We start from the raw sequence: 144179 nt of genomic DNA on the forward strand, positions 1-144179 counted from the left end.
AACTTTGGGTTTTATAACACAGATGTTTTCAGGGCACGTGTGAACTAGTAACGACAGCCACACACTTCATTATTTCTTGGCTATGCATTCATATGTCTACCTCCCATTTGGAGATTTAAATTTCTCATGGATAATTTCGCAACAGTTTTATGCAAAATTCTTGAAATATTTATGTGAATGAATCGCTAAATAAAAATTATTCTAGCATTTTTGACAGTAGGGAAGTTTCACCATACTTTCTGAAAGCATGAAGAGTCCCAGAACTCTTATCCATCTTATTTCTTTCTATATCTTTCATTTCCTCCTCAGCATCTACATGCCAAATCATTGTACGGCAAAGGACACTGACAATAGGGCCACAGTCTTTATGCTAGATAACTGACTGAAGAACACAATGAGAAAGATTTTCTTTCTGTTCCCCCATGTGTGGAGAAGCATGTGGGAAGATTCTCAACACCCTAAATAAAAGTATGAAATTCTTTCGAGGATGTAGCAATTCATATTTAAGATAAGATTTATTGATAGAATAATTTCATTTTCAGGTTGCCGTGTGTGTTTGCATGTTATGTATGGGTACACGTGCATGAGTGTAAGAGGATGGAAGAGTTCTCTAACAACCTGACATCGGGTTAACTAGCTACCCACAATGCCTGAAAACAAATCACTACATATTTTGCAAATCTGGGCTAAATGTTATGGTAATATTTTTGGAAGAGAAGAAGGCTGATGGAGAGGTTAGATAGGCTTCATGCTTTTTTCACTAATGGCCACAATGGCATGTACGTACTATCTTCCTGGATCCAAGGAGGAAAAAAAAAAAGGCAAAACTAATCTAGTAACAGAGGAATAAAATAATGTTGGATGTATTAAATTTCCCGATTAAAATAGCTTTTTCACAGCTTTGAATAAAATCACTCAACTCATATTATTTATATTAATAAAAATATTTTATCTACATTTATTGGCCTAAGTGATTCGTAATATTTAACATATTTTAATGCTTCCTAATACAGCTTTGTTCATATTTTTTTTCAGAAAAACTGAGAAAAACTTTACTGAAATTAGTCATCAGATATATACTTGCAAATCCATTGTCTTTAAAGAGATTTGCTTGTGTTCTATCTCAGGTGCATTTCCTTGGTATGCTATTACAAATAAATAAAAGTCAATGTCATGCAAGCAATCCTGATGGAAGTTTGACATTAATATTTGCCCTACTTTTGCAGTGGTTCAGAACTCATGTTTTGCAACCCTAATTGGAACTTGAAACTCAGGCCCGAAATTGTATTTTCTCAAATTAGCATTTACCAGGTTTCAATGTGTTTTGAAGCTTGAAAAATGACACCACGTATTTCTGATTGCATTAGACAACTTTTCAAACAAATGTATAAAGTTATTTATGCTCCATTTCTCCCCATATTTTTTAAAGTTTAATTTTTTATACAGCGGGTTGTACTTAAGAATAAATATAAGGTGCAAGCAAAGTGCTTTACATTTGATGTAAAACCTTGAACCCTTCAGGTTGAAATGAACTTTTAATTGGTAAAGAGGAATTTTTCATATACAAACAACCAAGAATAACATAGAATTTTGACATAGTTGCAAGAGCTACCATTTAAAAGTGTTATGCTGTTCTAGGCATTGTGAGTTTTAGGTTATTATCATCATTTTTATCTGAGGACACTCAGGTTCAGAGTTTAAGTAGATTGTGTTCATTTCTAATATCAATGTATTTTACTAGTTATGCCATAGATTGGAAATTATTCTACTAGTTTTATATACAAGGACAACTTTCTATGTTTAACACAATGTTGAGAAAGCCACCAATATTTGTGAAAGCAAATTTAAAGCTATCAATTGATTCATTTCATAGGAAAACCACTGTAAATTGTAAGGTATGCATTTCAAACGTAAAGAAAGTCCTTGGCTGTAACTTATTATGATGCATATACCAAAACTTGTTGCCAACAAAAAGAAACAACCCACAGACACAAAGGTCATTGGTGTGAATATATGCTGAACAATTTGATGTTACTGGAAACTTCTTTAACACTCCATAGCTTATTAAAGCATCTCTATTTGGGTGAGTAAATATCAATTTCAGCGATTCAAATTGGAACATAGAAGAAGAAATTTGATTCCAGTTTTACACATATTAATATTAGTATAATTCATTTCAAGTTAAATTCACCCTAATATTTTCAAGAAAGGATAGCTCCTACAGTTCCTAAAATTCTTTTTTCTGATCATTTCTCCTAGCTTATTTTCTTTGTTTCTTTTAGAACTCCCTTGAGTATCCTGAATTTTTGTGTAATCCTAGATTGCTATGTAGGTAATCTTAGTTATTCTGGTCTAGATTTATGACCTTTAACCCTTTGGACATATAAATGATTGATTACATGGTTTGGGAGTTCAATACGAATTGCAAAATGTGCAGTCTGTTGTTAAAAAATCATTCAGAATTTCCAGACAAGTGTATTAAAGTGCTGAATCCTTTTAAGCCTCGTGCCTGTATAAGGGAACAGGTTGCATGCTTGTGAGGCCAGCTCTAGACCTATATAATAGTTACGAGTTTTTCCACTAGGATCAGGTAACGGGTTTTGGATTGGTCCATAATTAAACACAGATTAGTGACATCCAGTTGCATTTCTCATGTAAACAATTACATATTATAACGTACCAATGTTAGCAAGGTACTGGTACCAAAACAGAGATATAGACCAATGGAACATAACAGAGCCCTCAGAAATAATACCACACATCTACAACCATCCGATCTTTGACAAACCTGACAAATACAAGAAATGGGGAAAGGATTCCCTATTTAATAAATGGTGCTGGGAAAACTGGCTAGTCATATGTAGAAAGCTGAAACTGGATCCCTTCCTTACACCTTATACAAAAATTAATTCAAGATGGATTAGAGACTTAAATGTTAGACCTAAAACCATAAAAAACCCTAGAAGAAAACCTAGGCAATCCCATTCAGGACACAGGCATGGGCAAGGACTTCATGTCTGAAACACCAAAAGCAATGGAAACAAAAGCCAAAATTGACAAATGGAATCTAATTAAACTAAACAGCTTCTGCACAGCAAAAGAAGCTACCATCAGGGTGAACAGGCAACCTACAGAATGGGAGAAATTTTTTGCAATCTACTCATCTGACAAAGGGCTAATATCCAGAATCTACAAAGAACTCAAACAAATTTACAAGAAAAAAAAAAAAAAAAACCCTCTCATCAAAAAGGGGGAAAAGGATATGAACAGACACTTTTCAAAAGAAGACATTTATGCAGCCAACAGACACATGAAAAAATGCTCATCATCACTGGCCATCAGGGAAATGCAAATCAAAACCACAATGAGATGCCATCTCACACCAGTTAGAATGGCAGTCATTAAAAAGTCAGGAAACAACAGGTGCTGGAGTGGATGTGGAGAAATAGGAACACTTTTACATTGTTGGTGGGACTGTAAACTAGTTCAACCATTGTGGAAGACAGTGTGGCTATTCCTCAAGGATCTAGAACTAGAAATACCATTTGACTCAGCTATCCCATTACTGGGTATATACCCAAAGGATTATAAATCATGCTGCCATAAAGACACATGCACATGTATGTTTATTGCGGCACTATTCACAATAGCAAAGACTTGAAATCAACCCAAATGTCCATCAATGATAGACTGGATTAAGAAAATGTGGCACATATACACCAGAGAATTCTATTCAGCCATAAAGAATGATGAGTTCATGTCCTTTGTAGGGACATGGATGCAGCTGGAAGCCATCATTCTCAGCAAACTATCTCAAGGACAGAAAACCAAACACAGCATGTTCTCACTCATAGGTGGGAATTGAACAATGAGAACACTTGGACACAGGGCAGGGAACATCACACACTGGAGCCTGTTGGCCTGTCGTGGGGTGGGGGGAGGGGGGAGGGAAAGCATTAGGAGATATGCCTAATGTAAATGACGAGTTAATGGGTGCAGCACACCAACATGGCACATGTATACATATGTAACAAACCTGTACATTGTGCACATGTATCCTAGAACTTAAAGTATAATAATAATAAAAAAAGGAAAACATGAGAGAGAAAGGCATATTCTAAAAGCCTAAAACTCAAAAAAAAAAAAAAAAAAAAAAACAAAACCTACCAATGTTATTATCAGCCTATGTATATATTTATTTCAAATTCATCAGAGTGATACACTTCAAGAATCAATTTTTTTTTTCAGGCCACTAAGGTGCTACTTGTTGATTCTACTATATTAAAATGTCTTTTACATGTTAAAAAACCTTTTGCATCATGTTATTTTCCATCAAGAAAAAATAAAATAGATACAAAAAATAAGGGAATAAAGTCAAACCTCAATATAATAAAGAACAAAGTGTACAAGAATTGACAAAAAGCATATTTATAATGGCAACATTTTTTAAAAATAACTCCCCTTCTTTTTTGAGAAAGTGTCTTCCACTGTCATCTAGGCTGCAGCACAGTGGTGCCATCTAGGCTCACTGTATCTCCACCTCCTGGGCTCAAGCTATCCTCTTACCTCAGCTTCCAAAGTAGCCAAGTAGCTGTGACTACGGGTGCATGCTACTATGCCCAGTTAATTTATTTTTATTTTTACTTTTGGTACAGACGAGGTCTCTCTATGATGTCCAGGGTGGTCTTGAACTCCTGAGTGCAAGTGATCTGCCTGCCTCAGCCTCCCAAAGTGTTTTGTGTATTTTTTTAATAACTTAATGGCCTAGTGAGATTATTCAAACATAAATTCTATTTCAAATTCAGTAAAGCTTAGAAAACGAAGAATAGTTGATTCATTTTACCTGAAAATTAAAATAATCATCACACATAATTTTTATTTACATATCATTTACCAGAGTGGGTGAGAATATGGTATACAAGATTTTTTTAAAATTTTATTAAAATAGCTAACAAATATTGGTAAATACAATAAATCATGACATTTATGTATTGTTGCTTTAAAACTGTTTAAAATTTGACCAGTTATTTTGACCATATATGTATTTAATATTTTCTTATACAAGCTATATTTTTTACCTGATGAGTTGAAATCTGATAAATGTATTCTTATCTATTAAAGTGTATTACATTGGTGAGAGAGATTTTACCACACCAAAACGTCAATTGATGAAAGCATTTGGAGCGGGTATATATATTTGTGTATTTATCTTTCTAAATATGATCTGGACCAGTAGAAGTCAAAGAATAATATCCATGATACTGCGAAATTAATTTGACTTGAGTCTTCTTAAACAGCACAGTTTGTTTTTAGGGCTTTAAAGATTTCTTATTTTTAAAACATAATAATTAGACATCCATAAATTTACATGTAAAAAATATAATGAAAAAGTTTCCTCAAAATTGTAAACCAGAAAAAAAATGATATTTTTATGTTAGCGATAATAGCAAAGGTTTATCTTCTGAAGAAATTTTCTACCACATTTTTCTACAAATGAGAAAACTGCAGTTTTGAATTTTGGTCTTGTCTTCTCAAATAGCTTAAGCAAAACTCAGGGTAATTTTTGTCTTTAAACAGCAGAATGTTACTTACTCAGAACATATTTACCTTTATACTACCCAGTTAATGAGTTCTTGTCCTGTTTTTCATTCATATTTATATGAAGGTACATTTTTCTTAGAATTTTGTATTTTTTAAAAAATATGTAACGCTGAAATATGTTCACTCAATAACATATAATAATTTTTTTCAAAACAAATTCTTATGAATCAGCTAGTAGATTACAGTAATTCTGGAACTTTACAGATCAAAAATATTAGAGCAGAAAGGGCTCACAAGTTCTCTAAAAAAAAAAAAATCATTAAATGGCAGAAGTGTTATTGCTGTTCTATGTGGATGATTACTTCAATCAAACAAAAAATATTGGAAATGCAAAGCATGATGCAGTACTGGAATACTAGTAGAAGTTAGTCCTTGATGTAACTAATATTTTTATGTGCTTGAATGGTAAGACCATTATAAATAATGCATGAAAATTAACTCTTTATGGGTCAGAATTAATTGAAACTAAAGACCTGAGATTGAATTTGTTGATGAAACCCTATGCTTAAATATGCACAAGAGCAATTAGGTTAAGGAATTAAACGATTTGGAAGCTTCGCTTTTGTTATAAAATACAAATTTTACATGTGAAACTTTTTATCAGAAATTGTAGCTATTATATCTTAAAGTTTGGCTTGAACTTGTGAAACTAGTTGTCAAACTAGTTGTCACTAGTCAATGTTATTTAGAGAAGCTTTATATATATGCAAATTGCCCTCCACCCATCTGATAGTCTAAGGTTACAGGATTTCCTGTTTCTTGATAGCAACTTGCAAGGCTTTTTATCAACATTTTATCTGATGTTGAAGAACAGACATCTGCTTTTCTTCAACAATAGCAAGATTAAGAACTTGTGTGAAGTGGGGCATAAGAGAGACAAGAGAAAGAAGAGCAAGCAGAAGAGAAAGATTATAAGGAGAAAGAGAAAGAGAAGGAAAAGGAAAACGGATGTCAAACAAAGGGTAAACAGTAAAAAATAAACATGTACCTCTTCATTTTACTATTTCTTCAGACTTCATATTTCTTATTTTAAAATTTTAGTTATTTTGCAATAGGTATCAAATTCATGATTCACATTTTAAACGATAAAAAATAGAACATACTAAAAGTTCTCCTTGCCAACCCCTAATCACCAGATATCCAGTTACTCTCCTAGAGGCCATCAGTATTATTAGGTTGGGGTATACTTCCAGAATGTATTTATGTATATACAAGTATAATATCGTTAATATTGTATTTTCATTGCTTTCTATTTCTTTACATAAGTTTAGTTTTTATACACATTATTCTGTATCTTTCTCTGTCACATAATAAGTTCATGGAATATTTCTATATCAGTATATAAAAAGCATACTTACTATCTTAGTACAAGTATAAGCATTCTTTTTATGAATATTCACAAATTTCACATATCTGTGTGACCAAGTACTCATACAAAAATACAGAACATTATTAGAACCCTGTAAGACCTCCACATGTCCCCTTCCAGGCACTACCCACTAAAAGTTGACACTACTGATAAGTTGCTTTACTATTAAAATAGTCTTTTAAAAGTATAATATTAGAGTTGGTAAAAATGAGTTGCAAAGTAACATTAATGAATATAGTATTCTTAATCTGAACAACAAACATTGCAAAAATCTAAAAGGCTTCAGAGTTAGTAGCACATTATTTGAAATTAATTATTAATACAATCCCAGGCACACATGGAGATTTCATAAATGCAACAGTTGTTTAAGTTACAAAAGTTTCAGTGTTCATAAACAGACACATAATCTTATTAAAGCTGTAGTTCATTCAATATCTATTAGCTAATGGATTTCATTGCTATTACCATAAGGTTCTGGAAGTCGACTGAGTGTTCATTTAGCATTAATGAACCTCAAGTTCACATCAAATTTTGTGGGATATTTTGTAAATTGACATCAAGTTTTTATTCATTATCTAGTCAATGCTTGTGAAAGGAAAAGTGGCAGAAAGAATTGCAGAAGTAAGTGGAAAGAAAAAAAAAATGAGTTGAAGACAGTATCAGAGAAGTTTGTAAATATAGAGTAAATGGCTACCTTTATAACCAGTTTTAACCATTTCCAAAAATATCTTCTTTTAAAATCTTTTTTTCATGTATACTGAAACTCTTGATGTTATAACCAAGTCACACTGTGTAAAAGAATACATATAATCCTGGAGTGTGTAAACATAGTGATCTATTAATATCAGTGTCACAGATTTTACATCAAATAGTGTATCAGTTTGATTAGCCTTAAAGAGCAAGATTCAGATGTATAAGATACATACATTTTTATTTTAGTTTCAAAAGTAATACATGCTTCTTGTTGAAAATCCAAAATCTTCAAATACATAGACAGCAAAAAATAGAAATTCATCCATTTCTAATCCTACTCCACAGGAATAAACACTATTAACATTTTTAAATATGCATACTTACAGACCCTGTTTCTACCAGTATGCTTTTATAAGTGTGTATGCACACACACATACACTCACAGTATTTTTACAGGAATGGTTTTATATTTTAAATATTCTCTAAACTTGTTTTTGTTACCCAACAATATCATGGATATAATCCACTGCCCAAATATATGGGTTTACATTTTTCTCATTTTTTTTTTAGAGCTTTTTTTTTTTTAAAAAAAATACTTTAAGTTCTAGGGTACATGTGCATAATGTGCAGGTTTGTTACACATGTATACTTGTGCCATGTTGGTGTGCTGCACCCATCAACTCATCAGCACCCATCAACTCATCATTTACATCAGGTATAACCCCCAATGCAATCCCTCCCCCCTCCCCCCACTCCCTCCCATAGGCCCCGGTGTGTGATGTTCCCCTTCCCGAGTCCAAGTGATCTCGTTGTTCAGCTCCCACCTATGAGTGAGAACATGCGGTGTTTGGTTTTCTGTTCTTGCGATAGTTTGCTGAGAATGATGGTTTCCAGCTGCACCCATGTCCCTACAAAGGACACAAACTCATCCTTTTTTATGGCTGCATAGTATTCCATGGTGTATATGTGCCACATTTTATTAATCCAATCTGTCACTGATGGACATTTGTACAGCCAACAGACACATGAAAAAATGCTCATCATCACTGGCCATCAGAGAAATGCAAATCAAAACCACAATGAGATACCATCTCACACCAGTTAGAATGGCAGTCATTAAAAAGTCAGGAAACAACAGGTGTGAGAGAGGATGTGGAGAAATAGGAACACTTTTACACTGTTGGTGAGATTGTAAACTAGTTCAACCATTATGGGAAACAGTATGGTGATTTCTCAAGGATCTAGAACTAGAAGTACCATATGACCCAGCCATCCCATTACTGGGTATATACCCAAAGGATTACAAATCATGCTGCTATAAAGACACATGCACATGTATGTTTATTGCGGCACTATTCACAATAGCAAAGACTTGGAATCAACCCAAATGTCCATCATTTTTCTCATTTTTAACAGCTGATTATATTACTAGTTCTATATCACTGAACATTTGGAAAAACAAATTATAGCCAGCTTTTCCTATAACCAACTAATGTGTACTAATGAGCACATTGTATAAAATTATTTATCAGAAATGTGATTGCTGGGTCAGAGTATGTACATTTAAAATATTGAATGGTATTGTTAAATGTCACTGCTATGTGGATGAGGCATTAAATAATCCCACCAAAAATATGTGAAAGTTCCCACTGTCTCATAACTTCAGTAATGCTGGCTTTATTAATTTATATATGTATTTAGTTTGCTAGACAAAAAATTGAACTTTATCATTTTCATTTGCAATCCTTTGTTACTAGTGAGATTGAGGATCTCGTTATATGCTGATTGACTATTTACATTTCCTCTGCTCTGAATTGCCTATATTCATCTTTGCTCATCTTTCTTTAGATAATATGCCTTTTCTTTCTTATGTTGAAGGGGATCTCTCCATAGGGATATGCTGTTTGTTATATATTTTGTCAAAATTTCCTCCCATTATGTAAATCGTCTTTAGACTTTTTCAGACTTTTTAAATTTTAAAATGATTTTAGACTTACAGAAAATTTGCCAAAATGGTACAGAGAATTCCCAAACATGTTCACCTGGCTTTTCCTAATGTAATCTTCGTAGATAATGATAGTACAATTATGGAAACCAGAACATAATTTTGATATAATACTATTAACATATCTGTAGACTTTATTCAAATTCCACTAATGTTCACATGAATATTCCTTTTCTGTTCAGGATCCAATTCATTATCTCACATTTCACAGTGGTTGCCATGTCTCCTTAGCCTCTTCTGGATTGTGACAATTCTTCAGTTCTTCCTTGTCACTTACAACCTTGGCATTTTTGAAGAATTCTGGTCATTTTTTTGAAGGAATTTTTCTCAATTTAGATTTGTTTGATATTTACTCAGGATTAGATTAAGGTAATGCAGCTTTAGCAAGAACACTACAGAGGTGATACATCCATCTTACTGCATCGAATCTGGGGACATTGATTTATATATGCCTTATTAGTGGCCATATTCACTCTAATCATTTGGTTACAAAAGGTATCGGCCAGGTTTCTATACCTTAAAGTTATTTATCTTTGTACTCTATGCAAATATTGTAGAAAAATAATTGAGACTATGCAAATATCCTGTTTCTCACCATATGTTCCGTCACTGATTTTTAGCATCCATTGGTGATTCTCGCGTTCAACAATGACTTTGGTATTCTAATAATGATGTTTTATTTCCATCATTCATTCCACAGTTACTAATTGGAATTCTTACCTCCAGGAAGACTTATCAATCCCCACTCATATATTTATTTATTCATTACATTTTTATCTCTATCAGTTTGGACTCATGAATATTTATTTTATTTTATTCTGTAGGTTATAACCTGATGTTATTATTATAGCTTCTGTTACTTTTTTATGTTGTTTCAATAAGCTGTATCATTTTTTTGAGTTCTTTCTTATTCTCTTGTGAGATTTTCCAGACTCACTTTATAGATTTCCAGCCCAGGTCCTGAAATTACCATTTCTTCAAGAAGCCTTGCTCTTTTTCTTATTGGATGATTATATATCGAATGGACATTTGAGTGTTAAGTATGCTCATTGCTACCAGAGCATCATTATTTCTAGGCCCCATAAGCAAACAGAGCTAGTAAATACATATATGTATACTGATATACAAATAAATACATTTAAAATCATTTTGATATGTAAGCATCTGACTCTATGTTAAAAACCATACTGATACCTGTGATCCCAGTGTAAAATACAGAGTTAATTCTTGCTTTCCCTCTGGCCTTATTTGTAAGTCCTTTTGTTTTTTGATAGTTAGAAATCTGACTCTTGTTACTCACAGTATATATATGTATTCAATTATGAGTATAAAAATAACATAATTTTAACCCATGTCCTGTGATAAACACACTTACTGTGTAGAGTTCAATAATTATGTAAATTCTTTTGCCTTTATTATTAAAATATGTTGTTACAATATTCTTTCCCGAAATTATTTAAGATAGTTATTTTATTCTCTATCATGTTCGGCATGATAATGCTATTCATTTTAATATAGGTAGGTTTGTTTGTTATTGTTTCTCATCCATTTTTCATTGCCTCCCAAAATGGTGAACATTATATATTAATTTGAGAGCAGTATGTGAAACATAACTATGATTTTAATAATCACAGTTATAAAAACGGTACACTGAGAGTAATGCCACTCACTCTTCATACCTACTAACCTTTTCATCTTTTCCAATAACTTGTTCTCATTATTTACTCATTCAACTCTGTTTCCAAACTCATTAGCTTTTGGTTAATCTCTTCTGTATGTCTTTTTCAAACGTGAGCAAAAACATGCATTTCTTTCTCATGTCTTCATCATTTTTACAGCAAGGATCATATATTGTAGTTTTTTGTTTTTTGGTTTTTTTAGCATTTTGCTTTTTTCTTAATATATAAATCATTCCTTATCACTCATTTAATTTCTTTTATTTTGAAATAAATATAGATTTAAAAGAAGATTCAAAGACATGTTCAGGGAGGTCTCCTGCACCTGTTACCAATCTATCCCAAAGTTAACGTCTTTCATAATTACAGTACAATATCACAACCAGGAAATTTACATTGCTACAATTAGTAGAGCTCATTCAGATTTCACCAAAGACACATACAATCATTTGTGTATTTATGTGAGTGTATATTTCTGCACAAGTTTATCACATGTGTAGCCACAGTCATAATCACACTTAGCTATGCCATCATGATTAGACTCCCTTGTACTCCCTTTCTAGCCAAATTCGCCCTATCTACCATCCTTAATAATTGGCAATGACTAGCCTATTCTCTATCTGTACAATGTGATACAATATTCTTTTATACATTGCCAGATTGTATTCTCTAAAATGTTGATGGGAATTTTTGCATCTAAGTTTATGAGAGATATTTGTTTGTCAAGTTTTCAACGTTTTAATGCTGTGTTTGTCTTACAGTCCTATCAGGGTAAAACTGGCTTCAAAAATGAGCTGGGGAGAAGTGTTCCTTCCTATTTTATTTTCTGAAAAAGATTATGTAAATCTGATGTTGATTCTTCTTTAAATGTTTGGTAAAATTCTGTGAAATCATTTGTGCCTAAACCTTTCTTCTTTGGGAGACTTTAATTATAAATTTATCTTATTTAAATGTTATAAGGCTCTTCAAGTTATACAGTTATCTTAGCTGAGTTATATTACTTTGTGGCATTTGAGGAATTGGACTTTTTTTTCATAGTTGATAAATATGTGAGCATAATTTTATTTGTAGTATTTCTTTATTATCCACCCTTCCCTTTTTATTTTTTTAATGACTGCAGGATCAGTTATGATGTCAACTGTCACATTCTTATTCGTTGATTACAGTCTTGTCTCTCTGCTGCCTTCTTTTTTCTTTCTTTCTCTTTCTTTCTTTTTCTTTTCTTTCTCTTTCTTTCTTTTTCTTTTCTTTCTTTCTCTTTCTTTTTCTTTTCTTTCTTTCTTTCTTTCTTTCTTTCCTTCTTTCTTTCTTTCTTTCTTTCCCTTTCTTTCTTTCTCTTTCTCTTTCTCTTTCTTTCTTCTTTCTTTCTCTTTTTCTTTCTGTTTCCTTTCCTTCCTTCCTTCCTTCCTTCCTTCCTTCCTTCCTTCCTTCCTTCCTTCCTTCCTCTCTCTCTTTTCCCTTCCCTTCCCTTCCCCTCCCTTCCCCTCCCCTCCCCTCCCCTCCCTTCCTCTCCTTTCCCTCTCTTCTCTTCTCTTCTCTTTCTTCTCTTCTCTTCTCTTCTCTTCTCTTCTCTTCTCTTCTCTTCTCTTCTCCTCTCCTCTCCTCTCCTCTCCTCTCCTCTCCTCTCCTCTCCTCTCCTCTCCTCTCCTCTCCTCTCCTCTCCTTTCCTCTCCTCTCCCTTTCCTTTTGTTTTCTTTTCGTCTTTTCGTTCGTTTCTCTTCTTAAGACAGAGTCTCCCTCTGTCACCCAGAGTGCCGTGGCACCATCTTGGCTCACTGCAGCCTCCGCCTCCGCCTCACGTGTTCAATCGATTCTCTTCTGTCAGCCTCCCAAGTAGCAGGGATTACAGGTGCCCACCACCACGCCTGGATATTTTTTGTATGTTTAGTAGACACTGGGCTTCACCATATTGGTCAGGTTGGTCTAGAACTCCTGAACTCGAGTGATCCGCCCACCTCGACCTCCCAAAGTGCTGGGATTACAGGCGTGAGCCACTGCGCCCCGCCTGAATCTTCTTTCTTTTTATCTTTTCTGGTATTGCTACAGATTTATTAAACATTTATTTATTTATTTATGACAGAGTCTCACTCTGTCACCCAGGCTGGAGTGCAGTGGCGTGATCATGGCTCATTGTAGAGTTGACCTCACTGGCTCAAAGGAGTCTTCCGCCTCTGCCTACCTGGCAGCCTCCTGAGTAGCTGGGACTACAGGTGCATGCCACCATGCCTGACTAATTTTTGTATTTTTGTAGAAACAGTGTTTTGCCATGTTGCCCAGGCTGGTCTCAAACTCCTGGGCTCAAGCAATCCACCTGCTTCGGCCTCCAAAAGTGCTGAAATTACAGGTGTAAGCCACCGTGCCTGACTGATTTTATTATGTTTGCATATCTAGTATTTTCCCCATTTTTTCATTATTTTTCAATTTTCAATTTCATTTATATTTGCTCTTATTTTTATTATTTCCTTCCTACTGCTAGCTTTGGATTTATTTTTGTGCTTGTGTTTTTCTGGTTTCTTCAGGTAGAAATTTAGATTATTGAATTGAGTGTTCTTCTTTTACAATGTAAGCATTTAATGCTATAAGTTGCCCTCGCATATTATCTACATATCACATATTTTAACATTTTTCATTTTAACTTTCATCCAGTTCTATGTATATTTTATTCATTTAATGTTTGACTTGGAACAACAGGTTATTTAGAAATAAGTAATTTGAATTCAAGTATTTGAAAACTTTTGTATTGTCTTTCCATTATTGATTTTGAGTTCAATTTCTTTATTTTCTGGAATCAGTCACTGTATGATTTCTATTATTTTAAATTTGGTGAAGTTTGCTTTATGATCCAAGATAATGTCTAACTTATTTTTATTGAGTGGATTGATCAGGGAACATCAACTAGATCCTGCTGTTTGATGGGGATATTCAGTTCTTCTAAATATTTTCTCATGTTCAGTTCAGTAGATTTATCAATTATGGAACATTTGGTGCTGACAATCCCAAATATAATTGTGGATTTGTCTCTTTCTCCTTTTAATACTATCAGGTTTTCCTTCAAGAATTTGAAGTTCTCTAGTTGTTTGCTACATACATATTTAGTATTACTACATTTTTCTGATAGGTTGATAATTTTGTAATTGCATAATGCCCCTCTTTATTCCTAGTAAATTTCTTTTCATGAAATCTACTTTGTCTTATATTATCATAGCCAGTTCTGCTTTTTTTTTTAATTGAGGTTTGCCTGATATGTCTTATATTTTATTTTTACTTTCAATGTATCTATGTAATTATGCTTGATGTTACCTCTAAAAACTCTACCTTGACCTGGATTTTGAATGTTTCTGATTTTTAAAAAGAGTTTTACAATTTTACATTTGACATATAATTACAAAATCCATTTTGAGTTCATATTTGCCCAAGTTGTGAAACCTAGGCTGAAGTTCAGTTTTGATTGTAGATATAACCTGTTACTCCAGCAACATTTTTTGAGGAATTAACTCGTGTCTTTTTGTAGTACTTTTGGGTTTTTATTTTTTATATTTAGTTATCTAATCCCTTGGAGTTTTTCCTTGTGTATGTCTGAAGTATGAATCAACTTTTACCATTTTCCAAATGGCAACTTAGTTATCCTAGCAACGTTTATTAAGAGATTTGCAAAGCACTAAGTTTCCATATATACTTTGGTGTATACTTGGGCTTGCTATTTTATTTCACTTGCCAAATTGTCATCTGTTATTATCACACTTTTAACTATATAGAATTTTTGAAATGCCTGGCAGGGCTAGTCCTCCCTAACAATATCAACATTTCAAAATCCATTAAAGAGCTTGTTGGCATATATATTGGGATTACATTAAATCTATATATTACTCTAGACACAATTAATATCTTCATAATTTTGAGATATCCAATCCAATTACAGGTGATACCTTTCCATTTGCTCAAACTACTTTATCTTTCAGTAGCATTGTAACATTTTTATCATATACTGTAGTTTTTTACATTTCATGTTGTTTATTCCTAAGGGTATTAATCTCTTTTGTTGCTATTTTATATGTGGTTTTCTCCACTATTTATATCATCTTATTGGCAATTTTGGGGTATATATAAAGACTATTAAATGTTATTTGTGCATTAATTTTAAGTACTACTGATTTATTATTTTATTGTTTTAGTATTATTATTGATTATTGTGTTGGTTAATTTTATGTGACAACTTGAGTTACTACAGAGTAACTAGATTAAACATTATTATGGGGTGTCTCTTTGAGGGTGTTTCAGGAGTATGCTAGCATTTGAATCCATAGACTCAGTAGATTGATCCACTGAAGGTATCATCCAATCTACTGAGCACTTGAATAGAATAAAAGTTAGAAGAAGAAGGAATTCACCCCTTACTGACTGACTGCTTGAATGGAAGCATTTTGTCTCATCGTCTTTAGTACTCAGACTGAGATTTACGCTGTTGACTCCCTTGGTTCTCTGGTGTTTGGTCCTTCAGATGCAGACTGAATTACACTACACCACTGGATTTCCTGGGCCTCCAGCTTGTAAATGGCAGATCATGGAACTTCTCAGACTCCATCATTGTGAATTGTGGAGTAATGGTTCACACGATTATAGTAGTGGAATTGGTTCACACAATTATAGTATGTATATAGTATACTACTATTTCTGTTTCTCTGGGAAACATGGACTAATAAAACGATTTAGCCTTCTTCATGTACACTATCATATTCTCTGCACATAAATAAAGTCTTATTTCTATACTCATCCTAAGTGTCCAAATGATTTTTTGTCTAACTGTATTGGATATTAAATCTAGTGCATTTTTGAATAGTAGTAATGACAGTGGCAACTCTTACCGTGTTCCTGATGTTAGTAAAAATACCTGTAGTGTTTCAACATCAAGATACTAGCTTTAGGACAAAGGTACATGTACTTTACTCTGTAAAAATAGTACCTCACAATTCCTATCTTTGAGTGTTTTATTTTGAGCAGGTGTTAAATTATGGTAAAGGATTTTTAGCATCTGTATAGATAATCATATGATTTTTGTTTTATATCTATTGATATGTTGCATTACATTAAGCAATATCTTAATATTGAACTAAGCTTGTATTCCTGAGGGGAAAAAATATCTCATTAAGTCATTGTGCGTGTGTGTGTGTGTGTGTGTGTCTGTGTTTTAATGTGATGCTAGATTTTGTTTGCCAATGCTATTTTAATGTATTTTTGCTAATACTCATAATATTCATGAGTAATGGTATGGGTTTTTAAATTTTTCTTTTTGGTTTAGGTGCCAGTGTTTCTTGTTTCATGGTGAGAATTAAGGAGTTTTTATTTCATTTTCAACACTTCAAAATTTTTATAAAGCACAGTGGCTATCAGTTCTTTGAAAGTGTGATGGAAATGCCATATGAAAACTTCTGTGTCTGCTGTTCAGGGGGAAATAGTTGCTTAATATTAATAACTATTTCTTCTGTGGAAAATGATCTCTTTAGGTTTATAGGTCTAAGGAAGCCAAATTTTGCTAATCTATATTAAGTAGAAAATTATTTTATGGAGATTTTTATATTTATTTGCAGAGGGGTTATACTTTTTTCTCTTACATTTTAAAAACTATCTTCTGTTTCAATGGTCATTTTCTTTTTGACCTTTCTTATATTTGTGCTTTTTCCTTTATTTCTTGATGAGGTTAGCTACTAGTTCATCCATTTTGTTTATTCTTAAAAGGCAGGATTTTGACTTCTTAACTGTAATATTTTCCTGTACTCTACTTCATTGATTTCTGCTTTTATCACTATGATTTTCTTTTTTTATTTTTAGATGAGAATTTATTTATTTTATTTAAAATCTCTTACTGATAAAAGTGTTTACTGCTATGAAAGCTTCTCTGATTGTTACTTTAAATGAATTTTCTTGCTATGATATGTGCTTTTTTATTGCCATTGTTTTAAAATATTGTTATTTTTATTGTTACCATTTTTTGAGTTCTTTCTTATTCCCTCGTGAGGTTTTTCCAGACTCATTTTATAGGTTTCTGGCCCAAGTCCTGAAATTATCATTTCTACAAGGAGCCTTCATTCCAGGGATGAAGTCAACTTGATCATGGTGGATAGGCTTTTGATATGCTGCTGGATTCAGTTTGCCAGTATTTTATTGAGGATTTTTGTTTCAATGTTCATCCGGGATATTCGCCTGAAGTTTTCTTTATTTGTTGTATCTCTACCAGGTTTTTTCAGGTTCATACTGGCTACATAGAATGAGTTAGGGAGGAGCCCCTCCTTTTCAGTTGTTTGGAAAGGTTTCAGAATAAATGGTATCAGCACCTCTTGGTTCTTCTGGTAGAATTCAGCTGTAAATCTGTCTCTTCCTGGGTTTTTTTAGTTGTTAAGCTATTTATTACTGCCTCAGTTTCATAACATATTATTGGTCTATTCAAGGATTCAGCTTCTTCCTGGTTCAGTCTTGGGGAAGGTGTATGTGTTCAGGAATTTATTCATTTATTCTAGACTTTCTAGTCAATCTGCATAGAGGTGTTTATAATATTATCTGATGGCTATTTGTATTCCTGTGAGGTTAGTGGTTACATCCCTTTTTCATTTTTCTTTTTTCTTCTTTATTAGTCTAGCTAGAAGTCTATTTTACTTTTTTAAAAGAGCTTCTGGATTCATTTATTTTTTGAAGGGTTTTTTTGGTTTGTTTTTTTTTTTTTCTCTATCTCCTCCTGTTCTGCTCTGATCTTGGTTTTTTCTTGTCTCCTGCTAGCTTCCCAGTATTTTTGTTCTTGGTTTCCTAGTTCTTTGAGTTGTGATATTATGTTGTCAATTTGAGATCTTTCTTGCTTATTGATGTGGGCGTTTGGTGCTATACATTTCCCTCTTAACACTGCTTTAGCTGTGTCCCAGAGATTCTGGTACATTGTCTGCCTTAATACTCAGGTGTCATTCTGAAGCAAGTTGTTTAATTTCCATGTAATTGTTTGGTTTGGGGTGAATTTATTAATCTGGAGTTATAACTTGATTGCACTGTTGTCTAAGAGACTGTTATTATTTCAGTTCTTTGGCATTTGCGAAAGAGTGTTTTACTTTCAATTATGTGATTGATTTTAGAATAAGTGCCATGTGGCACAGAGAAGAATGTATATTCTGTTGTTTTTGTATGGAGAGTTCTGTAGATATATATCAGATCTGTTTGAGTTCAACACCTCAATATTCTTGCAAATTTTCTATCTCAATAATCTGCTGTTGACAGTGGGTTGTGAAAGTCTCTTACTATTATTGTGTTTTGTATTAGTGCTGCTGATAAACACAAACCCAAGACTGGGCAATTTACAAAATAAAGAGGTTTAATTGGACTTACAGTTCTGTGTGGCTAGGGAAGTCTCACAATCATGGTGAAAGGCAAGGAGGAGCAAATCAGTCATGTCTTACGTGGATGGCTGCAAAGAGAGCTTGCACAGGAAAATTCCCTTTTATAATTACCATCAGATCTTGTGAGACTTACTATCATGAGAACAGCATAAGAAAGACCTGCCCCCATGATTCAATTACCTCCAACAAGGTCCCTTGCACAATAAGTAGGAATTCAAGATTTGATTTGGGTGGGGACACAGTCAAACCATATTATGTGCAAGTCTAAGTCTCTTTGTAGGTCTCTAAGAACTTGTTTTGTGAATCTGGGTGTTCCTGTATTTGGGTGCACATATATTTAGGATAGTTAGCCCTTCTTGTTATATTGATTCTTTACCATTATGTAATGCCCTTCTTTGACTTTTTTGATCTTTGTTGGTTTAAAGTCTGTTTCATCAGAAACCAGGATTCAACCTCTGTTTTTTTCTGCTTTCCATTTCTTGGTAAACTTTTCTCCATCCCTCCATTTTGAGCCTATGTGTGTCTTTGCACATGAGATTGGCCCCTTGAATACAGCATATCAATGGGTCTTGACTCTATCCAGCTTGCCATTTTGTGTCTTTTAGCCTATTTACATTGAAGGTTAATATTGTTATATGTAAATTTAGTCCTGTCATCATGATGCAAGCTGGTTATTTTCCAAACTTTTTGATGTAGTTGCTTCATTGTGTCATTGATCTTTGTACTTCAGTGTGTTTTTTAATTGGCTGGTAATAGATTCTCCTTTCTGTATTTAGTGTTTTCTTCAGTAGCTCTTGCAAGGCAGGTCTGCTGGTGACAAATTCCCTCAACATTTGCTTGTCTGAAAAGAATTTTATTCATTTTTCGCTTATGAAGTTTAGTTTGGCTGGATATGAAATTCTAAATTAAAAATTATTTTCTTTAAGAATGCAGAAAATTGGCATCTAATCTCTTCTAGCTTGTAGAGTTTCTGCTGAGAAGTCGGCTGTTAGTCTGATGGACTTTCCTTTGCAGATGACCTGGCCTTTCTCTCTGGATGCCCTTAACAGTTTTCCCTGCATTTTAACCTTGGAGAATCTGATGATTATCTGTCCTGAGGTAGATCTTCTCATGAAGTATCTTATTGGGGTTCTCTGGATTTCTTGAATTTGAATGTTAGCCTGTCTTCTTAGGTTGGGGAAGTTCTCCTGGGTGATATCCTGAAGTGTATTTTTCAACTTGGTTCTATTCTTCCCATCTTTTTCAGGTATCCCAATCAGTCATAGGTTCAGTCTTTTTACATAATCCCATAGTTCTCAGGGTTTTTTTCATTCCTTTTCATTTCCTTTTCTTTCTAATCTTGTCTGCCTGTCTTATTTCAGCAAGATAGTCTTCAAGCTCTGAAATTCTTCCCTCTGCTTTTTATTCAATTTTTGATACTTATGGTTGCAATTGTGAAGTTCTGTTTTTGTGTTTTCCAGCTCCATCAGGTCATGTATGTTCTTCTCTAAACTATGTGTTCTGGTTAACAGCTCCTGTAATGTTTCATTATGGTTCTTAGCTTCTTTGCATTGGGTTATAACACACTCCTTTAGCTCAGTGAAGCTTGTTATTACCAACCTTCTGAAGCCTACTTATGTCAATTCATCCATCTCAGCATCTGCCCAGTTTTGTACCCTTTCTGGAGAGGTGTTGTGATCAATTTCAGAAATAGAGGCGCTCTGGATTTTTGAGGTTTCATTTTTTTGTTGTTGTTGATTGTTTCTCATCTTTGTGAGTTTATCTAGCTTTGATCTTTGAGGCTCTTGGCTTTTGGATGGGTTTTGTGGGAATCTTTTTGTTGATGTTGTTGTTGTCGTCTTCTGTTTGTTTGTTTTTCTTTTAACAGTCAAGTCCATTTTCTATAGGGCTGCTATGTTTCCCTGGGGGTCCACTACAAATCCTATTCCCCTGGGTCCCTCCTGCACCTGGAGGTGTCACCCATGGAAGCAACAGAACAGCAAAGATAGCTGCCTGCTTCTTTCTCTGGGATCTCTGCCTTAGAGGAGCATTGACTTGTTAACAGCATGAACACTCCTGTACAAGGTCTCTGGTGATTCCTGTTGAGGGGTCTCACCCAGTCCAGAGTCACAGGTTCTGAAACCCACTTAATGAAGCACTCTGCTTGCCCGTTGACAGAGGATGTGTGCTGTGCAGCAGGGCATCTCACTCATATGGACTGCCAAATATCCTCAGGGCCAGCAGGAAAGGCTAAGTCTGCTTATCCTCAGAGACTGTGGCTACCCCTCCTCCAAGGTGCTCAGTTTCAGGGATATCAGAGTTTTGTCCCTAAACTCCTGGCTAGAATTGCTGAAATTCCTTCAGGGAGGCCCCTCCCAGTGAAAACGGATTGGTCCGGGTCTGACCTAAAGAGGCAGTCTGGCCATGATCTTCCACAGCCACTGTACTGCACTGTGGGGAATTCCTCCTGGATCCAAACCATCCAGTCTCCCTGTTACCAGCCGGGGAAAAAATGGCAGACTGGCACTGCAGTAATGGCTGCCGCCCCTCCTGCAAGGAGCTCAGTCATCTTAGGCAGCAGGCAGCTGCAGTGTTGACGGCCAACCCTTTCCCCCAGGAACTTGGTAGTCTTAGGCAGTCTTCAGCCAATTGACTGCTGAGAATCTGCATATCTCTGTGCTTGAGACCTAAGGCCCTGGTGGTATGGGCTCATGAGGAGGCTGTGATGCTTCATAGGTTGCACAGAAAAAAAGCCTAGTTTCCCAGGCAAGGTAGTATGATCACTCACTGCCTCCTTTGGCTTGGGGTAGGAGCTCCCCTTGCTCCATGTGGCTCCCAGGTGGACCATCACACCACCCTGCTTTTCCTTGCTCTCCCTGGGTCACGTCAACTGCCTAGTAAGTCCAAATGAAAGAACTTGAATACCTCACTTGCCTGTGCAGGATTCACTCGTAATTTTTGTTCCTCTCAGTGGGAGCCTCTGACCACAGCTGTTTCTAGTTGGCCATCTTAGCCCCTCCCACTGCTTAACATATTGATAGGAAAAAGAAACTTAGAAAAATCTGAAAAAACCTAAGTGAAGTGAAGAAATTTGGCCAGGTGCGGTGGCTCATGCCTGTAATCCCAGCAGTTTCAGAGGCCAAGCCAGGCAGATCACTTGAGGTCAGGAGTTAAAGAAAAGCCTGGCCAACAAGGTAAAATCCTGTCTCTACTAAAAATACAAACATTAGCTGGACAGGGTGGCAGACACCTGTAATCCCCAGGAGAATCACTTGAACCTGGGAGGCAGAGGTTGCAGTGAACCACGACCGCACCACTGCACTTGAGCCTGGGTGACAGAGTGAGACTTCATCTCAAAAAAAAAAAAAAAAAAAAAGTGAAATATGGAATGAGATTTTTTTAAAAGCTCTTATGTTAATTTTACCTGTGGTCTAAATATACAAGTCTTCACCACTTTAGTCTTTCATTCCAAAGTTTGTCTTTTATCGTTTGCAAAGGTTATGCTTAAAATATGCTCATACTTAGAAAGTAGAAAAACAATTTATCTAAAGCTAGGATTGATTAGCCCTATCTCACTCTCTCTCTGCCTCTGTCTCTCTGTCTCTCTCTCTGTCTCTTTGAAAGAAGAAAGAAGAGAGAAGCAGGAAGATAGAGAGACATATAGAAATATTTGGATTAGACATCTACCTTTTCACTGCTGAGACAAAGGGGGATTAGGTTGTAATCATGTAGGTTAAAGGCATTTCTAGCCTTTACAGTCATATCTATCATAGTTTAAAACCAATCAGACTTGGAAAAATAGTGCATACTTAATATATTTATGTTCTATGTCGAACGGGCCTCACTCACAGGAAATAAACAGGAGACTAGGGAACACAATCTTAAAAGTTTAATACTTATAAGAAGTATAATTAGGATCCCAGTTTAACAAGGAATGAAATAGGAATGTACTAGGAAATTTGTGATTAGACGTAGAAAGGGAGAGCACATTACCAGAAACAGTGTGAAAACATGTCCTAAATTGTGTAAAATGATATCCTTAAACTAGCAGAAAAAATAAAATTTACATTGTGGGTGAACAGATAAGCATGACATTTCAAGTGATTATCTTAATTACCTTCTAGTATTATTTCCCTTGCATTCTACAGGAATAAAAGAAGGGCAGAAAGAAATATTTCTTGAAAGAGAAAGGAAAATAACATAAATAAAGAAAATAAATAAATAAAATAAATTTGTCATATTCAGATCTGGAAAAAACAACCCAATTAAAATTCTAATTAAATTGTAATTATTAAACTAGAGTACCTGTTGCAAAGAAAATACCAGTGACGAGGTTAATGCTTCTAAACTTAAAGTGCTAAATAAACTAAATTCTTAGTAATATGTCCCCTCATCTGAAATGTTATATTTATTTCCTTGCCCAAGGATAATTTTAGTCACATAAATATTTTATATTATAAATTTTTGAAAAATATAATCTTTGAGTATATATACCAATTTCTGCTTGTTAAATATCATGTAGGAAAAGATGTTCATTACTATGAAAAAAATATTATATTACTTAAAGTATAGGATTTTCAGAGTGTATTTTAAATTTAATATAACCATAGAATAAATAAACTCATCTTAAACTCTTGGTAAACAAAAATACCTAAAAATACAAATATTAAAAATTGTTATAATTCAAAAAATGCACACTCAGCATCATTCTCTATTTATTGTCTCTGAAGCAGAACTGTTTCTAATTTAAATGTACTGTGTCGTAAATATGAACACAAAAACTTGTGTACATGGTTAGGCAGAGCAGCTCAGAAAGGTTGGAAGTGTTTAGATGTATAAGTGGTATTAATTTTTGCTTAAACGTTAAAGATCCCAATGACTTCATCAAAAGAGGAAACTGATTAGTTATATGGCTTAGCCTAAAAGTTATTTCATTTTTAAAACTTTTTTTTTATCTATTTGGGGTGGTCTAGGCCTTTTAACTCCATGACTTCATCATTTTGCAGAATGCTTTATATTATATAAAACACACTTATGCTTCCTAAATTATGATTGATGTTATAAGGAATAGTACAAAGTATATTTTGTCAGTTTAGTTTATTTTTAAAAAGTGTTAATGTTCTATAGAAAAAAATAAATTTAATAAATTTCATTCTTTATTTGGGCAATCAGTTATCTCTAAAGAAGGGTGTATGCATCCAAGCATTGCACAACATGGTTACTTGGGGAGAGGGAAAACACTAGAATTGCTATTTATTTTTATTTTTACTGTGGTCCTTTTCTTTCTTTCTTTTTTTTTTTTTTTTGGTACTTTTTGTAATGTATTTATAACCTATACATAACATATTTATTGTCTATACTAGCACTACCCAATGTAACTCTCTGCAATGATAGAAATGTACTATAAATTAGAATGATAGCCACCAGACATATGTGGATGATAAGAACCTGAAATGTGAATAATAAACTGAGAAATTGGATTTTTGGGTTTATCTAGTATTAATTAGTTTGAATGTAAACTTACATAGCTACTTGTGGCTCGTGGCTACTCTATTGGACAGTAAAAATCTATAAGTGTATAATAGCTTATGTATTATGCAGTGTGTGTGTGCACGCGCTCGTGTAAGGTGATTGATTTTCATTTTTATCCTCTTATTTTTATACCCCATATATTCCAGTGAAGATTTATTAATATTTATAGCACCACAAATATAAAAGAGAAATAAGCCCCAATAATCTCAATTCTTTAAACTGTCAATAGAGCCCACTTCTTCAGTCAGCATATGGATAATGTTTTCTATTCTTTACAGCGTAGTATAATTAAATGACACATATAAACAGTCACTGCCTCATGAACTGGTCTGATTATTGGGGCACAAGGTCAGTATCAAAGCCAAAAGCATACATATACTGTGATTCTCTGGCGGTATGACTATATTCTAAATATAGTAAACCTGGAAGTGCTCAGGCTTCCAGGTTTTAGTTACTAGTTTTCAGAGTACCTTGGGAATAGTGGTTGAGGCAGTTGCCAGATAAATAATTATATAATAAGATAGGACATGAAAGCAATTGAAGTGGGAAATCAGACAGAGCAGAAGAAATGTTTATTCTCCATTGCTGCTTTATTATGGTTCTTGGCTACATCTTTTGTAGCAAGAAATAAAAAGTAAATGTCTATTCTTGTAGTTCTTTTATGACAGAAAGTTTAACTGGCAAGAACTTCAGGTATTGATTGGAAAATAACTTTTTAAACTTTATAAATACATGTTCTTTTTTCACTCTAGGACTTTTTTGGACTACAATCCTAAAAGTAGTAAATAACTTACAGAAGACCAGTATTTATAATAAAATGTTATTTTTTACCTGCTTCATATGATAAACAGATACCTAGATTCTCTTGAGCTATGTGCATTTTATACTCAGACTAGACCTTGCTAAATGATATAAAAATGATAATTTAAATAGTTTATTTCTAGTTATCTCAATAACATCATAAATATATTAAAAGTATGAAACTGCTAATTTATAATATAATCATGCTGGTCTTTTGTGAGAACATTTTATATAAACTCATATTTTATATAGTGATACAACATCAGTATCGGTATGGTCATTTGATAATTGAGTTCAATAAATATCACAACAAAATTGTCATCAGATGGCTAACTGAGGCACCCAACACTCATCTCCACAAAGAAGGACCAAAGCAACAAATAAATAACTGCATCTTGAGTAGAGTGACTGAGACAGAAGACTGGAACTCAGCAAGAAAGCGATGAAAATGCTCAGAGACATAGAAACTCTAGATAGCAGCACAGAAAGGGAAGAAAAACACCCGGCCAGATCCAGCTCAGAGCCAAGAAAATGCACACACCAGATCCCCAGCATTCCCAATTATCACAAAAGATGCCTTAATTTCTATCTACAGGACAACCCTACAATCCTCACAGACCGTGAGCTCAGTATAGAAAGTTTTCTGGAATTCACATGGCTGTTTTTCTACAAAAGAGGAAACACACAATGAGATATTCCTAGTCCTGAGTACACAGGCTGCTATAGCAGGAAACATTTACAGAATGGAGCCACTGATGGAATATATTATGATCTGGGGGTCAATACCATTTAAATCTCCACATCCGTGAGGTCTTGTCATCACCTCATTTTACTAACACAGAAGGTTTCAACATTGAGGTCCCAGTAAGACTCAGTGGTACAGCTGGGACTCCACTTGAACCCATATTTTCCTACACTCCAAAGAGCAGTGGTTCCAGCACAACAGGGAGGCTGTTCCCAGGATCAGGGATACCATTATGCACACTCCCCAGGCACCTAGAACTGGTACCTTGTGTCCACCACTGGCAGCAATCCAACCGTCTCCAGCACTAGGGCCACTGTGTGCTGTATGCACCCATCAAGAACCCAGCACTGACCTTCCTAATGCTTCTCACTAGCATTGAACCACCATCCTTGACCAGTGAAGCTGCTGCACACAGTGCATACCTACCAGGGACTGGGGGATGAACTGCCTGTTGTGCCACCACAGGTGACACCAGCTCCATGATTGGTAGTGCTGCTGTACCTGTCACATATTCCCAAGGACTTGAAAATAAGCCTGCCAACTGGCCCTCACCCATGAAAAAGTCTTGCCACTGTCTCCACAAACACCTGAAGTGTAGGCCACTGAGGCACAGATGCTAATGACAGTTATTGAAGCCTAAGAAATTGCACAGAGACTACACTATCACACCTACCCAGTACCCAGAGCAAAGTACCCTACCTAACCAACAATACAGGAAATGAGCACATAGAAATGTTTTTCCCTAAAAATAACTACTCTGTGAAATTGGGAGAGGTGACCATCTCACCAGATGTGCAGATATAAATGTAGGAACCCATGAAACATTGAAAAATAAAAACAAGAAGATACAAAACATTCAAAAGAACTCAATACATTTCCAGTAACTGAACCCCGAAAAAGAAAATCTATCAAATCTTTGAAAAGAAATTCAAAATAATGTTCTTAAGGAAATTTAGCTTGATACAAGAGTATACAGATAGACAATTCATCAAAATCAGGAAAACAATTAATGATCTGAATGATAAATTCAACAGAGATACATATTATATAAAAATATCAAACAGAAATTGAGGAACTACAAATTCAATGAATGAAATAAAAAAATATACAATATAGAGTTTCAACCACAGAGTAGGTCAAGTGGAAGACATAATTTCTCAACCTAAGGATGGCTCTTTTAAAATAACCCAGAGGGGAAAAGAATAAATCACAAAAAAATGAGGAAAGCCTATGAGACTTAATAACACCATTAAGCATGCAAATTTTAACACTTGAAGAGATGGGAAAATGAGAAGAAACAGGAAAAGGCATAGAAAATATATTTAATAAAACAGTAGCCGAAAACTTCCCAACTCTTGTGAAAAATGTGTACATACAAATTCAGTAAGGTCAAATGTTTTCAAATAGGTCAAACTCACAAAAGGTCTTTCTCAAGACATATTATATACAAACTGTGAAAAGTGTAAGATGAAGTGAGGATTTTTTAAATGGCAATAAAAGCATTAAGTCACATATAAGAGGATACTCATTATATTAACAGCAGATTTCTCAGCAAAAATCCTTACAAGACAAGAAAAAAAATGGGATGATATATTAAAAGCTAAAAAATCTGTCTACTAAGAATACTGCACTCAACAAAGCTAGCTTTAAAAATAAAGGAGGAGTAAAATATATCTCAGAAAATAAAAAACTGAGGGAATTCATCACCACTAAATTGGTCCTACAAGAAGTGCTTAAGGGAACCTGATATCTAAAAAAAAAAAAACAAAAAAAAAAAACAAAAAACTATCATTATGATAGTACTCAAAAGTATACAACACACTGGTAAAGAAGATCCACAAATGATTAAAAAAAGCAATTAAACTGTATTACTACAAAAACCACAAAAAGTCAAAGATAATCAGAAAGAAAAGAACAAAATGAACAATATATACAAAACTACTGGAAAATAATTAACAAAATGACACAAGTAAGTTTTCTCCTATTTATGATAACCTTAAATATAAATGGATTAAACTCTCTAATTAAAATAAAAACTGTTGGAACAAATTTTTTGGCAACCCAACCATATGCTGTTTATAAGAAACACACTTTATCTGTAAACATACATATAGACTGAAAGTAAGTATTTTATGCAAATGAAACCCAAAAATTTTCACGAATAGCTCTACTTATATTAGATAAATAGACTTTATCCATTAAAAGTATAAAAGGAGAACAATAAGGTCATTATATAACAATACAGTGATCAATGCAATAAGAGGATCCAAAATATATGGATATATATAAATGCAACACTGGAACACCAAGATATGTAAGCAAATATTATTATATCTAAAGGGGAAGATAAACTCCAATACAGTAATAGTTGGGGATTTCAATACCTTACTCTCAGAATTGGACAGATCACCTAAACAGAAATCAACATAGAAACATTGTATTTAAAATGCATGATAGAACAAATAGGCCTAAAAAACAAGAACATTTCATTCAATATCTTTAGTATATACAAATTCTTCTCATCAGCATATGGAACATGTTTCTGATAGACCATATTATAGGCCACAAAATTCTCAATAAATTTAAAAATAAATCAAAATCATATTAAGGATCTTTGTTTGCCATAATAGAATAAAAGTAGAAATCAATAACAGGAGGGACTTTGGAAACTGTACAAATACATGGAAACTAAGCAATATGCTCCTGAAAGACTAATGGGTCAATGATATATTAAGAAGGTACTTAGAAAATTTCTTGAAACAAATGACAAAAGTAACAGAATATACCAAAAACTATGGGACACAGCAAAAGCAGTACTCAAAGGGAAGTTCATAGCAATAAACACCTCTACCAAAAAAAGAATGTTTTCAAATAAACAATCTATAAATGGACCTTAAGGAACAAGGAAAATGAGAGCAAATCGAAGCCAAAATTAATAGAAAAATAAATAATAACGATCACAGCAGAAATATACAAAATAGAGACTAAAAATACAAAAGATCAATCAAATGAAACAAAAATGTTTTTTAAATAAACAAAATAAACAAATAACTTGCTAGACTAAAATAAAAACACCTCCTAAAATTATTAAAAATAAAAAATTGCAACTGATAACACAGAAATACAGAATATCATGAGAGATTGTTATGAACAACTATATGCCAATAAAATGGAAAAGCTAGAGGAAATGGATGAATTCCTGGACACACAGAACCTGTCAAGAATGAACCAGGAAGAAATGAAAAACTCGAGCAGACCAAAAACAAGTAACAAGTTTGAAGTGCTAGTAAGATATTTCTCACAACATCAGAAATGCCCAGGATCAGATGACTTCATTGCTGAATTCTACCAAACATCTAAATTAAAATGAATTTCAATTTTTCTTAAACTATTCCAAAAATTGAAGGGTAGGAAATTATTTTAAACTTATTATATGAGGCCGGCATTGCACTGATACCAAAACCAGACAAGGACAAACCAACAACAAAACTAGGCCAATATCCCTGATGAGCATAGACACATTAACAAAATACTAGCAAACTGAATCCAACATCACATCAATACAATTATACAGCATGATTAAATAAAATTTATTTCAAGGATACAAGAATGGCTTAACATACACAAATCAATAAATGTGATAAATCACATAAACAAAATGAAGGAAAAAACATAATCATTTCAATAGATGCAGATAAAGCATTTGATAAAATTCAATGTTTCTGAATAATAAATACTCTCAGTAAATTAAGTATAGAAGAAATATACCTTAAGAAAATAAAGGCTATATGTTGCAAACCTGCAGCTAACGTCATCCTGAACAAGGAAGAATTGAAACCTTTTTTTTCTAAAATCTGGCACAAAACGTGAACGCCCTCTTTCACTACTGTTATTTGACACAGCAGTGAAGATCTTGGTCAGAGTGATTAGAGAAGATAAAGAAATAAAGTACCTTTAAATTGGAAAGGAGGAAGATGAATTGTACATGGTGGCAGATGGCCTGTGTTTTTATATAGAAATTCTAAAGACTCTACCGAAATCTTTCAGAACTAATACATGAATTCAGTAAATTCACAGGATACAAAATCAACATACAAATATCATTTACATTTTTATATACCAATAACAATCTAGGTGAAAAAGAAATTGAGAAAATAATACCATTTACAATAGACACAAAATATCACATATTTAGGAATAAATTTAATCATGGAGATGATAGATCTCTGCAATAAAAATAATAAAAATCTGATGAAATAAAGAAGACATTTAAAAAGTAAAACAACATCCCATTTTCATGGATTGAAATAATATTGTTAAAATAACCTCACTACCCAAAGTGATCTACAGATTCCATGTAATCCCTAACAAAACATTCACAGGATTTTTCACAGAAATATATTAAAAAGACAATAAAAATATTTATGTCATTATGGCACTAAAAATGATCTAAAATAGCCAAAGGAGTCTTGTGAAAAAAAGAAGCTAGAGGCATTACACTACCTGACCTAAAATGTACTACAAACACAGTAACAAAAATAGCATGGTACTGGCATAAAACCAGGCACATAGACTAATGGAAAAGGGTAAAGGACCCAGAAATAAATATACATATATACAGTCCAATGTTAACAAAGTTTTCAAGAATACATATTGGGGAAATGACAGTATCCTCAATAAATGATGGTTGGAAAATTGCGTATCCATATACAAAGAATAAAACTAAAGCCATATTCCCCACCATATACAAAGTTGAACTCAAAAATAAAGTAAACACCTAAATATAAGACATGAAACTATAACACTTCCAAAGAAAACAGGAAAATCCTTCAGGACATTGGCCTGAACAAATATTTTATGGCTAGGACCTCAAAAGCACAGGCAACAAAAGTAAGAATAGACAACTGAAATTGTATCAAAATGAGAGGTTTCTGCAAGGAAAGAAAAACAATAAACAAAGAGACAATCAGCAGAACGGGAGGAAATATCTTTAAACTACTAATTTGACAAGAGACTTACATGTAGAATATAAAAGGATCTCAACTCTGCAGCAGAAAAATAAATAACCTGATTAAAAAAAAGAATAGAAGATCTGAACAGTAATTTCTCAAAAGAAGACATACAAACATTAATAAATATATCAAAATGTCCATTTTTACCAATAATCAGAGAAATGCAAATCAAACTCACCATGGTATCATCTCACCTTAATTAGAATGACTATTATAAAAAATAGTAGTGAGAATGCAGAGAAAAGCTTATACCCTTATACCTTGTGGGTCAGAATGTAAATCAGTCATCAGTTATGAAACAGAGTATGGAAGTTCTTCAAACAACAAAAAACAGAGCTGTTGTATCTGCCAGCCATCCTGCTATTGAATATATGTTTTTAAAAAAGTAAATTAGTATTTCAAAGAGATACCTGTACTTGAATATTTTCTCTCAGAACTTGTCACCATAATCAGAATATTGAATCAACAGATGAATAGATAACAAAATGTGGCATAGATTCACAATGGAATATCATTCAGCCTTTAAAAAGAATAAAATCCTGTTATATGTGGCAGAATGGATGAAGCTGTAGGACATTACATCAAGTCAACTAATCCAGGCACAAAAACATAAATACCATATGTTCTCAGTCACATGTAGAAGCTAAAAATGTTTATATCATTGAAGGAGAGAATAGAATAGTAGTAATTAGATACTGGAAATGGTTAAGGGGCCACATAGGGAAAGGTGGTTTATTGGATACAAAATTATAGCTAGATAAGAGGAAACATTTCTAGTGTCACTAGGGTGACTAGTAAACAACAATTTATTCTGAGTTTTTAAACAGCTATAAGAGAGGATTTTTAATACTCCCAATACAATTAAATGATAAATGAATGAGGTGATGAATATACCAATTACCCTGATTTGAGCATCACACATTTTATACATACATTTGATATAGGTATCAAAATAGCACCTCTACCTCATAAATATGTACAATGACTATATGTCAACTAAAATTTCCAAAAGCAAATAGCCAAACAAATCATACTTCAAAAACAATTAGAATATGGTCATCTTAAAATAAACAATGTAACATACATCAAAGAAATATTGATTCTTTCACCCTCAAGTGTCTCTAAGGTAGTTAGCATTTTTTATATGTGAGTGCAAGAGAAAAAAAATCATTGCATAGTGAAGACTGATTTTGGCATTTGAGAGTTTTCTTCTATTTTCCATTGTTTAATTTCACTTAGAAGAAGTTTTGTTACCAAACACTAGGGATTTGGCCTAGGTCCTGCTGTTCACTGCACTGAAAGCCAATCACTGAGTCAATGATTATTGCCAAGAAAAAAAGACCTTAAACAGGTGCTGCAGCGAAGGAGAGGGGAGATCAGTATCAAAGGGGCATTGTGGGCACTCTATACCATGGGTGATCATATGGCCATGGAGAAATCAAAGATTGGTACTATAGCTTTCTTTTGAAATACAATTTTTCTCTCTCCAGTTCCCCGCTTTCACTAAAGGCGAATTATAATAGGACAAACCTACTTGCAAAATAAGCTTTAGTCCCATATACTGGGCCTGATTACCCATATAAAGTGCAGAAATAATTATTGTCCGAATAGGCTCTCCTGTGTTGGCTTTGCTAAAACTTCTCACGAGACCATTTCAGTAAAAACCCTTGGAAAATAATCAGTTCCTCCAACTGCATCCCCTTATAAAAGAAACAGGTTCTTACTAAACGTATACAAATGATCACATTGCCATGAATTAAGAATATTCACAAATAGTTTACAAATTAGGTAGAAATAGGCAGAGAGAGAAAAGACTATGACTCAAAATCTTCAAACTATCCACAATACACTTAAAGTATATTTAAAGGTTATACATAGCTCTAAAGAAAAAAGTTCTCCAGATTCTGAAAAACAAAGAATCAACAATATTTCAAACAAAAAAGCCATAAAAATTATGTCAGTCTTCCATTAGTTCAGACCACCCAATCAGCTCCTACTGTGCTTCATATTTTGTTAGCAGTCTTTATAAACATAGCAGCTAGTTAATTAGACTACTGGAAGTTTTCTTTCTAATCCAGTGGCACAATCTCCAAAGTTATCAGAATCCTGCATTCATGAGTTTCTTCCATAAACTTCCCCAAAGAAGCAAACCCTGGGTTAAAACTGATTTTAAGTCACTTTTTGACAAGAATCAACAAGAAACAATTGTGGATGACAAAAGTCTTAAAACAGTCATAGTTAGAGATACAGTTGATGAGGAAATTTGGGAATTTCTGTTGGCAACAAAAAAATTCAACATAATAATTATAATCATGCTTAACAAATATATTAAGGTATGTCAGAATTTCAGAAATATCATACAGTCCTAGAACACATATTAATAACATATCTTTATAAATATAACCCCAAAGAAGTTAAATACTACATCACATTTGACAATGCTTTTTGTATAATTCCAACATACCAAATAAGCCTAATATGTCTCTGTTGGACTTCAGAGGACCCAATATAAGAAAAAGTTAGTTTGAGGTTAAAAAGCCTGAATTTAGAACTTGAAATTTTGCTGTTGGAAACTATCAAAGGTTTAAAACACTTGATGTTACAAAATAGAATCACAAGTTACTACAAACTAGTCATTCATTTAGCCAAAATGATAATACAAAAACAATTACCCTTTGATAGTGATGAGAAAAAGTTTCTCGATGAAACCTAATAAAGATAGCATGAGGTCAAATAAATTTGTCCTCTCCCTATCCTTTTTTGCCTGCAGTTTAATCAAATGGTAAACAAACATCTCTTATTATCTCTTACATGAAAATTTTCTCCAAAGAAGAAAACCAAAATTTACCTTTGTATGGTGTATCATTAATGTTAAATCTAATTTTAATAAAATTTAATAAAACCTTTAAAACAAATCTATCTATTTTTAATCAGTTTGACCACAAGGTAAAATTTCTTTTAAATATTTTATAATGTTCCATTAAAGAACAGATCAATGCTCCAAGAAAACCCTGTTATTTTTACATGCAGGCCTAGATGCTGGCTTTGCATCAGTGTGCTTTTAATATTAATGTTTAATTTATTTAAAAAAAAAAACCTCTGTACTAATTTTATCTCTCAAAATTGGCCCTTAAAATCTCATGTGCCCAACGTTTCATGATAGTCCCTGAGCCTAGAGAGATTGAATGATTCAAACTTCTGGCTCTGTGTTTCACAAAAGCATTCATTTTGATTTTTACCTTCTCTGTGGTCTTGAGACACAGCTTAGACTGCTGTCAATGCTCAAAATTTAGCAGAAGTGGGTGCCTTTTTCAGATTCAAAGGCACCCCGTGCTGTTAAGTTACAGGATTCAAAGCCCTGTAACTTAACAGCACAAGGATGGGTTAATAAGATATTTATACCACAGAAAGTGCTATCATTCTCTCTATCATGTCACAAATTAAAACACTGTGATTTGGTGTTTAGAGGCTACTGCCTGTTGCACTTGAAACCACTGTATATTAAGTTAGTTATCTTACTTATTGCATGTCTAGTTGCTAGCATTCTAGTGACAAAAGTGTGACGAAAAGCATCCAAAATGTGATAGTTCCTATTCCAAACTTATCAAAGTAAGATGACTAAGGTTTCTCTTCATCATTTAAAAAAATGATAAATGCAGCTATCAGTTTTGGAAATTCAGTGTGAGGAAAAATAATCTCCTTTCATTTAAATACTGTACAACAAAAAAGGGACAAATTAAGAACAAGCACACAGTAATTTCTTTTCAACTGTTTTAAAAGAGCATCATCACACATTTCCAAGATTGGCTTCTAGACACAGTACTGACAACTGATTAGGTAACTTTCACCAGTAAAATGTTCAAGCCAGTGTAACACTTGTACATATTTTGTTTTCAGTTACACACATCGAGGCCTATCAGTGATAAATGGCTTGGGATAAAAAAATAAATTACTAGAAAGTCACACTTTTTTATTATGACTTAACCCAAGCAAATATCACTGAATTTTAATAATGGTAAATACAACTAAATTGGTTTGAGGGAAATCACAATCAATATAATTTCCTTAAGGGCAAGGCCAATCTTTTCTGAACATTAAAACTTTATGTCAATGTCATAATTTTTCTTCATTCCCTAAATAAAAAGATCTGAAACCAATTCAAATTATTGATTGAACTGAATTACCTTGGTAAACATTATTTATACATCTTTATTCTCACTTACTTTTTTCAAATGAAGTAATGTAACATTACTGCTCAAAACATGTAAAAATAAATCTTATTTATTTTATTTTTACAGAAACCTTAAAACTTTTGTAGCTGTCTGTCAGAGGTAAACAAAACCAATCAAATTTTAAATAGCTGGTGTCCTCTATTAATTATTTTTTGCAGATTTGACATAGGTAGCTTAGGAATTTTAGATAAATAGAACAGATGATGAATTGTTGGAAATGCATAGGCCAATAAATGGCTTTTCATGGGATCAAATAAAAGCCTTCCATTAGAAAGTAAAAACCATCAATGGTTTTATGTATATGCAAATATGGTTAAAACTCAAAAAAAATCAAACAGCAAATAAATGAAAATGAAAAGCAAAAACAAATAAACAGAAAACTGACTCCAATTATTTCTCCTACTCAGTTTATATGAGAGGCTACAATGTTACCCAGAGTGTAAAACAAACACCTAATGGACATGTTTCTGGTATAGAGATTAATGTCTTTAAGTTTATCGATACCAATGTATATTTTGTGCAATTGAGAAATTAACTCTAGGCAGATGATCAGTAAGTACATTAGTACTTGTACTGATAGGTCAAGGAAGCAGAGAAATTCTAGGCAGAAAAGGGCAGGTCCCCAGTGAAACCCTCACCCTCAAGCCAAAAAGCCTGAACCCATGGCCTAAAGTGAGAACCTATATCCCTGTCTTCCTGCTTGCATGTTGTCTTTTCCTAAACTACCCATGGCCCACCCTGTCCTCCATTATGTGCCTGTAAAGACCCAAGATTCAGTTGGAGAGGAGCAGAGACTACGGTTGGATGTCTGAGAGAAATGGCTTGAGTTCAGAGGGGCAGCTTGATGGTATATCCTTGGAGAAGAATCTGGCTAGAGACAGCCAGACTTCAGGGGAAAATTACCTACCTCCCCATCCCCTTTTGAGCACTTCTTCCCACTGAGAGCCAATTTAATCAGCAATAAAATACCCTGCATGTACCATCCTTCAATTTCTTCATTTAACCTCATTTTTCCTGGACTCTAGACAAGAGCTTGGGAGCCACAAGTGGATACAAAAGACTGTCACACTGGCCCTTTCCCCTCACTGGCAGAGAGCAGCTGCCCCACACAATGAGGCAAAGTACTCACTGAGCTGTAAACACTTCAGCCATCCATGGATGGCATAGCTTAAAGAGCATTGGTAACATGCCCTCTAGGGCTTTGGGGTCACAGGCATCCATATGTGGACAATGCCACGGGGCCCACATGGAGCTCACTCCTGCTGACACCAAACCTGTTGGCCAATTCCAGTGCTCACACACTCCAGTTCTCATCTGAAGTTTAGAGTGGGAGGCTGAGTAAACGAGGTACCCCTGTAGTGAGTCCTGTATGCTCTTTTTCTATTGTTTGGAATAGTTTCAGAAGGAATCGTACCAGCTCCTCTTTGTACCTCTGGTAGAATTCAGCTGTGAATTCATCTGGTCCTGGGCTTTTCTTTGGTTGGTAGGCTATTAATTACTGCCTCAATTTCAGAACTTGTTGCTGGTTTATTCAGGGATTCGATTTCTTCCTGGTTTAGTCTTGGAGGGTGTATGTGTCCAGGAATTTACCCATTTCTTCTAGATTTTCTAGTTTATTTGCATAGAGGTGTTTATAGTATTCCCTGATGGTAGTTTGTATTTCTGTGGGATCAGTGGTTATATCCCCTTTATTATTTTTTATTGTGTCTGTTTGATTCTTCTCTCCTTTCTTCTTTATTAGACTGGCTAGTGGTCTATCTATCTATTTTGTTAATGTTTTCAAAAAACCAGCTCCTGGATTTATTGATTTTTTGAAAGTTTTTTTTTTTTTTTTTTTTTTGTGCCTCTATCTCCTCCAGTTGTGCTCTGATCTTAGTTATTTTTTGTGTTCTGCTAGCTTTTGAATTGGTTTCCTCCTGCTTCTCTAGTTCTTTTAATCGTGATGTTAGGGTGTTGATTTTAGATCTTTCCTGCTTTCTCCTGTGGGCCTTTAGTGCTAGAAATTTCCCTCTAAACAGTGCTTTAGCTGAGCCTCAGAAATTCTGGAACATTGTTTCTGTGTTCTCCTTGGTTTCAAAGAACATCTTTATTTCTGCCTTCATTTCATTATGTACCCCGTAGTCATTTAGAATCAGGTCATTCAGTTTCCATGCGGTTGTGCCCTTTTGAGTGAGTTTCTTAATCCTGATTCCTAATTTGATTGCACTATGGTCTGAGAGACTGTTTGTTATGATTTCCATTGTTTTGCATTGGCTGAGGAGTGTTTTACTTCCAATCATGTGGTCAGTTTTAGAATAAATATGATGTGGCACTGAGAAGAATGTATATTCTGTTGATTTTGGGTGGAGAGTTCTGTAGATGTCTATTAGATCCACTTGGTCAAGAGCTGAGTTCAAGTCCTGGATATCCTTGTTAATTTTCTGTCTCATTGAACTGTCTAATATTGACAGTGGTGTGTTAAAGTCTCCCACTATTACTGTGTGGGAGTCTAAGTCTCTTTGTAGGTCTCTAAGAATTTGCTTCATGAATCTGGGTGCTCCTGTATTGGGTGCATATGTATTTAAGATAGTGCTTCTTGTTGAGTTGATCCCTTCACCATTATGTAATGCCCTTCTTTGTCTTTTTTGATCTTTGATGGTTTAAAGTCTGTTTTATCAGAGACTAGGATTTCATATCCTGCTTTTTTTCTTTCTTTCAATTTTCTTGGTAAATATTCCTCCGTCTCTTTATTTTGAGCCAATATGTATCTTTGCACGTGAGATGGGTCTCCTGAACACAGCATACCAATGGGTCTTGACTCTTTTTCCAATTTGCCAGCCTGTGTCTTTTAATTGGGGCATTTAGCCCATTTACATTTAAGGTTAATATTGTTATGTGTGAATTTGATCCTGTCATTATGATGCTAGCTGGTTATTTTGCCCGTTAATCGGTGCAGTTTCTTCATAGTGTTGATGGACTTTACAACTGGTATGTTTTTGCAGTGGCTGGTATAAGTTTTTTCCTTTCTGTATTTAGTGCTTCTTTCAGGAACTCTTATAAGTCAGGCCTGGTGTTGACAAAATCTCTCAGCGTTTGCTTATCTGTAAAGGATTTTATTTCTCTTTTGCTTATGAAACTTAGTTTGACTGGATATGAAATTTTGGGTTGAAAATTCTTTTCTTTAAGAATGTTGAATATTGGCTCCCACTCTCTTCTGGCTTATAGGGTTTCTGCAGAGAGATCCATATACAGCATGGAATACTATGCAGCCATAAAAAAGGATGAGTTCATGTAATTTGCAGGGACATGGATGAAACTGGAAACCATCATTCTCAACAAACTAACACAGGAACAGAAAACCAAACACTGCATGCTCTCACTCATAAGTGAGAGTTGAACATTGAGAACACATAGACACAGGGAGGGAAACATCACACACCAGGGCCTGTTGTGGGATAGGGGGATAGGGGACGGATAGCATTAGGAGAAACACCTAATGTAGATGATGGGTTGATGAATGCAGCAAACCATCATAGAATGTGTATACCTATGTAACAAACTTGCATGTTCTGTACATGTATCCCAGAACTTAAAATATAATAAAAAAATTGCCAAACTTCCAATGTGTTTTATTATAATATTTCTCAATTTGCCTTCATTGAGACTAAGAGCTTTGACTATAAGCAATGTTAATTGCCATTTCTTCAGTTTTCTATCATATTTTAAAGATTTTATTATCTAAACTTTTTCAACTTTCTATTTTTCCTTCATAGGCACAAAGGCAGACATACAAAGAAACAGAAAAACACTACATAAGACTTACACAGACCATCTATAGCATGGTTGGAATTTCAATTGTATTATAATTTTCCCTTCTTTATAACTTTTATATATATATGTTTATGTATATTATTATATATATGTATATATTTATATATACATATATGTATATTTGGCTGGCTATGAAATTTTGCATTGAAAATTCTTGTCTTTAAGAATGTTGAATATTGAACATTCGTGACTTTAAGAATGTTGAATATCTATATCTATATCTATAGAGAGAGAGATGGAGTCTCGCTCTGTCACCCAGGCTGGAGTGCAGTGGTGTGGTCTCGGCTCACTGCAAGCTTCGCCTCCAGGGTTCCAGCAATTGACCCTGCCTCAGCCTCCTGAGTGCCTGGGACTACAGGCGTGTGCCACCATACCCGTCTAAATTTTGGAGTTTTAGTAGAGACAGGGTTTCCCTGTGTTAGCCAGGATAGTCTCGATCTCCTGATCTCGTGATCTACCTGCCTCAGCCTTCCAAAATGCTGGAATTACAGGAATGAGCCACCATGCCCAGCCAAAATATATATTTTCATATCCATAGAGTTCTTCACATCTCTCTCCCCTACTTCCAGATTCCTTTATACCTTGTTTTACAAATGACCTTTTCAAGTGTGTAATTTGAATTAATCTTCAGATAACTTCTGAAGCAGACAAAATTATTCTCTTAATAAAATCACATCTTCTTTGGCAGATTTTATACACAAAATTACATCTTATCTAGTATTCTTATCCTTAGTAACATGACATTTTAGTAAAAAAATAGAAAGCAAGAAATCCTGAGATTCCTATCAGATATTAGAATTTTATAGATGAGAACCATTTCATGATTTTTAGAAATATGTTTTTCAATATCATAACCTTTTCTTAATTGGAAAGGGTCCAGACATCCAATGAGCAGCACAAATAATTGTAATATTTTAAGTTCCACAAAAATTTCACCTATAGCACTTAATCATTTGTATTTTATTCTTTTTTAGAAGTTTATCTAGATTCTTTATTCATCATTTACTTGTTATTTGTTTTATAACCTGTGTATATCAGCTGGTCACCTAAATAAGAAACTTAAAATGAATTATATGGGCATTTTCACCAATAACCCATGAAATTCAATTATTTTCATTAAACCAAAAACATTAAATTAGTCTTATTTATCAAAAAAATTGCACACAGATTATTTTATTTTTGCTGAGTTCATAGGTTTATAACCTTCTGTGGCAAACTCTGATACCTCAAAATATCTAACAGAGGCAAATATAAAACCCGGACAAAAAATATATACTGAAAACTCTGAAGACATTTCTATTTTTATATTGCCAATAATTTTAAAGCCAGCTTGTTTATTAAAGTTTTACTTAAGTCATGTGAATATGAAATTTATTGGATGCATTTATTTAATTTATGAGTGCTTTTTAATTTATAAGCCAATTTGGTAGACACAACACATAACAATACATGTACATACACCTAAGCACATACAGACATGTATACACACATACAAGTAAAGATCCAGTAGCTTTTACCTTTAAACTGTAGCCATGAGATAGGAATACAAACTTACCAGTCTATGAACATGTTTACATGACTAAACTTTGTTTGCCCCATAGGTGACCCAATGAAGGCTGTGAACCAAAATTTTGGGTAAAGCAATTTTAATGGCAGTTTTATTCTTAAAGACTCAAACCTCCCCAGACTCCAAAGAATATTAGGGTCAAACAGCACCTCAGGACATCACCTGGAACATACTAACTAGGCACAACTCTGCGTAGAACAATAACATAAGATCCTGAAAAAACACACTTTCTCATTTAGTAGAAAAATCCAGATTCCAAAGAATATTAGGGCCAAACAGTTCCATGTTCATGGACAGAAAGAATCAATATCGTGAAAATGGCCATACTGCCCAAGGTAATTTATAGATTCAATGCCATCCCCATCAAGCTACCAATAACTGTCTTCACAGATTTGGAAAAAAATACTTTAAAGTTTACATGGAACCAAAAAAGAGCCCACATTGCAAAGACAATCCTAAGCCAAAAGAACAAAGCTGCAGGCATCCCGCTACCTGACTTTAAACTATACTACAATGCTACAGTACCCAAAACAGCATGGTACTGGTACGAAAACAGAAATATAGACCAATGGAACATAACAGAGCCCTCAGAAATAATATCACACATCTACAACCATCTGATCTTTGACAAACCTGACAAAAACAAGAAATGGGGAAAGGATTCCCTATTTAATAAATGGTGTTGCAAAAACTGGCTAGCCATATGTAGAAAGCTGAAACTGGATCCCTTTCTTACACCTTATACAAAAATTAATTCAAGATGGATTAGAGACTTAAATGTTAGACCTAAAACCATAAAAACCCTAGAAGAAAACCTAGATAATACCATTCAGGACATAGGCATGGGCAAGGACTTCATGTCTAAAACACCAAAAGCAATGGCAACAAAAGTCAAAATTGACAAATGGGATCTAATTAAACTAAAGAGCTTCTGCACAGCCAAAGAAACTACCATCAGGGTGAACAGGCTACCTACAGAATGGGAGAAAATTTTTACAATATACTCATCTGACAAAGGGCTAATATCCAGAATCTACAAAGAACTCAGATAAATTTACAAGAAAAAAGCAAACAATCCCATCAAAAAGTGGGTGAAGGATATGAACAGACACTTCTCAAAAGAAGACATTTATGCAGCCAACAGACACATGAAAAAATGCTCGTGATCATTGGCCATCAGTGAAATGCAAATCAAAATCACAATGAGATACCATCTCATAGCAGTTAGAATGGCAATCATTAAAAAGTCAGGAAACAACAGTTTCCTGAGAGGATGTGGAGAAACAGGAACACTTTTAGACTGTTGGCGGGACTGTAAACTAGTACAACCATTGTGGAAGACAGTGTGGTGATTCCTCAAGGATCTAGAACTAGAAATACCATTTGACCCAGCCATCCCATTACTGGGTATATACCCAAAGGATTATAAATCATGCTGCTCTAAAGACACATGCACATGTATGTTTATTGGGGCACTATTCACAATATCAAAGACTTGGAACCAACCCAAATGTCCATCAATGCTAGACTGGATTAAGAAAATGTGGCACATATATACCATGGAATACTATGCAGCCATAAAAAAGGATGAGTTCATGTCCTTTGTAGGGACAGAGATGAAGCTGGAAACCATCATTCTCAGCAAACTATCACAAGGACAAAAAAACAAACACTGTATGTTCTCACTCATAGGTGGGAATTGAAGAATGAGAACACCAGGACAGAGGGCAGGGAACATCACACACCAGGGCCTGTCATGGGGAGGGGGGAAGGGGGAGGGATAGCATTAGGAGGTATACCTAATGTAAATGGCGTGTTAATGGGTGCAGCACCCCAACATGGCACATATATACATATGTAACAAATCTGCACGTTATGCACATGTACCCTAGAACTTAAGGTATATTAATAAAAAAAATTGGTATATTGAATTCTAATTTTTCATGGAACACACAAAAACAATCACCAAAACACAATTCAACTACTGCAGCAACACAGAAGTCCCAAGAATGTCCAAACTGAAACAATCTGAATGCTTCCTCTTTCCACTGGGTGGACTTGATCAACTTGCAAACAAAAATTACTTCAGAATTTGTCCAATTGAGAGGAGTCAATCCCACTCTCTGGTACCCACAAAAAACACTGATATGCCCAGACACATAAACACAACACACAATTACACATAAGCCCCACAAAGTGTCCATACTGAAACAGTCAGTGTGCTTCCCTCCTCTCTCGGTCAGTTGGGCTTATTCAACCTGCAAATGGGAATTCCTTTAAAATGTTCCTGGTGTTACTGAAACACCGGGAGTTCAGTCTAGGTCCTGTTGTTCCTGTTGGCTGCATAGAAAGCCAATCACTGAGATAATGGTTATTGCCAAGGAAGAAGTCTTTAATCGAGTGCTGCAGCAAAGAAGATGTGAGATCAGTCTTAAATCCATCTCCCTGACCAACTAAAATTAGATTATAGAGCAGGGAAGAAATGTAACTATGAACTGGAAAAGGGAAACTCAGGATGGGTAAGGAAGCAATCATGATGAATGAGGGGCCTGGCATCTCATTGTCAGAATGTGATGATCTGGTGAGCTTCAGTTCTTTGATATCATTTGAGAGGCCTGGTATGTCATTGTCTGGATCTGGTGAGTTTCAAGCTTTGAGACCAGGAAGACCAATTTCTATGTTTATCAAAATAGATTAAAAAAAAAATCTGTCTATGGGACTATTTGGTAGGTTTCAGTTTCAATTATTCTTGAAATTAATACAAACCTGAACTTTGGCAGTATCAGAAGGACAATCAATCGATGCATATAGATTTACTAAATAGTGTAGAGGATTTAGCAGAAGGTGCAATAATGTCATGTTTGCAAAAAGTGAAAACCAGTTGCTTTCATCACTAAGATGCATAATATTTTCTGAAACTGTATTCGAGTCCATGTGCTTGATGACCAAATACCCTGTGCTGAATGGACACCCTAACCAATTTCCCTTGGGACTGGACTCTGCATTCATTCCATAGCAATATTCCTTCCCAAAAGTTCAGCTTTTACTCCTGTCTCTCCACAATTCTCTCATATTTCATATAATTATATTATAGCAATTAATATGATACAGGAATTATTGCAGTTCCCAGGCTTATAAAAATACTTTTAAAAGCTTTTATTGGTGTCTTTTGAGTCTATTTTCTCGGGGATAGGTCTGTGTCAACCAAAAGAAATACAGTGATTTGTGTGAATGAACTGTAGCATGTGATTGTGAAAAGCATTAAGAATTAAGGATCTAGACTAGGGATCTACATTCTCTCACTCTTTTTTTTTTTTTTTTTTTTTGAGACGGAGTCTAGTTCTGTCGCCCAGGCTGGAGTGCAGTGGCGCGATCTCGGCTCACTGCAAGCTCCACCTCCTGGGTTCACGCCATTCTCCTGGCTCAGCCTCCCGAGTAGCTGGTACTACAGGCGCCCACCACAGCGCCCGGCTAATTTTTTGTATTTTTAGTAGAGACGGTGTTTCACTGTGATCTCGATCTCCTGATCTCGTGATCCACCCGCCTCGGGCTCCCAAAGTGCTGAGATTACAGGCGTGAGCCACCGCGCCCGGCAGGATCTACATTCTCATTGTGAACCTAATATGTGCCATGGTCTTAGATCTGATATAACAACTATGAAATAACTGAAAAGTATAAACATGGCACAATTATAAAATTTATAGTTTTCTATCCTCCTATTCCTTCACTGTCTCATATTTTACATGCCAAGGTTACTTTTACTTAATTATATTTCCATAAAAAGTAATTCTCACACCCATGTACACACACACCCAGGCACTCAAACCGCACAGAAATACACCTTACTCCCCAACCTCACCTCCCTTGTGTTCCAACAAAATGTATGTACACAATTTTTAGTTCTTTTACTATCCCTAAAAAGTGCCTAGAATATATATATGACTATTTTTTGATATGCAGCCTTATAATTATTTACATAGAGGCAATCTCTTTTGACTAGTTTGTATTCTTGTCACCGAATTCTTCACTGTCACTCACTTTATTAGATACTAAAGGCACAGGACTTGGCTACAAACTATCAAAACAGCAAACTGATCATTACTTCAAGTTATGTTCAAATTTTGGTTAAGTTTACTGACAAAAAATAATCTCAGATGGTGTTATTAAGTTTGCAAGCGGGTCATGTGAACATATCTTGAAATAAGAAAAATTTCAATAGCTTCTTTCCCCAAATTCCAGAAATTTAAAACTACAATAAATGGAGAAAAGTGTTACCACCAATACGTATAAGTGAATATACATATGTATGCAGATACATACATATAGTAAGTAAACTGGATACTAGAGTATAATGTTATAAAATGCAGATATTTTGAAATAAATGTTTGTCATCATAAGGGGAAAATATATAGAGGGAATGGAATGTATAAGAATTTAGACTTATGTAGGAATTTTAATAGCATGGAAACACGAGTCATTTTATGTACCATAAAAGGCAATGTTTTTGTTTAATAAAATAACACAATTTATTCTCCATCAAAGTGGAGAATTCTATATTCTCCTATATTCTCCCCCCATATATAGGACATTTCATATATATGCATATAATTTGTGCATATAAAATATATAGCCACAAATATTTAATATTTGTATTGGAATGAAAATAACCCATTATGGTAGATAAAAGTCATAATATGTAGAGTCGTTACTATATTTAATATATTATAAATACAGGAATGTAATCCTGTATGTCTGAATTTGTAAGAAGTAATAACAAATGGTTGGTGATTTTAAAAGTATTTTGTATATATTTATCATAAAGTATTTTGTGAGATTGTTTTAAATCTTGATTTCCTTGTTAAATGTACACATTTTATGCACAATAGCTATATTGAATTAATTATTGAGTTAATTAACAGAAACACAGTTACATTACTACAGTTGCTATGAACTGTATCATGATTCATATACACTTAGAGTGCACCTGCAAAGAGAGAAAAGACAAAAAGAGAAAAATATAAATTCAGTTCTTTTTTAATACCAGAATGGGAAATCATCTTAGAAAAGCAAAATGCCATATTGGAAGCTTTTCTTTTAATTTTTTTTACTAGATTGTCTTCATAAAGGGAATTAGAAGTGAAAAGCTTTCATACTGTCAAAGATAGACTCTCTGAGCCTCTTTAAGGTTTAGTGTCGTTTAAATGCAGTGAATGGATTAATGACCTTTCAAGATCCCTTCTAAGTCTATCTTTCAATAAACATCTCTAAATAAAGAAAAGGAAGAATAAGACAGTTTGATCTTATACATAAAATATGCTTCTAAAATGTGTGCATAATGTGAATTAATAATTATATACAAAGTCACATTTTCTCAGTTACAATTTCACACCTGTACTTTCCACAGGAGTATTTGGCCCTAACATACAATAAATACTGCACTTAAGAATCCTAATATCAATTTCAATTAACTCTATATCATTGTATGCAGTCTGCAAGTTAAAAAATTAAGTTGTGTAGCCATTTATTTTTAAATGTAGGCAATTCACAATATATATAGTACATCCTAAAGTATATCTTTTCGTTGATTTGTGTATCATTAAGAGATCTCTTTCTGTAAAGGGATTTGAATCTGAATGTGTTCACCTTGTATAGTTCTCACGCTAATGTAATTTCTGGAAGGGATGCAAGAATCTATTTTTCTTTTCTTTTTTAAGGTAAAACCAGTTTATTTTATCATTTAGTACACATTTATAAAATATTCAATGTAAAATACAAGTAAATGATAAGAATAATATATTTTAATTAATCACATTACATACATGATATTTAAACACACAGACAAGAGTTACTAAAGGCGGACTAATTTTTGCAGAAAATGTTGGAAGTCCACATTATGAGCTGGGTTATTCTGTAGCATCTTTCAAATGTTGCTGTGACTTTAATACAAATGTTTATAGGTGAGATATTCTGACAGGGCCATGCTTCAATTGCTTCAGCGTGGAAAAGCAAAACTGTTCTATCAGCAAATGCTTCGAGTGAGGTTTAAACTACACAACAAAAGCTACATAATCTATGCTTTGTTAACATTTCTAATATAGATAGATAAATAGATAATCATAAAACAATGGCACATAAGGTTACAGGTTAGGTTGAATAAATATAACATATATAAGCATATTTTATGAACAGTTTACAAATACATATATCCTTAGCATTTGTAATTATCAAATTATCAAGTTAACGGAGTAATTACCGTACATGATGTGTTATTATTAAATGTTATCTTTGAGAATATTATTTCTCCATTGGAAGAGTAAAGACAAGTACTCCAATACTGTGTACAATACCGTGTATTAGAAACTGTACTGCTTTGGTAGAAGAACTGTCCTAACCCTGCAGTTCTAGTCTTCTAGTCTTATTTTAAATGTTTCCTCTAAACTTGAGAGTAAACCTGATTTTTTTTTTAATTTCAAATAAACATTACCAGTTAAAATAGAAAGACATTTTGCGAAAATGGAAAACAGTATTGGACAGGAAACTAGGCGGCCCTCACCTAAATTCTGTTTAAATCACTTTGAGACCTTCAGGAATATCATATAAGATTATCTGCCTCTTAGGAAATTTCTTCATGTCAGGGGCTTTAATTAGATTTGTACTCCCCAAATAGTGTTTCATGGAATATTAGTCCCATAAGTTACAACAGAATTAAAGCCTCCATATTCAAATACATCTGAGAAATGTCACATACTATGTTTCCATCTTATAGTCAGAAGTATTCTACCTCATTTAAAGGTTCTGAGAAAATGTACAGTGGAAAACAATTTTAAGAAACAAACGAAAAAACTGTTTAACGTTTCCTGATTCAACATTTTCTAAATTTGAGAACTGCTTTTTTAACACAAGGCCTATTTTAATCCTGTAGATATAATGTTTTAAGGAATACACTTTATAAAACTGTAAACTAGATAATCTATGCTTTGTTAGTATTTCTAATAATGAAGTGATAACCATATGTGGTGGGTTATTATTAAATGTTGTCTTTGATAATATCATTCCTCCATTGGAAGAGTGAAGGCAAGTACTGCAAAATTAGTATGCACTCATGGTTGTTTATGACTTATAGATTGTAGCATTATCATTAGATTTATGACAGAAAAGGGCTTTTGTATGGTAAATCTATGATGTGCTAAATATTATCTCCAAGCATTTTCACTATTTAATTGTCGGAGAAATAAATGCTTATGTGATTATGATGAACTCTGTTCTTAACAAACATGATTTGCAGAGTCTTGACAATGACCAGTCACTCTGTAAGGTGTGGCTGACTGTGCTCACTGCGATTCAGTCACAGTTAAATATCTTATAGTATCTTTGCACTACCATGAAGAACTCAAGTGTTGCTCCAAGTGTATTCCGTCCAATCTATTTTTAATATGTGTTATATCTTGTATATTGTCAGCCATCTGTGATGGGAAAAGTTTCAATTCAGAGTTTAAAGTATTAAATGAGGAAAATTTGTTGTTCACTAAACCACAAATTAAATTAATTATCTCCTAAGTCAGCCAAGGTTTCCCAGTAGTAAATAGTTTACCAGAAAATATTAAACACTTTAGGAATGGACATTAAATATTTTGGGCGACAAGGATGCCATTTGGTATACTGAAGCAATAACTAATTTAAAAGTTTATCTATTTATTAAGAGTGCTTCATTGTCTCCCAATATATAGCACAGACACTGGAAGTATCTGGTTCAATATTTTCTAAAGTACATCCTTTTATTCTATTCATAATCTGTGGTTCTGTAGGGCACTAAGAGGCAGTGACATTCAAACAGAAAATCTTTAAAGAAAAACAGTCTGCCTTTCACTCATTGACTTTTCTCTCGTTTGATGAGCATTTGGACATTTTAGATTCTGAAGGTCAAAAATAAACCTCTTTTTATATTTACCTTTAATCTAACCATGTGTGCAAGACCAATAATCTGTACTAAATGTGCTCAGGGAATTATTCTCTCTACCAAAACAGAGTATTTCTAAATATAGTAAATTGTCTTTATTTTTCATTTTTATGACATATACAATTAATGTATCAAAATAAACTTCCTTTATTATTTATTTCCATCACTACCATTCAATACTAATGATTAATTTGTCATGATAAAAGAATCTATTCTGTGAGATCTCATATGACGTGATGTAACAACTTATCTTAATTGAATATTTAAAATACATTTGTCTGAGAATGTTGTCAATATAATGTATATTTATGTTGACATATATATTTATTAAGCTATGATGTCTATCTATATTTTACACATATATAACAAGCTTTCTCTATATATACAGTATGTACAGATACATATATCTATATCTGTATATAATCTATGTAATGTGAAGATACATATTTCAATAACCTGAAAGTGATAAAGCTGAACATATGGAAATGCAAAAAAGAACTGCTTTTATTTTACTTAGTGTCTTTTCTGCATTAGTTTGTCTATGACATGTCATTTTTATAGCACATCTCTGATTTTGCCACTTCTGTCTTTAAAAACATTGAAAAACTCAAGTTTGTTACAATGTATTTGGCTAGCCTGATAGTCAAAAATGTTCATCTTCTAGTCTCAACACAGATTTCTAAATCACTTTCTACTAAAATCCACTAAACTGAAGTAGTGAATGTCTCACTCTTATCCAAAAATATCATGGATTCACTAAATCTCTGTGACTTAGTTTAAGGTATCTCGTTTGCTTGGAATTTCTAATTCATAACTCATATTTGAACTATTTTTGTCAAAATACCAAAAGTATTTATTCTCTAAATCCATCTTATAATATCTCATTCGTAAAGGTTGTTTTTATCCTCCAAACTAAAATAATATCCCTCATGTCAACATCTATGCTATGTTCAGTCTCCCTTTTGCATTTATTATAAATAACATTGATGATCATTATATAAATACTCTATTTCCCTACAATGTGTTAATCTTCTTATGGGTAGATACAACATCTTATCCATTGCTTTTTCTCCCATATCAACTTGTGTGCTGTTTGGCACATAGCATGGTGTCAAGAACTGAATATATTTTTTATATTATTAATCATCATTGGCTGTGGAGGTCTGGAATAATAACAATTTCATTTCCCAAGAATTTACATTCATATGAAGAACTAAACTACTACTTAATTACTTTAATTTAGTTTATTAGTGTTCTTCTATTTTGCTTTGTAAACTCATTTAAACTTTCCAAAAATTGTTATAAGGACAACAATATCAACCCTGTTTTGAAATGAAAAAACTGAGGCTCCAAAAGTTTCAGTAATTAGCTAACGGTCACACAGAACATAAGTGGTAGAGTCAGAGAACAAATAGATTTTGAGAAAAGAAAAGGAAAAGAAATAAGAAAAGAAAGCCACAAAAGTGACAGAAAACAAAGAAAGAAATCTACATTACACACATGAAATTTCATTCTGGGGTTTGTTAACTACAAGTTTGTTATTCTTTTCTCCGTAACACTAAAGGGATTGTATTAGAAAAGGGGGGTGCTCCTAGGCTAAAAGTAATGGACTGTCTACGATATACCAGGTATGGTGCCAGTCACTTTACATTTAATACCAAATATACCCCTATAAGGTAGAAATTAAGTTTTGTCAACTTTCATTTTAGATACAATGAGTCTATGTACAGATAATACATTACATGGGAATGTTGTATGATGCTGAGGTTTGGAGTATGGGTCTTATCACCTAGGTAGTGATCATAGTACCCAACAGGTAGTTTTTAACCAGGAAATCCCTCCCTCCACCCTCTAGTATTCCACAGTGTCTGTTTTTCCCATATTTATATCCACGTGTGTTCCATGTTTAGCTCCCACTTATAAGTGAGAACATGAAGTATTTGGTTTTCTGTTCTTAATTTGTTTAAGATTATGGCTTCCAGCTCTATCCATGTTGCCACAAAAGACATGATTTCAATCCTTTTTTGTGGCTGCATAGTATTCCATGGTGTATATGGACCACATTTTCTTTATCCAATCTATCATTGATGGGCACCTAGGCTGATTCCATGTCTGCTATTGTGAATAGCACAACAATGAACATAAGAGAATACGTGTCTTTTTGATAGAATTATTTATTTTATCATCAGTATATACCCAATAATGGAATTGCTGGATCAAATGGTAGCTCTGTTTTAAGTTTTTAAAGAAATCTCCAGATGTTTTCCCACAGTGACTGGACTGATTTACAGTCCCACCAACACGGTATATTTGTTCACATTTTTCCACAGCCTGGTCAGAGTGTTGTTTCTTGACTTTTTATCAGTAGCCATTCTGACTGATGCGAGATGGCATCTTATTGTGCTTTCAATTTAAATTTTCTAATAATTAGTGATGTTGAGCACTTTTTTGTTTGTTTGTTGGCCACTTGTATATCTTCTTTTGAGGAATGTCTGTTCATGTCTTTTGCCCATTTTTTTTTTTTAAGTGAGGTTATTTGTTTTTTGCTTTTTGATTTGTTTGAGTTTCCCATGGATTCTGGATATTGGACGTTTGTTAGACACATACTTTGCAAATATTTTCTCCCATTCTGTAGGTTGTCTGTTTACTCTGTTGATGGTTTCTTTTGCTGTTCAGAAGCTCTTTAGTTTAACTGCATCCCATTTGTAAATTTCTGTTTTTGTTGCAATTGCTTTTGAAGACTCAGCCATAAATTCTTTGGCAAGGAAAGTGTGGAAAAAGAGTATTTCCTAGGTTGTCTTTCAGGATTTTTATAGTTTGAGGCCTTTCATTTAAGCCATTTTGAGTTAATTTTTGTATATGGTAAAACGTGGAGATCTAGTTTCAATCTTCTGTATATAGATAGCCAGCTATCCTGGTACCATTTATTGAATAGGATGTCTGTTCCCCACTGCTTGTTTTGCTCAGTCTCATTAAGGATCAGATGGCTGCAGGTATTCAGTTTATTTATGAGTTTTCTATTCTGTTCCATTTGTCTATGTGTCCATTTTAGTATCAGCATCAAACTGTTTTGGTTACTACGGCTTTCTAGTATAGTTTGAAGATGGGCAGTGTGATACCTCCAGCTTTGTACTTTTTGCTTGGGATTGTTTTGGAATTTAGGGATCTTTTTTGGCTTTATAACAATTTTAAATTGGTTTTCTAATCCTGTGAAAAATTATGTCTGTTGTTTGTTTGGAATAGCATTGAAACTGTATATTTCTTTGGGCTATATGGCCATTTTTATAATATTGATTTTTCTAATTCATGAGCATGGAATGTTTTTCCATTTAGTTTTGTCATCTTTGAATTCATTCAGCATTGTTTTGCACTTCTCCTTATAGAGATCTTTCACCTCATTAGTTAGCTGAATTTTTAGGTATTTCATTTTGTTTGTGGCTATTGTAAGTGAGATTGTGTTCTTGATTTCACTTTTAGTCTGGATGTTGTCAGTGGAAAGAAATGCTACTGATTTTTGTACATTAATTTTATATCCAGAAACTTTACTAAAATTGTTTATTAGTTCTAGGATCCTTTTGGCAGAGCTTTTAAGATTTTCTAGGTACAGAGTCACATTGTCTGCAAAGAGAGAGAGTTTGACTTTTTCTTTTAGTATTTAAAAGCATTTTAATTCTTTCCTTGCTTGATTGTCTTGCCTAGGTCTTCCAATACTACACTGAATAGTAGGAATGAGAGTAGGCATCCCTGTCTTGCTCCAGTTCTCAAGAGAAAAGCTTCCAGCTTTTGTCCATTCAGTATGATGTTGGCCATGAGTTTGTTGTGGATGATTATTATTGTTTTGAGGTATGTTCATTCAATGCCTAGTTTTTGAGGGTTTATAACATAAGTGGATTTTGAATTTTACTGAAAGATTTTACTTTGTCAGTTGAGATAATCATATGATTTGTGTTTTTAATTCTGTTTATATGGTTAATCACATTTGTGGATTTGCATATGTTGAATCAGACTTGCATCCCACAAATAAGCCCACTTGATTATGTTGTGTTAACTTTTTGATGTGCTGTTGCATTCAATTTGCTAGTATTCTGATGTGGATTTTGTGCATATTTTCATGAGGGATATTGGTGTAACGTTTTAATTTTTCATTGTGCAGGACTTTGGTATCAGGCTAATGCTGCCTTCATAGAATGAATTAAGTAGGAGACCCTCCTCCTCAATTTTCTGGAATAGTTTCAGTAGGATTGGTGTTAGACCGTTGTATGTCTGATAGAATTCATCTGTGAATTACTTCCAACTGTATGACCAATTTTGGAATAAGTGAGATGTGGTGCTGAGAAGAATGTATATTCTGTTGATTTAGGGTGGACAGTTCTGTAGATGTCTATTAGATCTGCTTGGTGCAGAGCTGAGTTAAATTCCTGGATATTCTTTTTAACTTTCTGTCTCATTGGTCTGTCTAATCTTGACAGTGTAAAGCACTCCTCAGCAAATGTAAAAGAACAGAAGTTATAACAAACTGTCTCTCAGACCACAGTGCAATCAAACTAGAACTCAGATTAAGAAATTCACTCAAAACCGCTCAACTACATGGAAACTGAACAACCTGCTCCTGAATGACTACTGGGTACATTACAAAGTGAAGGCAGAAATAAAGATGTTCTTTGAAATCAATGAGAACAAAGGCACAACGTACGAGAATATCTAGGACACATTTAAAGCAGTGTGTATAAGGAAATTTATAGCACTAAATGCCCACAAGAGAAAGCAGGAAAGACCTAAAATTGACACCCTAACATCACAATTAAAAGAACTAGAGAAGCAAGAGCAAACACATTCGAAAGCTAGCAGAAGGCAAGAAATAACTAAGAGTAGAGCAGAACTGAAGGAGATAGAGACACAAAAAACTCTCCAAAAAATCACTGAATCCAGAAGCTGTTTTTTTGAAAAGATCAACAAAATAGATAGACCGCTAGCAAGACTAATAAAGAAGAAAAGAGAGAAGAATCAAATAGGTGCAATAAAAAATGATAAAGGGGATATCACGACCAATCCCACAGAAATCCAAACTACCATCAGAGAATACTATAAACACTTCCACGCAAATAAACTAGAAAATCTAGAAGAAATGGATAAATTCCTGGACACATACATCCTCCCAAGACTAAATCAAGAAGAAGTAGAATCCGTAAATAGACCAATAACAGGCTCTGAAATTGAGGCAATAATTAATAGCCTACCAACTAAAAAAAGTCCAGGACCAGACCGATTCACAGCTGAATTCTACCAGAGGTACAAGGAGGAGCTGGTACAATTCCTTCTGAAATTATTCCAATTAATAGAGAAAGAGGGAATCCTCCCTAACTCATTTTATGAGGCCAACATCATCCTGATACCAAAGCCTGGCAGAGACACAAGAAAAAAGGAGAATTGTAGACCAATATCCCTGATGAACATTGATGCAAAAATCCTCAAAAAAATACTAGCAAACATAATCCAGCAGCATATCAAAAACTTATCCACCATGATCAAGTGGGCTTCATCCCTGGGATGCAAGGCTGGTTCAACATACGCAAATCAATAAATGTAATCCAGCATATAAACAGAACCAAAGACAAAAACCACGTGATTATCGCAACAGATGCAGGAAAGGCCTTTAACAAAATTCAACAGACCTTCATGATAAAAATTCTCAATGAATTAGGTACTGATGGGATGTATCTCAAAATAATAAGAGCTATTTATGACAAACCCACAGCCAATATCATACTGAATGGACAAAAACTGGAAACATTCCCTTTGAAAACTGGCAAAAGACAGGGATGCCCTCTCTCATCAATCCTATTCAACATAATGTTGGAAGTTCTGGCCAGCGCAATCAGGCAGGGGAGAGAAATAAAGGGTATTCAATTAGGAAAAGAGGAAGTCAAATTGTCCCTGTTTGCAGATGACATGATTGTATATTTAGAAAACCCCATCATCTCAGCCCAAAATCTCCTTAAGCTGATAAGCAATTTCAAGAAAGTCTCAGGATACAAAATCAAAGTGCAAAAGTCACTAGCATTCTTATATACCAATAACAAACAGAGAGGCAAATCATGAATGAGCTCCCATTCATAATTGCTTCAAAGAGAATAAAATACCTAGGAATCCAACTTACAAGGGATGTGAAGGACCTCTTCAAGGAGAACTACAAACCACTGCACAATGAAATAAAAGAGGACACAAACAAATGGAAGAACATTCCATGATCATGGATAGGAAGAATCAATATAGTGGAAATGGCCATATTGCCCAAGGTAATTTATAGATTCAATGTCATCTCTGTCAAGCTACAAATGACTTTCTTCACATAATTGGAAAAAACTACTTTAATGTTCATATGGAACCAAAAAAGAGCCCACATTGCAAAGACAATCCTAAGCCAAAAGAACAAAGCTGTAGGCATCACGCTACCTGACTTCAAACTATATTGCAAGGCTACTGTACCCAAAACAGCATGGTACTGGTACCCAAACAGAGATATAGACCAATAGAGCAGAACAGAGCCCTCAGAAATAATACCACACATCTACAATCATCTGATCTTTGACAAATCTGTCAAAAACAAGAAATGGGGAAAGGATTCCCTATTTAATAAATGGTGCTGGGAAAACTGGCTAGCCATATGTAGAAAGCTGAAACTGGATCCCTTCCTTACAGCTTATACAAAAATTAATTCAAGATGGATTAGAGACTTAAATGTTAGACCTAAAACCATAAAAACCATAGAAGAAAACCTAGGCAATACCATTCAGGACATAGGCATGGGCAAGGACTTCATGTCTAAAACAACAAAAGCAATGGAAACAAAAGCCAAAATTGACAAATGAGACCTAAGTAAACTAAAGAGCTTCTGCACAGCAAAAGAAACTACCATCAGGGTGAACAGGCAACTTACAGAATGGGAGAAAATTTTTACAATCTACTCATCTGACAAAGGGTTAATATCCAGAATCTACAGAGAACTTAAACAAATTTACAATAAAAAAACAAACAACCCCATCAAAAACTGGGCAAAGGATATAAACAGACACTTCTCAAAAGAAGACATTTATGCAGCCAACAGACGCATGAAAAAATGCTCATCATCACTGGCCATCAGAGAAATGCAAATCAAACCCACAATGAGATACCATCTCATACCAGTTATTATAATGATGATCATTAAAAAATCAGGAAACAACAGGTGCTAGAGAGTATATGGAGAAATAGGAACACTTTTACACTGTTGGTGGGACTGTAAACTAGTTCAACCATTGTGGGAGACAGTGTGGCGGTTCCTCAAGGATCTAGAACTAGAAATACCATTTGACCCAGTCATCCCATTACTGGGTATATACCCAAAGGATTATAAATCATGATGCTATAAAGACACATGCACACATATGTTTATAGCAGCACTATTCACAATAGCAAAGACTTGGAACCAACTCAAATGTCCCTCAATAATAGACTGGATTAAGAAAATGTGGCACTTATACACCATGGAATGCTATGCAGCCATTAAAAAAGGATGAGTTCATGTCCTTTGTAGGGACATGGATGAAGCTGGAAACCATCATTCTCAGCAAACTATTATCGCAAGGAGAGAAAACAAAACACCGCATGTTCTCACTCATAGGTGGGAATTGAACAATCAGAACACTTGGACACAGGAAGGGGTACTTCACACACTGGGGCCTGTCGTGGGGTGGGGGGACGGGGGCGGGAAAGCATTAGGAGATACACCTAATATAAATGACGAGTTAATGGGTGTGGCACACCAACATGACACATATATACATATGTAAAAAACCTGCACATTGTGCACATGTACCACAGAACTTAAAGTATAATAATAAATAAATAAATAAATAAATAAAATCTATCTGTGAACCCATCTGTTACTGGGGTTTTTATTTAGTTGATTATTTATTACTGATTCAATTTTAGAAGTTTACATTGGTGTATTCAGAGTTTAATCTCTTCCTTATTCAATTTTATAAGATTGTACAGTTCCAAGAATGTATCCATTTCCTTTAGTTTTTTTAATTTGTGTGCCAAGAGTTGTTCATAGTAGTCTCTGAGTATCTTTTGTATTTGTCTGTGATCAGTTTTAATATCACCTTTGTCATTTCTTATAGTGCTTATTTGGATCTTCTCTTTCATGTTCTTTATTAATCTAGCTAAGGGCCTATCAACGTTATTTACTTTTTGAAGAAAAAATGATTGGTTTCACTGATATTTTTATCGAATTTTTGCATCTCAATTTCATTTAGTTCTTATCTAATTTTAGTTATTTCTTTTATTCTGGTAGCTTTGGGGTTGATTTGTTCATTTTTCTCTAGTTTCTTTCAGTGCAAAGTTAGAGTATTAATTTGAGATCTTTCTAACATCTTGATGAATGCATTTAGAGATATAAACTTTCTTTTTAACATTACTTGGCCTGCATCCCAGAGATTTTGGTAAATTGTGTGCCTATTTTTATTAATTTCAAGAAAGTTTTGTATTTAAGTTTACATTTCAATGTTCCCTAAGCAGATATTCTTGTTAACTTGTTTCATTTTCATGCATTTTTATAGTTTTGAGAGATCTTATTTATATTGATGTCTATTTCTATTGCCCTGGGATGCAAGAGTGTGCTTGATATGATTTCAATTTTTTTGCACTTATTCAGGCTTGTTTTATGACTGAGTAGGTGGCCAATATTAGACTATATTTTGTGTGCAGATAAGATGAATGTATATTCTGTGGCTGTTGGGTAGAATTTCTGTAGATGACTATTAGGTCCAGTCGGTTAAGTGTCAAGTTTAAGTCCAGAGTTTCTTTGTTAGAATTTTGCTGCAGTTATTACTTGTAATCCTATCAGTGTGGTGTTAAAATCTCCCACTATTATAGCTTGGTTGTCTGTTTGTTTGTTTTCATACACCAAGGAGAAGTTGTTTTATGAATCTGTGTTCTCCAATGTTTGGTGTATATATATTAAAGATCGTTAAAGCTTCTTGCTGGATTGTACTATTTATCATTATGTAATGCCCTTCATGATCCTTCTTAATTTGTGTTGGCTTAAATTCTGTGTTATCTCATATAAGAATAGCTCTTTTTTGTTTTCTATTTGCATGATAGATCTTACTCCACAATTTTACTTCCAGCCTGTGAGTTTCTTTACATGTGAGAAGGGTCTCTTAAAAACAACAGATGGTTGGTTCTTGTATTTTTATTCAGTTTTCCACTCTGCATTTTCTTAAGTGAGGTGTTTAGTTCATTTACATTGAAGGTTAGTGTGATATGTGTGATTGTGATCCTGTCGTTGTGTTGTTAGCTGGTTGTTATGTAAACTTTATTACACAGTTACTTTATAATATCTGTGGGCTCTTCGCCTTTGTCGTTGTTCTTTTTAATCTATGTTTAGCACTCTTTTAAAGACCTTATACAAGGCTATTCTTATTTGAAACGTATTTCCTCAGCGTTTACTTGTCAGAGAAAGCTTTTATTTCTCCTTCACTTATACAACTTAGTTTGGCAGGTTATGAAATTCTCGGGGTGAACTTTCTTTTCTTTAAGGGCACTGAAAATAGGCCCCTAATCTTTTCTGGATTGTAAGGTTTCTGCTGAGAGATCTGATGGTGGCTGTATGGAGTTCTCTCTGTATACAATCTGACCCTTCTCTCTAGCTGCCTTTACAATCTTTTTCTTTGCATTGACCTTGGTGAACTTGTTGACTATGTGACTTTGGGATGGTCATCTTGTAGTGTATCTGGCTGAGGTTCTCTATATTTCTTGGACTTGAATGTCAACCTCTCTATCAGGTTTAGGAAAATTTTTATGTACTATTCTCCCACATATATTTCCCAGGCTTCTTATTGTCTCTTCTCTCTCAGGAATGCCAATGAATCATAGATTTTATCTCTTTATATAATCCATTATTTATCACAGGTTTTGTTCAATTTTCTTGGCTCTTTATTTTTGTCTTACTGTGTTGATTTAAAGAACGGTCTTCAACCTCTGAGCATTTTTTCTTAGCTTGGTCTACTCTCCCTTTAACAACACTGATTGTATTATACAATTCTTTTAGTGTTTTTTAACCCAAGAAGTTCAGTTTGGGTCTTTTGTAAAATAAGTATTGCATCTTTCAAATGCTGAATTGTTTTACCGAATTACTTGGCTTCTTTGGACAGAGTTTTGTATTAGTTAGGGTTCTCTAGAGGGACAAAGTTAATAGGAGATATATATATATATATCCTATTATTGAGCTTAACCACAGGGCATGTTAACACAAAAGTTAATAGGCTACACACACACACACACACACACATATATACACACACACACACACATATGATATATATATAAGATTATTCAGTATAAACTCATATGATCACAAGGTCCCACAATAGGCCGTCTGCAAACTGAGGAGCAAGGAATGCCAATCTGAGTCCCAAAACTGAAGAACTTGGAGTCCAATGTTTGAGGGAAGGAAGCATCCAGCACTGGAGAAAGATGTAGGTTTGGAGGCTAGGCCAGTCTAGTCTTTTCACATTTTTTTTTCTGCTTGCTTTATATTCTAGCCGCCCTAGCAGCAAATTAGATGGTATTCACCCAGACTAAGGGTTGGGGTGCCTTTCCCAGCCCACTGACTCAAATGTTAATCTCCTTTGGCAACACCCTTACAGACACACCTGGGATCAATACTTTGCATCCTTCAATCCAATCAAGTAGACACTCAGTATTAACAATCACAAGTCCACCCTTTGTCAACTTGAAACCATACACCTTATGGTCATGTTTATGCCTAACATAATATCTTTATCCTTCATACAACTGGAAATGCACCAAACCCCAACTCAAATGCTATTGCATAAAGTTAGCAATACTTAAATGATGATATGAAGTTAATAAATCTTCTGTCACATGATAAAGGAAAAAGGAAACAAAAAGAAGATATTTTCTTCACAGAAGTGCATACATTCACAAACATGTTTTTAACAAAAGAAAGAAAATACTCATGAAAATTAGAGTCCTCATCTCTGCAGCTGGTCATGTGTCTGCAGCTGGTCATGTGACAATAGCTGGTATTGATGACTACCTTCTTCTACTGTCCATTCTGTATTCCTTTTGCCTTCAGCAAGCACCTCAGCCGGTTGTGGTTTTTTCCTAGTGGAGTGACCCAAACCTTCATTGCTAAAGAGTCTGGGACATTTGTCGTCATGCCTGGATTGGGCTGTTGTAGTTTCCCATTGAGCTTAACCACAGGGCATGTTAACACTAACAGATGTCCTAATGGATCTCCTGTAGTCCATGCATACTCTTCCTTACCTCCGTTGTGGAGTACTAGACTGATTTTATCTTGATAGTCTGGGTCAATTACTCCAGCCAACACTGTAACTCCCTTCTTTTGACTTAAGCCTTTTGACTTAAAGGCAGGGGGAGCCCAAAGTGTCCAGGTGGCAATCTTAACTTCCAGTTTAATGGAATCATTGTTGTTTCTTTTGGTGGCAGTGTACCTCCCACTGGAACTAAGATCTCTAGGTCACCTCCATCCCTGCCACCATGTCCACTTTGTTCATGTGCCCACCGGGCAATGACAGGGCTGGCTGGGTAAAGCGGCTGAGTGATGTCCACAGAATGGATCATCCTATCCACTTAATTATGAAAATCTTCTGCTGAGATCGCCCATTGGTGAACACTCACACAGGATACAAATGTCTTCAGTTTTTGACCACTCAGAAAGGCCCATCCACATAATTCTTTCCCAAATTTATTTGCCACCAATTTTTCAAGATTGCTTCTTTCAAGTCCCTGGCCATCTAGCCAGAGCAATGACTAGAGCCCACAAGTCAGTATATAATCACAAATCTGGCCATTTATTCTTCCATGAAAAGTGCACAACCAGGTGCACTGCTCGAAGTTCTGCCCACAGGGAAGAATTTCCTTCACCTCTGTACTTCAGGTCACTTGATAAATGAGCTGGAGTAACACACCCAACTGAGGAATCTGTTGCTTCCAATATCCAAATAGGTCCACTCACCTTTGTATCTTTCTTGGTTGTGGGAGGGGCCAAATACAGCAACTGATCCTTCACCTTCGAAATAGTATCTTGGGATACAAAATCAAGTGCAAAAATCACAAGCATTCCTACGCACCAGTAACAGACAAACAGACAGCCAAATCCTGAGTGAATTCCCATTCACAATTGCTTCAAAGAGAATAAAATACCTAGGAATCCAACTTGCAAGGGATGTGAAGGACTTCTTCAAGGAGAACTACAAACCACTGCTCAACAAAATAAAAGAGGACACAAACAAATGGAAGAACTTTCCATGCTCATGGATAGGAAGAATCAATATCATGAAAATGGCCATACTGCCCAAGGTAATTTATAAATTCAATGCCATCCACGTCAAGCTACCAATGACTTTCTTTGCAGAATTGGAAAACACTACTTTAAAGTTCATATGGAACCAAAAAAGAGCCCACATTGCAAAGACAATCCTAAGCCAAAAGAACAAAGCTGGAGGCATCGCACTACCTGACTTCAAACTATACTACAAGGCTACAGTAACCAAAACAGCATAGTAGTGGTACCAGAACAGAAGTATAGACCAATAGAGCAGAACAGAGCCCTCAGAAATAGTACGACACATCTACAACCATCTGATCTTTGACAAATCTGTCAAAAATAAGAAATGGGGAAAGGATTCCTTATTTAATAAATGGAGCTGGGAAAACTGGCTAGCCATATGTAGAAAGCTGAAACTGGATCCCTTCCTTACAGCTTATACAAAAATTAATTCAAGATGGATTAAAGACTTAAATGTTAGACCTAAAACCATAAAAACTCTAGAAGAAAACCCAGGCAATACCACTCAGGACATAGGCATGGTCAAGGACTTCATGACTAAAACACCAGAAGCATAGGCAGCAAAAGCCAAAATTGACAAATGGGATCTAATTAAACTAAAGAGTTTCTGCACAGCAAAAGAAACTACCATCAGAGTGAACAGGCAACTTACAGAATGGGAGAAAATTTTTACAATCTACTCATCTGACAAAGGGCTAATATCCAGAATGTATAAAGAAGTTAAACAAATTTACAAGAAAAAAACAAACAACCCCATCAAAAAGTGGGCAAAGGATATGAACAGACACTTCTCAAAAGAAGACATTTTTGCAGCCAACAGACACATGAAAAAATGCTCATCATTACTGGCCATCAGAGAAATGGAAATCAAAACCACAATGAGATACCATTTCATGCCAGTTAGAATGACGATCATTAAAAAGTCGGGAAACAACAGGCGGTGGAGCAGATGTGGAGAAATAGGAACACTTTTACACTGTTGGTGGGACTGAAAACTAGTTCAACCATTGTGGAAGACAGTGTGGCGATTCTTCAAGGATCTAGAACTAGAAATATCATTTGACCCAGTCATCCCATTACTGGGTATATACCCAAAGGATTATACACCATGCTGCTCTAAAGACACATACACACATATGTTTATTGTGTCACTACGCACAATTGCAAAGACTTGGAACCAACCCAAATGTCCCTCAATGAAAGACTGGATTAAGAAAATGTGGCACTTATGCACCATGGAATACTATGCAGCCATTAAAAAGGATGAGTTCATATCCTTTGTAGGGACATGGATGAAGCTGGAAACCATCATTCTCAGCAAACTATCACAAGGACAGAAAACCAAACACTGCATGTTCTCACTCATAGGTGGGAACTGAACAATGAGAACACCAGGACACAGGGTGGGGAACATCATACACTGGGACCTGTCATAGGGTGGGGGGAGGGGGGAGGGAAAGCATTAGAAGATATACCTAACGTAAATGACAAGTTAATGGGTGCAGCACACCAACATGGCACATGTATGCATATGTAACAAACCTACACATTGTGCACATGTACCCTAGAACTTAAAACCTAATATGTATATATATATATCTTGGCAGGCCCCACACTTCTGGACCCCTAGATATTTTCCTGAGATTGAAGGTCCCTGAATTTTAGTCAAATCCTCTTCCATGCAAATGTCTCACCAATAAGTCCAGTGTGTTAGCTACTTCTTGTGCACTGGATCCAATCAGCATAATGTCGTCAATATAAGGAACCAGTGTGATATCTTGTGAAAGTGAAAAGCAATCAAGTTCTCTCCAAATAAGATTATGACACAAAGTCAGAGTGTCGTTATACCCATGAGGTAAGAGAGTAAAGGTATATTGCTGGACTTGCCACCTGAAAGCAAATTGCTTCTGGTGGGACTTACGGACAGGAAAGGAGAAAAACACATTTGTCAAGTCAATGGCTGCATACCAGATACCACGATATGAATTAAATTGCTCAAGCAATGAAACTACATCTGGTACAGCAACTGCAATTGAAATCACCACTTGGTTAAGTTTACGATAATTCACTGTCATTCTCCAAGATCCATCTGTTTTCTGCACAAACCAAATGGAAGAGTTGAACAGGGATGTGGTGGGAATCACCACCCCTGCATCTTTCAAGTCCTTAATGGTGGTACTTATCTCCACAGTCCCTCTGGGGATGCAATATTGTTTTTGATTTACTATTTTTCAAGGTAGAGGCAGCTCTAATGGCTTCCGTTTGACTTTTCCCACTATAATAGCCCACACCTTACCAGTCAGGGAGCCAATGTGGGGGTTCTGACAGCTGTTAAGTATGTCTATGCCAATTATGCATTTTTTTTTTTTTTTTTTTTTGAGACAGAGTCTTACTCTGTCGCCCAGGCTGGAGTGCAGTGGCCGGATCTCGGCTCACTGCAAGCTCTGCCTCCCGGGTTTACGCCATTCTCCTGCCTCAGCCTCCCGAGTAGCTGGGACTACAGGCGCCCGCCACCTCGCCCGGCTAGTTTTTTGTATTTTTTTAGTAGAGACGGGGTTTCACCGTGTTAGCCAGGATGGTCTCGATCTCCTGACCTCTTGATCCGCCCGTCTCGGCCTCCCAAAGTGCTGGGATTACAGGCTTGAGCCACCGCACCCGGCCCAATTATGCATTCTTGCACTGGGGAAATGATCATGGGATGAGTCCGGGTACCCACTGGACCTACTGTAAGTTGAAACTGAGCTAAAACCCCATTAACTACCTGGCATCCATAAACCCTTACTTTAACTGAAGGACCACAACGATGTTTTGGGTCTCCTGGAATCAATGTTAGCTCAGAGCCAGTGTCTGGTAGTCTCTGAAATGTCTCATCATTTCCCTTTCCCCAGGGTACAGTTACCCCGGTAAAAGGTCAGAGGTCTCCTTGGGGAAAGATGGGAGAAACATTAACAGCATAAATTGTCAGTAGTGTAGTGGGGTCCTTCCTCAAGGGGACCTGGCTTCCCCTTCATTCAAGGGGGTCTGGGTCTGTAAACTGGCTCAAGTCTGGAAATTCATTGAGGGGCCATGAATCGTTTTTATAATCCAAATTAGTCTTTTGTTTATTTGACCCAGATGTTTTCTGCTTATATAAGTTAACTAAGAATGCAGTAGGCTTCCTATCAATTTCACTTCTAGGAACACTGTGATTAATTTGCCAACGCCAGAGCTCTGCAAGAGTCAGAATATTCTAATTGCTGCTTTGTTGCTGCTGTCCATTATGGCAGCAACACCCACCTTGCCTTCGATGGTTGAGTGCTGTCACTTTGTCCCTGCATCCTTGGGATCCATTTATTTTCATTGTGTTTAAATTTTGTAGTTGAGTTACTGTGATTCTCATTGTTACATCTGACATACAGAGAGGAATGATTACATGCCCCTCTAAGATGCAGACGCTGCCCTCACAAATCTATTTTGCAAGGCATTGGTCAAGGGTATATCATCTGGACCCTCCCTGTTGAGATGAGTAGATCTAAAGTGACTAATCCACCATCCCAATCTCCCTAAGCCTTTGGATCCCTTCCTTTACATTAAACCAAGGGAGAAAATCAGGCATTTTCAGCTTGCTCATAATGGGCTACCTTTAAATCCATATTTCAGCTAACCAAGCAAATAAACTACTAGAACCTTTTTTAACTCCTTGAGTTGCAAAATTAAATGCAGAATCCCTACTTAGTTGGACCAAATGAAGAAATTCAGCTTGATTCATCTCTGTGTTCCTTCTACCATTATCCCAAACCCTCAATGTCTATTCCTATGCCTGTTCTCCAGATTTCTGTTTATATAAATTAGAAAACTCAAGCAGTTCTTTTTGAGTGCAGCACACCTCCTCGTGGGTCACACTCTCAACCTCACCTCTAGGGGTTCACCAGGACTTTAGTATAGTTACAGGTCTAGAAGCAAACAAGGGTGTTGGGGGTGACTCCTGAGGAGAATCAACATTATATGGTCTGGCCACTGCCTCAAGGGAGACCATCACTGCTGCCTCAGGCAGTGCAGGGTTTATCTCCTCAAAGTTGGAATCGCTGATGACAGCATGGATTGTGGTGGGGGCGGGTGCCGTCGGGGATGTTACCACTCCTGCGGATGGGTAAGCTGTTCCTTCTGGCAAAAAAGGTTCATGAAAGTTTACAAATTCGGTGTTCCCCACTTCTTCAGTGTCCTTCTACACGTTCCCATTCCATGTTGCAGGGTTCCATTCTTTTTCAATCGATGCCCTCAATTTAACAGTAGACACGTGACAAGGTTGTGCATGCACCTTTTGCTGCAGGTCAGCCACTCGTATGATAAAACCTTGAGTCTGTTTTTCCACAATTTCAGCTCTTTCTCTCTACAGGAGTTAAGACTCTCACTCAGGGTAATCTTAGCAGATTTGAGGCTCAGTCTCTGCTTCTGAAGCCAGGAGTTAGAAATCCTGAGTTCATCATTTTCTTTCACCATTTTCTACACTGAATTTAGGAGCAATCAACCAGTTTTATTATGTTCCTTGGTTCTCCACATATGGTCAAAGGTATTATGTATAAAGTCACTAAACTCTTTGCTTCTCACCAGTGGTGAATCAGGAGTGCCAAATGCATTTATTTTGCATAACTCTCTAAACAGTTCACACCAAGGACTATCAATGTTCTCCATACTATGAGAAATAGAGTCGTTAGCATTTTGGGGTGTAATCATCTTAAGCAACCAACTCTAGGAACCCCAAAACCAATGCAAGAACTCCATACTTAATATTCTGTTCATCTAGAACCACTCCTGGTACCAAAATCTGTATTAGTTAGGGTTCTCTAGAGGGACAGAGCTAATGGGTTATATATATATATAAAGGGGAGTTTATTAAGTATTACCTTAGGCCCCACAATAGGCCGACTGCAAGCTGAGGAGCAAGGAAAGTCAGCCCAAGTCTCAAAACTGAAGAACTTGGAGTCTGATGTTTGAGGGCAGGAAGGGTCCAGCACTGGAGAAAGATGTAGGTTGGGAGGCTAGGCCAGTCTAGTCTTTTCACATTTTTCTGCCTGCTTTATATTCTAGCCATGCAGGCAGCTGATTAGAGGGTGCCCACCCAGTTTAAGAGTTGGTGTGCCTTTCTCAGCCCACTGACTCAAATGTTAATTTCCTTTGGCAATACCCTCACAGACACACCCAAGATCAATACTTTGCATCCTTCAATCCAATCAAGTTGACACTCAGTATTAACCATCACAAGCTTGAACTCCATACTTGATGTTGGTAAGCGTCCTTGTCATCAAAATTCTGATTTTTATGTCTATCATTTCAGACAATTTAGAGTTGTTAAGAAACATTGCTCTGGATCTAGTGGGCTTATATGGACGTAAGGGGACACTCTCTCTCTCTCTCTCTCTCTCTCTCTCTCTCTGTGTGTATATACATATATACACTTTTTTTTTTTTTTTTTTTTTTGCCAGAGTTCTCACATTGTTTTTTCTCATCTGGGCAGGGTAGTATTGCCTTAATTGTAGTGTAAATTGAATATACTCGGTTGGTTTCATTTCTGGAAATTTTCACAGAGCTAAAACTCTACAGGGTCTTTGTTATTGAATTTTTACTCTCGGTTTCACAGTGTGTGATGATTATTAGTAATTTTTGATGTTCTAGTTTTGGCGACAGTCCAATGTATGGCTCTTGGGAGCAATGGAAAATAGATAGGCTCTTACTCAGCCACGATGTTTCATTGCGTATCTTTATATTTTCAGCTCTGTTATGTGGTGTACGGGCTAGAGAGGTGACCCTCTCACCAGGTTTCCTTGTGGGCCTTGGGAAAGCTGTCTCAAATCATAGGCACTGTGCTTGCAATTTTATTGTTGTTATGTTTTTCAGGACACAGGACTCTCTTGGGGAGAAGTGTGGTAGGAAAATAAGTCACATTCTTACCAGCACAGCCCTGTGGAGAGTAACATGTAAAGATCTCTTACCAGGTCATAAAATTATGCGACTCAGCTTTCTGTTTCTGGGAGTGTGGGCTTCTCCCCCATTCAAGTGTCAAGCACAGCGGGGGCGGGGAGTGGGGAGGAGCAGGGTGGAGTCTCGCTGTTGCCCAGGCTGGAGTGCAGTGGCACAATCTCAGCTCACTGCAATCTCTGCCTCCTGGGTTCAAGCGAATCTCCAGCCTCAGCCTCCCTGGTGGCTGGGATTGCAGGCGCACACCACTATGCCCAGCTAATTTTTGTATTTTTAGTAGAGACAGAGTTTCACCATGCTGGCCAGGCTGGTCTCAAACTCCTGACTTCACTTGATCCAACCGCCTTGGCCTCCCAAAGTGCTGGGATTACAGGCATGAGCCACTGCGCCTGGCCCTAACTCAGCACGTTTGAGCTGCAGGCCGCAGCCCTGGGGTGTCAGGACCTGCTTGCAACTTACTCCCCCATATACTTGGGGTTAGATTCTACATGCAGTGGGGATATCCAAAAGGATCCCAGGCTACCAGAGTGCACTCGGGTGGAGAAAGCAACCAGACTGAGCAGTGCAGTCTCTATTGCATACACACCCCAATGGGGCGGCAAGACAGAATTCCTGGGAGGGTCTACTGAGAGGATGGGTCTAAAGGACAGATGTTCTCCAGTCCTGCATGGAAACAGGCCCTGCTTTCTCCTAGGCAGTTTTAGCTGTGCCCAGGATCTCTCAGAGTAAGATGTGCAGCCCTGGGTTGTGGGAGCTTATGGCAAACCTCCACCAGAGCTGACCCAAATTCAAACATCTGTGGCTTCTCACCTACTGCTGCTCCACCTCAATATAATCTCTGGGGAGATTCACTTTCAACTTGTCTTTGGGAGTGTGGGTTCCCCTGCACTGAGTATCCCAGAGGTACAAAGTGAGGATGAGGAGCCTCTATTCCCTTCACTCATCCCTTCCCAGGTATCTTCTGGGGCTGGGAACTAGTCATAGCATTCAGACACCCCATGTGGGATTACCAACTTCCTTCCTCTTCAGCCTCAGCATCCACACGTTTTCTCCATCCACATTTGACATTTTCACTTCAAAAATCTGTTCAGATTATGTTGGTGTAATAAAAATTGTGGTCTTTGTCTGTGGGAGTGGAATTCTGTCTTGTTGACAACCAATAATAACCATCACTATCTGCATATCTTGATATTCTCAAATCTCAATATTTACATTAAAATTATAAATTCAATCATCCATGTGTCAAATGGGTCTTGAAACATACAAATCATTGTCACAATATTTTCTATAGTGAATGTTTTCCAATGTGACATTGCCATTTTTTTTTTCCATTGAGAAGTAGAGTTTATTTTATCTTTTCCCAAAATAATGTGACATTTGCATTCCTCCCATTAAGAAGTGTTGTCTACTTCTTCTTCTCCTTAAAATTGGGTTGCTCTTATGACATACTTTGCCTGACGGAATGTTAGGGAAGTGATGTCATGCCAATTCTGAGTCTATACTTCATAGGACCTTAGCACTTCTGTTTCTAACATTTTGCTACTCTGAGACAAAAGGCTATAAAAATCTTGGGATAGTAGGCCACATGTAATGAGATGTCAAGACATCCCAGTTATACCAGGTATCCCAGTCGAGTCTGTAGACATATGAGGGAGGTCATCTTAAATCATCTGGCACTGGATAATCTGCCATCTGACAGTATCCATGAGAGTGAGGCCAGACAACTCTCAAATAACCACCCAGTCAACATGTGATACCTTGAGAAATAACAAGTGATTGTTGCATTACAATACTAAGTTTTGGGGTGCTTTGGTACTGAGCAATAGATAATTGATACTAATTGACACCTAAGACTTCATGTAAGTCTAAGTCTGTAAAATAATATTTTTCTTAAATAAAATCTAAGATAATTGATCAGGTTGCTTTCATGGCCTGGCTATGAGAATATAACGTATGCACTTAACTTGGTATAAAGAGACACAAAAACATACTTTTTAAAGTATGTTATTATTGACATGTATAATTTGGTCTAAGTGTCCACTTAAATTTCATTCAAGTATGCTGAGGCTAGACAACCAATGACTCTATTTCCAGACTCCCTTTATGCTAAAGTTATACAGGTAAATTTGATATTGACTGTTATGTGTTACCTGAAAAATATAGAAGACGAAAATGAATCAGGGGACATTTATATACTGCTTTGGTTATTGCTGCTGGCAATCAAATTCTTGAACTGTTAAATCTCTCTCTTTCTCTCTCTCTCTCTCTCTCTCCCTCCCTCTCTCTCTCTCTCCGTGTGTGTGCGTGTGCGTGTGTGTGTGTGTGTGTGTGTGTGTGTGTGTATTCTGCCATCCAGTTTCTACTAAACAGCTCATGAGTGCTGAGAGACAGTTATGGCGGGTAGTGATAGCTGTTCACTTCCTGCATTAGTGCTAAATGAGTATTATAATGAAGTTAACCGCTCTATAAAAAGCTTCTTGACTCCCTCACTTTCATGACACACATGAGCGTGTCGGAAGTAGCAGCTCCCTGAAAGACAGTTGGTGTTTTTCTTCTTGGCATTATTATTATTTTTTTTTGTGAAGCCCACTGTTGAACCTCCTGCAGAACGTTTGTAGGGACCTAGATTCCACATATAAGTGACATTAATCGGTACTTATCTTTATATGCATGACTTCTTTCACTTGGAATAATGTCCTCTCTGTCCACCCGCATTGTTGCAAATGACAGAATTTTCCTTTTTATGGCTAACAATATTCCACCCTGTATATACACCACATTTTCTTTATCTATTAATTCACTGAAAGCAACTTGGGTTGATTTTATATTTTGGGTATAGTGAATAATGTTGCAATAAACATGGGAGTGTAGAGGTTTCTTCAACATGTTAATTTCAATTCTTTTGGCTATATATCCAGTAGTGGGATTGCTGGCTCATATGGTAATACATTTTTATTTTTATTTTTGGTTATTTGAAGAACGTCTGTACTGTTTTTCATAAAGGCTGTATAATTTGCATTTCTAAAAGCAGTGTACAGAGTTCTCTTTCCTCTGACACTCACCAACACTGGTAGTCTTTTACTTTTTTTATAACAGCAATTCTAACAGGTATGAAGTAACACCTCATTGTGGTTTTAATTTTCTTTTCCGAATGACTAATGATATCAAGCAATTCCTCATATGTCTGTTAGCTGGGTGTGGCTTCTCTTGCTTGCTTATAGTAAAATGTGTGAAGACAGGAATGATTGGATGGGATTTGTAATAAATAAGAAAGCAGAACTTAAAATATTTGGAAAATTCTCACCCTCCTCATCTTGTAAAAAACGAGAAATCACGTTTTGGAGAGACCCCCCAAGGCTGTAACCAAGTTCCTGTTTTATAAGATGACTAATATGGATGAGTAGTAGTTGGGTGTTATTCATCAAGGCAATGGAAGAATGGCCCTGAAGGCATTTTCAAGATCACTGATTGCCATTTCCATCACAGTTTCAGAGTGCCAAGGTCGACAGACAAAACTATGTCAAAAGAGGAGCTTCAGTAGGACCTCAGCACTAGTTGTTCAATACTGCATCAAGTTCCTTCCTCCCACATGCTGGATCAGCACTCTACCCCTGGTATGACTCCAGTGGACTTTGGTATGATATGAGCCATAGTAGCGTCCCATCTCAAGGGTAAAATGGTTAACTTTGGTGGCATCCATGCAATGTTATCTCCACCAGAATGTAGAGTTGCAGGAGCTGTAAGGTCATGGTTGCCTCCACCTAGATTTCAAAGGATGCCCCAGAGTCTTGTGGCCCAAACAGAGAACTGTCACAGGGGTGGTGACACTACAGAGAACCCCCAATAAGACAATTCCAAATACAGTTATGGGAGTGGGGCGACCAGAGACCCTCCTGCTATAGAAATGCCTAGTGGAGCTGTGGCTGGCTGTGAGATCTCAGACTAGTAGTGCCACTAACATGCAATCCCAGCCTAGGAGAGCTACAGACACACAACTCCAACCCATGAGTACTGCCATGGGGAGCTGCTTTGACAGCCTTTGGGGCCCAATCCTTACCCCAGTGTGTCCAGAAGGAAGAACATAAAGTAAAAGAGATAATTCTCAATAATTAATATTTAATATTGTTTTACTTTGTGATTTTGGACTTAAGACCTATTGCCCCCTTACTTATTTTCTATTTCTCCCTTTTGGAATGAGAATGTCTATCCCATGCCTTTTCCAAACGACATTTTGGAAGCACATAACTTGTTTTGAGTTTGCAGGCTCACAGGTGGATGGGGATTTGCCTCAGGATGTCTGGAGGGGAATTGTATAGTGGGTCTCAACGCTACCCAGTTTAGATGGATTTAGGCAAGACTATGAACTTTGGAATTTTGAGTTGATGCTAGAATGAGCTAAAACTTTTGTAATTTGGGGGATAGCAATGAATTAATTTGCATGTGAGTAGGGCACACATTTTGTGGGGCCAGAGTCAGAATGCTATGATCTGAATGTTTGTGTTCCTCCCAAATATATATGTTGGAACATAATTCCCAATGTTATAATATTAATAGGTAAGACCTTTGGTGGGTGATTAGGTCAGCAGGGCTCTGTTCTTGAACCCGGTACCTCAGTTGAAAATGTGGAAATCACCCGTCTTCTGTGTCACTCACGCTGGGAGCTGGAGGCTGGGGCTGTTCCTATTCGGCCATCTTGGGCGCGCTGTGGGCTCTGTCTTTATAAATGTGATTAGTACCTTTATTAAAAAGGACTGATGGAGATTGTTTGCTCCTTCTTCCATGCGAAGATGCAGTAAGAATGCACCATCTATGAAGCAGAGATTATGCTCTCACCAGACATCAAATCTGCCTTGATCTTAAACTTCCCAACCTCCAGAATGATGAGTAATACATTTCTGTGGCTATAAATTACCCATGCTAATGATATATTGTTATAGCACCCAAACAGACTACGACAATACCATATTTTGTTTATCCATTCATCTGTCAAACACTAGGGTTGCTTCCGTATTTTGGTTGTGAATGATGCTGCTATAAACATGGGTGTACAAATGTCTCTTTGAGAACCTGCTTTCAATTGTTGTGGGTATTTACTTGGAAGTGAAATTACAGGATTATACGGTAATTTTATTTTTAATTTTTTGAAGCACCACCATACTGTTTTCCACAGCAGATGTACAATCTTACGTTACTACCAAGAATGCACAAAGGCTCCAATTTCTTCACATAATTACCAACAATTGTAATTTTTTTACAGTAAAAATCCTAAGGGGTATGAAGTGACATTACATTGTGGTTTTAATTTGCATTTCTCTAATGATTATTGACCATTTCATGTACTTACTATTGAGTGTGGCAACTCATATATTCTGGATATTAACACCTTATCTTCAAATATTTTCTCATATTTGTGGGTTGATTTTTTCACTCTGTTGATTGTGTCCTTTGCTGTGTAGACTTCAATTTTGATGTAGTCTCATTTGTTTATTTTTGTTTTTGCTGCATATAATTTTAGTATCATATTCAAGAGATTATCACCAAGTCCAATGTCATGAAGACTTGCCCCTATGTTTTTCTGTAAGAGTTTTACAGTTTTAGCTCTTATATGTAGTGCTTTAAACCTTAATTTTTGTACAGGTATAAGGTAAGGGTACAACTTTATTGCTTTGAATGTGTATATCCTATTTTCACAGCACCTTTTGATGACAAGAATGTACTTTTCCCAACAGTCTTGACATGCTTGTCAAAAATTATTTTACCATGTATGTGAAAGTTATTTCTGGGCTCTGTATTCTGTTACATTTTTCTATACGCCTATCTTTACACAAGCACCATAAACTGTTATAATTAATGTAGCTTTATAATTGTTTGTAAAATCAGAATATTGAGACTCCCAAACATTTTTTTGAATATTATTTTGGCTATTCAGGGTCCCTTGAGATTACATATTAATTTTAGAATGTATTTTTCCATGTTTGCAAGTAATACTATTGGTTTTTGATACGGATTACATTTAATCTGTAGGTTGCTTTGGGTAGTATTGACATCTGTCCTACTCAGCTTTGTATTCTAGAATGAAAATACATTACACTTGGCTGAATAAACAGCAAAATTTTATTTCTCACAGTTCTGAGTACTAAAAAGTTCAAGATCAAGATGCCAGCAGATTCGCTATCTAATGAGTGCCTTCTTCTTGGTTTACATAATGGTCTTCCAGCTGTGTCCTTACATGGTGAAAGGGACAAGGGAACTCTCTGGGGTCTCTTTTATAAAAATATTAATACCTTTTATAAGGGCTCCACTGTCATGACCTAATCACCTACCAAAGGCCCCAACTTCTAGTATCATCACTTTGGGGTTAATATTCCACATACAAATTTTGGGTGCATACATTCAGTCCATCGTAACATTTTAGCAAAATTAAATGTTCCAATCCATGAACATAGAATCTATTTTTATTGGTGTCTGTTTTAATTTATTACAGCCATGTTTCACAATTTTTAATGTACAAGTCTTTAACCTCTTCAGCTGGATTTCTTTCCGAGTATTTATTTTGATGCTATTGATTGTAGAATTGTTTTCTCAGTTTCCTTTTTTTATTATTAATTATTAGCATATAGAAACGCAATTAGGCTGGGCACAGTGGCTCACACCTGTAATCCCAGGGAGGCCGAGGCGGGTGGATCACCTGAGGTCAGGAGTTTGAGACCAGCCTGGCCAACATGGTGAAACCTCATCTCTACTAAAAATACAAAAATTACCTGGACATGGTGGCAGGCACCTGTATTCCCAGCTACTCAGGAGGCTGAGGCAAGAGAGTCACTTGAACCGGGGAGGCGGAGGATGCAGTGATCTGAGATCTCACCATCACAGTCCAACCTGCGGGACAAGAATGAGACTTCATCTCCAAAAAAAAAAAAAAAAAAAAACAACTAATTTTTGTGTGTGTTGATTTTGCATCCTGAACTCTTTTGAATGTATTTATTAATTCTAGCGGGTTTTTTTAAAATGGAATCTTCTATGTTGTCTTTCTTTCTTTTTCTTTTTCTTTTTCTTTTCTTTTTATTTTTTGAGATGGAGTCTCACTCTGTTGCCCAGGCTGGAGTGCAGTGTTGCAGTCTCAGATCTCTGCAATTTCTGCCTCCCGTGTTCAAGCGATTCTCCTGCCTCAGCCACCCGAATAGTTGAGATTACAGGTGCACGCCACCATGATGCCTAATTTTTGTATTTTTAGTAGAGACAGGGTTTTGCCATGTTATCCAGGCTGGTTTTGAACTCCTGACCTCAAGTGATCCACCCACCTTGGCCTCTCAAAGTGTTGGGATTACAGGAGTGAACCACTGTGTCTGGCTCTTCTGTGTTAGCTACATAAAAGATTATATCATTGATAAACCAATATAATTTTACTTCTTTCTGTCCAATTTGAATGACTTTTATTTTTTTCTTGCATAATTGTTAGATCTTCCAGTACTACATTGAATAGAGGTGGTGAAAGCAGGCATTTTTTTTTCTTGTAATTAATCATTGAGCATAATCTTCAGTACTTCACCATTGAGTATATTTTCAACTGTTGGCTTTTCATATGTGGCCTTTATTATGTAGAGGTACTTTATTTTTCCATTCCTAGCTAGTTGGTTGTGTTTATCATAAAAAATATTGAATTTTGTCAAGTAATTTTTTCACATATATTGAGAAAATTATGTGATTTAAAAATCTCACTGTGTTAATGTGATCTATTACATTGATTCATTTTTTATGCATACCAATAATAAATCTCATTAGATCATGGTGTGCAGTCATTTTAATGTGCTGTTGAATTCTCTTTGCTAGTATCTTATTGAAAATGTTTGTATCTATGTTAATTAAAGATCTTAGCTTGTAGTTGTTGTTTTTTTTTTTTTTTCTTGTGGTATCTTTGTCTGACTTTAGTGTCAGAGTACTGTTGGCCTCATAGAATGAATTTGAAAGTCTTTTCTCTTCGATTTTTTGAAATAATTTTAAAAGAATTGCCTTAATACTTCTACGAATGTTTGGTAGAATTCACCAATGAAGCCATCAGGTCCTAGGCTTTTCTTGGTCGGGCAGTTTTAATTACTGATTCAATCTTCTTACCAGGAATAAGTTTGTCCAGATTTTCTATTTTTGTTTCATTATGCTGTCCTGTAGGTTGTATGATATAGAAATGTTTTTATTTCATCCAGGTTATCAAATCTGTTGTTGTTCAATTGTTCATAGTATTCTCTCATAATCCCTCATGTTCCTGAAAAATTGGTGTAATGTTCCCTCTTCTTTCTGATATTAGTTATTTGAGGCTTCTCTCTTCCATTCCAATTAAATTTAGCTCAAAGTTTGTCAATTTTGTTCATCTTTTCAAATAATCCACTCATGATTTTATTCATTTTATCTATTGTTTTACTATACATTGTTTTATTTATCCCTGCTGTAATCTTACTTTTCTTCAGGAAGTTTGGGTTTGATTTGCTCTGCTATTACTAGTCACATAAGGTGCAAATTTAGATTGTTAGTTTGATGTTGTTGATTTGTGGTCTCTCTTTTCTTGAGCTGCAAGCATTTACAGCTATACATTTTTCTTTCACTATTTTTCCTGTATTCCATACATTTTGGTTTGCTGTGTTTTCATTTTCATTTATTTCAAGATATTTCCAAACAATTGTAGATCTTTTAGTTTTTCTCCTGCTATTAATTTCTAGTTTCATTCCATTGTGACTAGACAATATATTTTGAGGGTTTTAATCTTAAAAATTATTCAAAACTTGTTTTGTGGCTTGGCATATGGTCTATGCAGGACAGTGTTCTATGTACCTGACAAAAATATGTATTCTGCTGTTCTTGGCTGGAGTGTTCTATGTATGTCTGTAAAGTTTAATTGGTCGGTAGTGTTGCCCAATACTGTACTTCCGTTACTGATCTTACTACCTGGTTGTTTTATTTATTTTTAAAATTAAGGTTTTGAAGTAATCTATGTTATTATAAAACTCTCAATTTCTCTTTTAATTCCGGTTATATTTTTTTTCATATAGTTAGGTGCCCTGATGTTTTGTTAGCAAGCACATGAGTAAGGTTAGTTCCATGAATAAAAATGATTTTGGCTATGATACTATTAGAAGTTAATGTGACAAGAAAATGTGTAGTTTATACAGTTTTGTTTTATTTTAGAGAAAAGTGTATTTTATTGTATTAATTCAGAGGCTTTTGCCATGTGAAACCACCTTAAAAGGATATTGGAAAAATTATTGATTGCCTTCAATTCTGACTTTGTAAAAGGTACAATAAAATCATTCAAAGCGCTCTTTGCTTTACTGACACTGTAAAAGTTGAGGAAAGATTTATCTCTAATAACTAACACTTGATCCCAGGAAGACAGAGGGGAAATCTTCTAAGATTTATGAAAATGTAAATGGAAGAGAGGAATAAACTCTCCCCCTCTTCATCCCTAAAAATGGATAGTTACAATCTAAATAACTGCTCTAGCAATAGGCTTTTCTAAAATTTCTTCTAAAATAAAATCAAAGAAATTTTCTCCTTTTTGTTTTCTATAGAGCACACATCTAATTCGTTCAAGAGACTCATCAAGTTATTTAGGTATAAATTTAAAAAGGAGGCAGTAAAAAACCATTTACTTTACACAATTTAAAATTGGAATGTCATAAGGCTTCTCTTTTTTACTATAATATTGGCAGGCATTATTAAAATACAGAAAGTAAAAGTAACAAATACATAGAATGGACAAGTCTAGAGATTTTATGTACAACATGAGAACTATGGGTCACAATAGTATTGTATTTGAGATTCCTGGTAGATAAGTATATTTTTAATCTCTTTATTATCTATATTATACATATCACGTAACATCATGTTGTTATCTTAATTATACAGAGTAAATTTTATTTCTAAAGAGGATATTTAAAAAATATAGAAATAGAAATCAAGATAATAAAATGTGTTGCCTATCAAATTTATATTGATGGAGTAAAAGATTAATTAGTCCTATGAATAACTTTTTACTGCTTTTAGGTTTACCGTGTAAGTAAGCATCTTATAACATATATTAGTCTTTGTATTTTTGCACTAGACTTTTTTTTACAAAAGAAAACTTTTTTTTAATACTTCCTCTTTTCTTTTACAGTTATGAACATTACAAATTTCATAGAAACACTCAACATGATCTTAGGGAAAATCATTTCTAGAAATATTTTTAAGTGATAGGGATTTAATTTTATTACAACTACCTGTATATAATAATTTTATGCCATATAGTTTCTAAATAATAAGACTTGCCAACCTTTTATATTTCAACAGTATGATTTCTTAGAAAGCTGAATTATTGAAGAATCACTGTGTTTTTAGAATTAGTACTGGTTCATTTGCCCATACAGTAGTACTAGAAAAGATCATCCAAAATAAATATCTGGGAAGAGGCAGAGCAAGATGGGCTGAATAGAAATCTCTTCTGGTCATCTCATTTGCTAGGACAGCAATTTAACAACTATCTTTAAAAAAACACCTTCATAATAACAAAAAATCAGATAAGTGCTCATAGTACCTGTTTTTAACTTCATATCACTTAAAGAAGCACTAAACGTGGTAGAAAAGATAATCTTGAATTATTAACACCACCCCTTTTCCATACCCTGGCAATGGCCACATGGTGCAAAGAATCTGAGCACTTGGGAAAGGGAGAACACAGCAACTGCGAGACATTGCAGTGAACGCAGTGCTGCCCTTTCACCGTAGAAAGCAAAATCAGACTGAACTCAGTCTATGTCCACCAATGGAAGTAGTATCCAGAACATCCCTAGCCAGAGAGGAAATACTAATCTTAGTGCTCAGAACTTGAGTTTCAGCAAGTCTTCCCACTGTGACATAAAGTGCACTGGGGCCTAAAGTAAACTTGAAAGACAATCTAGGTCACAAGGACGACAACTCCTAGGTGAGTCCTAGCACTGAGCTAGGTTCAGAGCCAGTACACTTGGAGGACACACGGTCTACTAAGACACCAGCCAAAGTGGCAAATGGAGGGCTTGTACCAACTCTATCTCAACCCCAGACCTCAAAGCTCACAGCTCCAAAAGAGACCTCTATCTTCTGCTTGAGGATAGGAGAGGGAAGAATAAAGAATTAATCTGCACTATACACCAAATGGACCTAGTAGATAGTTACAGAACATTTTATCCAATGGCTGCAGAATACACATTTTTTTCCCTCAGCACATAGATAATTCTCAAGGATATACCATAAATCAGGTTTAAAAACAAGTCTTAAAACACTCAAAAACTTTGAAATGATATCAAGCATCTTTTCTGACTACAATGGAATAAAACTGGAAGTCAATAACAAAAGAAGTTTTAGAAACTATACAAACTTGAAAATTAGATAATATGTTCCTGAATGACCAGCGGGTCAAGGAACAAGCTAACAATGCATCTTAAAGAACTAGAGAAGAAAAGAAAAACAAACCCAAAATTAGTAGAAGAAAATGAAAAAAATAAAGATCAGAGCAGAAATAAATGAAATTGAAATGAAGAAAGCAATACAAAAGATCAATGAAACAAAGTGTTGGTTTTTGAAGATAATCAAAATTAATTAATCTTTAGACAGAATAAGAAAATACATAGAAAACACAAATTTTAAAAATCAGAGACAGGAGATATTATAACTGATACTAGAGAAATCCAAAAGATTATTAGTGGCAACTGTGAGCAAATATATGCCAACAAATTGGAAAATCTCGAATTAATGGCTAAGTTCTTTGACACATATAAGCTAGCAAGATTGAACCATGAAGAAATCACACACCTGAACAAATCAATAACAAGGAAAAAGACAGAAGCAATAATAAAAAGTTTCCCAGCACATAAAAGGCCAGGATTCAAGGGCTTCACTGCTAATTTCTACCACATACTTAGAAAAGAACTAATACCAATTATACTCAAACAATTTTTAAAAATTGAGGAGGAAGAAATACCTCCAAACGAATTCTACAAGGTCAGTTATACCTTAATACCAAAACCAAACAAAAAGACATTAAAAAAAAAAAAAAAAAACACCCAAATCTACGGGCCATTATTTCTGATGAATATTGATGCATATACACTCAACAAAATACTCGCAAACCAAATTCAACAATACTTTATAAAGATCATTCATCATGACCAGATGGGATTTATCCTTGGGATGCAAGGATGACTCAACATACACAAATCAATCAATATGATACATCAAATCAACAGAATGAAAGACCAAAAGCATATGACCATTTCAGTTGATGTTGAAGAAGCATGTGCTAAAATTAAACATGCCTTTAGGATAATATCCCACAGAAACCTTGGTGTAGAAGGAACATACCTCCACCTAGTAAAAGCCATATGCGAAAAACCCATAGCTAGTATACTAAATGGGAAAAAAGGAAAGTTTTTCCTCTGAGATCTGGATCATGACAAACTTGCCCACTTTTACCACTCTTATTCAACATAGTGCTGGAAGTCCTATCTACAGCAATCAGACAAGAGAAAGAAATAAAAGGCATTTAATTTGGAATGGAAGAAGTTAAATTATCTTTATATGCAGACAATGTAATATTAGGCTTGAACAAATCTAAAAAGTCCACCAAAAAACATTAGAACTCATAAACAAATTCAGTAAAGTTACAGGATACAAAATCAACAAACAAAAATCAGTAGCATTTCTATATGTTAATATTAAGCAGTCTGAAAAAAAAATCAAGAAAGTAACCCTATTTACAATAGCTACAAATAAAATACCTAGGAATTAAACAAAAAAAGTGAAAGATCTCTACAAAGAAAACTATAAAACATTGATGCAATAAATTGAAGAGGACACAAAATATGGAAAGATATCCCATGTTTGCACATGGAAATATGAAAACCGTAAAAATACCCAGAATATCATAAGCAAAAAGAACAAAACTAGAGGAGTCACATTACCTGACTTCAAATTATACTACAAAACTAAAGTAACCAAAATGACATGATCCTGGCATAAAAACAGACATATACTTCAGTGGAACAGAATAGAGAACCCAGAGATTAATTCATACATCTACAGTGAACTCAATTTTGACAAGGTTTCCAAGAGGAGAAAAGGATGATCTCTTCAATAAATGATGCTGTGAAAACTAGATATCCATATGCAAAAGAATGAAACTAGATGCATATATACAAAAGTCAAATCAAAATGGATCAAAGACTTAACTCTAAGACCTCACACTATAAAACTACTAGATGAAAACATTGGGAAATATCTCCAGGACATCTATCTTGTTAACAATTTTTAAAGTAATACAGCAGAAGCACAGGCACCCAAAGCAGAAATGGACAAATGGGATCAAATCAAGTAAAAACCTTCTGCACAGCAAAGGAAACAATAAAGTGAAGAGGGGTAGCAATATTTGCAAACTACCCATCTGACAAGGGATTTATAACCAGTACATATAAGGAGCTAAAACAAATATATAGTAAAAAAGCTAATAATCCCATTAAAAAAATAGGTAAAAAGATTTGAATAGACATTTCTTAAAAGAAGACACACAAATGGCAAACAGGTATATGACAAGGTACTCAACATCACAGATCATCAGAGAAATGCAAATCGAAACTACAATGAGGTATTTATCTCACCCCAATTAAAATGGGTTATATCCAAAAGACAGGCAATAACAAATGCTGGCCAGGATGTGGAGAAAAGAGAACCCATATAGACTGTTGATGGGAAGGTAAATGTCACAGATCCTGCCTGAGGCAGCAATTTGGTAGAAAAGAAAATAGGATAACAAGAAAAAATTAAAATGCAGTGTGAGAAGTTGTATAGTACAGTACAAATGAGTGCAGTAGCATAGGGAAAGGTAAGCATCTTAAAAAATTCAGTGAAAAGAGGAGGAAGTAGGAATAGAAATAAGAACGATAATTTAGTAACTAAGAAAGTCAGGACAAAAGGTCGAGCGTGGTGGCTCATGCCTCTATTCCCAGCACTTTGGGAGGCCAAGGAGGGTGGATCACAAGGTCAAGAGATCGAGACAATCCTGGCCAACATGGTGAAACTCTGTCTCTACTAAGAATACAAAAATTAGCTGGGTGTGGTGGCTCATGCCTGTAGTTTCAGCTACTTGGGAGGCTGAGGCAGGAGAATCACTTGAACCCAGGAGGCGAGATAGCGCCACTGCACTCCAGCCTGGCAACCGAGCGAGATTCCGTCTCAATGAATAAATAAATAAATAAAAATAAAGTCAGGAAGAAAGAAAGAGATCACATTTTTTGGTTCATGTACATTTTACTCTCAAATACTGCTTTCCAAAAGCAGGAACATTGATCACTAAGCTTATATCATTGCATTAACCACATGACAATTAAAAAATGAAATATTTTTAGAGACATTGAATGGAAAACACCTGAATATTCCTTATTCACTAATTTAATAAATACATGGGGAGCATCTACAATGTAAAGATCAAGAACTCAGATTATTTATCTTTAATTTTCAATTCACGTCATTTTTTGTCCTATAACCAATAAAATATGTCTTTAGGTGCAGTTAACAGAAGTGTACAGATTTTTTTTATCATTGTGAAGCATTACATTAAAAATAAGTATAATGTAAATGTAATTACTTAAAATATACCTTTTTAGTGTGATTTTATTTTAATTTTATGGTCATTGGCAGATTCCCCAGTTTTAGGCATATCAACTTTTTCTTTTTTTTAACTTTACAACTTCCAGTGAAACTAACTGAGAACTACTGTGCCTTTAGTGTTGTCTTAACTGCCTTTTCAAAATCATTTTTGTTAATTGCCACCAGAAGTAGAGTGCACTTTATTTTTATTTATTGTTTCTTTCTAACCCTCCCCAGAGTCCCCAAAGTCAGCTTGAAACTTAAATGAAAAACTCAGATTGGTTACATTTTATCAACAACCTTACTGATATAGTTTGGATATTTGTTCCTGCCCAAATGTCATGTTGAATTGTAATCCCCAGTGCTGGCGGTGGGGTCTGGTGGGAGGTGAGTGGATCGCTCATGACTTGGTGCTGACTTCAGGACAGTGAGTGAGTTCTTCAGAGACCTGGTTGTTTAAAACTGTGTGACACCACCCTACTCTCTTTCTCTTCTCTCTCTCTCACTCCTGCTCTGACCATGTGATGTACCTGCTCCCCCTTCACCTTCTGCCATGAATGTAAACTTCCTGAGGCCTCATCAGAAGCCAGGCAGATGTGTGGTGCCATGCTTCCTGCAGAACCGTAAGATGATTAAGCCTTTTTTCTTTATGAATACCCAGTCTCAGTTATTTCTTTGTAGAAATACAAGAATGGCCTAATACACTCACTTATTACAGACTCACTCCATTAGTCCACAGATGTCGAGGCAGCAAAAAACATTATCTGTCAAAGTAACTCTCCATAACCACATGTTACTTGCATGCAAAACATGCTTCCCTGTTGAGACCACAAAACTAAACACATTTTTTAAGAAAAAACACTGGTTTAAGCAATGACAGAACTCTTCTTTTTTACATTTTCTTCTCACAAATTACTAAATTTTCCTTTATGTGGTAATAATAGGAGGGACTATCCGAAGATGTAGAACAATTAGTAAGAAAACAGCTTTGCAGAACACGGTGTTAAAATACAATAATCTCAGTGTTTTTCTACCAATAAGACATTTATTTGACACAACAATAATATTAGTACTTTTGCATAATGTCCTTTAAAAAATAGAAAGAGCTTATGCCAAGTGTGTTAAAGCCAGTACTTTAATATGTAGCATAGAAAACCCTTTCATTGTCCTTATTAAAAGGTTTAGGTATTTTCATTATTGTCTGAAAACCTTTTCATAGACACCCATAATCTCACAATAGTTCAATCCCACTGATACTGAGACCTGAAGATGATCTATTCATATAACCAGAAAAACAATTGTTAATAATATTTATACTATTTGAAAGAACAACTTCACTACAATGAACTGAAATCTAAGAAGTTGACCTAGGCCGGGCGCGGTGGCTCAAGCCTGTAATCCCAGCACTTTGGGAGGCCGAGACGGGTGGATCACGAGGTCAGGAGATCGAGACCATCCTGGCGAACACGGTGAAACCCCGTCTCTACTAAAAAATACAAAAAAACTAGCCAGGCGAGGTGGCGGGCGCCTGTAGTCCCAGCTACTCCGGAGGCTGAGGCAGGAGAATGGCGGGAACCCGGGAGGCGGAGCTTGCAGTGAGCTGAGATCCGGCCACAGCACTCCAGCCTGGGTGACAGAGCAAGACTCCGTCTCAAAAAAAAAAAAAAAAAAAGAAGTTGACATAAAACCATTGTCCTAACTCACTTGCTATATTTTTGAAATATTTCTGAAAACAATTAAGACTATTTAGTTACAAACTACTAGTTTTTTTCAGGGACCCTATTGAATTGGGGTTATCTAATCATGCTCTCTAGAATTTCTCTCTAGAAGTGCATTTCCATTACACTAGTGGAACAGAAATTGAAGTTATGTGTATGCATGTACATGTATATGTAAGAAGATGTGACAGAGAGAAAGAGGGAGAGAGAACAATAGATAAGAATAAATTAGAAAAGTCTCTTGTGTATAGTATGCATTAATAAAATGAATGCGTTATCTAAGTTTATATCTTATATTGTGATAAGTAAAAACTCATAAACTCTACTTACATGGATATATTGATACAAAATAATGGCATACAAGAATTAAGACAGATAATAAATCAATAAATTATCCTTAAGGTTTGACATTGCAAAAACATGCTTATCTCACTTTAACAGTAAAGAATATGTAAATTGTTACACAATTCCTCCTCAAAAAATTTGTTCACAACATCTATGATTAATGTAAAATGAACTATAGTATCTTGAACTTGGTAGAGGAGAGAAATTTTAATTTTCTGATGGCAATCTTATATCATCTGAGTGACTGAACTAGCAAAAACAGTATCTACAGCAATACTCACCACTAAATCAAGATAAGTGGAGTGCTGCTTAGAAACCAAACAGAAAAGACAGAAAACATATGCATTTTGAAACATTACATGTACTTACTCTCAGATCCATTTGCTTGTTTTATCTGTTGTGTTAAATAGAAATATTTCAAATAGCTCCTAACAAGATAATTGTACTTTCCACTTTCAGCATGTTTAAAATGAAAATTCCAAGTGTTTTACAAATATAAACACATTAATGTTCCTGTGTCTCCATTAAGTGAATGAAAAAATGCAAGCTACACTTTTTTCCTCAAGAACATAAAATTTAGGCACCTTCCCCTGGCTTGTACTAGAATATAAATGGTAAATTTCTTTTCAGGAAAAGTAATTATAAGTCTCCCCTTTGGTCTCTTTTTCTGGAACCCTTTTAAATTATATTCAACAATTTTCATCTAGTTCTTTCTTTATGATAAAAATTAATTACAAGTGATAGCGGTATGGAAAAGTGATAAATATATTTTATATGTTTCTCTTGTTTCTAAAAAAGAAATTGCATCCCAAAGATACATGATCTCTGCAGATCCCTTCTCATATCACTTAAACCTTTGACAGACCATCACACATTTTCGTATAATTTTGCTCTCAATGAACTGAAAATAAATAATTATTTATAGGATATTTATAAAGCAGTTACAGTGAATCATTCTATCTTCACTAGACAAATAATAATGCTACAGGCGTGGTGTGTTATCAACTGTAGGGTTGGTATGCAACAAACATGCTCCCATTGTGTTGTACAAAACAGTGTTCTATTATCTCTTGACCATGTGGCCCCACCTTAGTCTATTTCCTCAGGTTTTCTGAAAAAATTTAAAGTATTAAGTCAAAAATGTCATAGTCTTCATGTTACTTGATAAAATTACTAGTTTCGTGTAGATAGGTTAACTACGTCTGGCCTTAAGGGCTTTCTTTTATACACCATGGCTTCTTTTTTAAAATTTAAATGAAAATAAAACAGAAAAGAATTCCAAGCAGATAATCTGATTCAACACTGACAGAAATGTGAAGGGAGAAATTTCCATGGGTGGATTTTGTCTGTATACCTATGTCTATTCTCAGCCTTGGCCAAACCACTTGAACATCTTCAGGTCTCAGTATCAATGTGAGGCTATAGCAAATCAACGTGCTGCTATAGCAAAGAGCCTTTGCATCTTGTTCTAGGTATTTAATTCAAGTTCTTTGTGGTTAGAGGAAGCCCCACTAGGAGACATAGCAGTCCAGATCTCACTCAGGTCAAAGATGTAAGAGTAGGCAGCAGAGTTTGCAGAGTGGAGAATGGTGAATTAAATAGAGTTAAGAGGTACTCAATGAAAATGTACAAAATCCTGTGTTGAGTGCAGTAAGAATACAATGATGAATCAGGCTATTTAGATCCATGTTTACAATTAGGAGACACAACAAAAATGTACAGAAATAATAACAAGGTAGAACGAGATTAATGTCATAACGTGAAAAATTAAATTGAAACAGTAGTTCAGGAGAAAAGAGATTTATTGTTCCTGGAAGGGCAAAAGAGGATTTCAATAAAGAGACTGATTTTAGCTACACCTTAAAAGATAACGAAAATATTGTGATTTGTTCAAGAGAGTTGGAAAAATTATGGGTTTTCCAGATAGAGAGAAGTGTATTACGAAAGAAAGTTGGCAGACTGTGAAGAACCTATAAAAGTTGGAACTAAATTGAAAACATTAAGCCAAATTGAGAAAACATGATGTTAATGAAAATATACCATAAGATTTCTGTGTATGTGTCACAGAGCATGAGAGGAAGTTAAGCCAGATAAGAAATAGGAGAGATAATCAATCCCCAACAAATGAAATAAATGTCTTTGAGCTGAGTGGCTTTTTGGCAAGCTTTCCAAAATAATCTATTTTGTATACTCAAAACTTTATCTCTGGGATGGATACATACTAGAGAAAAGATGTGAGACTGGAGTAGGTTCAGCATCTAGCCAAGAAAAGCTGGAGGCAAAAGAAGGGCTAACACATAGTGAAATCCAGTTTGTTTCAATTCCATCCATTGTAATTCCTGTTTTGTGCTTGGACTACAAGGTCCTGCCTCCCCTACAACACACTCAGCGTTCTTATGAACCATGCTACAAAGTGTTTCAATAGGGCTTTGGAGAAGAATAAAGCTTCGTGTAATAATTTAGTTATTACATAGATTGGTCTTTGTCTCTAAGTTTTTTATTTTGCGCCAGTGTAACTTTTTTTTCTAAATCATACCAAAGCCTAAATGTCCTGAGCAAGTATATTTACTGGGTTTGGTCTCATTCCACAGTGAGTAAAACATGATCAGTGGTGGTGTTTGGAAACTAATAGGGATAATTTTTATTCTCTTAGGAGAGAATCTCAAGAAGACAATTTAGTCAGCCCAAAAGAGTCCCCATGAGGGCAATGCAGAGTGGCTTTAACGTTTTTCATTTCAGAACACCATAAGAGTACAACCACTAAGATTCTCTAGTGATTTCACAAATACTTTGTTACTAACTCTACGGGCTCTTAAAATTTGTGCTCTTCTTCAAACAAGGCTTGGATTTTCCTTTTAAAATACTCCACAATATTTAGACCAGAAAGACAACAAAAATATTGATATAATTCATAGACAATACCACAGTTCCCCCTTCTCCGTGGTTTTGCTTTCCATAGATTCAGCTATCTGCCATCAAAAATACGAAACACAAAATTCCATAAACAATTCATAAGTTTTACATTGTCATGCCACCCTGAGTAGCATGATAAAATTGATGCTGTTTCACTCTCTCGTGCCCAGGGATTATTCCTTTGCCCAACATATCCATGCTGTCCATGCTAGAGCCCATTAGTCACTTAATAGCAGCCTTGGTTATCATATCAATAAAATATAGTGTAACAGGTTTTGATGCTATCTGCTGTTTCAGGCATCCATCAGGGAGTCTTGGAACATATCCCCTGTAGGTGAGGGGGAAATACTGTATATGATGTGTTACAGGGGCTTTCCTGCAGTGCTGCAGGGTGGTAGAGTGTATTAAGGTTGTGAAGTAGAATTAACCTTGATTTGTATCCCAATGTGACCACTAACAAGTAAAGTAATTAAATTTGATTATTATTTCACTTTTCTCACTGTCATTTTTCCTGTCGAAAAAAATGGAAATAATTTTTTATTTCCTCTGTTTTTTTGCAAGACTTAAGTGAGATAATATGTGTGAATTACCTGACACAATGCCTGACATAGAGTATGTATTCATTTGGAAAAGTATGTCTGTGTATTGAAATGAAGGTATTAAGAAGTGTCTCTGAGCAGCCAGTCCAATAAATAGAATTCAAATAAAAAAATATTTTATGGCATCTAACCATGTTTTTGAGCCTATGTGTTATTATTATTATTCCAGGAAATATTCTTTTACATATGGGGAAGAAAATTTTTTATGGTCAAAGCTGCCAGAATGTACACTCTATAATAAGCACAGACATAAACTGTCTTGCTTGCTGTTGTATCTTGGAGCCCTAAGAGAGTATCTGGGATTTCAACCAATATTTACTCAGTGAAAGGAATTGACATCCATTTAGGGAAACCACAAACCCAGAGATATTAAATATGTTTTAAACATGTGGTTCTTTGAGGTCATTTCCTTTGCAGGACATGGAAGGAACGTCAGGCCATTATCCTTAACAAACTAACACAGGAACAGAAAACCAAATACCACATGTTCTCTCTTATAAGTGGGAGCTCAATGATGAGAACTCACAGACACTTAGAAGGGAACAACACACACTGGGGCCTACCGGAGGGTGGAAGGTGGGAGGAGGGATAGGATCAGGAAAAATAACTAATGGATACTAGACTCAATACCTGGGTGATGAAATAACCTGTACAACAAACCCCATGACACACATTTACTTATGTAACAAACCTGCACATTCTTTCTGCACACATATCCCTGAACTTAGAAGTTAAAAACAAAAATATGGTTCTCCAAAAAACAGTCTTGATCCCTTGTGAGATAGTCTAAAAATGCATTCTTCAGTATGAAAGTCTCCCTTCTCAAAAGCCAAGCTTCAATCCAGTCCCCAAAGAATGCAAGAGAAGCAATCTATCAACAACCTGAAGTTAAATTTGGAATAACTTTAGATATGTGTACACGTCAGGAAGTCATTGTCATTATGATGTTGTGTGTGTGCAGAAAGAACAAAACAAATTCTTAAGAAAGAATAGTGCATATATGATCTTAAACATTTATATTACTAAAACGTAAATCAAAACTGTATTTTTAGTAGATGTCCCAGGGCATTAAGCTGATTACAATATGGAGACCTCTAAATTAAATTGTAACACACATTTCATTTTATTTTTCAGTACATTGCTGCCCATATTCAAATTTTCATATAATAAATCTAACGAGGAAATCTATCTATGAAACACTAGCATTTTATGTTTTATATCAGAACTTTATTTCACCGCAGTAAATGTTACTCAGATTTGAACTTGATGTTTCCTACATTAAAACAATCAAATATTTTTATGTGATTCATGTACATGTGTAAATCACACACACTCTCTCTTGCCAACATATTTTCCTGGAAACGCCCCAACTGTGATTAAAGCCATCTTCCCCTCTAATTTATGCCTACTTACAGGTACAGATATGCAGAAAAAAGCTCAAACCATCCAGACTCGACTCACTTTAAATTTATGGCTGTAAACTTAAAAAAAATACGAATTTAAACATTTGTCCTCAGAACTATAAAGTAGTTAATTTCTTAACAGGATTTAACTTGAACAGATAAAATTTTAGCTAAATGTTTCTTTTCTTCATGAAATTTCATAATTCCAATATATATATTATTTACATTAATCACTTTTGCAATATTCACACAAGCAGCAAATCCCAATAAGATTTTCTTTTCTTATACAAACATAAGCCATGTAAAGGAACCTCTAACATAATAAAAATGACAATTGTAGGCCTTTCTTTAAGGAGCCTAGGAGATTGGATATGTTTTACACACAAGAATATTAGAAATTCTGTTGTTCTTTTAAGCTATGAGCCAGGTTCAGGATGGGAGTCTATAATCTTACAGATCTCCAGGTATCATGAAGTTATATTTTGTACCGTGCAGTCTATGCTATTATTTTTTAATCCTCACTTATATTTTATTACATTATATTTGAATTATATTTAAATTCTTAAATTATAATATCAAATTATTAAATTATAATATTTATATTATTGCATTATACTTAAATTATAAAATTGCACTTTTAATTATAAATTTAAATTAAAAGTACACTTATAGGTCGGGTGCTGTGGCTCACGCCTGTAATCCCAGCATTCTGGGAGGCCAAGGAGGGCGGATCATGAGGTCAGGAGATGGAGATCATCCTGGCTGACACTGTGAAACCCATCTCTGCTAAAAATACAGAAAAATTAGCTGGGTGTGGTGGCTGGCGCCTGTAGTCCCAGCTACTCGGAGGCTGAGGCAGGAGAATGGCGTGAACCCAGGAGGCAGAACTTGTAGTGAGCAGAGATTGTGCCACTGCACTCCAGCCTGGCCAGCAGAGCTGACTGCATCTCAAAAAAAAAAAAAAAAAAGTACACTTATATACTTGTATTTTATTATGTTATTATGATATAATTCAGGCATACAAAAATTATAGACAATATAATTAAGACACGCTTCTATTTAAGCCAGGTTAAAGTATAAAGAAGCAGAAATTTAATTTAGGCCTCCTGTTTTTACATCTTGAAAGTAAAATAATTTAAAGAATTACTGTCTGGCATGGTGGCTCACGCCTGAAATCCCAGCACTTTGGGAGACTGAGGCGGGTGGATCACCTGAGGTCAGGAGTTTGAGACAAACCTGACCAACATGGTAAAACCCCGTTTCCACTAAAAATACAAAAAATTTAGCCAGGTGTGGTGGTGCATGCCTGTAGTCTCAGCTACTTGGGAGGCTGAGGGAGGAGAATTGCTTTAACCCAGTAGGTGGAGGTTGTGGTGAGCTGAGATCATGCCATTGCACTCCAGCCCGGGCAACAAGAGTGAAAGTTCGTCCCTCTCAGAAAAAAAGAATTACCTTGCATGTGGTTATGTGTAAACTTAAAGACTTTTGCCACTTCTAGGGAACAACAATTTTTTCCTCAGGTCCTACTTAACAAATGTAATCTCTATAAATTTCAGTGCTATGTCTTCAACAAAATGTATGTATTGCTTGTTAATATGTGTGCTGATACAATCACAGATCCTCAAAACCATGTCTCTCTTTTTTTATTGAAAGCTTTTGAAAAAGAAAATTGACATGCTATTCAAAAGACTTTTTAAATTTTCCTGGATGTACTTATAAGTCTAGCTCTAACATAAAAAAAAAAAGAACTTCTTAAAATTTAACTTTGAAAGCTCAGAGAATTAGATTTTCTTAAGAATTCTCCATTACTATATATTAGTTCTAGTCTTAAAAAGGATCATCAGTGCCTTACAATAGTACCTTTCAACCTGAAGAGAGATTTATTCCGGCAAGACATGAGTGTTTCCCACTAGGGCTGCATGGCTCCAAAATATTATTCCTTTTCAACTTATATCCAGATCTAAGGTACCCTCTTTGTGTTTATATACACATATTTCTAAGTATATTCCTTCTTATATAAGAATGAATCAATGAGGCTTCCAGTAAGCTATAAAGGAAAAAAAAAAAAAGAGAGAAAAAGAAAAAAGAAAAAAGAAAAACCACATATAAGAGACATTTCAGAGCTATCTTTTTTTTCTTACATGTCGTGTACATTCTTGACTACTAAGAATTTATTTTTCTTGTCTAATAAATAACTATATTGGTGATATTTCAGACAGTGTAGAAAAGCTTGTAACATATACAAAATATATAGAAAGTCATATTCTATTTATATCTTTTTCAACTATTATGATAGATTCAGGGTGTGCATGTGCAGATTTGTTACCTGGACATATTGCATGATGCTGACGTTTGTGGTATGAATGGTCCCATTACCCAGGTGCTGAATATAGCACCTGATACTTAGGTTTTCTACCCTTGTTCCCACCTTGCACCCCGCCTCCCTGCCCAGTAGTTCCTAGTTTCTATTGTTGTCCTCTTTGTGTCCATAGCACACAATGTGACAATACGTGATATTTGGCTTTCTGTTCCTGTGTTAATTCACTTAGGATAATGGCCTCCAACTCCATGCATGTTGCTGCAAAGGACATGATTTCATTCATTTTATGGCTGAGCAGTACTCCATGGTGTATATTTACTACAGTTTCTTTATTCATTCCACCACTGATGGGCTCCTAGGTTGATTCAGAGTTTGTGCCATTGTGAGTAGAACTATGATAAATACGCGAGTGGATGTGTATTTTTGGTAGAACAATTTGTTTTCTTTGAATATATACCCAGCAATAGGATTACTGGGCTTTATGACAGTTCTATTTTAAGTTATTTGAGAAATTTCCAAGTTGCTTTCCACAGAGACTGAACTAATATACATTCCCACCTCAGTGTATAAGCATTCCCTTTTCTCTGTTACCTTGCCAGGATCTGTTGTATTTTGACTTATTAATAATAACCATTGTGAGTGGTGTGAGACAGTACCTTATTGTGGTTTTGATTAGCATTTCTCTGATGATAGGTGATGTTGACCATGTTTTTTGGGCCACTTGTATGTCTTCTTTTCAGAACTTCTATTCTTCACTTTTGTCCATTTTTAATGGAGTTATTTGATTTTGTTTATTCAATTGTTTAAGTACCTTTTCTACTGTGGATAGTAGGCATGTATTGGATGCATAAATCGTGAATATTTTCTCCCATCTGTTGGCTTGCCTGTTTACTCTATTGACAGTTTCCTTTGCTGTGCATAAACTCTTTGGTTTAATTAAGTCTCACTTGTCAATTTTTGTTTTCTTTGCAATTGCTTTTGAGAACTTAGTCATAAATTCTTTACCAAGGCTGATATCGAGAATAGTGTTTTCTAGATTGTCCTCTAGGTTTCTAATAATGTGAAGTCTTAATTTTAAATTTTTAATATATCTTGAGTTGATTTTTATATGGTGAAAGGTAGTATTTAAGTTTCATTCTGCATATAGCTACGCAACTATCCCAGCACCAATTATTGAATAGGCAGTTCTTTTACCATTGATTGTTTTGATCAACTTTGTCAAAAATTGGATGGCTATAGGTGTGCAGCTTTATTTGCCTATTCTCTATTCTGTTGCATTAGTGTGTGTGTGTCTTTTTTTTTTTTCCAAGTGCCATGCTGTTTTTTTTTTTGTTTGTTTGTTTGTTTGTTTGTTATACTTTAAGTTCTAGGGTACATGTGCATAATGTGCAGGTTTGTTACATATGTATACTTGTGCCATGTTGCTGTGCTGCACCCATCAACTCGTCAGCACCCATCAACTCGTCATTTACATCAGGTATAACTCCCAGTGCAATCCCTCCCCTCTCCCCCCTCCCCATGATAGGCCCCGGTGTGTGATGTTCCCCTTCCCGAGTCCAGGTGATCTCATTGTTCAGTTCCCACCTATAAGTGAGAACATGCGGTGTTTGGTTTTCTGTTCTTGTGATAGTTTACTAAGAATGATGGTTTCCAGCTGCATCCATGTCCCTACAAAGGACACAAACTCATCCTTTTGTATGGCTGCATAGTATCCCATGGTGTATATGTGCCACATTTTCTTAATCCAGTCTGTCACTGATGGACATTTGGGTTGATTCCAAGTCTTTGCTATTGTGAATAGTGCCGCAATAAACATACGTGTGCATGTGTCTTTATAGCAGCATGATTTATAATCCTTTGGGTATATACCCAGTAATGGGATGGCTGGGTCATATGGTACATCTAGTTCTAGATCCTTGAGGAATCGCCATACTGTTTTCCATAATGGTTGAACTATGCTGTTTTTTATAGTATTATTTGAAGGTGCGTAATGTGAGACTTCTGGCTTTGTTCTTTATTCTCACAGTTGCTGTGGCTGTTCAGGCTTCTTTTTGATTCCCTATGAATTTTAGAATAGTTTTTTCTAATTCTTTGAAACATAATGTTTGTAGTTTGATAGAAATATTTGAATGTGTAGATTTCTTTGGGCAGTATGGCCATTTTTTAAAAGTTAATTATTCTAATTCATGTGCATGGATTTTCTTTCCATTTTATTATGTCATCTATGATTTCTTTCAGCAGTGTTATGTAGTTCTCCTTGTAGAGAACTTTCACCTTCTTGGTTAAATGTATTTCTAGATACTTTGTTTTTTGTGGCTATTGTAAATGGAATTGCATTCTTGAATTCACTCTCAGCTTGAATATTACTAGTGATAAAGATGCTACTAATTTTTGTACATTAATTTTATATATAGAACATTTATCCTTTACAGCCACATTTGGCGGAGTCATTAGGGTTTTCCAAATAGAGAATCATATAATCCATGAACAGATAGAGTTTAATTTATTCTTTTCCTGTTTGGATGTCTTTTATTTATTTCTCTTGCTTGATTTCTCTAGCTAGGACTTCCATTACTATGTTGCATAAAAATGGTGAGAGTGGGCATCTTTGCCTTGTTCCACTTCTCATAGTGGATGTGTCTAGCTTTAATACCCATTTGTTATGATGTTGGCTGTGGGTTTGTTATAGCTGGTTCCCATTATTTTGAGGTGCGTTCTTTTGATGCCTAGTTTATTGAGAATTTTCATCATAAAGCAATCTTGGATCTTATCAAAGCTTTTCCTACGTCTATTGATATAATCATATATACATAGTTTTAAAATTCTTTTTATGTGATAAATCACATTTACTGACTTTCATATGTTGAACCAGCCTTGCATCCTAGGGATAAAGCTTACTTGATCATGCTGAATTAACTTTCTGTTGTGCTGTTAGATTCATTTTGCTAGTATTTTGTTGAAGATTATTGTGTCTTTATTCATCAGAGATATTTACCAGTAGTTTTTTGGTTTTTTTGATTGTGTTTTTGCCGGGGTTTGGTATCAGGGTGATGCTGGCTTTCTAGGATAAGTTAGGAAGGAGTACCCCTTATCCTTGAGTTTTTGGAACCGTTTCAGTCGAATTGGTACCAGCTCTTCTCTGTACATTTGGTTGAATTTGGCTGTGAATCTATCTGCTCTGGAGATTTCTTGGATGGTAGTTTTTATTATTAATTCAGTTTCAGATTGGAATATTTGTTCATGTTTTCATTTTTGTTTTTAATTCAACCTTGGGAAATTGTTTCCACGTACTTATCCATTTTCTCTAGATTTTTGTATTTTGTGTGCATTGAGGTATTCTTTATAATCTCTGAGAATCTTTTGTATTTCTATGGGACTGGTTGTAATGTCACCTTCTTCATTTCTGACTGTGCTTATTTGAATCTGCTTTTTCTTTTAATCAATCTAGTGGTATATTGGTCTTGTTTATCCATTCAAATAATCAACTTTGCTTTTCATTGATACTTTTTAGGAATTTTTGGTTCAATTTAATTAAGTTCGGCTCCTATTTTAGGTATTTCTTCTCTTCTGCTAGCTTTGGGGTTAGTTTGTTCTTTTATCTATTAGTTCCTCTAGGTGCGATGTTAGATTATTAATCTGAGATTTTTCTAACTTTTTGTGGTGGGTGTTTAATGCTGTAAACATTCCTCTTAACTATGGTTTGCTGCATCCCAGAGGTTTTGGTATGTGTTTTCTCTGTCTTCATTTGTTTCAAAGAATGTTCTTATTTCTGCCTTAATTTTGTTGTTTACACAAAAATTATTCAGGATCAAGTTGTTTAATTTCTATGTAATTCAGTGGGTTTGAGAGATCTTCTTGGTATTGATTTCTGGTTTTATTCCATTATGTTCCAGTAGTATTAGGGGTATAATTTTTTTTTAATTTATTGAGACTTGCTATATAGCTGAACATGTGGTCGATCTTGGAGTATATTCCATGTGCAAATGAGAAGAATATATATTCTGTAGTTTATGGGTGCAGTATTTTGTGGATGTCTATTTGTTGTAATTGGTCAAATGTTGAGTTGAAATCCATAATTTTTGTTAGTTTTCTGCCTTGATGATCTGTCTAATTCTGACAGTGGGGTGTTGAAATCCCTCTATTATTGTGTGGATGTCTACGGCTTTTCATAGGTTTGGAATTTCTTGCTTTGTGAATCTAGGTGCTCCAGTATTGGGTGCATATGTATTTGGGATAGTTAAGTATTCTTGTCAAATCAAACTTTTATCCTAAGTAATTCTTTTCTTTGTCCTTTTTACTGTTGTTGGTTTAAAGTCTCTTTCTGTGATATTGGAATAGCAATTCCTGATCACTTTTTTGTTTCACTTGCATTTTATAAACTTCTCCAATTTGTTAATTTGAGCCTATGAATGTTGTTTTGTGTGAGATTGGTCTCTTGAAGACAGCAGTTGGATTTGTCTTGTTTGTTTTTTTATTTGTTTGTTTATTTCAATTTGCCCATCTCTGCTTTTGTAGTTGGTTGTTTGGACCATTTGCATTCAAGGTTAATATTGATATGTGGGGTTTTGATCCTATCATAAAGTAGTTAGCTGATTTCTTTGTAGTTTCTATTGTGTGGTTGCTTTATAGGGTCTATGGCCTATGTACTTAAATGTGTTATTGTGGTTGCAGGTATCATTCTTTCATTTCCGTATTTAGAAATCCCTACATAATCTCTTCTAATGTTGGTCTAGGGGTAATAAATTCCCTTAGAATTTGTTTATCTGAAAAGATTTTATTTCTCCTTCATTTTTGAAGCTTAGTTTGTTGGGATATTAAATTCTTGGTAGTAATTTCTTTACTTGAATATTGCTAGAAATAGATCCCCAGTCTATCCTGGCTTATAAGATTTTTGTTGAGAACTTCACGTGTAACCTGATGGAGATCCCTCTGTACATAATCTGATCTTTTTCTTTAGTTGCCCTTAATATTTTTTCTTTAGCATGTATTTTGGACAGTCTGGTGACTATGTGCTTTGGTCATGTTCATTTTTATAGTATCTCACAGGTGTTCTCTGGATTTCTTTTTTTATTTGGATGTCTGCCTCTCTAGCAAGGTTAGGGGGATTTGCTTGAATTATTTCTTCAAATATGTTTTTCAGGTGGTTTGCTTTTTTTCCTTCTCTCAGGAATGCCATTAATTCATAGGTTTGGTCACTTTATAAAATCCTGTATTTCTTGAAGAAATTTTTATTTCTTAAAATTATTTTTTCTTTATTTCCGTGTAACTGGGTTAATTTGAAAGACCAGTCATCCAGCTCTGAAATTCTTTCTTTTGTTCTTTCTAAACTGTTGATAAAACTTTCAATTGCATTTTAAATTCTTAGGCGAGGTTTTTCTATTCCAGAAACTCTGATTGATTTTTAAGATGTCTATCTCTTTCTTCATTTCATGGATTGTTTTAGAAGTTTCTTTGTGTTGATTTTTAACCTTGTCTTGGATCTCATTGAGCTCTCTTGCAATCCATGCTTTGACTTATTTATCTGTAATTTGTGAATTTCCCTTTTTGTTAGATTCGATTGCTAGAGAGCTAGTGTGATCCTCTGATGATGTCACAACATTCAGATTTTTTATGGTGTTAGAATTTTTGTGCTGGTTCCTTCTCATCTGGAGATGGTGGCACTTTAAATTTTTGTAATTATTTTAATGCTGGTAGAATTTTTTCTTTTTCTTTCTTCCCCTATAACAATATTTTTCCCATTCCCCTTTCTCCCCTCCCTATGGGTACAACTGTAGAGAATGTTGGATCGTGTCCTTTGACTTTGCCTCTATAGCCCCATGCACTTCTTTTGGCAGGTTTTATATTGGTCTGTGCAGTTCAATGTACAAGCCAGCAGAGGGTGCTTATAGAGGTAACAGCTTACTGCACCCAACACAGCTCAGTATACATTATCGTTTACTGGCAGAAGCTCCCTGTTACCTCAGGCAATTGGCTGACTCCTAGAATGGTTAGTGAACTGAGCTCTCTGCAGAGCCCAGCATTTTGTGGACCGTGATAAATGGGACCAGACTGGGCAGTTCTGCCTACAGGTCCCCTGATGGCAGCCACAAACACTTTCAGTGAAGAAAAATCCCATGGGTTACCACCAGGCACTCAGAGGTGTGCCTAGGCATGGAGCTGAGGAACCTCCTCAGCCCCAAAATCTCTGCACAGTAATGAGAGGTGGCCTAATCTCCTAATACAGGAGAGTGGGTCCTTCAGATACCAAGAAGTCTTCCTTGGCTTGAAGTAGAGTGGGTCCCCTGCACCAAGATATCTGCACAGGAGAGGTGGGGCAACTCAGGCTGCTGAACCAGACTAGCAGGTGCTCTGGATTCCTGGAAATCTGACTGAGCTTGTAAAAGTGAGTCCCACCCAACCCCAAACCCCACCTGCACCAGGATCTCTGCACAGGAAGGATGGAGAAGCTCAGGCTGCTGATCCAGCTGAGCTGATGTTCCAAATGCCTGAATATCTGCTTGGTTAGTGGAGCAGACAGGTCCTTGCTGCTCCACAATCTGTATTCACAAAGAGTAGGGACTAAGAGCAGGATGCCTCTTGGCTGCTGAACCAGACAAGAGGGTGCTCCAAACGCCTAGATTTCTGTCTGGAGTTGGAGCAAAGAGGGCCTTGCTACACAAGATGTCAGGAGGGCAAGCTGGGGCACCCAGCAGTGGCACATATGGACCAGTTCTAGGTCACCAAGCTGGCCCTGCCTTCAGTCCTTTCCATCCAGGAGAAACTGCAGCTGTAGCAGCTGTCCTCCTGCCCCAGGATTGTGACTAGGGAGAGCATAATTCCACCACCTACTGCTGAGCTGCTTTCCGTAGCTCTGGCTATGAAGGCCCTTACCCCACTCCAGAGAGAGAACTCCAGTCTTTGTCCAGAAACTAAAATGCCTGCATGGCCATGTTTCTGGATCACCAAAGACTGGCTATTTATGCACCTTGATTGAAAGTGGCATCCTGCTCTCAGCCCCACATTTGAGAAAATATCTGCAGCTTTTTCTTGTGTCTTTTCCTCACAGTATCTCCAAGTCTATCCTCAAGTTGCTGCCAGGGCTTGGGAGAAACAAAATTCTGTCCTTCAGCCTTGGTTGCTCAAATGTCTAGGGAAAAGGTGAGTCACAGAGGGAGGCTCTCTCCCTCTCTCACATACTGGGGCTTCACTCACTTGTATCAGCCAGACACCATCACAGGGGCTGTTTACTAGTGTTCTTCTTGGGATCTGTGGTATCCTTTATGATTCTGGTGGATTCCCATTTTTTTCTTCTCAAAGAAGAGTTCATCTTTATGCACTATCTTGTTATCTCCAAGTGACTAAGGCATGCTGAATGCTTCTAATTAGTTATCTGGAGAAAAAAGAAAGTTATATTTTAAATTTGATCTTTTTGTTCTTTTAAAGTCATACATGCACAAAATTTGAACATAAAGCGAATTCTACAAAGCTTATAATGAGAATTAGCAGTTGCTTGGCTCAATCCCTTCTGACCCTGAAATTCTTCTCCCTAAATTCAACCATATTCAATTCTTCTAAGTTTTATTATGGTATTTTTAAATATTTCTAAGTAATATGTTTATTCTATTACTTCCTTATTTTTCAATTTGGGGGAATATAAGGAATGACTATAAAGTGATGATTAAATACATATATAAGCACATAAGCTTATATACACATATGTCTCAAATTTGCATAAATGTAAACATGCTTTATGTACTTATTACATTGTAAACTATAAAATCTGATATTATTTTTTTCCTTTGGGAATTTTAATGTTTAGTATCCATTTAATATGTCATAATATTATTTTTTAATATTCTGATTGTTTGCTGTCTTTTTCAGATAGGCTCAGAATTTTTAGTTTCTATATTACTCTAAAGGTATGTATTTTTAATTATTAACAAATTATCCCTGAAGGTTCCTGAACTTTATTCTACTTAACAATTCATATTTGGTATTATCTAGTCTTTTTTCATGGCTCATATAATAATGACTTTATTTTCTTACCTCTGAAAAATCTCTTACATTAAAACAATCCTGCAGAATTCAAAATCAACTATCAGAATTCTAAGTGAATGCTTGAATTTTTTTAGAGTAATGTTGTAACATATAATTGCAGCTTGAACTATAGAATATTATGAAAGCTTTGTATGAAATTAAATTTGTTGTTTAAAGTTTGTAATACACAAAATTACATAATTTTACAAAACAAAAAAAAATTGTACTAAAAAAACAGGGTTAAATCAGAGAAACAATTATACTTTCGTGGAAAAGTACACATCTCAATTAACTTAGCAAGTCTTTAAAAATCAAATAATAAAGAAATATATATTATGAGGATATCCTCCATAAAAATTACAATGTTATGATGAAATTTTTTAATCAGTTGAATTTTTAATGTTGTTTCCAGTATTTGAATATGTTCACCACTTACATGACTGTTATTTCCTGTTTCCACAATCTTTGCAAGATTAAAAAATGAATACAGATGAAATTACACTGATACACAGAAAGAGCTATTTGGATTATTATACTTTACTCCTATTGTTGGTATTCCAAGCAACCACTGTAAAAACTCTTTCAAATACATATAGTTTTGACTAATGTTTTGATTAATGCCTTGTTTTTTCTCAACTAATATCAGAATTTTCACTACATTCAGTATAACCTTTTGAAGAACAAGACCGTGGAACACTTTGTTTACTTAGTCCTATGGAAGTTACAAATATGGTATGTCCCACTCTATATTGAAATAACTTTAAAAGGAGATGATGTAGCATAATGGTTAAAATCTAAATCTCTCTACAGTCAAAAAATCTAGGATTGAAGTATGGTTCTACCATTTACTAGGTATTCAAACATTTTAGGTCTCAGATTTTTCATTAGTAAATGGAGGATAATTATACCTACCTCCTGGAATTGTTGTGAAGATTAAATGTAATTATGTTTTTATGAGGCACTTAAAATAATGCCTTGCATGCAATAATTACTCAATATAAAATGTTAGCTATAATTATCACTGGAATAAAGTTTTCTAGCTACTTCTATTGCATGCGTCATATGAAGTGTAGTTTTGGATTCAGGCTACACAATGGCTGTTGTGGATGCTAAAAAATAAGATATATGGAACACATTGCACTTCTTTTCAGGGCCAGGGCAAGAGTTCAACCATTATCAGCAGTGAATAAACTAATGAAGAATTTTGATTGTCCACCCGGTACAGAATTGAGAACATGGGCCAAGATAAGCAGGCATGAGAAATCTGTAGCGGTAATAAATGTGGTTTCATCAGTTACAGCCAGTGGTCCAAGTGGGTTCTCACTATGTGAGGAATGAATTAAAAAAAGATGCCTGAATTAGATCAAAACATCCTAGTCTGGCTGGTATATGTGGATTTTACTCTGGCTCACAATAATTATTAGGTTAATTATAGAATGTTTATTTTATCTTTAAACTCTATTATAATTTGTACTTTGTTTTCCTTTAAACAGTTGTTTCTTTTCTCTGTTTCTCATTCCCTAAGAATATATAAGATAGAAAACTTTTTCAGAAAATGGCATTTTAATAAGAGCACAAAATATAAGATTAAGATACTTGCAATGGCATTCTTTCTCTGATATTAATCAAGCCATTCACCTTGAAATATCACATAATGACTATCCTCTGATTTTTTTAAATAAGCTGGTATAATGATCATATAAAAATAATGTGGCTTCTATGGTTTTTGGTTAGATTGCTTTATGGTGCTAATATTATTTTATCAACCCTATTAAAATTATATTACTATTTCCTGCACTGAAGGACAAATTTAAAATATGATAGATTTAATGTAGATAAATTTTAGGTCATTGAGAAAAGTAAAAATAATGCTCTATTAGAAATCTCATGTGTGGAAATTGCCCATAATAAAGATAAATGTAACAAAATTTGAGGCTTCCTTGCCTGTCCATTTCTTAAATGTTTCTACATTTTAAATTCTTCTATATGTTAAAGATTTTAATGTCTTAAAGTAAAGGGAGAAATTACAGAGAAAGAGGACTGATTTGCAAGTGAAAAGATGGTAGTAGTAGATAATTTCTAGAAACTACACACAAACACAGCAGCATAATATTAATTATGCAGTTTCTTTTCTCTAAAATGATAAAGAAAAAAATTTGAAAATGACACATGAAAGTGTAATTTGTTTTGAGAAAGAAGCATTCAAAATTCACAATGGTCCTGCCTACAGTGATCTATGTAATGGGAGTCAGTGAGATAAATTGTGAACAAAATGGATGGTGGAGTCAGTTTGTATCAAATTGGAAATGTTATTTAATTACTCTGTCCCCCAATTTACTCCTATGAGAAAGCAGTAAAATTAAAAAAAAAAAAATGATAAGTTTGCTTTGAAGCTTATATTGGACAATATATATAAAGGATAGTGTCTAGAAATACCTGATGTTTGTAAATATTTGATTTCTTATTTTCTTTTCTGTGAGAGAAATAGGGAAATTATTAATCATGAATTTTTTGTACCATGTCTAAATTGACGTTACAACTGTAACAATACCTGAACATCATGCTTTCCATTGGTCAGTAAGTTGACCAAATTAACAAACACATCTGTATGAACCAAAGTTACACGTATTTATCAATACAATTAAAAGTTAATTATTAGGGTACAGCAAATACATCTGTGTTATGACATACTCAAGTTTCTGATAAGAATAAATAAGAGGTGCTCATTTCAGAAGCCCATATACAAAAATTAGAACAATACAGAGAAGATTAGAATGCCCCCTGGCAAAGATGACATGCAAATTTATGAAGAATTCCATATTTGTACTATCTAAGGTCTATGCTAAGGAAAAAAAAAATCTTAAAAACAGCTAGAGAAAAGGATCTAATTCCCTATAAAGGAAATCGAAACAGAGTTAAGAGCAGACTTCCCAGGAGAAACTTTACAAGCCAGATGAGACTGGGGGCCTATTTTTAGACTTCTTAAGAAAAATAAATGTCAACCAAGAATTGCATATCTTGCCAAACTAAGCTTCATAAGGAAGAAATTAAAAATTTCCCAGATAAGCACATGCTAACGGAATTCATCATCACCAGACCAATCACGTAAGAAACGCTCAAAGGAGTTTTAAACGTGGAAAAAAAAAGACAATACTTGCTACCATGAAAGCACACTTACAGACAAAATCCACAGGTCCTCTAAAGCAGTTACACAATTGAGACTACACTGTACCTAGTCAGAAACATTATGACAGGAACGAAACCTCACATATCAATATTAACTTTTAACATAAATGGCCTAAATACTCCACTTAAAAGCTATAGATTGGCAAATTGGATTTAAAGATGACCCAACCATCTGCTGCCTTCAAAAACCCACCAAACGTGTAATGACATCCACAAACTCATAATAAAGGAGTAGAAAAAGACATATCACACAAATGAAAAACAAAAAGGAAGCAGGGATTGATATTCTTGTATGAGATAAAATAGACTTTAAAACAATAGTAAAATAAAAAAAAGACAAAGAAGGGCATTATATAATGCTAAAGGGTTCAATTAAACAAGAAGATTTAATTATTCTAAACATATACACACCCAACACCAGAGAACACAGGTTAATAAAACAAATATTAGTAGATCCAGGAAAGAGACAGGCATTCATATAATACTAGTAGGGAGCTTTAAAACCCCACTGACAGATCACTGAGGCAGAAAACTAACGAAGAAACTCTGGAATTAAATTGAACTCCTGAACAATAGAACCAATACACATCTACACAAAATTACACTCAATAAAAAATACACATTTTTCTCATCTGAGCATGGAACATTTTCTAAAATTCATCATATGCTTGGTCATAAATAAAGTCGCAATAATTTTTAAAAATTTTCAATCATATCAAGCACCTTTTCAGATCACAGTGAAATAAAATTAGAAGTCAATACTGAGGGAAGCTCTCAAAACCACACATGAACATGGGAACTAAATAACTTCATTCTGAATAACTTTTGTGTAAGCAATAAAATAAAGGCAGAAATAAAAAAAAATAAGTAAATGGAAACCGAAATAACACACTAAAACTTCTGGGATACAGCAAAAACAGCATTAAGAGGAAAGTTTATAGCACTAAATGCCTACATAAAAAAATAAAGATCTTAACAACCTAGTGTCACATCTCAAGGAACTCAAAAAAAAAAAAAAAAAAAAAAAAAAGAGAGGGACATCAGAACAGAACTAAATTAAATTGAGACCAAAAAATTATACAAAGGAACAACAAAATGAAAAGGTGGTTCTTTGAAAGGATAAACAAAACTAATAGAAGACTAGCTATAAACCAGCAAATCAAGACAGAAGTTTCAAATAAGCACAATAAGAAATAATGAAGATCACATTATGAATAATGTTACAGAAATACAAAAGCTTCTTAGAGACTGCTATGAACATAATTATGCACACAAACTAGAAAACCTAAGGGAAATGGAAACATTCCTGGAAATATACAATTTCTCAACATTGAACTAGGAAGAGGTTGAAATTCTCTACAGGAAAATAATGAGGTATGAAATTGAATTAGTAATAAAATTTCTACCAAAAGAGAAAATAGAATTAAGCAGATTCACAGTCAAATTCTATCAGATAAAGAAGAGCTGGTACCAATCTTACTGAAACTATTCCAAAAAGTCAAGAAAGAAGAATTTCTTCCTAACTCATTTTACAAAATCAGTATCAGCCTGATAGCACGATTCAATAAGGACACAAACAACAATGACAACAAATTACAGGCCAATATCCTTGATGAACATGTAGACAAAAATCCTCCATAAAATACTAGCCAAATGAATCCAGCAACACAACAAAATATAATTAATCTTGATCAAGTGTATTGCATTGCGGAGATGAAAGGATGGTTCAAAATACACAAATCAATAAATCTTATTAACCACATAAACAGAATTAAAAACAAAAACCATATGGTCATCTCAATAGAGGCAGATAAAGCATTTGACAAAACCCAATATCCCTTTATAACTAAAGCCCTCAACACACTAGGCATTTAAGGCACATACTTCAAAATAATAAGAGCCGTATATGATAAATGCACAGCCAGTGTTATACCACGTGTGGAAAAGTTGAAAATATTTCCCCTAGGAACTGAAACAAGACAAAGATGTCCACTTTCACTACTGCTATTCAACATAATACTGGAAGCCCTAGCCGGAGCAATCAGGCAAAAGAAAGAAAAAAAAGACATCTAAATTGAAAAAAAAGAAGCCAAATTATCTCTGATTGCTGATGACATAATCTTATACATAGAAAATCCTAAACAGTCCTCCAAAATACTCCTAGATTTGATAAAGAAGTTTAGTAAAGGTCCAGGATGCAAAATTAACATACAAGAATTAGTTGTATTTCTATACACCAACACTCAAACTGAAACCAAATCAAGAACTAAATCCCAATTACAATAGCTATATAGACAAAATATATCTGGCAATACATTTAACCAAGGCAATGAAAGACTGTTACAGGAATATTACAGGAGAACTACAAAACACTGATGAAAGAAATTATAGATAACAGAGACAAATGTAAAAACATCCCGATCTCATGGATAAGAAAAATCAATGTCATTTACATGACTATACTGCCTAAATCAATCTACAGATTCAACACAATTTCTTTAAATTTACCAATGTTATTTTTTACAGAATTGGAAAAAAAAATACTCTTTTAAAATTCATAGAAAAACAAAAATAGCCTGAACAGCCAAAGCAATCCTAACTAAACAAACAAAACAACAACAACAAAAAAACTGGAAGCATCTTGTTACCTGACTTCAAACTATATTACAGGGCTATAGTAACCAACGAAGCATGTACTGGTACAAAAATACACACACAGATCAATGGAATAGAATAAGGAACCCATAAATAAAGCCACATACATAAAAGAAACTGATCTTTGACGAAGTTGTCAAAAATAAAAGATGGGGAAAGGACGTTCTATTCAATAAATGGTGCTAGGAAAACTGGGTAGGCATATGCAGAAGAGTGAAACTGGACCACTATATCTCATTACGTACAAAAATTAACTCAAAATAGATTAAAAACTTAAATGTAATAACTGAAAATATAAAAATACTAAAAGAAAATCTAAGAAAAATTATTCTGGACATTGGCTTAGGCTAAGAATTTATGATTAAGACTTCAAAAGCAAATGAAATAAAAACAAAAAATATGTCAGTGGGACTTAAACTAAAGAGCTTCTGCATAGCAAAACAAATGATCAGAAAAGTAAACAGTCAACCTACAAAATGGCAGAAGGTATTTTCTAACTATGCATCTGACAAGGGACTAATATTCAGATTATATAAAGAACTTAAGCAAATCAACAACAACACCAAAAAAAAAAAACACAAATAAACCCATCAAAAAGTGGGCAAAGAATGTACACAGAAATTTCTCAAAAGAAGTCATATGCATGGTCAATAAACATGTGTATAAATCATCAACATCACTAATTATCAAAGAAACACAAAGTAAAACCACAATGAGATATCATCTCACACCAGTCAGAATGATTATATAAAAAGTCAAAAACTAACAAATGTTGGCAAGGATGCAGAGAAAATAGAATGTTCATACACTGTTGGTGGGAATGTAAATTAGTTTAGTCATATGGAAAACAATATACAGATTTTTCAAAGGACTAAACATAGAACAACCACTACCATTTGACCTAGTAATCCTATTACTGGGTATTTACCCAAAGAAAAATATATTGTTTTATCAAACAGATACCTGTACTTGTGTGTTTATTGCAGCACTATTCACAATAGCAAAGTCATGAAACTAACCTAAATATCCATCAGTGGTTGACTAGATAAAAAATGTGGCTTGTATGCACCACAGAATACCATGCAGCTATGAAAAAGAATGAAATCATGCCCTTTGCTGCAACATGAACGAAGCTGGAGACTATTCCTAAGTAAAATAACCGAGAAGCAGAAAATCAAATACTACATGTTCTCACTGATAAGTGAATGATAAAAAATGGGATGGGTATACATAGACACAAAGATGGAATAGACACTGGTGACTACAAAAGGTGAGAGAGAGGGAGGAGAAATGATTCAAAAACCTCCCTATCATGTACTATGTTCACTATTTGGATGATGGGTTCACTAGAAGGAAACCTCATCATTACACAATAAACTCATGTAACAGACCTGCACACGTATCTCCTGAACTTAAAAATTGTTTTAATTAATTAAATAAAAAATGAAAGTAATGAGCAAAAAGAAAAAAGTAAGAATACCAAAAAACAATGTTGAGAACATATTCTTATTCAAAATACTTACAAGATAAGACATATTTTCATTAGCTAATTATTTTGTGTAAGTGTTGTTATTATGAACCACAAAGTGTAAACTAGACAGTAAATGTTTCTTTACAACCAGATTACATGTTGTATAAAATAGAACTAAATAAAGATATCTTTATCACTTCCTTTTAAAACATTTATACTCTAGCAGCATGTAGCTAACTATTTTTGGCTTATGCAAAGCAGATTTTCAGTTGGTATTTTTAAAAGTATTATGTTAATGCTCTTCACTATCTGTAGGTGGTTGCATCATTATGCTTCACATTACTCTTAATATGTTCCATATATAGATATATAGGTTTTCTGTGGTTTGAAGCATTATAGAAAAAAAAAATACCCTTGGAAAAATAGAATTCTGATGGATATTAATTTTTTAAGTAAATTAAATATATTTTCTGGAGATAATTTATACTACCCTAAAGAGGAGAGAAATAATTAAGATTTGTAGGTAGACTACAAGCTAGTATGAGCAATTTAAACCCTTTTTCTTGCCAGATATCTTATCTCTTCTATCAACAAAAAGCAAAACTAACTAATTTATTGTTGAGAATCATCCTCTTCTTCATTATGAGCAACTATTTATTAATAGTATTATTAACCATCACAAACTGAATCTATTATAGTTATATAGTTTTACTCCCTTTAATAAAAGTGGGCTATCCTCATTATTCTGGGTTACCTATACAACTCTTTTGTGGTGGGTTGTCTATACAACCCTCTTGGGTTGGCCAACTGGAATGGATTAAGGCTTGTCCTTAGGATGTCAATCAGACTGGGTTTTCTGTGTATCCATTTGCTTTGGTAAATTCAAATGATGAGAAGGCATTTTTCACTATGCAGAAATTAGGCATAAAATCGGCCCCAAATATAAATTTTCTACACATTTAAAAGAAAACAACAACAACAAAAAAAGCAAACAAATGAGCTGGTCCAGATATAGATAGGGGTACCTTCTTTGGTAACTTCTACCAAATACTTAAGAAAGGAAACTCAATATTACATAAACAAATCAAGAATATTAAAGGTGAAAAAAGGCTTTCTAAATAGTTTTGTGAATATAGGATGACCTTGATATCAAATCATGACAAAGACAAAATAAGAAAAACAATTCAGGCCAATGGCTATTATTGAACATTGATATCAAGATACTAAATATATTATTAGCTATATGAATCTATTAAGGAATAAAGGGAAATATAAATCAAAACAAATTATGTTTATTCTAGGAACACAATAGTTTTCATGATTTCAAGGATGTACACTTATCTGCAAACTCATGAATTAGTTTACATTAAATATGTACAGGTTTTCATTTGTCCATCATACCTCAAAAGATATTTAAAAACATTTTATTAACAATAAAAATGAATTCATGCAAATTTATACATTACAGGAGAAAATATATACAAAAAAGGGTAATTATAAGTGAAAGATTGAGAATTTTATTACATTCACATTATTAACCTAATGTTTTTCAAATAAGCCATCAGGGTAGTAAAAATTATATTTCATAAAAAAATTTGTTTCCTAAAAATTTGAAATATACTTGTATAATGAATTTAGCTCTAATTTTATTAGCACTATACTATTACAGGTGTAGTGCAAATTAACTTGGAATATCATTAACTTGTCTCAGAAACCAACTCTTACAGTGTTTTGCCATCCATTTTACTTATCCATAAAACATAATCACATTGTTGTTATGATGATTTTGGATAAGTTATGTATAAGAAATATAATAAGTATTCTAATAAGGACATAAAATGAAATATAAAATGCTCAGTTAAAACTACAAAAGGCAGAAAAAGAGTGGAACAAGCAGAAAGAAACAGAAGGCAAAACTAATAAGTAGAAAAAAGTAACAAATATGGTAGATATTAATCCAACTATATCAATATTCACTTTAAATGTCAGTGGTCTGAATAATCCAATTAAAAGAAAGATGCTAACATAGTGGATTTAAAATAGTCATAAACATATGTTCTCTTCAAAACGCTCATTTTAATATTAAAAACACATAGATTAAAGGTAAGAAGTGGGAAAAATTCTTTCCTGTTAACACTAATAACAAGAAATATTGAGTAGTTATATTAATTTTAGATACAGCCCACTTTGGAGCAAAACATAAAATGACCAGAGACAAAGCAGTATATTACATAATTAGGAAGAAGACATAACATTTCTCAATCTGTATGGGCCTAATAACAGAGTGTCAAAATAGATAAGACAAAAACAGACAGAAATGCAAGAATAAATAGATTAGTACCTCATTGTAGTTGGAGACTTCAATACTCCTATCAGTAATTAACAGATCCAGTAACAGAAAATCACTAAGGACATAATTGAACTCACCAACTTCATCAACCAACTGGATGTAATTTACATGCATAGAGTATTTTATTCAACAACAGAAGAATACACATTTTTTCCAAGCCCAAATTAAACATTCAACAAGATAGAACATATTTTGGGCCACAAAACACATCTTACCAATTTTTAAAATATTAATCACATAAATATTCTGTCTTTGTTCTCAGATAACATGATTGTCTATGCATAAAATTGCAAGCAATCAACAACAAAATAGTTGAACTAATAAGCAATTAAAATAAGGTTGCAAGATATAAGACTGATATATCCAAGTCAACAGAGAATAATTAAAATTTGAAATTATAATCAAAATTGTATTTACATTAACACCAAAAAATGAAATACTTAGTTAAAAATCTAGTAATGTACAAAATATATATAAGGAAAATCATAATACTCAGATGAAAGAAATTGGAGAAGATATAAGTAAATGTAAATGTATTTATATAAATAGAATATTATCTATACAGACAACACAATCTCAATCAAAATCTTAACAAATAATTTTATGAATGTTGACAAACAGATCATAAAGTTTATATATGAAGGGAAAACACACAACACAGCCAACACAATATTGAAAGACAAGACAAACTTGGAAAGCTGACATTACCTGACTTTAAGACTTACTATAAAGCTAAGGCAATCAAGACAGTGTGGTATTGGCAAAATATTATACAAACATATATTGGAGTAGAATAGAGTCCAGAAATAGACCTCCACAAATACAGTCAACTGATTTTTGAGTAAGGAGAAAAGGCGATACATGAATTAAGGGTTTTTTTCTAGCAAATAGTGCAGGAACAACTGGAAAACTTCATTCACAAAATACATAAATAAACCAGACACAAATGTTGTACTTTCCAAAAATTAATTTTTAAAAATCCAAGTTAAAAATGCAAAACTATAGAACTCCTGTAAAATATCATAGAAAAAATTTCAGGGAACCTTGGATTTGGCAGTGACATTTTACATACAAGAACAAAGGCATGCTCTATTTAAAAAAAATAATAAGCTGGTCTTCATTAAAACTTAAAAACTTTGTTCTTCAAAAGACACTGTCAAGATAGTGAGAAGACAAGCTACAGAATAGAAGAAGAATTTTGCAAAAGACATATAGGATAAAAGGACTGTAATCCAAAATATGACAAGAACACAAAAATTAACAATATAAAAAACAAAGAACTCAAAAACGGGCTAGTGATCTAAACAGACACCTCGTCAAAGAAGGTACACAAATGGCAAATAAGCTTATAAAAATATGTTCTTGTTTCTCATTAAGGAATTGCAAATTAAAACAACAATGAAATAAGATTACCCACCTATTAAGATGATAAAAATTCAATCATTGACAATACCTAAACACCAGAGAAGATATACAGAAACAGGAGCTCTCATTCATTGTTGATCATAATGCAAAATGGTATAAACATTTTAGAAGATATTTGGTAGTTTTTTATTTTTTCTTTTTCAATTTGTATTTTAAAATCATGGGTACAAGTGCAGATTCGTTCCAAAGGCATGTTGTGTGACACTGAGGTTTGGGGACTGAATCCATCACTGAGGTAGCAAGCATAGTACTCAATAGGTAGTCTTTGCGGCCTTGCCCCACTCCCTCCCTCTCCTCTCTAGTGGCCCCAATGCCTACTATTCCCATCTTTATGTCCATGTGTCCCCAGTATTTAGCTTCTAAATAAGTGAGAGAATGCAATATTTGATTTGCTGTTTCTGCATTAGCTTGCTTAGGGTAATGGCCTCCAGCTGCATCTACATTGCTGCAGAGCACATGATTTCTTTCTTTTTCATGATTGCATAGTATTCCGTGGTGTATATATATCACATTATCTTTATCCAACCCACCATTGATGGGCATTTTAGTTGATTCCAGGTTTTTGCTATTGTGAATAGCACTGTGATGAATACACAGGGATGCATATCCTTTTGATAGAAATATTTATTTTCTTTTGGGTATATATCCACTAATGGGATTGTTGAATTGAATGGGAGTTCAACTCTTACTTCTTTGAAAAATCTCCAAACCGTTCTCCCAAGTGGCTGGACTAATTTACATTCTCAACAATACTGTATAAGTGTCTTATTTTATCTGCAGCCTTGCCAACATCTGTAATTTTTTGGCTTTTTAATAAAATTCATTCTGACTGGTGTGAGAAGGTATTTCATTGTGGCTTTGTGTGGCTTTGATTTTCATTTATCTGATGATTGGTGATACTGCACTTTTTTCATGTTTGTTGCCTGCCTGTGTGTCTTTCCAGAAGTATCTGTTCATGTCCTTTGCCCACTTTTTAATCGAGTTCTTTGCTTTTTGCGTTTTTATTTGATTAAGTTCCTTATAGATTAGGGATATCACACCTTTGTCAGATGCATAGTTTGGGAATGTTTTCTCCCCTTATGTAGTTTGTCTGTTTACTGCCTTAGTTTCTCTTGTGCAGAAACTCTTTAGTTTAATTAGGTCTCACTTGTCAATTTTTGTTTCTGTTGCAGTTGCTTTTGAGGAAATAGAAATAAATTCCTTGCCAAGGCCAATATTAAGACAGCTATTGCCTAGGTTTTCTTCTAGTACTTTGATACTTTGAGGTCTTACATTTAAGTTGTAATCCATCTTGACTTAATTTTTGCATACAGTGACAGGTAGGGGTCCAATTTTATTCTTATTGTTATGTATAGCCAGTTATCTCAGCACCATTTTTGAATGAGGAATCTTTTCCCCGTTGCTTGTTTTTGTCAAGTTTTCAAAGATGGTTGTAGGTGTGTGGCTTTATGTTTGTGCTCTCTATTCTGTTCCGTTGGACTATGTGTGTTTTTGTACCTGTACCATGCTGTTTCAGTTACTGTAGTTTTGTTGTATGGTTTGAAAACAGGCAATGTGATGCTTCTAGCTTTTTTTCTATTCGATTAGGATTGCTTTCGCTATTTGAACTTCTTTTTCATTTCATATGAATTTTAGAATAGTGTTTTGTTAATTCTGTGAAAAATGATTTTGGTAGTTTGATAGGAATAGTGTTGAATCTGTAGATTGCTTTGGGCACTATGGCCATTTTAACAATATGATTCCTTTGATCCCTGAGCATGGGATTTGTTTCCATTTATTTGTGTCATCTGTGATTTCTTTCAGCAGTGTTTTGTAGTTCTTCTTGTAGAGATATTTCACCTCCTTTGCTAGATGCACTCCTAGGTATTTTATTTTTGCGTGTGTGGCTGTTGTAAATGGGATTCTGTTCTTGATTTAGCTCTGACAGAACATTATTGGTGTATAGAAATGCTACTAATTTTTGTACATTGATTATGTATCCTGAAATTTTACTGAAGTTTTTCTTCCAGTTCTATGAGGCTTTTGGCAGAGAGTCTTTAGTGTTTTCTAGGCATACAGAATCATACAAATGGCAAAGAGACATAGTTTGACTTTTTTCCCACTTGGACACGTTTAATTTATTTTTCTTGCCTGATTGCTCTGGCTTCAACTTTCAGTACTATGTTGAATAGGAGTGATGAGAGTGGGCATTCTTCCTTGTTCTGGTTCTCAAGAGAAATGCTTTCAGGTTTTGCCAATTCCATATAATATTGACTGCAGTTTTGTCATATATGGCTTTTATTATTTTGAAGTATGTTCCTTCAATTACTAGTTTTTTGAGGGTTTTTATCGTGAAGGGATTTAGGATTTTATTTAAAGCTTTTTCCACATTTATTGACATGATCATTTAAACATTGTTTTAATTCTTTTCTTATGGTGAATCATATTTATTGATTTGCAGGTGTTAAAACAACTTTTCATCTCAGTAATAAGGCCTACTTGATCACGATGAATTTACTTTTTGTTGTGCTTCTGGATTCAGTTTGCTAGTATTTTGTTAAGAATTTTAGTATCAAGGTTCATTAGGGATATTAGCCTGAAGTTTTTTTTTTTTTTTTTTACTGTGTCTCTATATTTGGCAATTTCTTATAAAACTAAACATACACTTGATTGCAATCCAGCAATTGTACTCTTTTGTATTTAACCTAATTATTTGAAAATTGTGTCTACACAATAACCTGCATACACATGTTTATAGAAGTTTTATTTGTAATTACCACAACTTGAAAGCAACCAACATGTTTTTCATAGGGGAATGAATAAACTGTGGTACATCTATACAATGGAATATTATTCAGTAAAAAATAACTAAATGAAAATAAAATGATCTATCAAGCCATAAATAAACAAGCAGGAACCCAAAATACATAATTCCAAGTGACACCGGTCAATGTCAAAATATTATATACTCTATGATTCCAACTATATAACACTCTGGAAAGAGCAAAGTTATGGAGACAGTAAAAGATCAGTGATTGCCACATTTCAGAAGGTGGGAATAAATAGGTGGAGTACAGGATTTCAAGGGCAGTGAGATTAATTTGTGTTATAGTATAATGGTGGGTATACATTATATATTTGTCAAAACCCATAGTATGTACAATACTAAAAGTGAAACTTGATATAAACTATGGAATTTAGCTAATAATAATGAATCTATTGGCTCATCAATTGTAACTAATGTATCACACTAATGCAATATAATAATAAGGGAAGCTGTGTGTGATTGAGTGTATGGGGACTCTTTGTATTTTCCATGTAAGTTTTTATAAATCTAGAACTTCCCTAATAACTAGTCTACTGATTAAAAACAAGTTGGACTATTCTTACATGTGTATTCTTCTTGGTCTCATTTCAGTGTGCTTCTTGTAATAATAAATAGCTCATATTGCTTGGAAATCAGATAAATAAAAGTTTGATTTCAGTCTCTGTGACATCTTTTATATTATATTCGAAAAGTTACTTTGTCTTTGTCTCACTTTTTCATCTGTAAATTCTTCTTAACATTGCATTCACTGCTGGCACAATGTGGACTTTTTCTATTTTCTTAGTTTTTATATACAGAAATATATTATGTGTGTTGTCCTGTTTGGGTCAACTCTATGCTCTTTCATACCCCTTTCTCTCTTTCACTCTCATTAAGAGATCAGATCATTTAATCTCTTACTGGTATAATCACTGTGGGCTTACGTGGAGATCAATGAAAGATATTTCCCCACTAGAGAATTACTAACGGACTGTCCCTAGGGTAGAGTCATTGGCCAGACATGTTTATTAGAATACATTATCATTATCTCTGTTCTTCTTTCAAAGCCAGGCTAACTAGTGACTTAGAGACTACTCAGTGCAAAGGAAAAAAAAAAAATCTAAGAATTGAACAGAGAGCAATAAATTTCTCCACTGTGTTCTAGAGTTTTGTTTGTTTTTTGCACTTTCCTATATTGGAATGTGAGACTCTCTGAATATTGAAAAGATAATGTATATAATACATGTATGGTACATTTTGCTGTTTATGAAGCACTTGTACATTTCTCATTTCATTTGATTTTTGCAACAATGCTGTGAGGTCTTTGTGGCAAAAGTCTGAACTATGATTAACATGATTAGGCAACTACATTTCTTCAGGTTTTTGATAGAGACCTGACATTTCTACATAGTTTAAAATAAAGAATAGATATTCTTAGTTCATTTCCTTCCTAACCTTGTGACTTTCACGATTCATTGTTAATGTAACTAATAACTCCACTTTACATTAAGTAATTATGTTTGTGTGTGCAAACATGTGTGTTCTTTATTGCTGCTGTTATTTTTAGCAAATGTATCTTTTTTCATTGCCACCATGCTGTATTATTTCTCTCTTTGGCCAACTTATTTCTACCATTATTTTTATATGCACATTTGTGTTTGCAATAAACATTTTTAACTTATGCAAAAAGATATTTATATATAAATCTTATGGTACAAGATAATGTTTTATCTAATCATAAGAAATAAGAAGCTCTGTTACCAATTCTGTTTGCTCTAAGAAGCACTAGACCAGCACCTTTGCAATGGACATTTCTTAGAATCACAATTATAGTAGCATTCATTTATCAGTATGCCTTATAATTTGTAACTTTTAAATGCTTTTTGATGCCATATTTTAAGGTGATAGTACTCATTCAATTAAAAATGAAAAATTAGATATACATGCAATTTAGTTAAATGGACAGAATTTAATTCCCTTTCCATTTTGCAGTTCTCTTCTTGTATTTTGGAAATGTCTCTGCTCATTAAGCTCACCTCAGAAATGCATCTCTATTCTGTAAGTCCTCTCAAGTGGGCAAGTATTCTTATTCAAAAGATAAATATGTAGGATACTGAAATGTACAGGCTTATCACATATATCAAATTAGTAATTAAACCAACAAGAAGATTTAAAATTTGGCCTTTCCTTTTCTTTAATCATCTGACATACATTATTCCATTAAAATCCATTATATAATTCATACTTTTACCACTCTGGCACTTTTTAAAGGCAAATGTTATATTTTTCAAAAATAAAATTTTATAATTGATCATGGGCTCACAAGGTTACTTGGAGTCAATTTATTGACACAACATTTCTTTCAGAAGCATTTTCCAGAATAAGTGTGAAGAACAGTAGACCTCAGTCAAAAGGGAGGCCAGAGATCTTCATGATTAAAAGAGGATTGTGGCATTGACCTAGTGGTGGCATTGATTTGCCATTGTCGTTTTTAGACAACAGAATATTTTTATTTAATGTAATTTATATTTTGCTACTCTTTGATTATTTTCTGCTATAATTAGACAACCAAGTATACAACAACATTAAATTTTGGAGAAAGATTTCTTTACAAGGAGTCTCTGCTAAGCATAACAGAATTTAGAATATATTAGTCTTGGAATTTTTATCATAGGGTATTATATATGCTATCATAATTAAAATATTTGGAATTGAAATAATTGAAATGCTATCATAATGGAAATAATTGGGCTACAGAAATATAACACAACAGAATTTAGTTTCATATTTCTTTGTGCTTAAGGGATTGAATTTCCATCCAGAAACCATAACAGAAAGTTTTAACAAAGCAGATTTTTTGTATTTAAGCATGTTTAAGATATTTTGTGATTCATGATACTGCATTAATTAATCCTTTGAATGTAAATTACCTTAACTCCTTGCTATTTCTTGATTTTAATCAAATGTACTTGCTGTTTTGGTTATAATAAGTACTCACTAATTTGCATTCTATATCTAATTTATGATAATTTAAATGAGTTTAATTTATTTCAATTTTATAAATAAAATAATTGTCTAAGAAAGAATTAACCAAAATAAGTGGTGAGTAGTGAAAAAAAATTTTTGAAACATTTTTGCAGTGCACAATTATATGTGCAAATCTAATTTTATTACAGATAGGTTGTACCTATCCATCAAATCTTATTTTATTCGACTTGTGATATAGCTTTAATAGAGTTAACAGAGAATACTCTGTTGAATACTTCTCATGTTAACAAATATTCATTATCTATGTGCAAAATACAAGAGAAGACACCATGGGAATACATGAAGAGAGTAAGATGTGATTATCATTCTTAGGGCATTTACAGGAGTGAGGGGATGATAGAAGTTTATATATTAAAGAATTAGAAAATAATACCAGTGATTTGGATAATTATAAGCAGTAATAAGGGAGACAGAACTGATCTAAATTCAGCTTAATTGCTTGAGTCATTTTGAACATATTCAATGTAAGATAAAATTGCACAAACAGGTAAAATAATGAAGGTCTGTGAAAACCAATCATAATGTAACGAGAGACAGATATTATAGATGTTTTCTGTAGGAGATATTACTTAGATTCTCATTGGGTATATTGCACAGTAGTGAAAGAAAATGGTAAATTATGATAAATATTTTCATGGACTGTTTGGTAATATTTTTATTAACATGAAGGAGGTCATACATAGAGATATTCAAAGTACAAATTTCAGAAGATTATTAATTTAGTTTGAAATATGTTTACTACAACAATAATTGGTAAATCAGAGTTACGTTTGCATAATTAACAAGTATTATGGATTCTTTATACTGTGTGTTAGTGTTAGACAACAGAGACTTACTTCTTCCTGCTTTGTTTTGAGTATGATCTGATATGTACAGATCTGTTGTTAAATGTCTGATCTTTCTACAACTGCTCAAATCATTTCTTTAAGTTGCCATGAGTTCTTGATATTGTTACAATAGTTACTGTCTTAGTCCATTTCTTGCTGCTGTAGCAGAATACCCGACACTCAGCAATTTACAAATAACAGATATTTCTCATAGCACTGAAGTCTGAGAAGTCCAAAATTAGAAAGCTGGCAAGTTTGACATGTGGTAACAGATCTGTCTCTGCTTTGGATGGTGCCTTGCATGCTGCATTCTTTGAAGGGGAGAAATCTTGTTTCTCAAATGGCAGAGAAGCAGAAGAGAGCAAACTTATTTCCATAAGCCCTTTTCATAGGGGCCTTCATCCATTCATGAGGGTGGAGCCCTTAAGACTTAAACATCTCCCATTAGGCTCCATCTCCCAACATCTCCCAACATTGGGGCACTGAAGATTAAGCTTTCAACACATGAATTTGGAAGGGACAAAAACATTCAAACCATTGTACTTGCCTATACTACCAAGCATCAAAATGAGTTATGGTGTCACTGTCTGACAATGTGGCTTTTGATTTTCTTATATTTCCTAAGGCTTCAGTGGCCATATCACATCACCTTTACTAGTATAAAGTTCTAAGTGTCATGAAGAAGTTCGCCATCATACTTGGTGGATGTTATGAAATGAATTTTATCAGTTTCTCCCAATAAGTTTTGTTAGAATAAAATTTACCCATGTTAGTTTCAAATGGGAAGTGGCAGTACCAGCAATTTTTGAAGTCTGCCTTGGACATATTTTGGATTTTAAATTATTGGACAACTTACTCAGAACCCCTTCTACCACTAATGAGTATAGTGGGGCAATATATAACTTGGAAATACAGTCTCAGATGTTACATTCTCCATTCTCCACAAAATATAAAATGATCACTTCAGTTTATAGTTCCTCTTCCTATTAAAAGAAATGGCACAAGAAAAAAAACCGGAGTAAAAGAAAAGATACATTAAATAAATTTAAAAAATGGCTGAGAGTTGTACTTTATTTAGCGGTGAAATTGATAACTGTCTTAACATTGTAAACTAGACGAATTTGTTATCTCATCCTAATTTACTGCTGGTATTTATCATCATTGAAACAAACAATTAACTGTCCATCTTTCTTCAGAAAGCACCTTAGCTCAGTATTTTTCAATGATGAAATAATTTAATAATCCCTGAGATATTAAATAAGGTGTGCATCTCTAAGAAAATGATTGACCTTTTACTAGTTTATCAGTCAGCAAGTATTATATTTATTGATTATCCGTAATATAATAGGCACTGTGTGGTAAAATAAAGAAGTATAATTAGCTTACTCATTAATCAAATATTGAGTGCTTGAGTGACAGATCTTGTCCTTGAGCAAAAGGATACAATATAGATGAAGATATTAACATATGAACCAATTAGGAAATGATAAAAAGAAATATTGGCCAGGCGTGGAGACACATGCCTGCAATCCCAGCACTTTGGGAGGCCAAGGCGGGTGGATCACCTGAGGTCAGGAGTTCAAGACAACCCTGCCCAACATGGCGAAACCCTGTCTCTACTAAAAATACAAAAAATTAGCCAGGCATGGTAGCTGTAATCCCAGCTACTTGGGAGGCTGAGGCAGAAGAATCGCTTAAACCTGGGAGGCAGAGGTTGCAGTGAGCCGAAATCGCACCACTATACTACAGCCTGGGTGACAAGAGCAAAACTCCACCTAAAAAAAAAAAAAAAAAAAAAAAAAATCTAAACATATTCTAAGAGATATAATGCAGATTTTGACACAAAATGAATTATAATCTTTGCATGAGCTGAGAAAAGGTAATGAGGAGAAGTTAATGCACAAAGTATAAAATGATAAATTTAAAAGTTCTCAAAATCCTAAATATTAAGATGGAATATACATATTAGAAGAAATTTCTTAGCCTAAAACTTTAACAGAATTGTGAGTGGTAGTTTTAATATTTCATTAAAACTTATATAAGAAATTAATTTAAAAATGTATTTTGATTCTTATTTATCTTTACAGAAATAATAGTTTTCATAAATCCTAGACCTGCAAGCATCTTAGAACTCATATTATCCAACTTTTTAATTTTATCAATGAGAAAAGCACAGCACACACTAATCCTATACTTCTATATGTAAATTTTTCATTTTTATTTTTAAGACATCAAAGTGAAGATTAATCTTCTGTGAAAATAAATATATTACTTTGGAGGATATTTTCTCTTACAGTCAAACCAACTAGAATAAATATATTATGAATTTTATGTTACATTTGAGATGAGAGATGAGTTTAGGACAAAGAAGCTTAGGTCTAATAATTCTTGACTTCACATTTTACAAAATATCCAGGTCGAAATTGGTGAAGATGGTGTATATGCACTAACTATGGATTTGGTATATGAAAATCATCAAGCAAGTGTTTCAGTTTTTGAATAAAAATGAACAACTTAATACATCTGGAAGGCAGAACAGAATATGTTTCAGCATACAAAAGTAAAACTCTCTGTGATGATTAGCAAAACAAAGTATCCAAAATCCAAAGCAATCAGAAAGGCTAGCAAAACAGACAGAATTGAAAATCCCAGGCATTCTCATTTCACAATAGAATATATTTATCTTAATCAAAATCTACTTTCCTCTCTCGTTCATACATACAGTGTGCAAACATGACAACAATGTAAAACGAGGCTATGACTGTTGTGACAGGAAAACTGCCCATGTCTGTTTGCCAAGAAATCAGCCAAAATAGAGAGAACGAATGGAAATTTCCCAGGAATGTAAAAGTGAATTGAGCAGCAGTTTGTCCCTAGGCTAGTTCCAAGTTGAATATATGTGCTGCCAAACAGAGTACACGTTGTTTTCTCATTTTTACATTTTAATTTGTTTGTATTTGCCATATTAGTGTTGAAAGTAGCTAATAACAATCAATTTCAAATTCTAACATCTAGAATTTTACAAAAAAATGTAAACTTTTCCCCATAAATTTGCATATATCTAGTTTTCTACATCTTATTAGTTTATATTATTATAAATATTATTCACAATAATGATAATGATAGTCACTTTGTTTTATTTGTTGTGGCTTGGCTTAAGCTAAAACAATCAATATTTTAAATAGTTTTCCTTTTTGTGTTCTTGTGTTTGTTTGTTTGTTTCTTTTTTCCATTGTCTTTGGTTTACATTTCTTTTCTCACTTTTGCTTATATCACTGTATTGTCGGTATTTAGTGTAAGGTCAAAAGAGAGAGCTTCCCTTTTACCCTGTGAAGATTTGCTGAGAATGAATGGACTAAAGGCAGATTAATAGGAGAAAAAGGTATATAAAATGTATTTAATGGGCATAAACACAGGGAAATTAGAGTAGGATTATGCAATAATCCAAACAGACTAAGATGCTTACTTACCTGTCTTCATAGGGGAAAGGGAGATGGAGGTTGTGGGAATAAATGATTTTCAGGGGAAAAGAATGAGCTCAAAAAACAATGGCATGTTACAAAGATTTTCTGAGTTCTGAGGGAGATGGTGGGAAGATGAGGGCTGGCCCTTTACAGTGAACAAATGTTGTTTTATGATGCAGATAAAATATCAGAACTGTCACTAGAATAGATGCAAAGTCTGTCTGGACTTTCTCATGAATCCTAGTCTCTTTCTTCTTTCTGTGATTAATCCTTCTCATTATTTGATTATATTTCTAGGGAGAGAATTTTAAAACAATTACATTTCTTTGAAAAGAAGTTTTCTTAGTTAAGAAAATTTTAAAGACAGTCCCTTCTGGTTATCACCAAAGAAAAAAGATCATCTTTAATAATAACATGGATAATTGATATCTTACCTAAAAAATAGAAAAAGAAACACAGAGATAGGAGACAAGGGAAGGTAAGAGAGAGACAGTGACTGGGAAGCTTATTATTGAGACCTTTCAATTTTCTTTAATTCAAAACACTTAGCATGCCACAGTGCCATATTTTGGAGTACCATTTTCCATTTTCTGTAAACCAACATTAGAAATGGTAGTCCATCAGAATTTTGTTAAGATGAATGTTTACAATTTTAAATTTAGAATGATAAAGATAGATAAAATAGATAGATATTTTAGATAGATAAAAAGTCATTAGTTTTCTAGATCAGAGCCTTTATAAAAAGGATTAAAAAATAAGATATTAGAAAAATATTGCACATAATACCCAAAAGGGTAAGAAATGAAATATTTAATTATTTTATTTGAATTAGAAATCTAGAACTATCTTTTTGTTGTTGTTTTTTACTGAATTGTGTTTTAAATATTACAACTATATTCTGTTGTCAATTTTTAAGTAATTATACAAAATTAGTAGTAATCAAATTGGGCTTATTTTTATTACCCTTAATTTTATATACTTTTACTGCTAAATATAAATATCAAATCTATATTGACAGAAAATATTATAAATATGATTTATCTTGGATATTACTTCATGTAAAAACTGATTTAGAATTCATTTGCTGTAGATTATTCTGTAACATGAAACTTTGCAAAGGTAAAATCACATTTGGTTTTGTAAGCAACTTCCAATATTATTTTGTATGTAGATATTCATAAAACTATAGTACTAAAAATCATTGAGAATTCCACAAAAAATCAGAAATTAATTGTAGATGAAATATCTAAAAGTTTCCATTTCAACACATAGACAAGTATGAGGGCCTTTCTTAGGGTGATTTTTCTCTAGATTATATAAAGAAAACACAGTGAAATTTTTGTAAAGTTGTTTACAATTTTTCAGCTGTAGTTTAAAAAAATATATAAAGTGGCTTTTATTTGGTAATGCTACATAGCTTTAGAAGTTGAAGTGTATAATTTTTTTAAGTGAGGATTAAATTTAGGTCACTTTTAAAAAATGTCCACGTGTGTTCAAGTTGGGTGATATTTGTGGTTTTATGTGACAGATTCTGAGTAGTTTATGATTTCAGCTACTTTTTTTTTTATAAGTACGATTTTGAGTAATTTTCCTGTCACTGTGGATCTTTAACTCAGGCTCTTTAAAAAATATGTATTTATATTCTCTTTTATATGGTTTGTAGTTTATTCTATGTAATAGGCCTCTAGAAAACCAGCCTTATATCTTTATTTTTGAAATCGCATTAAGTATTCTATTTCAAGTTATCAAAAACTGAATAGTGCCTGACACTTTATTAAATTTACATTTTATATTATAATGAATAATACATTATACCTTATACATTAAATACATATCATTTTACATAGTCATTACAACAGTTCCTTAAAGAAGGCGTTATTAGCATTTTACAGATAATATAGAACTGAACTGGAGTCCATTTGTTACAGTAGTCAAGTAGTCAGGCATGAGCAGGGCAGGAGAGGGCTCTGCCTGACCACAAACATCAGGCAACCATCAGGTAAGGGTCAGGTGGTTGTTACCCGCCTCTCTAAAATAATAATTGATCATAGCTGGCACCAGCAAAAGGCAATCTCCCCATAGATAGAAAAAAACTGAAACTGGTGATCAACAGCTTCCTGACAACATCTCGGGAACTGGAGGAGTGAGCTCAAACATGTGAACTGAGAGTCAGAAAGTTGGAGTTTAACTGGAAAATGACCTTTCTAGGAGCATTCAGCTGGTAAGGGAAGAATGCCTCAAGTGACCATGTGTATCACTTCAGTAAACACACTGCACATACTCAACTTGCAAATACTGGCACGTTCAGACTGCACGTTCAGACACCCAACCCCAAGAGAAGAACTGAGGCAGAAGGGACGCAAGATGGCAGAAGTATGCCAACATGTAAAACGTATAAGTCAGGCCAGGAGTGGTGGCTCACGCCTGTAATCCCAGCACTTTGGGAGGCCGAGGCAGGTGGATCATGGGGTCAGGAGATGGAGACCATCCTGGTCAACATGGTGAAACCCTGTCTCTACTAAAAATACAAAAATTAGCTGGGTGTGATGGTGCCCGCCGATAGTCCCAGCTACTCGAAAGGCTGAGGCAGAAGAATCTCTTGAACCCAGGAGGTGGAGGTTGCAGTGAGCCAAGATCGGGCCACTGCACTCTGGCCTGGTGACAGAGTGAGACTTCATCAAAAAAAAAAAAAGAAAAAGAAAAAGAAAAAAAAAAAAAACACCCAAGTCAAAAGGTCAAACCGCACACTTGTCTTTCAAGTGGCCTGCTTGACTCTCTTCGAAGTGTACTTTACTTCCTTTCATTTTTGTCCTAAAGCATTTTAATAAACTTTCACTCCTGGTCTAAAGTTTGCCTTGGTCTCTTCTTCTGCCTTATGCCCCTCAGTTCAATTCTTTCCTTTGAGGCGGCAAGAATTGACTTTGCTGACATATTTTGGTGCGCTGTGACTCGGATAACTTTCACCGCTAACATACATTGGCAATGATTGACTAGGATCCATGCCCTAGTGGTAATCTCTATGCCTCGCCTTCTTTGGCTGGAGGCGTTTAACACCCATACGTGGTTTTCTTCTCCCTTTCTCCTTCTGCTTACTAACCAACACCCAGAACAATTCCTCTCAGACATTAGTGACCCTGCTCCTCATGGCTGATCTCTCAGCTCACCCTGATGGGTGGCTCATCATGGTGGAAAGGACGTTGGTGTTCACATGCAGTAGAACTGAAGCACTAATGACCCTCCTGGACAGAAGCTCATGAGAATGCTAGAGCTAAAGTCTAAAATCGTGCAATGTCTGGGTTTCCTCTGCTTTTTCACCTAAAATTGGCTCTTTCCCAATAATTCACAATGCCTATTCTCCTGTTTTCTCTCTGTGTGTTCTGAAATGGCCTTGCACACCTGCCAGACCATCTGCCTTGGGGGTAAGTCTGCTCTTTGCTTTCACTTTGCAGGCTATGTGACTTCTTAAATACACACTTCCTGCTCTTCATGTGCCCACAGCTCTTTCACTGTGTTTGTGAGGCAGCAAAGACATGGGCTCCCTTGGGGATATCTCCTGCGATTTATATTTGCTTTTACCCTAGCAGCTTGGATGAACTCCAACCCCTCCCCTTTCTGCTGGCACATTGCTGGGACAGACACTAATCGGAACTCTAACTCTGCCAGGTCTTTATGACTTACCATATGATTTTCATTCCTGTTACTCTCCAGGGCCAAGTTTTCCCCTATGCAGGCAGACAAACTGCTTCAAAAGCCACTGGTTTCAAAAGCCACTGATTTGAAGCAGTTTGTAAACCTGCATAGGGGCTCATGCAGGCCCTTTAAGGATCGCACCTACTTGCTTTTTTTTAGTTAGCACCACTTTGGGAAGAGAGGAAGTTCTTCCTTTGCCATTTGTGAATTCTTTTCATTTTAAGTTCCGGGATACATGTGAAGGATGTGCAGTTTTGTTACATAAGTAACGTGTGCCGTGGTGGTTTACTGCACCTATCAACCCAATACCTAGGTATTAAGCCCCGGGTCCATTAGCTATTTATCCTGATACTCTCCCTCCTCCCAATTCCCTGCCCCAAAAGGGCCCAGTGTGTGTCATTCCCCTTCCTGCGTCTATGTGTTCTCATTGTTCAGCTCCCACTTATAAGTGAGAACATGTGGTGTTTGGTTTTCTGTTCCTGTGTGAGGATAATGGCTTTGGATTTGCTGAGGATAATGGCTTCCAGCTCCTTCTATGTCCCTGCAAGGACATGATCTCTTTCCTTTTTATGACTGGATAGTATTCCGTGGTATATATATACTACATTTTCTTTTTTCAGTCTATCATTGATGGTCATTTGGGTTGATTCTATGTCTTTACTATTGTAAATAGTGCTGCAATGAACATACATGTGCATGTATCTTTATAATAGAATAATTTATATTACTTTGGGTATATACCCAGTAATGGAATTGCTGGGTCTAATGGTATTTCTGGTTCTAGATCTTCACCACACTGCCTTCCACAATGGTTGAACAAAGTTATAGTCCCACCAACAGTCTCAAAGCATTCCTATTTATCCACAGCCTCACCAGCATCTGTTCTTTCTTGACTTTTAATAACCACCATTCTCACTGGCATGAGATGGTATCTCAATGTAGTTTTGATTTTCGTTTATCTAATGATCAGTAATGTTGAGCTGTTTTTCATATGTTTGATGGCCACATAAATGTCTTCTTTTGAGAAGTGTTTGTTCATGTTCTTTGCCTACATTTTTTTTCCTTTGAGAAAAAGTCTCACTCTGTCACCCAGGCTGGAGTGTAGAGATGCAATCTCAGCTCACTGCAACCTCCATTTCTCAAGTTCAAGCAATTCATTAGCCTCAGCCTCCTGAGTAGCTGGGACTACAGGCACCCACTGCCACACCCAACTGATTAGCTTTTTATTTTATTTTATGTTTATTTTTTTATAGTACAGACACTGTTTCACCATGTTGGCCAGGTTGGTCTCAAACTCCTGACCTCAAGTGATCCACCCGCCTTGGCCTCCCAAATTCTTTGCCCACTTTTTCTTATAAATTTGTTTAAGTTCCTTTTAGATTCTGGATATTAGACCTTTGTCAGATGAATAGATTGCAAACATTTTCTCTCCCATTCTGTAGGTTCTCTGTTCACTCTGATGATAGTCCTTTTGCTGTGCAGAAGATCTTTAGTTTAATTAGATCCAGTTTGTCAATTTTTGCTTTTGTTGTAATTGCTTTTGATGTTTTCATCATTAAATCTTTGCCCATGCCTATGTCCTGAATAGTAATTCTTAGATTGTCTTCTAGAGTTTTCATAGCTTTGGTTTTTACATTTAAGTCTTTAATCCACTTTGAGTTAATTTTTGTATTAGGTGTAAAGAAGGAGTCCAGTTTCAATTTTCTGCATTTGGATAGCCAGTTTTCCGATCTCTGTTAATTAAATAGGGAATCTTTTTCGTATTGCTTGTGTTTGTCATGTTTTTGAAAGATCAGATGGTTGTAGATGTGGTCTTATTTCTATTCTCCATTCTGTCCCATTGGTCTATGTGTCTGTTTTTGTACCAGTATCATGCTGCTTTGGTTACTGTAACTTTGTAGTGTAGTTTAAAGTCAGGTAGCATGATACCTCCAGCTTTGTTCTTTTTGCTTAAGATTGCCGTGGCTACACGGGCTCTGTTTTGCTTCCATATTAATTTTAAAGGTTTTTTTTTTTTTTTTCTAATTCTGTGAAGAATGTCAATGGTAGTTTAATGTGAATGGCATTGAATCTATAAATTGCTTTGGGCAGTATGGCCATTTTTGTGATACTGATTCTTCCTATCCACGAGCATGGAATGTTTTTCTATTTGTTTGTGTCAAATCTGATTTCCTTGAACAGTGGTTTGTAGTTCTACTTCAAGAGGTCCTTCATTTTCTTTGTTAGCTGTATTCCTGGGTACTTTATTCTCTTTGTAGTAATTGTGAATTTGGAGTTCATTCATGATTTGGCTCTCTGCTTGTCTATTGTTGGTGTATAGAAATGCTTGATTTTGTATCCTGAGACTGCTGAACCTGCTTATCAGCTTAAGAAACTTTTGGGCTAAAACAAAGGAGTTTTCTAGATATAAGATCATGTCAGCTGCAAACAAAGACAGTTTGAATTCCTCTCTTTTTATTTGAACGCCATTTATTTCTTTCTCTTGCCTGATTGCCCTGGACAGAACTTCCAATACTTTGTTGAATAGGAGTGATAGAGAGGGCATCATTATCTTGTGCCAGTTTTCAAGGGGAATGCTTCCAGCTTCTGCCCATTCAGTATAATATTAGCTGTTGGTCTGTCATAAATGGCTCCTATTATTTTGAGATATGTTCCATCAATACCTAGTTTATTGAGAGTTTTTTTTTAACATTTTATCTAGGACCTTTGCTGCATCTATTCAGATAATCCCGTGGTTTTTGTCTTTAGTTCTGTTTATGTGATGAATTACATTTATTGATCTGTATATGTTGAACTAGCCTTGCATCCCACGAATGAAGCTGACTTGATTCTGGTGGATAAACTTTTCGTTGTGCTGCTGGATTCGGTTTTCCAGTATTTTATTGAGAATTTTTGTGTTGATGTTCATCAGAGATATTGGCCTAAAGTTTCCTTTTGTTGTTGTTGTGTCTCTGCCAGGTTTTGTTATCAGGATGGTGATGGTCTCATAAAATGAGTTAGGCAGAAGTCCCTTCTTTTCAATTGTTTGGAATATTATTGGAAGAAATGGTAGCAGGTCCACTTTGTACCTCTGATAGAATTTCGTTGTAAATTCATCTGGTCCTGGGCTTTTATTGGATGGTAAGCTATTTATTACTGCCTCAATTTCAGAAATTGTTATTGGTCTACTCAGGAATTCAACTTCTTCCTGGTTCAAGCTTGGGAGGGTGTATGTGTCCAGGAATTTATTTATTCTAGATTTTCTAGCTTATTTGCATAGAGGTGTTTATAGTACTCTCTGATGGTTGTTTGTATTTCTGTGGTGTCAACAGTGATATCCCCTTTATCATTCTTTATTGTGCCTATTAGATTATTCTTTCTTTTCTTCTTATTAGTCTAGCTAGTGGTCTATTTTATTAATTTTTTCAGAAAACCAGTTCCTGGATTCATTGGTTTTTTAAAGGGTATTTTGTTTCTCTGTCTCCTTCAGTTCTGTTCTGATCTTGGTTATTTCTTCTCTTCTACTAGCTTTGGAGTTTGTTTCTTCTTGGTCCTCCCCAAAAGGGGAAACTTGAGAGCTGATGGGACTACAGCCACCTAAACTTTTGATTCAGTGTCGCTGCAATGGCTGGGTCTTTCTCTGGCCTCCCTGAGCTCTTCACCTTTCCCACCCCACCACAGGCAATGCTTTTCTCTCTCTCTTTTTTTTTTTTTCTTCTCCTTCTCCTTCTCCTTCTTCTTCTTCTTCTTCTTCATCTCTTTTGTTACACATGGCGACCATGTGGTCTCTGGGCAACATGGTCACCATGTGTAACAGAAGAGATTAAAAAAAGAAAAAAGAAAAAGAAAAAGCTCCAAATTGACTGCTCTAGGCTCCTTCTGGGAAGAGAAATAAAAACTGCCAAATTCTGTAGCATGGTAACTAAGGCTTTGTATTTTCCCAATGGTGGCATGAGTTCAGGGTTCAATTCCTGGCTTAAGGAAGAGTACTTTCTGATTGATATTTGTGTGACATTTGCCATTTGTTGATTCTCTGCCCCTCCAGGAACAACTTGTGAGTTCCCTTCTTGAATTTTCTTTCCTCTGAGCTAACTTCAGAGATTCTAGGTATTGTAAAAACTGTTAACTCCCTCTTTGAAAATACCTTGAACACTCATGGTTAAGCCATAACTTTAGTTAAGGCCTATTGGTTTCACCAATGAGGTTTATTTTGGTAAAGTTTAAAAGCCAGGAATGTTCGCTGTATGGCCTAGCTAGAGTAGGGTAATAAGAGATTTAGAAAGATTTTTTTTTTTTTTTTTTAAGAGCACTGTGGTTAAAAATCAGTTTAAATAAAAACAGATATCCAAGTCCAAGCTATGCATATATTTAAAAGGCCTTTACTTCTTCTTCTTATTATTATTATTATACTTTAAGTTCTAGGGTACCTGTGCACAACGTGCAGGTTTGTATGTATACATGTGCCATGTTGGTGTGCTGCACCCATTAACTCGTCATTTACATTAGGTATTTCTCCTAATGCTATCCCTCCCCCTCACCCCTCCCCACAATAGGCCCCGGTGTGTGATGTTCCCCTTCCTGTGTCCAAGTGATCACATTGTTCACTTCTCACCTATGAGTGAGAACACGCAGTGTTTGGTTTTCTGTTCTTGCGATAGTTTGCTAAGAATGATGGTTTCCAGCTGCATCCATGTCCCTACAAAGGACACAAACTCATCCTTTTTTATGGCTGCATAGTATTCCATGGTGTATATGTGCCACATTTTCTTAATCTAGTCTGTCACTGATGAACATTTGTGTTGATTCCAAGTCTTTGCTATTGTGAATAGTGCTGCAATAAGCATACGTGTGCATGTGTCTTTACAGCTGCATGATTTATAATTCTTTGGGTATATACCCAGTAATGGGATGGCTGGGTCAAATGGTATTTCTAGTTCTAGATCATTGAAGAATTGCCACACTGTCTTCCACAATGGTTGAACTAGTTTACAGTCCCACCAACAGTGAAAAAGTGTTCCTATTTCTCCACATCCTCTCCAGCACCTGTTTTTTCCTGATTTTTTAATGATTGCCATTCTAACTGGTGTGAGATGGTATCTCATTGTGGTTTTGATTTGCATTTCTCTGATGGCTAGTGATGATGAGCATTTTTTTCATGTGTCTGTTGGCTGTATGAATGTCTTCTTTTGAGAAGTGTCTGTTCATATCCTTTGCCCACTTTTTGATGGGGTTGTTTGTTTGTTTCTTGTAAATTTGTTTGAGTTCTTTGTAGGTTGTGGATATTAGCCCTTTGTCAGATGAGTATACTGCAAAAATATTCTCCCATTCTGTAGGTTGCCTGTTCACCCTGATGGTAGTTTCTTTGGCTGTGCAGAAGCTCTTTAGTTTAATTAGATTCCATTTGTCAATTTTGTCTTTTGTTGCCGTTGCTTTTGGTGTTTTAGACATGAAGTCCCTGCCCATGCCTATGTCCTGAATGGTATTACCTAGGTTTTCTTCTAGGGCTTTTATGGTATTAGGTCTAACATTTAAGTCTCTAATCCATCTTGAATTAATTTTTGTATAAGGAGTAAGGAAAGGATCCAGTTTCAGCTTTCTACTTATAACCAGTCAATTTTCCCAGCACCATTTATTAAATAGGGAATCCTTTCCCCATTTCTTGTTTTTGTTAGATTTGTCAAAGATCAGACAGCTGTAGATGTGTGGTATTACTTCTGAGGGCTCTGTTCTGTTCCATTGGTCTATATCTCTGTTTTGGTACCAGTACTCTGCTGTTTTGGTTACTGTAGCCTTGTAGTATAGTTTGAAGTCAGGTAGCATGATGCCTCCAGCTTTGTTCTTTTGGCTTAGGATTGTCTTGGCGATGTGGGGTCTTCCTTGGTTCCATATGAACTTTAAAGCAGTTTTTTCCAGTTCTGTGAAGAAAGTCATTGATAGTTTAATGGAGATGGCATTGAATCTATAAATTACCTTGGGCAGTATGGCCATTTTCATAATATTGATTCTTCCTATCCATGAGCATGGTATGTTCTTCCATTTGTTTGTGTCCTCTTTTATTTCACTGAGCAGTGGTTTGTAGTTCTCCTTGAAGAGGTCCTTTACATCCCTTGTAAGTTGGATTCCTAGGTATTTTATTCTCTTTGAAGCAATTGTGAATGGAAGTTCATTCCTGATTTGGCTCTCTGTTTGTCTGTTACTGGTGTATAAGAATGCTTGTGATTTTTGTACATTGATTTTGTATCCTGAGACTTTGCTGAAGTTGCTTATCAGCTTAAGGAGATTTTGGGCTGAGACGATGGGGTTTTCTAAATATACAATCATGTCATCTGCAAACAGGGACAATTTGACTTCCTCTTTTCCTAACTGAATACCCTTTATTTCTTTCTCTTAACTGATTGCCCTAGCCAGAACTTCCAACACTATGTTGAATAGGAGTGATGAGAGAGGGCATCCCTGTCTTGTGCCAGTTTTCAGAGGGAATGCTTCCAGTTTTTGCCCATTCAGTATGATATTGGCTGTGGGTTTGTCATAAGTAACTCTTATTATTTTGAGATACTTTTCATCAATATCTAGTTTATTAAGAGTTTTTAGCATGAAGTGCCACTGAATTTTGTGAAAGGCCATTTCTGCATTCATTGAGATAATCATGTGGTTTCTGTCTTTGGTTCTGTTTATATGCTGGATTATGTTTATTGATTTGCATATGTTGAACCTGCCTTGCATCTCAGAGATGAAGCCCACTTGATCATGGTGGATAAGCTTTTTGATGTGCTGCTGGATTAGGTTTGCCAGTATTTTATTGAGGATTTTTGCATCGATGTTCATCAGGGATATTAGTCTAGAATTCTCTTTTTTTGTTGTGTTTCTGCCAGGCTTTGGTATAAGGATGATGTTGGCCTCATAAAATGAGTTAGGGAGAATTCCCTCTTTTTCTATTGATTGGAATAGTTTCAGAAGGAAAGGTACCAGCTCCTCCTTGTATCTCCGGTAGAATTTGGCTGTGAATCCATCTGGTCCTGGACTTTTTTGGTTGGTAGGCTATTAATTATTGCCTCAATTTCAGAGCCTGCTATTGGTCTATTCAGGGATTCAACTTCTTCCTGGTTTAGTCTTGGAAGAGTGTAAGTGTCCAGGAAATTATCCATTTCTTCTAGGTTTTCTATTTTATTTGCATAGAGGTGTTTATAGTATTCTCTGATGGTAGTTTGTATTTCTGTGAGGTCGGTGGTGATATCCCCTTTATTATTTTCTATTGCATCTATTTGATTCTTCTCTCTTTTCTTCTTTATTAGTCCTGCTAGTGGTCTATCAATTTTGTTGATCTTTTCAAAAAACCAACTCCTGGATTCATTGATTTTTTGGAGGGTTTTTTGTGTCTCTATCTCCTTCAGTTCTGATCTTAGTTATTTCTTAGCAGTCTTTCTGCTCTGATCTTAGTTATTTCTTGCCCTCTGCTAGCTTTTGAATGTGTTTGCTCTTGCTTCTCTAGTTCTTTTAATTGTGATGTTAGGGTATCAATTTTAGGTCTTTCCTACTTTCTCTTGTGGGCATTTAGTGCTATAAATTTCCCTCTACACACTGCTTTAAATGTGTCCCAGAGATTCTGATATGTTGTATCTTTGTTCTCATTTGTTTCACAGAACATCTTTATGTCTGCCTTCATTTCGTTATGTACCCAGTAGTCATTCAGGAGCAGGTTGTTCAGTTTCCATGTAGTTGAGCGGTTTTGATTGAGTTTCTTAGTCCTGAGTTCTAGTTTGATTGCACTGTGGTCTAAGAGACAGTTTGTTGTAATTTCTGTTCTTTTACATTTGCTGAGGAGTGCTTGAATCATGTTTATCTGAATTTTTTCTTTCTTTCTTTTTAGTTGACTGAATAGTTGTTCTCCATTTTGTCTTCTTGCCACTCTGGTTGCACACATGAGAGAACCTAAGATAATTTCTAATACAATTTCTCCTTGGGATAAACAGAGGAAGCAACACAGACCCCATTTTGGGAATAACTTTGTTCCCTCATGAAGCTCCAAGAATCAAAAGCAGATGAAATCCCTCTCAGAATCTAAACCTCTGTTCCACTTTGAATGATGATATCTGATGTGTGTATGTGTGTTTTGATTTTTTTTTTTTTTTTAACTTTTAGGGGTATCAGAAATTACTTTGAATTATGAGAGAGCTTTGGTGTGTAATAACTGGGTAAGAAATATACTTTTAGGGATGGCTAATGGCAGTTATGGTGAGATACCCAGTGCTTTACACATTTGGATCAGAGAAACATGCTCTTGGCCACCTAGAAACTATGGAACTGTTTCCAGTCCTCGCTGAGAGATAAGAATCCCATGGGAAATGGGCTGATTTTTCTCTTTTTTGGGATCTAGGATCTGGTATAAAAATGGTACCCTTAACTTTTGGGGATCTGTTTTGCATCCAGCTGTGACTGCTTATTAGATGGTACAAACTGCATGCTTTCCTGGCCTTGTTTCTCAAAGTGCTCCACCCTGACGCCAGTAATCCAATTAAGAAACTTAAAAACTGGCACATGGAAAACCTTACATTACTGGATTTTCTGTCTTTCTGTGCATTTATATGTGTTGTGTGTGTGATGTTTACATATGAAAGGGCTCTGATTTATTGGCTTAAAAATAATAAATGCTTAAATCAAGTATTTTGCCAGAAAAAGAAAAACTATAATGCCATTTCATTCATGTGACTTAAGTAATGTTTGGGAAATAAAGACAGTTTTAAATATTAATGGTAAAATAAAAATATATTCAAAAATTTAGGCATATTGCATAAATTATGCAGGTCAGATACTATGCTTGCTAAATGCTGTAAGGTCATAAACTTATTCTTTGACTTATGAAAATTGTTCAAGTTACCTGTTTTGGAGCCATTAGATTCTGTGTAAGGCCTGAGGACATGTGAAGTTATCCATGCTCCCCTGGTTATGCTGCAAAGAGTCAGACTTTATTCGCACTTCCATTTGGTTTCCTAGGCTCCACACCTAGTACATAATTAAAATCACTTACTTACCAGGTTTTTCACCAAAAATAAAAGTTGCTAAGAGTTAACATTGTAACATTTAATTAAAACTACTGAAGGAAAAGTTTTACATGTAAGGTGTGTAAGGAAAGTGAAATGTGTTTTTTGTAAAAGGTTATAACAAGGCAAGGTAATGTGTATATTTTTGCCTAGATTAATGGATTAAAGGCTTGTTTTTCACTAGATGGAAAAAAAAATCCTGAAAGTTTGAACAAGTCATGGAAAGGTTGGGAAAAATTAATCTTGTAAAAAATGTTTGTGTGTGAAATTATTGGGTAAAGATAAGGGGTATTATTCAGTATTTCTGTGAATTAAACATTGGAATAAAACCATAACAGGGTTTTTTTAGAGCATTGTTCTGCTCTTTAACAAATAAAACTGTAAAGAGTTATAAAAGGTTTATGAGAGTCTTACTGTAGAGTCAGACTGATTAAAATTGAATAGATTTGTCTATAAGGTTTTAAGAACTAAGATTGACATCAACAGTACACTAATGCAAAGGTAATATTTGGCTTTCTTTGGGCTGTATTTGTATAAATGTGTTATAAGCATTTGTTCCAAAATTATGTGAAACTTCTATAATTCTGATATTAATTAGTGTGTGTTATTATTAATCCTTAGAATTGTTGGGTCAAATTGTTATAATACACCAAAGAAGTAACCAAAATTCCTAGTCAATTGTGGCTTTAATAGGCTGCCCTAAGATGTCTTGTCATCCAAGGAAATTGTTGTCTTCCTTTGGTTCTCTTTAGAAGGTGGTTTTATAACCAGCTATAAAACTCTAAGAAGTGTTCTTGAATGCAGCATTCTGATGACTTTGGAGATTGTGACATTAGAATTAGGGAAAAACTTTTAGGACTCTCATGGAGAGTTGAAATGTTTATGAATATCAAGCAGAACAAGAGTTAACTGTATGTATGGCCTGACCTAATAGAAGACTAAATTAATTATTTCATGACTTTTTGCTCAAAACGTTGCTGGTATTTTGTTTTTCAAAGCCAGGGAAACTTTTCTTTTGAGCTATTTACATCTTTTACCAACTCAGTAAAATATGCTCCTATAAATAATCTTTGGAGCATATTTCTCTTTACTGGATTTATTCAAAATTTGAAAGCTATTTGTGAGTGTTCTTAACTAATGGCAATATAGTTATTTGCGTAAATGCAATATGAATCTGGTTTCTTTTGCAACAAAACACAGTTGGAGGATCTGGTTATTTTACCAAAGCCTTGACTGGAATGGCATACTTTCCCTTAAGGAATCAAATTTTACTTATAGAGTCAATAAAAGCCCATTGGGAAAACTGTCCTCATACCTTGTCTACACAGTTCCTGTACAGGATTCCTGACCTGTGGTAAGTAAAGAATGTCACTTTCTGACAGGCCCAGGAGCTTCATGTTATCTTGGGACCTCAAGAGGAGAAAAATTTACCCAATCATACAGGTATTTGATGGCACCAATTCATGGCTGGGCTTAAGGCTTTAAGAAAACTGTGACATGAGATTCATTATGGAATGAAGATCCATCAAAGCCAATTTAAAAAGGAGCCTATGTAGAAAATAAACTTGCTGTGCTTTATGCAAATAATTATGCCAAGTATAATAAAACTAAACCTTATTTTGCAAACAAATCAGTACTCTCATGAGTTTTTTAAAATAAAAATGAGAACTGGAGAGGTAAAAAGTATGTTTTGAGCACTATGGTACATTTATTATTAGATTCTAGTCTCATCAGCTCTTTTTGAGTTTTTGTCTGCAATTTAGACTAACCCTGCTTATTCCTGTAAGCCAACTAGTGATGTCTGGTTGTAGCTCAGAAGAAACAAAAACGATAGGCCATCAAGCTCCAGATAATCCTCAGTGAGGGATATCATCTTTTCAACATTCAGAGAATCACTCTCCTACAGGGGACCCCTAGACTGCCCATCAGTGAGACATAACAGAGGCAAACTCCGGCCCCTGTCTCCCTAGACCCTGGCCGGATACCACATTCAAACACCCATGGAGCCACCTTCCTGCCCTGACAACTAGCAAGAGGCCAAGACCCACAGAATGATCTGCTGCCTCTTTGTCAGCAGCAAAGAGTTATAGAAGACTGACCTTTGTGCATTTTCTCCAAATAATTGGGGGCTTAGGATCATGAGTGGGAAAATGCTACAATAGGTAGCTAGTCAGGCATGAGCAGAGCAGGAGAGGGCTCCATCTGACCAGGAATATCAGGAGACCATCAGGTGATGGTCAGGTGATTGTTAACTATCTCTCTCTAAAATAACAATTGGCCACAGCCAGCACCAGGGAAAGGCAGTCTTCCCAGAGATAGAAAAAACCTGAAACTGATGATCATCTGCTTCCTGATAAGATCTTAGGAGTTGGATGGCTGAGTTCAACCATGTACATTTAGAGGAAAAATGACAGTGTTTAAATGGTAAATGACCTTCTAGGAGTATTTCTGGTAAGGGAAGGACACCTCAAGTGAGCATGCTTACAATTTCAGTAAACACAATGTGCATGATCAACTTCTAAGTACTGGCAAGCCACTATGCTTGTCAACAGCCCACCACAACGGAGGAATCAGGGGAGAAAGGATGTGAGACTGTGAATGTATGCCAATATATAAAACCCCAAGTCAAAAGGTCAAGCCATGAACTTGTCTTTCAGGTTTCCCACTTGGCCCTCTTCCAAGTGTACATTATTTCCTTTCATTTCTGCTCTAAAGCATTTTCATACATTTTCACTCCTGCTCTAAAACTTGCTTCAGTCTCTTCTTCTGCCTTATGCCCCTCCTTTGAATTTTTTTCTTCTGAGGAGGCAAGAATTGAAGTTGCTGCAGAATCATAGAGATTTGCTGCCACTGACACATTTTCCCAGTGCAGTAAAACCACATATCCACATTGAGGTTTTTGCTGTGATAGAAAAGAGGGCATTTTTTTGCAGGGTTCCAAGCTAGGACGGACAAGCAGCTATTGCTCCAATCTGGACCTCACTGATGTCTTGCAAGACAGGGTTTTAAAAGGCAGGGATAAATTTTACAAAAGCAGAAGCTACATGCAAAATACTGAATCAATAGATAGAGGTTACACATTGTTTTTGACCTAAAAAAAGGTGAGATAACTTAAAGTAGGACCTTATCGGTTGTAGGTAGATTTAATGATAGTTGGATTTGCAATTAGTTAAGGAAACAAAGCTTTGTTTAGTAATTTGTGGTCAGCAGAAAAAAAATCTTAACTGTCTCAAAGGTGTGAATTCTTCCAAACCCCTCAGAAAATAATTTATTACAGAAAATGGTGATCATAATTCGATCTTCAATGCCCCCCTATCTGAGCATTACATGTCAGTAGATCTATTTGGTGGGGGTCTTCAGTGGGGGGTTTCTGAAAGACAACTCAGGTCCATAGTTTCCATAGGGAAACTAAATATCTCTGAACTCTAGTTTTCTTGGCTATTATTTAAATTACTGTCTCAGTCTATTTTCACACTGCTGTAAATCTACTACCTGAGACTGGGTAATTTATAAACAAAAGAGATTTAATCGACTTACATTTCTGCATGGCAGGGGAGGCCTTAGGAAACTTATAAGTATTGTGAAAGGCAAAGGGGAAGCAAGGTACATCATACATGGTGGAAAAAAAGAGAGAACACAGGGGACACTGCCACTTTTAAACCATCAGATCCCCTGAGAACTTCTCACTATCACAAGAACAACATGGGAGAAACCTCCTATATCATCCAATCACTTGCAACCAGGTCCCTTCCTGGACAAGTGGGGATTTGAGATGAAATTTGGGTGGGGACACAGAACCAAACCATATTATGTCACTCTGGCCCCTCCCAAATCTCATGTCCTTTTCACATTTAAAAACCAATCATGCCTTCTCAACAGTCCCACAAAGTCTTAACTCATTCCAGCATTAACTCAAAAGTCCAAGTCCAAAGTCTCATCTAAAACAAAGCAAGTCCCTTTTGCCTATGAGCCTGTAAAATAAGAAATGAGTTAGTTCCCTCCAAGTTACAACGGGAGTTCAGTAATTGCATAAATATTCCCCTTCCAAATTGACCAAGCAAAGGTGCCACAGACCCCATGCAAGTCTGAGACCTTTGCCCCATTGTCTTGGTGGTTAACATTCAACTCCTCGTTACTTATGCAAATTTCTGCAGCCAGCTTGAATTCCTCCTGAGAACATGGGTTATTATTTTCTACTACATGGTCAGCCTGCAAATTTTCCAAACATTTATGCTCTGCTTCCCTTTTAAACATAAGTTCCAATTTCAAACCATCTCTTCATGAATGCATAAAAGTGAATGCTTTCAGAATAAGCCAGGTAACCTCTTGAATGCTTTACTGCTTAAAAATTTCTTCTGCCAGATACCTTAAATTATCTCTCTCAAGTTCAAAGTTGAGCAGATCTCTAGGGAAGGGGCAAAATGCTACCAATCTCTTTGCTAAAGCATAGCATAGCAAGAGTGACCTTTGCTCCAGTTCCCAACAAATTCCTCATCTCTATCTGAAGCCACCTCAGCCTGAACTTCATTGTCCATATCACTATCAGCATTATGGCCAAAACCATTCAACAAGTCTCTAGAAAGTTCCAAAATTTTCCACATCTTTCTGTCTTTTACTGAACCTTCAAAACAGTTCCAAACTCTGCCTGTTACCCAGTTTTAAAGTCGCTTCCACATTTTCAGGTCATCTTTATAACAGTACCCGACTCCTACTACCAATTCTCTATATTAGTCCATTCTCACATTGCTATAAAGACACTACCTGAGACTGGGAAATTTATAAACAAAAGAGGCTTAATTAACTCACAGTTTCACATGGCTGGAGAGACCTCAGCAATCTTACAATCAGGGCAGGAGGCAAAGGAAAAGCAAGGCACATCTTACATCACAATAGGAGAGACAGCAAACATGGAGGAGACTGCCACCGAGGAGGCCTTCTTAAAAAGAAGCAAATGCTCTAGGTATATTTAAAAATATCGATTTTTTTCCTTACCCTGCCAGAAGTACAAGGAGATTTTCCCATTATCTTTACTGTGGAAACGTGGGATGTATCCAAGAGGTAAAATGCATAAAAGTTTGAGGGCCTCCTAAGACCAGGCCTCCTTAAAGGTGTTTTTCCTTTTAGCTCCCAGTCTTCTCCACACTTAGATTCCATCAATTTGTCAATTACAGTATAATTTGGGGGTAGGGTTTTCTACCCCATTATTAATATCCACAGAAGTTTTTGCTTTGGTTTTATTCTAATAAGTTGTGATTCTTCATATGCACTAGAATGTGTTTTCAATTTGAAAAATAGCAGGGTTTGTTTTTTTTTTTTGACCTCTATTATTTGATGGATCTATGAAGTGTCTCTGATTTTCAGTTTCATCAGCATTTTACTTGTCAGGACAGAGCAACTACTGCCAAGTCCTGTATTTATTAGCACATTAGGCTGAAACCTCTTCTTTCCAATTTCTAATATTTTTTCTTTGAGTATTTGTCTGAAATGTTCATATTTCCTATTGTAGAAATTTTAAACAAATTTGAATTAAGATAATACTAACATATCAAGAGCCAATAGCCTAAAGATTATTTCTCTGTATAATATATACAGAATAGTTTATGTAAATTTCTAACCAACATTGAAATTCAGCTCAAGAAATATTGATAAAATTATAAATACAGTATAAAAAGAAGATCCGCTTTTTGCTTTTCCTATAAATATAAGGTGAAGCATGAAACATTCTTAAGCAGCTAAAAACTCTAGGCATTATTGCCTGCATATTTTTTATGCATTCATTCCGTCATTTGTTTTTACTCATTTATTCTACAAGCACCACAAATAAATGTAAATGAGATGTCACCTCCCATTATATGTCACTTTATTCTTCTATGTGTCCTATTACATTGAGTGACACCAATATATATGTATTCTCCCAAGTAAAAAATACCAACAGTACCTTTAAATACCTTTCCAGTACCAACCTGCCAAAGTTAGAGCATATAGCCGCGGAGTACTGAGTTGAGACTAAAGCCCCTAAAATATTCTAGAATGAAAACTAGTCAACTGAACATACCTTATACCACAATCAAACCCCAAGGGCATCAAAGAAGATAAAAGCAGAAAAACCCATGCAAAAGACAGCAACTTCAAAGATTAAAGGATCATACAACCACACACATAGGAATCACCACAAGAACTCCAGAAACTCAAAAATCTAAATTTACCTACAAATGACAGCAGTAGTTCCCCTAGCAATGGTTATCAACCAGGCTGAAACAGCTAAAATGACAAACATGGAATTCATAATATGGGTCAGAATGAAGATTACTAGGATTTAGTAGAAAGTTGAAACCCAATTCAAGGAATGTAAGGAATACAACAAAATAATACAGGAGCTGGAAGACAAATGGCCTTTTTAAGAAAGAACCAAAATGATCTGATAATGCTGAAAAACTCACTACAAACATTTCATGATACAATCACAAATATTGATAGCAGAATAGACCAAGCTGAGGATATAATCTCAGAGCTTGAAGACTAGTTCTGTGAATTTACCCAGACAAAAGTAAAGAAAAAAAAATGTAAAAAATGAACAAAACCTTCAAAAAGCATAGGATTATATAATGAGATCAAATATATAACTCATTGATATACCTAAAAGAGAGAAAAAGTGAGCAACAACAACAAAAAAACATGTTTCAGGATATCATCCACCAAAATTTTTCCAGCCTCACTAGAGAAGCCAACATTCCAATTTTAAAAATGCAGAGAACCCGTACAAGATACTGTGCAAGCTGACCATTTTCAAGACATATAGACATCAGATTCTCCAAGGTCGACATGAAAGAAAATATATTGAAGGCAGCTAGAGAGAAGAGGCAGATCATCTACAAAGGGTGCCCCATCAGGCTAACAGTGAACCTCTCAGCAGAAACCCTACAAGCCAGTAGAGACTGAGGGCCTATATTCAGCATTCTTAAGAAAATAAGTTTCAACCAAGAATTTTATATGCAGCCAAACTAGGCTTCATATGTAAAGGAGAAATAAGATCTTTTGCAGACAAGAAAATGCTAAGGAAATGTGTTACCATCAGACCTGCCTTACAAGAAGTCACTATGGGAGTGTTAAATATGGAAATGAAAGACCATTATTAGCCACCACAAAATACACTTAAGTACACAGACCATTGAAAATATAAGGCAACTACACAATCAAATCTGCATAATAATCAGCTAATAGCACCATGATAGGAACAAATCCTCACATATCAATGTTAACCTTATATATAAACTGGCTAAATCCCTCAATTAAAAACACAGAGGGGAAAGTTCAATAAAGAAGTAAGACCCAATTGTATGCTATCTTCAAGAGATCTGTCTCACATGCAAAGACACCCATGGGCTCAAATTAAAGGGATGGAGAAAAATCTACCAAGCAAATGAAAAAAAATAAAAATAAAAAGCAGAGATTGGTAATCTAATTTCAGACAAAATAGACTTTAACAATGATGAAAAAAAGCACAGAAGGGCATGACATAATGGTAAAGTGTTCAATTCAGCAAGAAGACTTACCTATCCCCAAATATATATTTGCACCCAACACAGGAGCACCCATATTCCTAAAACAAGTTCTTAGAGGCCTACAAAGAGACTTGGATAACCACATAATAATAGTGAAAAACTTCAACACTGTACTGGCAGTATTAGACAGATAATTGAGGGAGAAAACTAACAACAACAACAAAAAAATGGGAGCTGTACTTAACACTTGACCAAAAGAAGCTAAGAGACATCTAAAGAACTCTAATCTCACAAAGATATTTGGGAGCTGAACTCGACACTTGACCAAAAGAAGCTAACAGATATCTACAAAACTCTCCACTTGAAACCAACAAAGTATACATTCTTTTCATTTGCCCATAGTCCATACTCTAAAATTGACCATGAAGTCTGCCATAAAACAATTCTCAGCTGAGTAAAAAAGAAAAACAAAATTATAACAGTCACACTCTTAAATCATGACACAATAAAAATAGAAATCAATACTGAGATCTTTTTAAACCATATAATTACATAGAATTTAAACAATTTGTTCCTACATGACTTTTGAGTAAATAATGAAATTAAGGCAGAAATCAAGAAATTTTTTGAAACTAATGAAAACAAAGATACAACATATCAAAATCTCTGGGACACAGCTAAAGCTGTTTAAAGAGGAGAGTTTAAAGACCTAAATACTCACATCAAAAAGTCAGAAAGATCTCAAGTTAACAACCTAATATTACACCTAGAGGAACTAGAGAAGTACAACCAAACCAACATTAAAGCTAGAAGACAAGAAATAACCAAAATTACAGTTGAAATAAAGGAAATTGAAAGGAGAAAAACCATGCAAAAGATCAATGAAACCAGAGATTTTTAAAAAAATAATAAAATTGATAGACCTCTAGCTGGATGAATAAAGAGACAAAGAAGATATAATTAAACACAATCAGAAATGACAAAGGGGACATAACCACTGACTTCACAGAAATACAGAAACACTCTCAGAGATTATTATGAACACGTCTCTGCATGCAAATTAGAAAACTTGCAAGAATTAAAAAAAATATATTAGAAATATACAACCTTACAAGATTGATCCAGTAAGAAATTGACACCTGAACAAAACTAACAATGTGTTCCAAAATATAGAATAAGTAATAAGAACTCTACCAATCAGAAAAAGCCTCCACAAGGATTCAAAGACAAATTATACCAGACATACAAAGAAAAGCTGGTACCATTCCTACTGAAACATTTCTAAAAAGTGTGTTGGAGGACTGCCTCCCTAGCTCCTTCTATGAGGCCATTATCATTCAGATACCAAAACTTGACAGAGACAAAACAAAACAACAACAAAAAAAGAACTTAAGGTCCATGTCCTTGATGAACATAGATGCAAACATCCTCACCAAAATACTAGCAAACTGAATCCAGCAGCACATCAAAAAGTGAATCCACCATGATCAAGTAGTCTTAATCCCTGGGATGCAAGGTTGGTTCAACATACCTAAATCAATAAATGTGATTTATCACATAAAAAATACTAAAAACCAAAACCACATGAATGAGATGAAGAGTTCTTATATGTTAAAAACTCTTAACAAACAAGGCATCAAAGGAATATACTTCAAAATAACAAAAGCCACCTGTGACAAATCCACAGGTAACATCATACTGAATGGGCAAAATCTGGAAGCGTTCCCCTTGAGAACTGAAATGAGACAAAGATGCTGACTCTTGCTGCTCCTATTCAATATAGTACTGGAAGTCCTAGCCAGAACAATCAGGCAAGAGGAGAAAGAAATAAAAGGCATCCAAATAGGAAGAGAGAAAGTCAATCTATCTGTTTTCAGAAGATATGATTTAATGCCTAGAAAACCGCATAAACTTTGCCCAAAAGCTGATAGATCTGATAAACTACTTCAGCAAGTTTCAGGATACAAAATTAATGTATAAAAATCAGTAGCATTTCTATACATCAATAACATCCAAGCTAAGTGCCAAATCAAGAATGCAATCACATTCACAATGATCAGAAAAAATAAAATATCAAGAATAGAACTGTATTGAGCTGTTCATGCATCGCTATAATACCTGAGGCTGGGTAATTTATAAAGAAAATAAGTTTAATAGGCTGTCATTTCTGCAGGGTACACAGGAATCATGATGCTGGCATCTGCTCATATTCTGAGAAAGCCTCAGAGAGATTTTACTGATGGCAGAAGGGAAAGCAGGAGCAGGCATGTTGCATGAAAAACTCAGGAGCAAAAGGAATGGGGAGGTGCCACATAATTTCAAACAACCAGATTTCATGAGAACTCATTCATTATAGTGAGGAAAGCATCAAGCCAAGAGTGATTCACTCTCATGATCCAATAGCCTCCAACTAGGCTCATTGATAGCTCCAACACTGGGAATTACAATTCAACATGAGATTTGTGTGGAGATGAATATTCAAACTATATTAACATGCACCTGCTCCCTTCAAAGTTCATGTCCTTTTTACATTGAAAAATATAAATACACCTCCTCAATACTCCTCCAAAGTCTTAACTTATTGCAGCATTATCTCAAAAGTCTCAAGCCCAAGTCTAAAATCTCATTGGAGATTGGGCAAGGTTCTTCCACCTATAAGCCTGTAAAATCACAAACAAGTGATTTAGTTCCAAATTACAATGGAAGTATAGTCATTGGGTAAACAATACTGCTCCAAAATGGAGAAAACATCCAAAAGAAAGGGGTTACAGGACTCACACCAGTTCAAAACCCAGCAGGCAGTCCTTATATCTTAAAGCTCCAAAAAAAATCTCATTTTACTACAAGACCCATATCTAGAGCACAATGGTGCAAAAAGTGGGCTCCCAAAAGCTTGGATAGCTGTGCAACTCTTGCTTTGCAGGGTTCAGCTCCATGGAGGCTCACGGGTTGTTGAGTACATGCAGATTTTCCAGATGCAGGGAGAAAACTGCCAGTAGATCCACCATTATGGAAGCTGAAAGACACTGGCCTCCTTCTCACAGCTACACTAGGCTGTGTCCTGGTGGGGGCACTGTGTGGAGCTCCAAACCCACATTTCCCCTTGGAACTACCCTAGTAGAGATTCTCTGTGAGGGCTCTGTCCCTGTAGCAAGCTTCTGCCAGGGCACTCAGGTTTTCTCTTATATCCCCTGAAATCTAGGCAATGGGTACCAAGCCTCCTTTACTCTTGCACTCTGCATACTTGCAGGCTTAACTACATGGAAACTGTTATGGCTCATGGCTTTTACTCTCTGAAGCAGTAGCCCAAGCTCTTTCTGGAGCCCTTTGAAGTGAGTTTGGAGACAAAGTTACCACAATACGAGGAACAGTGTTCCGAGACCGTGTGGGGCAGTGGAGAGCTGGGCTTGGCCCACAAAACAACTCAGTCCTCATAGTCCTCAGGGCCTGTGATTGGAAGGACTGCTTGCTAGATCTCTGAAATACTTTCAAGACCTTTTTCCCATTGTCTTTTCTCTGGTTCTTTTTATTTATGCCAGTCTCTCTAGTAAGTTGTTGCTCCACAGCCTGCTTGAATTATTCCACTGAAAATGCTTTTTATTTCTCTGACACATGACAAGCCTACAAATTTCCTAAACTTTCATGCTTTGCTTTCCTTTTCAATATAAGTTCTGACTTTAAGCCATTGTTTTGGTCCTACATCTCAGCATAAGCTGTTAGCAGTAGCCAGGCCACATCTTGAATGTTTTGCTGCTTAGAAATGTCTTCTACCAGATACCCTAAATCATCACTCTCAAATTTAAACTCTCACAGATTCCCAGGGTATAAACACAATGCAGCCAAGTTGTTTTCTAAGGCATAACATATGACCTTTTCTTCAATTTCTCATAAATTTCTCATTTTTTATCTGGGACCTTAGCAGTCTAGACTTCACTATTCATTTCACTATAAGCATTTTGGGTGCAATCATTTAACCAGTCTCTAAGGAGTTCCAAACTGTCCTTAATCTTCCTGTCTTCTTCTGACCCCACCAACTCTCTCAACCTCTACTTATTGCCCAGTTCCAAATCTGCTTCCACCTTTTAAGGTTTCTGTATAGCAATGTCTCATCCC

At 35.0% G+C, this 144179-nt stretch overlaps 1 non-coding gene across 1 annotated transcript; it reads left to right on the top strand.

The window, feature by feature from the left end:
* Nucleotides 1-101365: 101365 nt before the first annotated feature.
* Nucleotides 101366-101471, top strand: LOC116272197. Its single transcript, XR_004180924.1, has one exon. It is a non-coding gene; the product is annotated as a U6 spliceosomal RNA (small nuclear RNA).
* Nucleotides 101472-144179: the final 42708 nt, after the last annotated feature.

This window comes from Papio anubis, chromosome X, assembly GCF_008728515.1.
Source record: "Papio anubis isolate 15944 chromosome X, Panubis1.0, whole genome shotgun sequence".
NCBI classification, from domain to species: domain Eukaryota; kingdom Metazoa; phylum Chordata; class Mammalia; order Primates; family Cercopithecidae; genus Papio; species Papio anubis.